Here is a 119,837-nt window from a genome sequence, read left to right as displayed (position 1 = left end):
GTTTAATGAGATAATAACAGTCAGTTAACATGACCTTTATGAATTATGAAGCCTTTACCTTTACAAAAAGGTACGTTTGCTTTTGATTATCTCATAGAACAAAACATAAGATCTCCTAAGCCTGTGTTTACCACAGACCTTATTTTCGGCGTTTATCCAAAAACCCTCCAAAAACACCATACATTTTTCCATAGGCTTTGTCCAATGAACCATGGCTATACTGCAGCTTGATTCCCGTCTCTTTTACCGATTGTCTAATTTTACAATTATTGCTTTTGGTTTAAAGGCAAAGTAATAAGGGAAACATACACACTACACTCTTATGGTTCATTCATCTTAGGTGTATACCTTAAATATTTTTTTAAGGACTGGCTTTCCTTTTATATTTCAACAACAGTTTTTATTTTACTGTTGTTGAAATGATGCCTGTTGACTATGTTCCTATCAAGACTGTGGCTGGCGGTTGTACCATCCAGTGCCTCGAGCGGCTGGCTCCAGCCACTGTTTTTCAGCCAGACAGTCTCTGGCAGCTGCCTGCATGCACGCATGCACACTAGCCGAGGTCAAAGCTGTCACTTCAGAGGGCACTGTAAAATCTCAGCGAGCTCTGTGCGATGTGGGAGTGCTCCCTACAATCGCCCCAGATGTTTTCAATCAGCTGGGCTTCTCCTATCCTGCTCACCCACTGTCAGCACAGGCTGCGTTTAAAGTGCCACCGGCATGGTTTCAACAACAAGTTGAAGTGGTTCTCATCATAAACGTGTCACATGTAACGCTCCTCTAATGCATGTCGCCAATTAAATGCATTTTGTTCTTAATTGTCTTTTTATGTTTACCAGAGATTCCGTGACATCAGAGAGGGCATGGAATGTTGGGAAAATAAGATGTTAATTAAAGAGTTGAATGAGATTTTATAAATCATGTTTGGAATGAGATTTTATGTTTGACTTACAATTCACAACACCAAACAGCAATTTATAAATATATAATGTATTTCGAAAAATATACCACAATGTAAAATCTTACTGGTTAAAACTGGACTGTCACACAAATGTTACTCCATAAATGTGATGGATGCCATTATTTAATTCTGAATATTAATTAGATTTATTTTACCCTTATTTTACCAGGTAAGTTGACTGAGAACACATTCTCATGAATACTTGTACCTCAAGGAGCAAAATGAATCATCCTTGACGTCACAATGGCACAACTGTGAGACAAGGCGTGCCTCAACCATCTAATGCAAATTACCCCAATTTAGAATCTTGTGTTCAGCAATATACCATTGCTAAATGGTCAGGCAAGCTAGTCACAGATATTACAATAAATTATGTCTAATTTGAATTTTAGTCACGCTACATTAAGTAATAGAAAGTTATTAACATTTCAAGAGAGAGGAAAAAAAGCTTTTGTTTGCAAAATGAACAGTGGCTGGGCTGACCTGTAAGCCACGCAGTCTGATCACAATAATAACAGCGTAATGGCATATTTACATTCAAATCTCAGCAGCTAATATGAGATTCAGAATGGGACACTACGTCAAGGATGATTTAGTTTGGCCTGCTGGCCTCTCTCAGAGTATTTCTCAACTTCAGTACAAGGCAGAAAGTTCTCATTTCATGACTGTTTATGTCTCTGTGGCTTGAATGTCTCTCTATACATCCTAATGTTCTCTTTAGTACACACCCTTAATCTTTCCTCTCCTCTCTCTTTCCCCTCCTTGGTCTTTAAAGGCAATTATCATTTCACTGTAGAGATGTCAGAATCTTGCACTTCAGTTGTATTTTCAGGGGCCTTGTTGGGATGAATGAAATTCTTCACCGGCAGAGATGACTAACCACCACCCCTACCCCACCTCGCAGATATTGGCCTTTGGAAAAATATTGGCCATTTTGCATTTTAAATACTTCCATTCATTTCCTTCTGCTTTGATTCTCTCCAATAGCCTCCTTTTTATCAGTCATGCTATTTTAAGATAAAGACTGTGAGAATATGCTACGCATTAGATGCTGACGGAGAAATGTTTGATTTCAGAGGTTCTCAGTCGGGCATCAGTCCAACACGAACGTTCAAAACAATATCGTGACGAAACATGCAACCCATGAATATGATGACAGGTTTGAGTCAGCCATGCAGATTTAGCAGAAGTACGCCAGTCCTAGCTAGCTTAGCTCAGTGATATTCCCCTCCCCACAAATCAGATGGAAGATGTACAACCTCCAAAGACATACATTTGTTTGTCTTGGGGAACAATTAACAGAGATAAATATTAGGATTTTATAGGATTTCAATGGACCTTAAAGGTACAAAGCAGCCGTTTTGACAACAATATCAAGTCATTCCTGGGTAACAATTAAGCACATTACTGTAATAGATTTTCACTAAAAGTGGCAAAAATTGCTTTTTAACAAAAAACTATTTCTCAAGCAAGAATTTTGCTATGATTGTCTGGAAGTGGTCTGAGTGCGGAGATTAAAACTAGCTGTTATTGGCAGAGACATTTGGAACTCTCTTTGTTATTGGTATATTAACCAATTTACTGCATGGTGATGTCACCATGGAAAGCCGAAACGCCCGCCCATGCAAACCTGCTGATTAGAAGGTCCTGTGTAGATTATATTTTCAACCTGCAACTATCAGGAAATAACACTGATAAAAATAAATCATGCTTTTACAGTGTTAGTTTCATCAGCTGTTGTACAATATGATAGTACCACTGGAAAAACAGAAATTTGACTGCACTGGGCCTTTAAAGGCTTACAAGGAGGTAATGAGTATCTCAGGTTGTTCATTATGCCAAATTAATTAACCCAAATAATATAACAGCCACTGTATTAATTTAGTCCACAAAGACAATGTGACTTATTTGTCCTCATTTAACTTCGGAATTGACATGCTCTTTCTCAAAAGTGTCTTTTAGAAGTAAATCCATTATTATGTGCTTTTGACATTCTGCGGGTGGGAGGACTTGATATGTATTTAAAAATGTAAAATGACATCTAATGTTTGTGTTGCTGCTTGTTTCACAGACCCCAGGTGTAAGCGACCATCTGGTCCGCCGGTCAGAAGTACGTTGTTGCCAGTGCTTAGAGTTGCTCCACTGGCCTCTATCTCAAAGGAGATCCACTATTATCAGATTTCTGCTCCCTGGAAGACCTATGACAGGGGCACTAGAAGAATACCAATACGTTAAAGGGGGAGAGGAGGAGGAGGGCATACATACAAATTGTCTGGCCAAGCAGCCAGTCTTTGTCACATTAAAGATGGAATCACTTCAGAAATGTGCAGAGTGAAAGTCATAATGAAGCGAAGAGCGCAGATTAGGTGTGTGTCCAGAGAGATATGATAGATGTCCAGCAGCACCTATTTGTGCACAGTCACCTCAGCGGTGGCTTTTATTAGGAGGACATTAGAGACAGAGGAAGGGAGGATGCCACACAAAGAGGGGATTTTATTACTTTGGTTTGTAGGGTGCCATGCTCTACCTGGCACAGACAGAAAGGATTCCTGTTTTATGCATTTTAAAGCAAATTACCTGTATGATTGTTGATGCAGAAATGTTTGAATAATGGTAGGATTTCTCTTTAGCTCTGCTTATAAATGTAATTCAGATTTTTCTACATTAATGTACTCCCTTTCTCTTTTTTAATACCCCCATTTCTTTCATTGACAGCACTATTGCATGCCTCTGCTTTTTATCTCCTCACATTTTAGGAGAATGAATTGCTCTCCACTGTCACTGGGCCCCGGCCAAGAATTCATTTTTGTGGGTCAAGTGTTTCAGAATGTCATCTTTGACAGGAACCATCCAACACAATGAATACAGGGACGGACCTGGCCTTCCAACGTTTTTCAATCACTGCATGCATACACACACAAATGCATAGCAACTGCACACACACACACACACACACACAGCACCAAGTGTACATGGAAATCAATATTGAATTAAAACACCCGAAGCTCATGAATAAAAAACAGAATGGATAAAAAAAATGACACAGGGTTTGAGCAGAAGACTGCTAGTGTTGTAGGAGTATGCATTGTGCTAATGAAGCTGATGTTGCATGGCAGAATTCAGTAATTGCCACACACAAGTGAGGTATTAGACAGGATGTAGCTAATGGGAAAACAATCACATTTAACATGGCTGCTTGGTTCTAGCTGTTCAATAAGTGAGCGGCAGGCTAGCTTACAGCAAACAGCAGGCAGGGAGTTAGCTGTGCCGCCTGGCTGTGTGGAGGTAGCAGGGTTTTAATGCGATCGTACGCTAACAGACAATCTATTTACAGTGTGCTCTGGGGAGCTAATAAACAAATGTTGAGTAATTTCAGCCAGCAGTAATTACCCTTGCAGCTGACAAGGGGAGTGTGATACTTTCTTCTTCACCTCCAGCTCAGGCCATGAGGCAACCTCTTTATACTGGTCCTTCTCTCTCTGCTACTCACATGGCCATGGCTCCTGGCTAGCAGTCACTCCATCAGGATCCCTTACACTAGATCTGTCCTCCTCCCCGGTGTCTCCCTCCACACTGGTGTCAGACACAACATGTATCATTATGTAATGGCCACTGGCTGACAAGTAATGAGGCATAATCGAGGTTTAATCACATAACCGGGATGAAGTAAAAGCAGCTATCCACCATATATAACAGCTGTAAAGCAATAATGTGTAAATGCATTTAGAAACCTTTAAATCTAATTAAAGTAAAAACATTACAGTTTAACTAGAAATGAATTGTTAACAAGCATTTGTATGTGATTTTTGTAATGTACGTTTCTTGCTCCACCACATTTGCTTGCACTTTAAAAAACCCAAAGGCTGATGTCCGCAGCCCTGTGGAAATGTAAATAGCATAATTTAAAAAATCCCCATAAAAATATGTCAGTTTAAGATAGAGATATATGTTTTTTTTTTCATTGGATGCATCTCAATCCACCGACTCCCACGAGAGGCCTGGGACTCATCTGAAGTCAGTACAGCCGATCTCGTAACTTCTGTCTGTAGCATTCAAACAGTGTGGGCTGCACACTAATATGAACACTCTGTATAAAGGTGTCGGTTGTTTTGCTCTAGGGTGCCCACAGGCCTCACAAGACTCATCTGAAGGTCCCCGATACCAGTTGAAAAGAAATTATGGAAGTATATATAAATTACATTTCCTGATCTTTCTTATGTCTCTCAGATATGTGATTCCTTTCTGGAAATCAGGCGTATGTTGCGGGTCACTACTACATTGGTTGGTAAACTACCTGCAGATTCATGCAGGGTAGTAACGTTATGAGTTGGGATTATGGTTCATTGTTTATCTAGCTAGCTATCTACACGTCTTAACGAAAGACTCCACTATGCAAGTAACCATTTCAATAGAATGTGTCAACTGTTGATAGACGTAGCTGGTAAATTCACTCTCGCTATCTACTCCGATTTCAGAGCACTCTCGTCTGAGTGTGCGAGATTACAGAATAACTGACACATTTACGAATGCTCAACACTCCAGTTGAATATGGCTGAAGTCAGTAAACGTTGGCAAAAATGCGTAAATTGTTGCCAGCAGCACAGTTGCAGTCACCAACGCTCTGGTTAACATAAAAACAGAGGGTGTGAACGATGCTGAATGGGTGTAGACAAAGAAGAGCTCTCCAGTAGGTACCAAAACATTCAAAGGCCATTTTCTCAAAAGTAAGGTTACAAGTTGATCAACTTTCAAAGCAGAATTACTTTCTCATTGTTACTCAAATGCAGTGTATGATATACAATTTTGTAGCTCTGTGTCTCTACTTTTATCCAATATAAAAAACACAATTTCAAATTTTACTACATAAGACCGAATCAAGGTCACATATAAGACAGACACTTCAGAACAAACTTTTTTGGGGGTACTATATGTTGTTCCATGTAGTGAATATGTTATTCAATGCATTTGTATGGGCTAATAGCAGTAAGGCCAAATAAATATGTTCATCAAATACATATATTTTTTTATACTTAAAATTGTATATCCAATAGCAAAATGAACCTTGGTATGACCTTCTTAAAACAATTCCATATAGCTTAGTAGAACGCCCCCCCCCCTCCCCACCGGCTTAGACAGGGCTTAGACTGTTATGGGTTAAAGGTGATATGAAAATCTCAGGAGAAAGAACACCCGCGAGGCGGTAGAGAAAATAATTGTTGCCGATTCTACGCCACCCCAGGTTTAAACCAGAGCATGGGGAGCTCTGCCTAACCATACAATACAGACTATGGTCTCTTTATAATTGTACAAAGTATTTTAAAATAACAATGAAAATAACAAAGTGAACAATAAAACAATTAAGAGACATTGTAAAATACAACAAAGATACGTCCTTGGTTGAGGCTCCCACAGTAGTTTAGGCCTATAGTGCAGATTAGCAGTAGTGCACTTGAGGAATGGGCCATGGCGAGAGTTCAAAGTTCTAGGGGAGTCGCGTCAAGGCCACCCACAACATCCACATAAGAACTGCAAGACAGAGAAAACTGGTGACAGCATGGTGGCTGGATCATGAATAACTATATCGGTCTTAAATCGTCAGGACTAAACCAAATCAAAATAGTAAGGGTACCACAAAAGAAAGAAACCATTCAATTAAGAACATAATCTAAAACCCACTGTCGTTCTAGTTCTCACAAGCTCCGCTAGTCAAGGAACATGCACACACAAACGCACACACCAGTAATTCTACCACCAGCTAGCTACAATAATGCTACTACAGCAATTCTTGGCCTCGTCTTCAATTACGTTCACCTCCACACTTCAACACACACTCAAGGTTTGGACAAGGGCACCGGAGGCCTAGGAGGCGACGGGCCCTGTGGAGTATACATGGCCTCTGCTTCTTTACGTCTCTTTCTATTCGTCTTCTTCTCATCCTTCATCGCTGGTTCTGTTCAATTGGTAGTTAGCTGTCTGTGGCTGTAGCGGTAACGTGTGTGGTTTCGGCGTGGCTGTGCCGGAGTGTGGATCTGGTAGCGAGTGCAAGAGGAGAGAGGGAGAAAGGTGCGTACATCGTTCATTATAAGGGGAGCCAAGCAGGTGCGTCCGTTCAGGCAATCATAGTCAACCTAACATGCTTTGGGCTTACACACAGACATGGGCAGGTTAATAGCATAAGATTGACACATCGTACATAAATCACAATAAGCCCCTTTTGTAAAGACACACCAATATTACGTTTAGGCGAACAAATGAGTGAGCAGGTTAGATACGCAACGAGGCCAAAGGCATTCTTACCCAGGAGGCTCAATCTTGATCCTGCAGTTGCTGTGAAATCAGTGACGTGCAGTGAGGTCTCAGGCTTGGTAGGCACTTTCGATGTTTATCGGTATGACACGATCCAAAAGATAACCATCAAACAGCAGCAGGTAAGTGGCGCAACCATCAGACCCACATATAGGCTGCAGTGGCATGTGCTGGAAGAACTGATTGTATCTTGCTGCATTTAGCAAATACACCTTGGCACCGGTGTCAAAGAGAGCGTGGACGCAGCTCTCTTCCAGGTAGAGAAGACGTATAGTAAAGTTCTCTGAGTGGGGCCCCACTCTATGTATCGCTGCCTGTGTGTTGTGGCTGTCGTAAGCACGTTGTTGCGCTGATGCGTCAGTGGGTGTGGAGCGGCACCATTTTGCAAAATGGTTCAACTTTTGACAGCGTCTTTATTGTCTGGTCCTTAGCTGGGCAATCTGGAGCCCTTGTAGCATGACAGGTACACCCACCATTTCCACTGCGCCTTCGCTGGCGCCCTTGGTGGGGCAGTGCTAGCTATATTCGCTGCGGTTGAGTCTGTGTCTCACACGTCATAGCTAGTATGTAGCTCCTCACTGACTGCTCCCTAATGCTAGCACTTGTAGGGTAAGCTTGTGTTTCAGCTATTTTTTGCAGCACATTCAGTGGCTAATTTAATTTGTAGAGCAAGTGTGAATGAATTTGGTTTACAAGTAACAGTCTTTCTTGTACCTGGGGGTACAATTTAGAAGGGATGTTTGCACACATTTTTTGTGATAACTTTTTGTTTACTCAATGACATTCAAACAGGCATGGAAAAAAGGTACACGTTTAAGCTTGTTCTGCCTGAGTGAGTCCGACCACAAGTCGGAGACCTTTATGATGACACACCAAATGTGAAAGAAAGCGACCCAGCTCTACATATTTTTCTGGTTTGAGACCCACTGACACCGCCCCTGGTTAGAGGGGTCTAAGGCAGTCCAAAAGTTAACACAGACAGGGAACTTTATTCACACACAGGAGAAGATGAACATGGGGCTGTACATGGGGATGGTTCTCAAAGGTACAGAGTAAGGAATAATAAATATTCACATACAGGCTACAATGGCTAGAACAGAGTAGTGGATGGACATGAATGAACTAGAACCATGTAATGGCACAGAACTACAATAGCACAATACGAAGGATACAATACTCAATAACAAAGACTGTATCTAATAAACATATACTATAGAGGCCAATGATTAACATGTTTGCTAACAAGGAATAAACAATGGCAGTGTAAAAAAAAGTCTGACTGTAAGTTACCTAGAGCAGAGCTGCAGGTCAGGAAGACAGCATGCATACATAACATAGTCATTGTTATATTATGACTATTTATAGACGCTTACAAAGCCAAATTAAACAACAACTACAACTTTGTTCACATATCCCATGCATATAACTCCATCCACAATAACAATATAACTCCATCCACAATAACACTTTCATGCTCAGGGCAATATTTATACCATTGCGGGAGCGTGCCACGGACCTGTCTGACCTGTGCAGATCTAGCTATGAGCATCTGACCAATCAGAGAATGCGTGATCAGTTTCTGGACATAGTGTGGGGTGGCATGGGGAGAGTCTGATTGGCTGAAGTCACGCGCTGGGGGGATCGATATCGCTCAGGGGGGAGCTAGACTACGCAGCGCCAGCTATAAACAACAACACACATGCTGTAAATTAGTCCCACAGCGCCCTCGGCAGGCGGATTCTGTAACAGCCACCACTAAATTCGTATGTGCAGCATATTTACAAAAATAAAGGATTCCCCTGCCGGAATGTGAGTAGTGGTGGTCCGCGTCACCCTGTGTAGTTACCCCATGCAGCCACACCATCAGTTGCAGCTCAAGAGCAGCCAGGGGACAGAGCGCTTAAGGTGTCCATGTGGGTGGAACATCAGAGTAGGGCCAGCCCACTGTAACAAGTCAGGTGCCGGGGGGCCTCCCTACAGAGATGAGCCAGGCCCCCAGGCAAGCCCCTATGTGTCCAGGACCGTGGAGGAGAGCAGGCCCAGTGGCGGTGGCTCCTCAACTGAGGCAGGCCACAGCAGCGGAGAGCAGGCACGGCAGTGGTTCACTCACAGAGGCAGACTGTGTCCTAGCAGAGGAGCCTGGCAGCGTAAGTCTGGGTGGTCGACCCCGGTGAGGTCTGGTGTGTCCCACACAGTCACGTTGAGGGTTGAGTCCAGTGGTAGAAGGACCAGGACTGGAGCTGGGTCAGGTGGTACACGCTGGGCAGGGGAATTCTGGACACCCCAAACGGGACACAGGGCTGTGGCTGGGTCAGGTGAATCTGTACTGTCAGTAACTGGTGACAGTGATGTGGCTGGACGGGTCATCGGAGGTAGAAGCAGACAGGTCCAGTGCTGCTGGAGGGTCCCCTAGTGCAGAGTCAGGCAGATAGTCATAGGCAGGTGGGGCCTCTTTTTCCGGCAACGGCTCACCAGGTAGCCCTGGCTGGTGATGATCTGGTGGCAGTAAAGAATAGGGTCGAGTCAGCAAAATAGGCTAACAACCGCGTGGCGAAGCTGCTGGAATCGCATAGGAAGGATAAGAAGGTAAGAAGGTTCTCCCAGACTCCACAGCAGTGGAGGGGGGATCTGGAATGACATCTGGTGTGGGCTCAGTCTCCGTAGCAGGCAACTCCCGAAGACCAGCAGGGGCCGACGACATGATGTGTCCTTGCCTGGTCTCAGACGCAGCCGTGCCCGACAACGGTGCCGGGGCTGGGGAGGCAATATAGTCACACCTGACAGTCACAGTCTCACCTGGCAACAGTGCAGGGGCCGAAGAGAACATGACTGTCCCATGTTTTCCACAGCCAGGAGTAAGCCAGGGATCTGGTCTTCTGTTGCAGGTGAGACTGTATTCTGCTCAATGCAGAAAACATGTGCTTTCTGTACTCTAATACAGCACGTTTTGAAGCGATGTCCACAGCAATGCAACTTCCTGGTACTCTAAGGTAGAAGAATAATCCACACGTTAGGTTGTTGGGGATGCAGACCCACCTGGTGCTGAGAAAATATCCCACAGGTGGAGGAGAGGGGTCATAGGCTCCTTGCTGCACCGTAGGCAGGCATAGGGCTCCCATAGGCTCCGGAGAGAGGGTACTCAGGCCCAGAAGCTAGGATTTGCATGTAGATTTGGATAGAAAACACTCTGATGTTTCTAAAACTGTTTGAATTATGTCTGTGAGTATAACAGAACTGTTTTGGCAGGCGAAACCCCAAGCACAATCCATCCAGGGAAACATATTTTTGAGGTCAATGTGTTTCCATTAGGTTTCTATGGGAAGCCTATTTTAATAGGAATCTGGTTGCAGTTCCTATGGCTTCCACTAGAAGTCAACAGTCTTTAGAAATTGGTTGATGTTTTTCTTTTGAGAAATTAAGAAGTAGTCCTGTTCTTTCTATGTGTCACTCAGATGGACTCAAGTCTTTTGGTGCACGTGACCTGGAACGCGCTTCACGTTGTTTTTATCCGGTATTGAACACAGTATATCCCGTCTTAAATTTGATAGATTATTTACGTTTTAGGGTACCTAAATTGGGTTAGGAACGTTGTATGAAATGTTTGGACCAGGTTTACAGGTAACTTATTAGATACTTTTTTAGGCATGTTGGGCGAGTTGAAACCGGTGTATTTCTGAATCAAATGCGCCAAATAAATTGAAATTTTTGGGACATAAAGAAGGACATTATCAAACAAAAAGACCATTTGTGATGTTTCTGGGACATTTTGGAGTGCCAACAGAAGATGATCTTCAAAGATAAGGCATTTATTATATCGCTATTTCTGACTTTTGTCGCGCACCTGCCTGGTTAAAATCTGATTTTCATGTGTTTGTATGCCGGGTGCTGTCCTCAGATAATCGCATGGTTTGCTTTCGCCGTAATGCCTTTTTGACATCTGACAGCTGCTGGATTAACAAGATGTTAAGCTTTATTTAGATGTATTACACTTGTGATTTCATGAAAGTTAAATATTTATAGTAATTTAATTTGAATTTGGCGCTCTGCAATTTCACCGGAAGTTGCACTGTATGAGGAAGGGTGGAGGGGGAGATTGAATCCAAGTCTCTGTTGGGGGAGGTGCTTGTGCCGGGACTGTTACACATTCGACCACCTGGTGTTAAATAAAGGTGATTCTTTTTTGTTTTTTGTCAATGCCTTGCATTGAGTTTGGAGTTTGAAGGGCGGGAGAAAGACACAAGGCAAGGCTGCTTTTCCGCTGGCCACCTTGCACATTTTGTAGTAGATCACCACAAATTTGGGAAGTACTAGTTCAGAAATCGATTTTATCATGCAGAAAAAACATGGAGATGACAAAATGCTTGTTGATCAAATGTATATTTATTTATTTTTCATTACAGTTCTCTTTTCATTCATTTTCAAAGGGTGCACATCACTGTGTGGAATTGATTTTTATGCAAATATGTTTATATCGAACATAGCTGCTTTCATTGACAGAATGGGATGTAGAAGAAATCTGCATGTAATTAGATAGAGATAATCATTACAAAATAAACATGGAGAGAGAGTGAGAGACTACCTGTGTCCAATGTTAAGTACATGGCTTTGATTTATGTATGTACACAGAAATTCAATGGTTGTACATTTAACACTGAAAGTGTTACATATAATCTCTTTTCAGTGAACATATGAGTCCCACTTAACTGGCTTTAAAATAACACTTTGAAAAGTGTTAAAGATTTAACACTGTTGCAGTGTTCCCCATTCAACTCTTAAAGTCTTCTAATATGTATCTTGATTGTGGTGTTTACATAGCTCTACTGTACAAACACCTACAGGGTAAAACACTTGATTTAGAGTTAACCGGACTCACTCTGCTTAGTGCTGATGCTGTTACACTTTCTCAGTGTGAGAAATGAACACCTGTAGTGTTAAAGTAAATCGTTTTGGGGTGTTGTTTCAATGTTTGGTGTAAAGTGGGGCTGTGTCACGCCCTGATTTGTTTCACCTGTTCCTGTGTCTCCACCCCCTCCAGGTCTCGCTTATCTTCCCCAGTGTATTTATCCTGTGTTTCCTGTCACTCTGTGCCAGTTCGTCTTGTATGTTAAGTTAAGTCAACCAGCGTGTTTTTCCCGTACTCCTTTTGCTATTCTCCTTTTTCTAGTCCTCCCGGTTTTGACCCTTGCCTGTTTCTGGACTTTGTACCCGCCTGCCTGACCATTCTGCCTGCCTTTACCACGAGCATGTCTGCCACTCTGTACCTCCTGGATTCTGATCTGGTTTTGACCTTTTTGCCTGTCCATGACCATTCTCTTGCCTACCCCTTTGGATTATTAAACATTGTAAGACTCCAACCAGACACTCCAACCAGACACCTCCAGTGTCTGCATCTGGGTCTCGTCTTGTGTCGTGATACTGTGGCGGTCATGACATTTTGTCAGCCATTGTCAAGCAAATAACTGCCGGTCTCACGGTAATTGACCATGAATTAACATGAACACATTTAGCATCTCCTGGCTTCCACACACAGCCTAAAAGCCACTGATGCGGACTTTGTAGCATCTACATTTTAAAAAGTCTAATAAATCCATGTAATATAGCCTACACCATCACAATAAATCCATTATTTATTTTAGACAGGTCATGATATGAAGAAGATGTAGTCTATTTTTGAAGAACAGAATAGCATACTCTGAGTTGTCCCAATGTTAGGCCCTGATCTGGCTATGCCATACGGCTGTGGGCTACACTAGTTAATTTAGCGGACACAATTTGCTTAGAATTACATGGCATTATTTTATAGTATGAAGAATACAACTGAACATAATAAAATAGAATAGAAAGGAATAAAAAAGAAAGGCTATTTTCTCCCAAAGATTTGAGGGAGTGCGCACATGCGGCTATTTTGTGTTGAGGGGTTAACAAAGAAACAGGTCCTCCTATATGCTTAATTTAGTTATTTATGAGTTATTTATGCAAGTTTGGTTGTGATACAAACGTTGGGCTATATGTTTTGATTTTTAATACATTCTAAGGCTGCATGGTGAGACGTTAATGATGATTTGAAAAAAGTAGCATGAAAGGCATGAGCTCTGCCTTTTGCGGCCAGTGAGCGTTGTGCCCTTGGACTGAATATAATCATTATAATTCCCATCTCCCAGCTGCATGCTCCGAAGCACCTCTCACACACATCTCTCTCAGATAGCTAAATTTGTATTTGCCAATGTCCTCAAGTGATCCGGTCTTTCTCACAGGCTACAAGTGATGACAGACACATCGGGGACGCAACTGCGTGAGTCCTTGGTCAATTCCTAGGCGCACATTGAAGATATTGGAAGAACTGTCCACATTTACTTTTCACCAGCCAACAAGATGAGTAAGTCTAACAAACAGCAAAAGCAGCAGACAGCAAAAGCACTAGCTATCAACTTTTCTACTATGGATTATAGTAGATTGACTTAGGCTGCCTATGTCAATCTACTGTCCCCAATAGCAAAGCATTTGACCTATTCTGTGCTAGATAAATATCTCTAACACAGTCTGGGACAGTTGTGTTATGCGATAGGTCCCAAATTAATAAAACCACTAGCATCAAAAAAACGTTTTTAAGCAATGAGGCTGACACAACAAATCAGAATATTTAGTTTAAAATGTTGATAAACTATAAGGCTATTTTTTTCTATGTGCACATGGCAGTAGGCTATAAGTGTGAATGTTCCAAAATGCAATCAATTAGCCCCAAAACACCATTCTCAAAAGGGAACGAAATGTGATTATGCATGTGATGCTTTTATTATTTCACTGTAAGGTCTACACCTGTTGTATTAGGCCATGTGACAAACACCATTTGATTTGATATCAGAGTGATTAGAGGGACAACTGAGTGCTGAGCACCAGGCAGTTAGCACGTTTGGTAGGCTACTAATGACTATCAGCAGCATCAGAGCTTGGAGAAGCCCAATTACTGTGACTAAACCGTCACTATCACGTTCTGACCTTAGTTCCTTTGTTTTGTCTTTTGTTTTAGTATGGTCAGGGCTTGAGTTGGGTGGGTTGTCTATGTTAGTTTTTCTATGATTTTCTATTTCTGTGTTTGGCCTGATATGGTTCTCAATCAGAGGCAGCTGTCAATCGTTGTCCCTGATTGGGAACCATATTTAGGTAGCCTGTTTTCTGTTGGGTTTGTGGGTGGTTATTTTCAGTCTTTGTGTGTCTGCACCAGACAGAACTGTTTTCGGTTTTCCTTTTTGTTTCACTTTGTTAGTTTGTATTTTGTCATATTCATTCTTATTAAAAGTCATTATGGATACGTACCACGCTGCGCATTGGTCTTCCGATCCTTCCTACTACTCCTCATCAGAGAAGGAAGAAGAAAGCCGTTACAGAACCACCCACCAAAACTGGACCAAGCAGCGTGGTAACGGGCAGCAGCAGCAGCAGTAGCGATCGCAGGATTCCTGGACCTGGGAGGAAATTCTGGACGGGAAGGGACCCTGGGTACAAGCTGGAGAATATCGCCGCCCTCGTGAAGAGCTGGAGGCAGCTAAAGCCGAGAGGCGGTGGTATGAAGAGGCTGCACGAAAGCGCGTCTGGAAGCCAGAGAGGCAGCCCCAAAAATTTCTTGGGGGGGCACACGGGGAGTGTGGCTAAGCCAGGTAGGAGACCTGAGCGCACGGGCAGACACCGTGCTATGCGGAAGAGCGCACGGTGTCTCCAGTACGTGTGCATAGCCCGGTGCGGTACATAGCAGCACCTCGTATCGGCCGGGCTAGATTGGGCATCGAGCCAGGTGCCATGAAACCGGCTCTACGCATCTGGTCTCCAGTGCGTCTCCTCGGGCCGGGGTACATTTGGGCAGGCTCGGTGCTCGAGACCTGTAGTGCGCCTCCACGGTCCGGTCTATCCGGTGCCTTCTCCAAGAACCAGCCCTCCTGTGGCAGCCCCACGCACCAGCCCTCCGGTGGCGGCACCACGTACCAGGCCTCCAGTTCCAGCACCCCGCACTCGCCTTGAGGTGCGTGTTCCCAGCCCGGTACCACCAGTTCCGGCACCACGCACCAGGCCTACTGTGTGCCTCAGCAGGCCTGAGTCTCCCGTCTGTCCAGCGCTGCCTGAGCTGCCCGTCTGTCCAGCGCCGCCTGAGCGGCCCGTCTGTCCAGCGCCGCCTGAGCCACCCGTCTGTCCAGCGCCGCCTGAGCCGCCCGTCTGTCCAGCGCCGCCTGAGCCGCCCGTCTGTCCAGCGCCGCCTGAGCCGCCCGTCTGTCCAGCGCCGCCTGAGCCGCCCGTCTGTCCAGCGCCGCCTGAGCCGCCCGTCTGTCCAGCGCCGCCTGAGCCGCCCGTCTGTCCATCGCCACCTGAGCCGCCCGTCTGTCCAGAGCCGCCAGAGCCGCCCGCCAGTCAGGAGCCGCCAGAGCCGCCCGTCAGTCAGGAGCCGCCAGAGCCGCCCGCCAGTCAGGAGCCGCCAGAGCCGCCCGTCAGTCAGGAGCCGCCAGAGCCGCCCGCCAGTCAGGAGCCGCCAGAGCCGCCCGCCAGTCAGGAGCCGCCAGAGCCGCCCGCCAGTCAGGAGCCGCCAGAGCCGCCCGCCAGTCAGGAGCTGCCAGAGCCCCCCGCCAGTCTGGAGCCGCCCGCCAGTCTGGAGCTGCCCTTCAGTCCGGAGCTGCCCCTCAGTCCAGTGGCGTCCTTCAGTCCAGAGGCGTCCCTCAGTCCCGTGGGCCCATTTATTAGGGTTCCCAGGCCAAGGTCGGCGGCGAGGGTCGCCGTTCCTATGAGGCCACAGAAGCGGACTAGGACTATGGTGGAGTGGGGTCCACGTCCAGCGCCAGAGCCGCCACCGCGGACAGATGCCCAGCCAGACCCTCCCCTATAGGTTCAGGTTTTGCGGCCGGAGTCCGCACCTTGGTGGGGGGGGGGGGGGGGGGTACTGTCATGTTCTGACCTTAGTTCCTTTGTTTTGTCTTTTGATTTAGTATGGTCAGGGCATGAGTTGGGTGGGTTGTCTATGTTAGTTTTTCTAAGATTTTCTATTTCTGTGTTTGGCCTGATATGGTTCTCAATCAGAGGCAGCTGTCAATCGTTGTCCCTGATTGGGAACCATATTTAGGTCGCCTGTTTTCTGTTGGGTTTTGTGGGTGGTTATTTTCAGTCTTTGTGTGTCTGCACCAGACAGAACTGTTTTCGGTTTTCCTTTTTGTTTCATTTTGTTAGTTTGTATTTTGTCGTATTCATTCTTATTAAAAGTCATTATGGATACGCACCACGCTGCGCATTGGTCTTCCGATCCTTCCTACTACTCCTCATCAGAGGAGGAAGAAGAAAGCCGTTACAGTCACGTTGAATTTGACTGCCTTCTTGACTAGTGAAAGCCGGTGTGGCGGTAATACGGTCACCGTAACAGCCCTAGTGTAAAGCCTAATTTGCATATTTCCCAGGGTGCTTTTTATTTTCGAGTAAATTGTAGTTACCGCACATGACTGTATTTGTTAGTGACAGAGACACGGTTATTGAAATCTTTCCTTTTAAAGGCCTGTGGCTTTCAGCAAGTGAGTATCTAGGCAAATGCTATCGTTACAATTCATATACAATACAATACATATATCAAAAGGCCTTACTTTGATGGCCTAGTCTTACCCAAACAGTGGCTTTAGGAAACTACTAGTTTCCAGGCCACATCAAGCCTGCAAGTCACATTATCTTCTTCTGGCTGCAAGCCCGAGGCCGGCCACAATATGACAACAGCCACTTCAAGTGCAGGGCGCGAAATTCAAAATATATTTTTTAGAAATATTTAACTTTCACACATTAACAAGTCCAATACAGCAAATGAAAGGTACACATCTTGTGAATCCAGCCAACATGTCCGATTTTTAAAAATGTTTTACAGCAAAAACAGCACGTATATTTATGTTAGCTCACCACCAAATACAAAAAAGGACAGACATTTTTCACAGCACAGGTAGCATGCACAAAGCCAACCTAACTAACCAAGAACCAACCAAACTAAACAACAAACAACTTCATCAGATGACAGTCTTATAACATGTTGTTCAATAAATCTATGTTTTCTTCGAATAATGTGCATATTTCAGGTATAAATCATAGTTTACATTGCAGCTACAATCAGAAATTGCACCGAAAGCAGACAGAATAATTACAGACACCAACGTCAAATACCTAAATACTCATCATAAAACATTTCTGAAAAATACATAGTGTACAGCAAATGAAAGACAGGCATCTTGTGATTCCAGCCAATATTTCCGATTTCTTAAGTGTTTTACAGCGAAAACACAATATAGCATTATATTAGCTTACCACAATAGCCAGAAACACAAGCCATTCCCCAGTAGCAAAAGTTAGCGATCGTAACAAACAGCAAAAGATATATAATTTTTGACTAACCTTGATAAGCTTCATCAGATGACAGTCCTATAACATCAGGTTATACATACACTTATGTTTTGTTCGAAAATGTGCATATTTAGAGCTGAAATCAGTGGTTATACATTGTGCTAACGTAGCATATTTTTCCCACAACGTCCGGATATTTTTCTGACACTTTTTCTGACACACATATTCTGACCAAATAGCTATTCATAAACATAACTAAAAAATACATGTTGTATAGGAAATGATAGATACACTAGTTCTTAATGCAATCGCCGTGTTAGAATTCTAAAAATAACTTCATTACGACATCCAGCTTAGGTATAGCGAGAGAGTACCCAAAAGCTGCGCGCAAACGACTAGCACAACATGTTCGACAGATATATGAAATAGCATCATAAAATGGGTCCTACTTTTGCTGATCTTTCATCAGAATGTTGTACAAGGGGTCCTTTGTTGGGAACAATCGTTGTTTGGTTTTAGAACGGCCTTTTTCCCTCTCGATTTAGCAAGCACACTTGCCAAGTGGCGCGAATCTCTCCATGTCAACAAACGGAAGAGAACGGAACACGGCAAAACTCCCAAAACAATTTCAATAATCTGATTAAACTATTTTGAAAAAACATACTTTATGATGATATTGTCACATGTATCAAATAAAATCAAAGCCGGAGATATTAGTCGTCCATAACGACAGCTTATCAGAAGGCAAATCCAGGTCCCTTGACGCGCTCTCCATAAAACACGAAACTGGTGACACGTCATACAAAGAGCTATTATACGAGCCCAGATCAAGTTACACACTCCATTTCTTCTCTCACTCCTTGTCGACATCTAGTGGAAGACGTATGAAGTGCATCTAAACGAATAAATATCAAGGACTTTAATAGGCAGCCACTAGAAGAGAGAATCGATTTCAGATTTTCCACTTCCTTTCATGAAGTTTGCTGCAAAAGGAGTTCTGTTTTTCTCACAGATATAATTCAAACGGTTTTAGAAACTAGAGAGTGTTTTCTATCCAATAGTAATAATAATATGCATATTGTACGAGCAAGAATTGAGTACGAGGCCGTTTGAAATGGGCACCTTTTATCCGGCTACTCAATACTGCCCCTGCAGCCCAAACAGGTTATGTTGCCTTGCAAAGTGATGTGTAATTCCTTTTGGAATCCAGATAGTTAGGATATCCAACAGTTGGAATTTTTATTCACCCGCAACCTGCATTCGGAATTTACTGTCAGGGTTAGGAAAGTTTATTAGAAGACTACCTAAACCATTTAAACTGGAACAACCATTTCAGTAAATGGTGCAATAAAACTGATTGGATTAGTTGAGAATAATGTATGTTATTTATCTTTGTGTAGCATAAGATGAATCAATTAATGTACTGTACATGAAAAAACACAGATATAAAAACAATCCCCAAAAATCAACCTGCTGTAGAGTACACTGGGAAATATGATAATGATGGGCATGGTTTTGATGGGACTGTTTAAATAACTCTTGTTATTAACACCAACACTGTTGTTGTTTTTTACACCACTAAGTGTTCATTTTCTGAATCAACACTAGAAATTTTACACTGAAAAATAAACACTGCCCAGTTTGCTGTGTATGTCTGTGTTTGTATTTGACAAGGGATGTCCCACCCAATAGGTGACACTGTAAAAAAAATAAGTTTTATTAAAATTATACAAGTTTGAAATGCACGTAATATTTTAGAGCAATATTATTTGCGATCAGTCATGATCTTCTAAACCAAATCTCAAACATGTCGACCAGGTCAATTGGGGGAGCTTGTTGTGCGGGTAGCTAGTTACCGCCTGTCTTTATCTGGGCAGTCTGGCACAAGGCCCAAACAAAAGCCGATATCAGAAACATTTTTGTGCGAATAATAAGAAGTGTGAGAGATAACGTGAGGGCCCAATCTGATCCTGTGACAGACGGACAGGGGGCCAGTCTGTCCCTTATCCTCAGACAGGCAGATGTCCCCGACCCAAGTAGATGGGCTGCTGACCGAGGGAGAGACCAGGAGGAGAGCAGAGCGGCTGCTGAAATGAAGAAACTTGAGAGCTCTTCAGGGGGTCGGCTGGTCATTTGATGTCCAGCACAAGGGAAGGGTGTGATGCTAAATGATCTAGGGAGAGAGGCAGCCTCTCTCTGCAGTCTGTTACAAAGGCCGCCTGGCAGCCAGGCAGAGAAGGGAATAAGCACTCAGCATAGACACACCATTACTGTATTTCTGAGATTTTGGCAGAGACATTTTTTTAAGGACAACAAATTGACAAATTGTACTGTATATTATTTATATACTGTAGCCGTGTCCTTTTTTCCGAAACATATGAAAATCAATGTCAATCCCTAAACTCTATTTCAGTTCATGGCATTTTGACAATATGTCAGTTTAAAATTTGCTATTTTATAATATTTTATCATCTCTGTTCCAAAAACCTAGTGGTATGCCACTACTATTTGATAGAGACCTCTTATCAACCCATTGCATGCATTGGCGATGTCTAATAGTGAGAGTCTTACTACAGGAATATGAAGTGTAAAAGCGTGATTCTGGTCAATTCCTGTTCAAATACTAGACCTACAGTGCCTTCAGAAACTATTCACACCCCTTGACTTTTTCCGCATTTTGTCTGTTACATCCTGAACTTAAAATGGATTACATTTAGATTTTGTGTCACTGGCCGACACACAATACCCCATAATGTCATAGTGGAATTATGTATTTAGAAATTTAGTCACATAATAAGTTGCATGGACTCAAAAATAGTGTTTAACATGATTTTTGAATTACTTCCTGATCTCTGTACCCCACACACAATTATCTGTAAGGTCTCTCAGTCAAGCAGTGAATTTCAAACACAGATTCAACCATAAAGACCAGGGAGGTTTTCCAATACCTCGCAAAGAAGGGCACCAATTGGTTCATGGGTAAAAAAAAAAAAGTAGACATTGGATTTCCCTTTGAGCATGGTCAAGTTATTAATTAAACTTTGGATGGTGTATCAATAAACCTAGTCACTACAAAAATACAGGTGTTCTTCTTAACTCAGTTGCCAGAGAGGAAGGAAACCGCTCAGGGGTTTCACCAAGAGACCAGTGGTGACTTTAAAACAATTACAGAGTTTAATGGCTGTGATGGGACAAAACTGAGGATGGATCAACAACATTGTAGTTACTCCACAACTAAATGACAGCGTGAAAAGTAGGAAGCCTGTACAGAATACAAATATTCCAAAGCATGCATTCTGTTTGAAATAAGTCACTAAAGTAAAACTGCAAAAAAATTGACAAATAAATAAATGTTATGTCCTGAATAGAAGGTGCTATGTTTGTTGCAAATTCAACACAACTAATCACTGAGTATTTGTATTTGTATTTATTAAGGATGTCACGACTTCTACCGAAGTCGATGCCTCTCCTTGTTCGGGCGGTGCTCGGCGGTCGACGTCTAGCCATCATTGATCCATTTTTCATTTTCCATTGGTTTTGTCTTGTCTTCCTACACACCTGGTTCCAATCCCATTCATTACATGTTGTGTATTTAACCCTCTGTTTCCCCTCATGTCTTTGTCAGAGATTGTTTGTTGTTATGCTCGTGATTATGGATTGGTGCGCGACGGGTTCTTGTACCCACATTTATTTTATTATGTACTTTGGTTTTGGAGTTTTTGTTTTACGTCATTAAACTACTCCATTATACCAAGTTTGATTCTCCTGCGCCTGACTTCCCTGCCACCTACACACACGACGTGACAAAGGATCCCCATTAGTTCCTGCCAAGGCAGCAGCTGCTCTTCCCAGGGTCCAGCAATATTATATACATTTTAAAATATTACATGACATTACATTTCAGAACACTTTCCACAACACATTAAGTGTGTTCTCTCAGGCCACTACTCTAATTTCACACATCTACAATACAAAACCCATGTGTGTGTAGAGTGCAAGTCATATCATGTGTACTTGTGTCTGTGCCTGCTTGCATCACTTATCTGATGTGGAATAGAGTTCCACATAACCAATTTCATAAATGTGTTAAGTGCAGCGTCTGGTTGCTCCTCATTACACACCACAGACCAACAAATATTCTTTACATCAACAACATAGGAATCATTACAAAACGTATTGTATGACCTCTTATACACTATAATAGGCCCAGCCTTTGGAACTTTGGTTTTCCTTGTTATGGCTACTATATTGTCATCATTGGATTTGGATACTGCTTTAAAACAAAATTCTGCAGTGATCAATACGTGTTGATGGTTTCATTCCTCTGCTGTTTGTAACTACCCTGGTAGATTGACTGATAACCTGAACCAGGTTGCAGGCACTAGTTACAGTTAGAAGCTTTGTCTTGAGTGGGCAGCTTAATGAAACCCGTACAATATTTAAATCATCCAGAAAATATACCTCTCTGTTGATATCACATACATTATCAAGCATTTCACACATGTTATTCAGATACTGACTGTTAGCACTTGGTGGTCTATAGCAGCTTCCCACCAGAATGGGCTTCATGTGAGGCAGATGAACCTGTAGCCGTATTACTTCAACAGTATTTAACATGAGATCCTTTCTTAGCTTTACAGGAATGTGGTTCTGAATATAAACGGCAAGACCTCCACCATTGGCATTTGTGTCTTTTCTGTAGATGTTATAACCATGTATTGCTACCACTGTATCATCAAAGGTATTATCTAAGTGAGTTTCAGAGATTGTCAGAATATGAATGTCATCTGTTACAAGCAAATTATTGGGATGCTTGATTGTTTTCATTGCTTTACTGGGAAGTTTAGCAGAAGTAGACATGCTCATGCTATTTATGTTAGCGCAGGGTGAGCTGCCCACCGTGGACTTCCTACTAGGGCACACCGCCTCAGTGTTGACAGTATAACTCTGGTTCATAGGCACATGATTACTGAATACAATAGCTGTAGGATCAGCAGAGGCATTCTGGGCAGTTAGTTGTTCATAAATCCGGTTACTTACATTGTGTCTTCCAACGCCCCTAGGATAATGTAAATTTGCTGAAGCATTATGACAACTCAGCGACACAATGGTAGGGATTAACTGAGCTGAGCTTGGGTCATTGATAAGGCATTGTGCCTTATAATGCAGTGAAATCCACTACAAGATGGCGGAGGAGGAGCAAATGGAGACAACTTCCTTGGCAGGCAAGTTCAAGGTAGCACAGGCCATTCGGAAAGGGACAGATGACAAGGCGGGGATACATCCATCAGGCCCAAGCGGCGTCCAGCCACAGTTGTTAAGAACAAGAAAGTTTCAATTAGCGTTTCCGCCAAAAGTTCGTGCAAAATTGGAATTAGCTTTCTAAGGGTAGCCACCTTATTCCTCTAATCCTCCGCAAGCAAACAATTGCCAAATTGGAACTCTGGATTGTCTGTATTGTCCCAGACAGGAGCAAAATAGACACAGCTTCGACAGCACTGGAAACGTTTGTTAGCTATTGCAGGCATAGAGGCTCCATTGCTACCTAGCTAGCTAGCTTAGCTGGCTATATTGTAGCAGGTTTTGACACAAACACTTATGAACAAAATAAAAATAAAACAAAATAAAACTTTGGAAACAACAGCCCGAAACAACAGGTCGAGGTGCAGGAGGTATCTACGTTCGTGACAGGAGTTCGTGACAGGAAATTAAGTATACTATTTTCAAGCGTGGCGGCTTCATCATGTTATGGTTATGCTTATCATTGGCATGGGAGTTTTTTTGTATAAAAAGAAACGGAATAGAGCTAAGCACAGGCAAAATCCTAGAGGAAAACCTCGTTCAGAATGCTTTCCAACAGACACTGGGAGACAAATTCACATTTCAGCAGGACAATAACTTGAAACACAGGGCCAAATATGCTTAACAGGATGACATTGTATGTTCCTGATTCACTTGGCTATGGTTTTGACTTGAAAATCTATTGCAAGACTAGAAAATGGCTGACTAGCAATGATCAACAATGAACTTGACAGATGTGCAAATATGTGCAAATATTGTACAATCCAGGTGTGCAAAGCTCTTAGAGACTTACCCAGAAAGACTGACAGCTGTAATGGCTGGAAAAGGTGATTCTAACATGTATTGACTCAGGGGTGTGAATACTTATGTACATTTGATATTTCTGTATTCAGTGGCAATTTTAACATGTAAATCTTGGGGGGAAAAAAGAAGAAGATTTGGGATGCATGCCAGTAAAGCCACTACACATCAGAACACTAAACAATACATTAATTGCAATATAATGGTAACAAAGGTTGCCTACAAACTGTCAGGGCCTACATAAAGCTGTCCCAACAGCAGTGTCCCAACAGCAGTCCCAACACCTTACCAATTACCACTGCTACACCTGGCTATCACTTTTTTTAATACATAGCTGATATGACTGACAAATGTGTTTTCTACTGAAAATTGAGATGTACAAACTATGGCATAAGGGGATGACAAGCAGATAAGAGGCAATCCGTAATTTCGAATAAGCGAGCTAGGACGGATGTAGCCAATATAACTATTTGTTCAGCACTTTTGAAATGTACAGCTACAGAATTCAGAACATGTCCGGTCTTGCAGTGTTCTCCCTGTACACCAAGTCAGAACCGTAGGATAAATAAAGGGGGCATATAAGCAGACAATGAAAGCTCTTACAATATTCAATGAATACATTTCTCAAAAAAACAGGTTATAGGCTACATGTGCACCACCAAGTCAAAACAGTAGGTGAAATTAAGAGGGGAAATAGACCAAATTATTAGGGTGAGGCTCATGGGCTACTGACAGCTTACTACACAACATACACTTAGTATTACTTTCTTAGCTACAGTATACATATCTACCTGGCATAGTACAGTACATAATTTACACAGCAGCATACAATACATTTTGGGACTCGCCTTGTTGTGCTGTGCTCACTTGAACAGGAATGTGGACCGGCGGTCCTTCGTAGGCAAATTTTGTCATCAAACTTTGTCATCAAAGTCTGGCACTCTCTGGATTGATGGCGCTTTCGAGACAACTTGTAACTCTGTAAAAAATAAGGTTGAATCATGATGACGTCAGTGATCTCAGGTCGTAGCTCTAGAAAGAGGCCAGAGTTCCCGACTTACAATTCTGAGTTGGGTAACCTTTCAAAGCACATTTTCCCAGTTGAAGCTCGTTTTTCCTGAGTTCCCAGTTGTGTTGAACTCAATGAAGTCAGATTTTGGAGTTCTGAGTTAACAGTTGTTTTGAGCACGGCAAAAATCATGCTGGATTGACAGCATGGCTAATGTTGAATGTTTATAATTTTAAGCTTGGAAAAGAGACCCTTAAATCCACACTTGGGACCACACAGCCACTCCACTGAATGCCAGGCTAGTGATTGCTTTGCAAGGCTTGCAGTTAGCCAATGATTCCTTCCAAACCACTCATTGTTGAATTTGCGATTTCTGACTTGTGTAATGTTTATGTCCAACAGCCGATGAGCACCGATACATTTTATCTATAATTTCTCTTCATTCTCTTCATATGACAATACTAAAAAAGGATTTGCCAGTAGATTGTCAACTTGATTCATGATGATGACTGCTAGCTAAGATTTTGAAAGTATGATGTTGACATCAGTCCAATCAAAGCTACTGAAGATATAACGTGATTTGACGTCATTTTATCTGTGGCCAATGACCTTGAGCCTTCTTGGATGGGCACTTCTAATGTAACTCTATGGCAGCACCTAAGGGGCTTGAATTTATTTGCTCTACCCTTAGATTTGGCGGCGACGTAGTGTCCCAATGAGTGACTGAACATTGAGCCAATCCTGGCGCAACTAGAGAACATTATCAACCCCTACGCTCCGTATTTTCTGCTGGCTGCCCCCAGGCATTCTTGCACAACTTCTCCCTCACGACAGTCCCCGTGGTCAGGAGATGTAAGGCAACATTAACTGCCTGTGTCGTTTTTGGAGGGTGTGGTAATGGGGAGTTCAGGTTAGGTCTGTAGACAGAGCACTTCTACAGGGGCTCAGGCTAGGAGAGCAATAGTGCATGAGCCATGGCTATGTAGCTTTCATCTTGGAGGAGATTTGGAGAGGATTCAGACCACAGAGACTTCTTAATTCTCACTAATTCATCTGCGTTCCAGATTCACTGGGCCTGGGATAACCTGAGAATGATAATGAACTCACAAGGGGAGTGCATGGTCCCTTGCCTTTGAATGTGCTCAGAATAGCTTCAGATAAACTTTCCCTGAGAATCTGTCAGGAGGAGAGGAATCTTATTAGGGGTGATTGCTTGTCATGAGAGAGACGTCCACTGAATTTGCCAGGTGTAACTTCTGAATAAATACAGTATGTCATGAGAAGAGATGCATTAGACATACTATCTGGTCTTATTAAAACAGAATATTTTCTAAATATAAGTGCCAGGTAAAACAGATCCGTCCCCACCTCAATTTCAAAATCACATTCCATAATGAATATGTATTACTTGCAGGCTGCATTAATCCTCAATCAATATATTCTTCCACCAGCTTAAAAAAGTCAGTTTTTCTCCATCCAAACATTATCATCACAAATGAGGGAAAGAGGTATTTGCATTTATAGATTTAAATGCCACATTTCCTGTACCCATACACAATCAAGAACATATCCACCCGCTTCACTCCTCAGTTTAACTGTGAGAATGCAGCTAAACCTCAGTGAAACTTACAGTTTACTGATAGATTAACAGCGTATGGAAATGTATATTCCAGTTTGGACACAGTTTTTACATTTGAGTTGCGAGTAGGATTTGAGTGAATGCCAGTATTCATTTGAAAAGGCATTTGTAATGTGGACTTGCAGTGTTGCCTGTCTATCTAATAGCAACATCCAAGACTGGGACACCAAAATCTGAAATTGGCGATATAATTATGTATCTGCCCTACAGTTGGGGTTCAATCATTTTTTTCTAATCATTGTCAATAAAAATCTGAAGATAAACATGTAAATACATTAAATTACTGTCACCTTTTCACTGCTCTACTGTACTCAGAAACAGAGCTGGGAGGACTGGGGCTTCCCATTTTGCAAGTTTTATTTGTCACATGCACAAGTACAATGAAATGCTTAACTTACAAGCCCTACCCAACAACAAAAAAAACACAAGAAATAACAAATTAGAGAGAAAGCTACAGTATATACAAGATCAGTGCTAGTATCACTGGAGTATTTGAAGTAGAAATGTATATGTAGACAGGGATTAGGAGAAAGTTACAGTAGCAGGATAAATATGGCAGCAGCAAACGTGGTGGTGTGTGTGTGTGTGTGTGTGTGTGTGTGTGTGTGTGTGTGTGTGTGTGTGTGTGTGTGTGTGTGTGTGTGTGTGTGTGTGTGTGCGTGCGTGCGTGCGTGCGTGCGTGTGTGTGTGTGTGTGTGTGTGTGTGTGTTTGCTTGTGTGCGTGCGTGCGTGCGTGCGTGCGTGCGTGTGTGTGTGTGTGTGTGTGTGCGCAAGAGTGTCAGCGTGGATGGGCATAGTCAGTGTGGATAGTCTGTGAGAGAGCAGTAATTGTTAGCCATTTAACAGTCTGATGGCCAGTGGATAGAAGCTGTTTATGAGTCTGTTGATCTGAGCCTTGATGCACTGGTACCGATTGCTGGACAGCAGCATGGAGAAAAGTGTATGTCTCGGGTGGCTGGAATCTTTGGCAATTTTTCAACCCTTTCTCAGACACCGCCTGGCATGTACGTCCTGGATGGGCTGGGTGTTCACCCCTATTGATGCACTGGGCCGTCTGCACCACCCTCTGTAGGGCCTTCCGGTAGAGAGCAGTGCATTTGACATACCAGACAGTGAAAAAAACAGGCTGGATGCTCTCAATGGTGCAGCTGTAAAAGTTCCTAAGGATCTGAGGGGCCATGCCAAATTGTTTCAGCCTCCTGAGGGATAAGTGGCGCTGCGGTGCCTTCTTCGTGACTGTGCTTCGTGACCATGTTAAGACCTCAGTGATGTGGTCACCGAGGAACTTGACCCTCTCCACTGCAGCCCATCGATGTGGATTTGGGTGTGTACCTACCCCTTTTTGCTGTAGTCCACGATCAGCTCCTTGGGCTTGCTGATGTTGAGGGACGGAATGTTGTCCTGGCACCACACTGCCAGGTCTCTGACATCCTCCCTGTAGGCTGCCGCTGGTGATCAACCCTACCACTGTCGTATTGTCAGCAAACTTGATGATAGAGTTGGGGTTGTGCGTGGCCATACAGTCATGGGTGAACAGGGGGTACAGGAGGGGGCTAAGCACACACCCCTGGGGGGCCCCCGTGTTGAGGGACAGCATGGCAGAGGTGTTGTTGCCAACTTCTACCACCTGTGGTCGGCCAGTCAGGAAGTCCAAGATCCAGTTTTAAAGTGAGGTGTTCAGTCCCAGAGTCCTGAGCTTGGTGACGAGCTTGGAGGGCACTACGATGTTGAACGCTGAGCTGCAGTCGATGAACAGCATCCTCACATACAGCTCCGGTCAAAAGATTGGACACACCTGCTCATTCATTTGTTTTACTTTATTTAGACTATTTTCTACATTTTAGAATAATAGTGAAGACATCAAAACTATGAAATAACACATATAGAATCAGGTAGTAACCAAAAAAGTGTTAAAGAATACAAAATATATTTACATTTGAGATTCTTCCAAATAGCCACCCTTTGCCTTGATGACAGTTTTACACACTCTTGGGATTCTCTCAACCAGCTTCATGAGGAATGCATTTCCAACAACCTTGAAGGAGTTCCCACATATGCTGAGCAATTGTTGGCTGCTTATCCTTCACTCTGCGGTCCAACTCATCCCAAACCATCTCAATTGGGTTGAGGTCGGGTGATTGTGGAGGCCAGGTCATCTGATGTAGCAATCCATCACTCTCCTTGTTGGTCAAATAGCCCTTACACAGCCTGGAGGTGTGTTGGGTCACTGCCCTGTTGAAAACAAATTACAGTCCCACTAAGAGCAAACCAGATGGGATGGCGTATCACTGCAGAATGCTGTGGTAGCCATGCTGGTTAAGTGTGCCTTGAATTCTAAATCACCTACAGTGTCACCAGCAAAGCCACCCTACACCATCACGCCTCCTCCATGTTTTACGGTGGGAACCACACATGCAGAGATGATCCGTTCACCTACTCTGCGTCTCACAAAGACACAGTGGCTGGAACCATAAATCTCCCATTTGGACTCATCAGACCAAATTATAGATTTCCACCGGTCTAATGTCCGTTGCCCTTGTTTCTTGGCCCAAGCAAGTCTCTTCTTCTTATTCGTGTCCTTTAAGAGTGGTTTCTTTGCAGCAATTCGACCATGAAGGCCTGATTCATGCAGTGTACTCTGAACAGTTGATGTTGAGATGTGTCTGTTACTTGAACTCTGTGAAGCATTTATTTGGGCTGCAATTTCTGAGGCTGGTAACTCTAATGAACTTATCCTCTGCAGCAGAGGTATCTCTGGGTCTTCCTTTCCTGTGGAGGTCCTCATGAGAGCCAGTTTCATCATAGAGCTTGATGGTTTTTGCGACTGCACTTGAAGAAACTTTGAAAGTTCTTGAAATGTTCCGCATTGACTGACCTTCATGTTTTAAAGTAATGATGGACTATCATTTTCTTTGCTTATTTGAGCTGTTCTTGCCATAATATGAACTTGGTCTTTTAACAAATAGGGCTAACTTCTGTTTACCACCCCTACCTTGTCACAACACAACTGATTGGCTCAAACGCATTAAGAAGGAAAGAAATTCCACAAATTTACTTTTAACAAGGCACACCTGTTAATTGAAATGCATTCCAGGTGACTACCTCATGAAGCTGGTTGAGAGAATGTCAAGAGTGTGCAAAGCTGTCATCAAGGCAAAGGGTGGCTACTTTGAAGAATCTCAAATATAAATATATTTTAATTTGTTTAAAACTTTTTTGGTTACTATGTGATTCTATATGTGTAATTTCATAGTTTTGATGTCTTCACTATTATTCTACAATGTAAAAAATAGTACAAATAAAGAAAAATCCTTCAATGAGTTGGGGGTGTGGGGCGGTATGCAAATTGGAGTGGGTCCAGGGTGTCTGGGATGAAAGAGTTGATGTGTGCCATGACCAGCCTTTCAAAGCACTTCATTATTACAGATGTGAGTTCTACAGGATGGTAGTCATTGTCACATGATTCCTCTGAGTTTTTTTGGAAAAGGAATGAAGGTAGTCAGATTGAAACGTGGGAATTACAGACTGGGACAAGGAGAGGTTGAAAATATCCATGAAGACGCTTGCCAGCTGGTCTGCACATGCTCTGCAGACACTGTCTGCAATACTGTCTGGGCCTGTGGACAGTGTTGACCAATTTAAAAACCTTTCTCATGTCAGCCTCAGAGCGCGAGAATGATCACCCAGTACTCTGGATCAGCAGGGGCCCTCATGCAGGACTCAGTGTTGTTTTTGTCGAAGCGTCCATAAAAGGCATTGAGTTAGTCTGGCAGAGAGGTATCATCGGGTAGATCACAGCTTTCCTTTGTAGTCTCTAATGTACTGTAGCCCCTGTCACATGCGACAAGCGTCAGAGCCAGTATAATAGGTTTCCACCTTGTTCCAATATTGTCCTTTGGCTGTTTGATGGTTCTGTAGAGGTTGGGAGTTGTGTTGGGAGTTTTTTTTTACATGATCGTGTCCTCAGCCGTTGCCTCTGGGTTGGCTGCGATAGCCATTAAGTGGTAGCTCTGTCCTTTACCTTAGTGTGCACCTCAGTTTTAATCATCCAGGGCTCTTTATTGGGGAAGCAGTGAACCTTCACTGTGGGGAGGACGTTGGCGATGCATTTCCTGATGAAACCGGTGACTGAAGTGGTTAACTCGTCGATGCTATTGGCAGAGTCCTGGAACATATTCCAGTCAGTGCTTGCAAAGCAGTCCTGCAGCATAGCCTCTGCTTTGGTCGACAATTTTTCTACAGAGCACATCATGGGTACTTCCTGTTTGAGCTTTTGTTTGTAAACAGGTAGCAGGAATATAGAGTCATGATTTGATTTGCCAAAGGGAGGATGATGGAATGCCTTATATGCTTGCTTGTGGGTTGAGTAACAGTGGTCTAGGACCTTATCCCCCTGACTGGCAAAGGAGATGTGTTGATAGAAGTTGGCCATCATGTGTCTAAGTGATGGGGAATTAAAATCACTGGTGACAAGAAAGGCACCCTCTTGGTGCATGGTTTCCTGTTTGTTCATAGCCTCGTAGGGTTATTTAAGTTCCAGATTGTTATTGTTGTCCTGTGGTGGAATATATACAGAAGCCACAATAACAGAATAAAACTCTCTCAGGAGGTAGAAGGGTCAGCATTTGACCATCAGGTATTCTAAGATGAGTGAACAATAGGTTGAGACTTTCACTCCGCTAGTCTGCACACCATTTGTTTTTTATGAAGAGACATACCTCTTCCCCTCTGGTTTTCCCTGAATCCGATGTCCTGCCCGCTCTGTGAATGGAGTTGAGTTGGATAGCCATAGGGGGGATCTTGTCCGAAAGCCATGTTTCAGAAAAACAGAGAATATTGCAGATACGAGAGTCCCGTTGATAGCAAATTCGCAATCAGAGGTCATCCATCTTATTATCAAGTGACAGTACCTTGGCCAATAGAATGGACGGAAGTGGTGTCCGGTTTTCCCTTCGCCTTCGTCTCACCAGGTTGCCTGCTCACCTGCCTCTATTTTTACCAGCGTTTCCACTTGGGTCGGAGGTACACAAAGAGCCCAGGGCAGATGAGTCAAAGTTGAAGGCAGAATTGAGGTTAGTAACTGTTGATCTGAGGTTCAAAAGTTTTTGTGGATCACAGGAAATGATAGTGAATACATTTAGTGCAAAAAAGTTAAGATAAATGCCAAAACAGCAAAGTTGGGTCGGATATCGCAAGATGGCATCCATACAGCACAGTGCCATCTTAGTCCATGTCTGTCTCTTGAGTAGTCTGACAATGAAAAGTGTGATTTGTCTCAGATATACAGTACCAGTCAAAAGTTGTCACGTTCCTGACCTATTTATGTTAGTTGTTATGTGTGTTAGTTGGTCAGGACGTGAGGTTGGGTGGGCATTCTATGTTTTCTGTTTCTGTGTTGGTTTTGGGTTGCCTGGTATGGCTCTTAATTAGAGGCAGGTGTTTGGCGTTCCTCTAATTAAGAGTCATATTTAGGTAGGCGTTGTCACAGTGTTCGTTGTGGGTGATTGTCTTCCGTGTTTGTGTTATGTCTGCACCATACGGAACTGTATACGGTTTGTTCGGTTAATGTAGTCTGTTTCCTATTCGTGCGTTCTTCGTGTTTATGTAAGTTCTCATGTTTAGGTCAGTCTACGTCGTTTCTTGTTTTGTAGTTTTGAAAGTGTTTTGTTTCGTTTCGTGTTGCCATCGTATTTATAATAAAGATGGCTTATTTCCCAAATGCTGCGTTTTGGTCTGAAGATCCTTCTCTCCTCACCTCATCCGAGGATGAGGAGAGCGACAGCCGTTACAGAATCACCCACCACGCTAAGACCAAGCGGCAAGGGAAAGCGCGACAGGAAAACAAGGATTTCTGGACTTGGGAGCAGATAATGAATGGAGAAGGTCCCTGGGCTAAGGCAGGAGAGAATCGCCGCTCTCAGGAAGAGAGGGAGGCAGCTAAAGCCCAGGAGCGGTGGTTTGAGGAGGCAGCAAGGAGACGTGGCTGGAAGCCCGAAAAGCCAGGGGAGCAGCTGGAGGCACTGAGGAGAGCAGAGGCTACCGGAGAGAGGAACCGGAGCTATGAGGGAACGCGTCTGGCACGGAAGCCCAAAAAGCCCGTAAGTAATTCCCAAAAATTTCTTGGGGGGGGGCTAGGAGGTAGTGGGCCAAGGGCAGGTAGGAGACCTGCGCCCACTTCCCAGGCTTACCGTGGAGAGCGGGAGTACGGGCAGGCGCCGTGTTACGCAGTAGAGCGCACGGTGTCTCCTGTACGAGTGCATAGCCCAGTGCGGGTTATTCCACCTCCCCGCACTGGTAGGGCTAGATTGGGTATTGAGCCAGGTGTCATGAGGCCGGCTCAACGCGTCTGGTCTCCAGTGCGTCTCCTCGGGCCGGCATACATGGCACCTGCCTTACGCATGGTTTCCCCGGTTCGCCTACATAGCCCGGTGCGGGTTATTCCACCTCCCCGCACTGGTCGGGCAACCGGGAGCATTCAACCAGGTAAGGTTGGGCAGGCTCAATGCTCAAGAGTGCCAGTACGCCTCCACGGTCCGGTATTTCCGGCACCACCTCCCCGCCCCAGCCTAGTACCTACAGTGTCTACACTACGCACTAGGCTACCAGTGCGTATCCTGAGCCCTGTTCTTCCTCCACGCACTCTCCCTGTAGTGCGTGTATCTAGCCCGGTGCCTCCAGTTCCGGCCCCACGCACTAAGCTACCAGTGCGTCTCCAGAGCCCTGTACAAACTGTATCTTCTCCCCCTACTAATCCTGATGTGCTTGTCCTCAGCCCGGCGTCACCAGTGCCGGTACCACGCATCAGTTATAGAGTGGGCTTTGAGAATACAGTGTGCCCTGTCCCTGCTCCCCGCACTAGTAGGAAGGTGCTTATCCTTAGCCCGGTGCCTCCAGTTCCGGCACCACGCACCAGGTCTACAGTGCACCGTATCCGGCCAGAGCCATCCGTCTCCCCAGCGCCATCTGAGCCATCCGTCTCCCCAGCGCCATCTGAGCCATCCGTCTCCCCAGCGCCATCTGAGCCATCCGTCTCCCCAGCGCCATCTGAGCCATCCGTCTCCCCAGCGCCATCTGAGCCATCCGTCTCCCCAGCGCCGTCTGAGCCATCCGTCTGCCAGGAGCCTGCAAAGCCGCCCGTCTGCCATGAGCCTACAAAGCCGCCCGTCTGCCATGAGCCTACAGAGCCGTCCGCCAGACAGGAGCCGCTAGAGCCGTCAGCCAGACAGGAGCCGCTAGAGCCGTCAGCCAGACAGGATCTGCCAGAGCCGCCAACCAGACAGGATCTTCCAGAGCCGCCAACCAGACAGGATCTGCCAGAGCCGCCAACCAGACAGGATCTGCCAGAGCCGCCAACCAGACAGGATCTGCCAGAGCCGCCAACCAGACAGGATCTGCCAGAGCCGTCAGAGAGCCATGAGCAGCCAGAGCCGTCAGAGAGCCATGAGCAGCCAGAGCCGTCAGAGAGCCATGAGCAGCCAGAGCCGTCAGAGCGCCATGAGCAGCCAGAGCCGTCAGAGCGCCATGAGCGTCGAGAGCCGTCAGCCTGCCATGAGCGTCGAGAGCCGTCAGCCTGCCATGAGCGTCGAGAGCCGTCAGCCTGCCATGAGCGTCGAGAGCCGTCAGCCTGCCATGAGCGTCGAGAGCCGTCAGCCAGCCATGAGCGTCGAGAGCCGTCAGCCAGCCATGAGCGTCGAGAGCCGTCAGCCAGCCATGAGCGTCGAGAGCCGTCAGCCAGCCATGAGCGTCGAGAGCCGTCAGCCAGCCATGAGCGTCGAGATTCGTCAGTCAGCCATGAGCTGCCCTTCAGCCTGAAACGGCTAGATACCCAGAACTGCCCATCAGTCCAGAGCTGTCTCTCTGTCCGGCGCTGCCTTTCAGTCCGGAGTTGCCCCTCTATCCTGATCTCCCTCTCTATCTTGATCTACCTCTATATTCTTATCTATCCCTCTGTCTTGATTTATCTCTCTGTCCCGGTGCTGTCCTTATTAGTGATGTTATTAAGAGGATTTTGTGGGGGTAAAAAGAGGGTGGACATTCTTGGAGGGAGGAAGCTAGGATGGATTATGGTGGGGTGGGGACCTCGCCCGGAGCCTGAGCCACCACCGTGGTTAGATGCCCACCCAGACCCTCCCCTAGACTTTGTGCTGGTGCGTCCGGAGTTCGCACCTTGTGGGGGGGGGTAATGTCACGTTCCTGACCTATTTATGTTAGTTGTTATGTGTGTTAGTTGGTCAGGACGTGAGGTTGGGTGGGCATTCTATGTTTTCTGTTTCTGTGTTGGTTTTGGGTTGCCTGGTATGGCTCTTAATTAGAGGCAGGTGTTTGGCGTTCCTCTAATTAAGAGTCATATTTAGGTAGGCGTTGTCACAGTGTTCGTTGTGGGTGATTGTCTTCCGTGTTTGTGTTATGTCTGCACCATACGGAACTGTATACGGTTTGTTCGGTTAATGTAGTCTGTTTCCTATTCGTGCGTTCTTCGTGTTTATGTAAGTTCTCATGTTTAGGTCAGTCTACGTCGTTTCTTGTTTTGTAGTTTTGAAAGTGTTTTGTTTCGTTTCGTGTTGCCATCGTATTTATAATAAAGATGGCTTATTTCCCAAATGCTGCGTTTTGGTCTGAAGATCCTTCTCTCCTCACCTCATCCGAGGATGAGGAGAGCGACAGCCGTTACAAAAGTTTGGACACACCTACTCATTCAAGGGTTTTTCTTTATTTGTACTATTTTCTACATTGTAGAATAATAGTGAAACGTCAAAACTATAAAATAACACATATGGAATCATGTAGTAACCAAAAAAGTGTTAAACAAATCAAAATATATTTTATATTTGAGATTCTTCAAAGTAGCCACAATTTGCCTTGACGACAGCTTTGCACATTCTTGGCATTCTCTCAACCAGCTGCATGAGGTAGTCACCTTGAATGTACGTTGTTAAAAGTTAATTTGTGGAATTTCTTTCCTTCTTAATGTGTTTGAGCCAATCAGTTGTGTTGTGACAAGGTAAGGGTGGTATACAGAAGACAGCCCTATTTGGTAAAAGACCAAGTCCATATTATGGCAAAGACAGCTCAAATAAGCAAAGAGAAACAACAGTCCATCATTACTTTAAGACATTAATGTTTCTTCAAGTGCAGTCCCAAAAACCATCAAGCGCTAGTTACCTCTGCTGCAGAGGATAAGTTCATTAGAGTTACCAGCCTCAGAAATCGGCAATTAACTGCACCTCAGATTGCACCTCACAAGTAACAGAAACATCTCAACATCAACTGTTCAGAGGAGACGAATTGCTCGAATTGCTTTCGAATTGCTACAAAAGAAACCACTACTAAAGGACACCAATAATAAAAAGAAAGAAAGAAAGAAAAGAAAAAAATAAAATATTTTTCCAGTGACACCAAACCTAGACTTCCTGTAGTTAGGCAGATTAATAAAACCAGGGTCCGAAGTCTGTAGGCCTGCTTAACACTCCTCAACTGACACCTCTTTTAAGTTTTCATCACAGTGATTGTATAGGAAGTTGATCATTGCACTACTGCAAGGGGCCTTCCAAAACATAAACTAGTCAAATCAAATCAAATGTTATTTGTCACTTATTTGCTGAATAGAATAGGTGTAGTAGACCTTACAGTGAAATCCTTACTTACAAGCCCTTAAACAACAATGCTTTAAGACGTTTTTTAAGAAAAAATGTTAAGTAAAAAATAGAAAAGTAAAAATTAGAAAATAAAAGTAACAAATAATTAAACAGCAGCAGTAAAGTAACAACAACGAGGCTATATACAGGGGGTACCGGTACAGAGTCGATGTGCGGGGGCACCGGTTAGTCGAGATAATTGAGGTAATATGTACCTGCCCTGGTCCACCCACTGGTCCGTATTTGTTTCTGCAAATAGAGATTATTTAGACTAATTTCAACAATTATGGTAAAGCAATGAGGCAATTCACTGACAGGTTCACAATGCAGTTTTTGAAAACAGAGTAACTTATTGTCGCAATCTGATGCTTGATGCTTTTTTGACAGAGCGCTTGTGTGGCTCAGATTGGTCTTGATAGAGAGCCCTAACATTTTGACAGGAGAAAATATCAAGCGGGCTCTTATTCTGTGGAGAACTCACCAGACAGAGACATGGAAGTGTCTTTAATCAATAAAATGTGGCTCTACTGAGTGATTTATACGAGTCAACGTTTTATGTACAAAGGAAGCTCAAACATTGCCATGAGTAAAAGCCATAATGGGACCCTCTCAATCTCTAGAGATTGGTTCTGTTGTCACGGCTGTTGCACCACTATTCAAAAGTGCTATCTGATCAGCCTCAGAGACATTCCAAAGAGACATGATTAGGTACAGCGAACAAGCCTCATCACCACTGGAAGTTGATGACTCAATACAGGGTGACAGACAAGTCCATTTGTATTAGATGTGTTGGCAGTTTAGTATCAATCATAATTTAGTTATTATTGAGCATAAAGAAAGGCATTTGTAATATCATTAAATCCAGATATGCTTCTCTTCACATCTGGCAGTCAGCCATGCGTGTGCAAGAGAGCGAGGGAGGGAGTAGAGGGGAGTGAGCGAGAGAGGCAACAAAGAAAAAACACTTGGGGCAATCATTCCTGGCAGCATGCTGGCAGCTGCAGTGTTTTTTTGTAATTTCAATATCTTTCTCTGCACCTCAAGCTTCGTGCAATAACAGTTTACAGATTGCTTATGTCATCACATTTTGACAAACTTCTCAATCGGATTTGACCTTTATCTTTAGCCATCTGCTTTCCACTATTTATTTTCCCTCTCTTTTCCTTCCAGTGCTATCAGATCCTTTGAGATGAATACCGCAGAATCCCCTTACTCCTATTTCAAAGTGCTTGCAAGGATGGTCTGCACCTTTAAAAAAGCCACTGTATCCTATTTATAAAACATACACATAGTACTCGCCAGTTGTGAATGAAAATCTGTACCTTACTGTATACCATAACGTACAGATGCTTCAACAGAGCGTAAAAAAAATAAAAAAAATGATATAGTTGAACCAACCTGAAAACCAGTTTTGATTGAGTAGGGCCCATTGTAAATCTGTCTCGTAGTGTAGTATCCTTTGACAAACAGGAATTTCGTAGGCCTGTATGGCAGGCGCTCTAGTCAGCTATGGTACGTGTGAGAAATCCACTCTTATAGAGGTCAAAGGAATAAGGGAGACCTCTTAAGCAGTCTACTGTAACATGAAGCATCTCAGAGTGGCTCGTTTCACTAGCTGATGATCACAGGAAACACAAACCCCAGGACACAGAGTCCTCCCATTCTCTGACATTTATTTCCCTATGAGTTTCATATCTAGGCCTGAAATGACAGTCTGTGTAATATGTAGAAGCCTTATAAATGCTATTGCCGATATAAAAGACATTTGCATATCCCTAGTTCCTGGATACCATGGCCCCTGTCAAAAGAGCCAGCAGATTTGGTGCAGATAATGACATTATAGAAGGGAGGCTTTCTGGTGGAAAAAGGATGAAATTGAAAGTGACGCTCTGTGTTTCCAATGATTGCCTTGGATACAGGATGTGTGGTTATTGGACATGTTCTCCTCTGTCTTTGCTCCCCATTAGCACCACTTGTACTCAGTCAAGGGTTAAGACAGACTAAAGAGAAGCCTGGGTCCTAGTGCCAAGAGCTGGCCAAGTCAGCCTCAGCCATGGCATTTCAGCTAGAAGGACAATACATTAGAAAGACGAACAATGACCCAAATGATTCCCTATTATTCCCTTTTTCTGTCTTTTGTGGATTTCTGACTACATTTGAGATGACCTGCAAGAAATAACAGCTTTAAGTATTACACTCAATTAGGGATTTCCAAATAGTAATTAAAATATTACTAAGAAATCAAACTGTCAGACTTTTGTGTCACTCTGGTGTAACATCTTAATTTATTGTTGTTAATTAAAATGTTACGTGGATATTCGGCACCCTAAAAAAAAGTGTAATTGCCACTGAATTAGAACATTAATATGATGTTATTACTCTGACATCCCAAAATGAATGATTAAAACATTTCTTTTAAATAATGGGTTATTCTTGGGTTTGTTCGCTGACGTTAGCAAGAGTACTTATTGCATAGGAGCATTAGTGCAGGTATCCTAGCACTTAAATTAAGGTAAAAAAATAAATAAAAATTAAGTATCCTCTCTGAATACAACATCATTAAATCTCTCTTCAGCACCACATTTCATGACACTTTGGCAACTTTGCGGAAATGTGGAGCATCATATACTGTAGCTGTATATAGGTATACACTTTAAGGCTATAATCATAGCGTCCAAACCCAGAATTGGTTATAAATGTAGGAAATATATAGGAAATGGTCGGTGGTGGCAGCTTGACCTCTGAACTATTCCATTTGGATGGTTATCATCCCCTGCTTGTTATCGTATCAGAGAAATGGGGATATTCCCATTTCTGCATCCATACAAAAAACACACCGACCATTAGCAGAGCCTACACTACAGGTGATACACTGAGACTCCCTCACTTTATCCCTATCTGGGGCTGCTAAACCTGCCGTTGCTGACCCCTGGACCCCTAGTCAGACAGTTATCCTCCTTGGTGATGGGCAGATGGAGAGGGAAAAGTTGTGGATTCTTAACTCTGTGTGGCCCACCTGACTGTTAATTGGAGGTGGGCAGTGGCAGGCACGCCGAAGGCTATCAGAGTCATCAAGCCTCTGTGATTCTCTCTCTGTTTAGCCTGGAGATAGAAGCGAATTCAGCCATAGAGCCCTACAGCTCCGGGAGCTCAGCTCCACTCACAGATCATACAGTAGGGCCTTGAAGCAGCTAGGATGCATCGATTGCTTTTGGGATTGTTTGATACATATAAATGTTGGGTTTAAAATGTGTAAAATACATTCTTCTTCTTCAGTGGAGTTGAGTAACAGTGAACATGTAGCTTTTTCAAAGATGTATGTTTCAAATATAATCTCATGCAATGATAAATGCATGTTTACTGGCAGTTTTACTTACAGATTGAAGGTGTATTAAAAAAAAAAAACAATGTGAACTATTACATTTAAAAAATCTTTATATTTAAAGTGATCATCCTCTGTGTTTACTGTCTTCTTAAATTACCTCAGTATTTCTGATCAGTGATGATCTTTGTTTCCTCTCATCTGATTATTCAAATCAAGAAATGCTAGAATTGTCTGGGGGAAACGGGGTCAAGTCAGGGCGAAACATGCTGAATCTCATTCTGGAGGGGATGGAATCTGATCAAATACACATATTATCTTTAGGATATTTCTTTAGGATATTTCAGATATGATTAGCCAATCAAATGAATGTATGGGTCATTCTACAGAAGTGGTGCAAATTGGGGGTTGGAAAAAATATATAATTTCTTTTCTATTTTTTCAAAACTTTCAGCACACGTCTTACAACATATGTCGGGTATCATATCTGCTACTCACACACTTTGTTAATATAGCATATTTGAAATATTTACCTGAACTCCTTACCACCCCACTACATTTGTCACTACTGAAACAGTCAACAAGTTGCATTAAAGGGAGGACCATGTACAGTATTGATAATTTTGATTAACCTTCTATTACAGACTGTTTTTATAAAGGTTATTAGCATACACAATGTAAAAAAAATTGTAAGAATATGATTTGTAACCTCATGTTCAAAACCTTTAAGTTGAATTTAGAGAAATATCACCTCTATTGTTCTCTGTAAAATGTTCAATGTTGATAGTAAGAATCTAAAATGTATTGATTTATTTTATTACTTGTGTACCTAATTATAGTGAACATAAATATAAACACAACATGTAAAGTGTTGGTCCTATGTTTCATGAGCTGTAATAAAAGTTTCCAGAAAATGGCCCATACGCACAAAAAAGCTTATTTCTCTCAAATTTTGTGCACAAATTTGTTAACATCCCTGTTCGCGAGCATTTCTTCTTTGCCAATATAATCCATCCAGAAAAAGCTGATCATTACACAGGTGCACCTTGTGCTAGGGACAATAAAAGGACACTAAAATGTGCAGTTTTGTCACAACACAATGCCACAGATGTCTCAAGTATTGAGGGAGTGTAATTGGCATGCCGACTGCAAGAATGTCTATAAAAGCTGATGCCAGAGAATTTAATGTTAATTTCGATGCGTCTTATGGTTGTTTTAAAGAATTTGGCAGTACGTCCAACCGGCCTCATAACCGCAGACTATGTGTAACCTCAGGACCTCCACATCCGGCTTTTTCACCTGCGGGATAGTCTGAGTTCGGCCACTGGACAGCTGATGAAACTGTGGGTTTGCACAACCGAATAATTTCAAAATAACAAACTGTCAGAATCCGTCTCAGGGAACCTCATCTGCGTGCTCGTTGAACTCACCAGGGTCTCGACCTTATTGCAGTTTGGCGTTGTAACCGACTTCTGTAGGCAAATGCTCACCTTCGATGGCCACTGGCACGCTGGAGAGGTGAACTCTTCATAGATGAATCCCGGCCGGTTTCAACTGTACTGGGCAGATAGCAGATAGGGTGTATGGCGTTGCATGGGTGAGTGATTTGCTGATAATGTGAACAGAGTGCCCCATGGTGGCAGTGGGGTTATAGTATGGGCAGGCATTAGCTATGGACAATGAACACAATTGCATTTTAATAATGGCAATTTGAATGCACAGAGATACCGTGATGAGATACAGATGCACATTGTCGTGCCATTCATCTGCCGCCATCACCTCATGTTTTAGCATGATGTACGCAAGGACCTGTACACAATTCCTGGAGGCTGAAAATGTCCCAGTTCTTCCATGGCCTGCATACTCACCAGACATCTCACCCATTGAGCATGTTAAGAATGCTCTGGATTGACGTGTACGACAACATGTTCCAGTTCTCGCCAATGTCCAGCAACTTCGCACAGCCATTGAAGGGGAGTAGGAAAACATTCCACAGGCCACAATCAACAGCCTGATCAACTCTATGCTGACTGGTTTTCTCAACCAATCATTTAAATTGACTGATTTCCTTATATAACTCAGTAAAATTTGCAATTGTTTCATGTTGCGTTTATATTTTTGTTCATTGTAATCAGTGGCGACTCATCATTCAGGGCAGGTGGGGCAGAGAACCACCTGTTTTAAGCCCCACATTTTTTGCCTGTTTTGCATGTTATTTTGGCATTAATACGTGTCACATATCAGTTTGCAAACAACGTAAAAAAATATATTTATAATTGAGTTCATAAAGCCGCATCCAAAAATGTTGTTTTCTTGAGTAAGGCAGCTCCAAAAGGCAAGTGTTTCAGCCTATTTCACTGCTTTCTGTGGTGGTTGGGCAAGCCAGCAGAAAATACGGAGTGTTACGCCGTGATTGGTTCAGTGTTCTGTCACTCATGGGGACACTACGACACCGCCAAGTCTAAGGGTAGAGCTCTAAAATTCTAGCCCCTTGGGTGCTGCCATAGAGTTACTATAGAAGTGCCCATCCATGAAGGCTCAAGGTAACTGGCCACAGATAAAATTATGTCAAATCATCATGAATAGCAGTCGTGAATCTGTCACGATCGTCAAAGGGACTGAGTGAGGACCAAGGCGCAGCGCGTGAAAAGAACATCTTCTTTTATTATTTAAAGAAGGAACAAACAAAACAAAACAACAAACAGACGACCGTGAAGCTATAAATACAAAATGGTGCTGACACTGACCATTACACAATGACATAGACAATTCCCCACAAACAGCTAAAGCCTATGGTTACCTTAAATATGGCTCCCAATCAGAGACAACAATAACCAGCTGTCTCTAATTGAGACCCAATTCAGGCAACCATAGACTTTCCTAAACACCTACACTCAACCATAGACACAGCTAGACAACTATACTAAACATAAACCCAACTACTCTAAATAAACCCCCTAAACCTTACAACCACCCTAGACACTACAAAACCCACATACATTGCCCATGTCACACCCTGACCTAACTAAAATAATAAAGAAAACAAAGAATACTAAGGCCAGGGCGTGACATAACCCCCCCCTTAAGGTGCGAACTCCGGGCGCACCAGCACATAGTCTAGGAGAGGGTCTGGGTGGGCGTCCTTCCACGGCGGCGGCTCCGGTACTGGTCGTGGTCCCCACCCCACCATAGTCACTACCCGCTTACGTAGCCTCCTCCAAATGGCCACCCTCCCCCTCAACCCCACTGGATTAAGGGGCAGCACCGGATTAAGGGGCAGCACTGGACTAAGGGGCAGCACCGGACTAAGGGGCAGCACCGGACTAAGGGGCAGCACCGGACTAAGGGGCAGCACCAGGGTAAGGGGCAGCACCAGGGTAAGGGGCAGCACCAGGATAAGGGGCAGCTCCGGACTGAGGGACGGCAGCTCCGGACTGAGGGACGGATCCTGGCTGGATGACTGCTCTGGCGGATCTTGGCTGGACGGCTCTGGCGGATCCTGGCTGGACGGCTCATGGCTGGCTGACTGATCTGGCTGCTCATGGCTGGCTGACGGATCTGGCTGCTCATGGCTGGTTGGCGGCTCTGGCAGATCCTGTCTGGTTGGCGGCTCTGGCAGATCCTGTCTGGTTGGCGGCTCTGGCAGATCCTGTCTGGTTGGCGGCTCTGGCAGATCCTGACTGACGAATGGCTCTAGCGGCTCCTGACTGACTATTGGCTCTGACGGCTCGGGACAGACGGGCGGCTCTAATGGCTCTGGACAGACGGATGGCTCAGATGACGCTGGGGAGATGGATGGCTCAGACGGCGCTGGGGAGACGGATGGCTCAGACGGCGCTGGGGAGACGGATGGCTCAGACGGCGCTGGGGAGACGGATGGCTCTGGCCGGATGAGGCGCACTGTAGGCCTGGTGCGTGGTGCCGGAACTGGAGGCACCGGGCTAAGGACACGCACCTTCAGGATAGTGCTCTTTGAGAAGTCAGTGTGCCCTGTCCCTGCTCCCCGCACTAGGCTTGAAGTGCGTGGCTCCAGTCCGGTGCCTCCAGTTCCGGCACCACGCACCAGGCCTACAGTGCGTCTCAGCTGGCCAGAGTCTGCCGTCTGCCCAACGGCGCCTGAACTGTCCGTCTGCCAAGAGCCGTCAGTGAGCCATGAGCGTCCAGAGCCGTCAGCCAGCCATGAGCGTCCAGAGCCGTCAGCCAGCCATGAGCATCCAGAGTCGTCAGCCAGTCATGAGCTGTCCCTCAGCCCAGAGCGGCTATTTATCCAGAACTGCCCCTCAGTCCAGAGCTGTCTCTCTGTCCAGAGCTGCCTTTCAGTCCGGAGTTGCCCCTCTATCCTGAGCTACCTCTCTATCCTGAGCTACCTCTCTATCCTGAGCTATCCCTCTGTCCTGAGCTATCCCTCTGTCCTGAGCTATCCCTCTATCCCGGTGCTGCCCCTTGTGTCGATGTTACCCAAAAGATTAAGTGGGGGTAATATGAGGGTGGTCATTTGTAGGGGGAGATGTAAGCTGGGATTGACTATGGTGGGGTGGGGACCTCGCCCTGAGCCTGAGCCACCACCGTGGTCAGATGCCCACCCAGACCCTCCCCTAGACTTTGTGCTGGTGCGCCCGGAGTTCGCACCTTATGGGGGGGGGGGTTATGTCACGTTCCTGACCTATTTCTGTTAGTTTGTTGTATGTGTTAGTTGGTCAGGACGTGAGTTTGGGTGGGCATTCTATGTTTTCTGTTTCTATGTTGGTTTAGGGTTGCCTGGTATGGCTCTTAATTAGAGGCAGGTGTTTGGCGTTCCTCTAATTGAGAGTCATATTTAGGTAGGTTGTTTCACAGTGTTCATTGTGGGTGGTTGTCTCCTGTGTCAGTGTTTGTCGCACCATACGGGACTGTTCGGTTTGTTTTTGTACATCGTCATTTTGTGTAGTCTATTTTCCCTGTTCGTGCGTTCTTCGTGTTTTATGTAAGTTCCATGTCCAGGTCTGTCTATTCCGTTTTGTTATTTTGTTAATCATTCAAGTGTATTTCGTTTCGTGTATTTTCCGTCTTGTTAATTAAAATTATGTATTCACAACCCGCTGCGCCTTGGTCGAATCACTACTCCTCCTTTTCGGTTGAAGAGGAGGAGGACTACCGTTACAGAATCATGAATCAAGGCAACAATATACTGGCAAATCCTTTTTTAGTATTGTCATATGAAGATAAATAAAAAAGAGAAATTATAGATAAAATGTATTGGTGCTCATCGACCATTGGACATAAACATTGCACAACAAGTTAGAAATCGCAAATTCAACAATGAGTGGTTTGGAATGAATCAGTGGCTAACTGCAAGCATTGCAAAGCAATCATTAGCCTGCTGTTCAGTGGAGTGGCTGTGTGGGCCTAAGTCTAAGATTAAGGGTCTCTTTTCCTAGTTTAAAATTATAAACATTCAATATTGTCAATGAAGCATGATTTGTGCCGCGCTCAAAACAACTGTTAACTCGGAACTGCAAAATCAAACGTTAGTGAGTTCAAGACAACTGGGAACTCTGGAAAAACAAGCTACGACTGGGAAAATACGTTTTGATCTTTCATCCAACTCAGAATTGTAAATCGGGAACTCGGGCCTCTTTCTAGAGCTACGACCTGAAGATCACTGACGTCATTATGATTCAACTTTTTTTTGTTGAGTTCGCAGTTGTCTCGAATGCACCATCAATCCAGAGAATGCCAGACTTTGATGACAAAGTTTGAGTCCAAAAATGTATTGTATTCTGCTGCATAAATTCTGTAATGTGCCAGGGAGATATGTATTCTGTAGCTAAGAAAGTAATACTAAGTGTATGTTGTGTAGTAAGCTGTTAGTAGCCCATGTGCCTCACCCTAATCATTTGGTCTATTTACCCCTCTTAATTTTGCCTACTGTTCTGACTTGGTGGTGCACATGTAGCCTATAACCTATTTTTGATAAATGTAATCATTGAATATTGTACGAGATTTATCCTACGGTTCTGACTTGGTGTACAGGGAGAACACTGTAAGAAAGGCCCATGTTCTGAATTCTGTCGCTGTACATTTCAAAAGTGCTGAACAAATAGTTATATTGATTAGGTCTGTCCTAGCTCGATCATTAATGTATTAATCAAAATTACGGAGTGCCTCTTATCTGCTTGTTGTCTCCTTATGCCATAGTTTGTACATCTAAATTTTCAGTAGAAACCACATTTGTTTGAGAAAGTCAGCCATATCAGTTATGTTTTTTTTAAAGGCAGGAAATGAGGCTGATTGAACTGTTTCGCTGCCAGACAATGCTTTGCTGATAGCCAGGTGTAGCAGTGGTAAGATGTTGTGACTGCTATTTGGACAGCTTTATGTAGGCCCTAACAGTTTGTTGTGCACCGTTTGTCACCGTTATAGTGCAATTAATGGATTGTTTTGTGTTGTGTTGTGTTGTGTTGTATAGTAACTTTGCATGCATCCCACATTTATTTTTTTGCCTGACCGAGATTTAAATGCTAAAATCACCACTGATTGTAATTTTGTTAGATGTTTAAATTGTTGCTTTTCCTTAGTTTTTTTGGAAAAATAACAGGCCTTTTGGTACTGACATGGCATGTACACTCTGAACTTAATTTATACTATATCTAATGGGGCACGTGATTCTATTATTATCACAATCGCTAAAATACATTTCCCCCCCAATAAATTTAAGAAATTGACAGTCAATCATAAAGATATATAGAGGACTCTAGATGGATATAACCCGTTTTAGAGTGGATAGTGCTTCCACCATTTTATAGTCAACTGGGTGGGCATTCCTATGGGTTGGTAGCGATAAGCCAATGATCAGAGAGCAATGTCTTCTTCAAATTGGATTGCCTATGGTTTGTAAACCAAAGACTAAGGTATTTTCTGAGATCATAAGCCAAGAACAAGATTTAAACCAGGACATTGGACCCAAGATCCAGTCCCAGTTGAGCCCATGAGACCGAATTTATGTGGACTCGAGTGATCTCAAGACCAAGACAACTAGATCAAGACTCCCTGGGCCCTTTCTTCAATTGAAAGAAACTTGACAAGAGTAAATTCATGAAGAATACAGAACAGTACAGAACCGTACAGTACAGTAGAGTACAGTACAATAGAGAACAATAGCGTACAGCACAGTAGAGTACATTATACCACAGTGTCACGGCCGTTGAAAGAACTGGACCAAGGTGCAGCGTTGTGAGCGTACATTTTCTTTATTATTATGAAAAGACGCCTGAACAAAACAATAAACACTACAAAACAAACCGTAAAGCTAAAGGCTAAGTGCCATAAACAAAGTCAACTTCCCACAAAGACAGGTGGGAAAAAGGGCTACCTAAGTATGGTTCTCAATCAGAGACAATGATAGACAGTTGTCCCTGATTGAGAACCCTACCCGGCCAAAACATAGAAATACAAATAATAGAACATCGAATACCCACCCCAACTCACGCCCTGACCAAACCAAAATAGAGACATAAAAAGGATCTCTAAGGTCAGGGCGTGACACACAGCATTGTTAAATACTCGTTTTTGATTGGCTAGTAGGGCATTCTAGAATGGACATTAAATCCAGATAATGGGACAGTTGGAAAATATATCAGGACAGTTGCAAAAGGTATCGGTACATCTTGCAGTAATGACGCAGTATGCGCCTACACATGCAGGCCATACTTACAGAACGCTAAACCAATAGCTACACAAACTGAAATTGGATACGTTGTAAACGCAGGTCCAAGGAGGGAAAAAACGTAGCTAACTAGCTAGCTAGCATCGATTTGTTTTGCAGAGACACATTTTTTGGGGGTGCATCGGATGACCTAACGTGGTGAGTGATGAGCGAGCATGACAATGGAACCTAAAGAACAAACGACTGGGTTGCATCCATTAGTATCGAACCAATCAAATTAACGACTGTCGCGTCTCTAGCAACCAAAAGATGAGAAAGTATGAATTTGCTTATTTAAATGGAAATATCAACGAATAATGTTTTATGGATGTGCTTAGTATTGTTTTCTTTGGCAACTGTGGTACAGTATAAGGGGGATAAACAGCTTAAACACAACGGAAGATTGCTGTTATTCTGGCTGCAGAGGTTGTGAGTATGTAGCCATAGCTAGCTGGCTAGCTCGCAGCAAACAAGGGATAAGAACACAGCCAGTGAGCATGCCAACGGAACATAAAGAATGAACGACTGGATCGCGTCCGTAAATATCGTACTAATCGAACGAACGACTGGGTCACATCTCTAGTAACCAAAAGATGAGAACGTATGAATTTGCTTATAAAAAAATGAATAATTCAACAACAACAATTATTTATACCGGTAAATGTGTGCTTTTATATTATTTTCTTTGGCAACTCGTCCCGGTGCGTCGTCCATTATTTATATAATTACTACTTGTGTCACGGACTTCACCCTCCCTATACCTCTGATGAATATAACAGGAAACCTGTTTGATCACCAAGCACTGCAAAATAATTCAGGCTATCGATACGGAGAACATCAACACATTAACATCAACAAGCCAGAGGATATATCCATTGGACTGAGAGTTTACCTCATATTTAGATTTTCTTATTCTGCTTTGCCACTAAAATCATAATGAACATTGACAACTAAAATATTGTGTTATTGTTATGCATATTATTATTATTAAGAGAGAAGGGGGTGTAGTTCAAAAATGTACCCCAAAAGTTTATTCTAAAGGTTCTTTGAGGATACATTAAAATGAGTTCTTTGAAAAACCCTTTTAAAAGGTTCTTTGAAGAACTTATAGGGGTTCCCCCACAGTTTCAATTTGAAGAACCCCTAAAGGATACTCCAGGAACCTTTTCTTTTTAGAGTGTTGGTGTACATTCAGCAGCCCTAGCGCCGGGAAGGCAAAGTATTTCATGTGTCTCAAGTTAGAACTCTGCCTAACCGGCAGGCCAAGAGAGCAAATCAAGTGCACCTATAGGCCTACCGCAGGCCAATCAGGTAGCTCAGATGTTTGTGTCTGCACAGTTTCCTCGACTGTAAGAAACTCGACCAGACTATTAAAAAAAAATAACCTTGAACACACAACAAAGTTGATACTGTGGGATTTCAAAATGTTTAAAACCCTGACAAGAGAGAGACTCAACGAATACAGCAAAGAGCTGCTGTTTTTATGAGTAAGTTTATGTTTAAGTTGTTATTCAGCACTGTCAACACTGTTCAACACTTTTATAAGCCATAAAATGAGCTTTCTCCCTACTTCCACTCACACTACAACCAGCACTGCAGCTGCAATGAGTAGTGAAGTGTTCCGATAAGCTTGCGTTGTAGTTATTAGCAGCTTGTGTTTTTTTTTTTTTTTAATTAAGGAATATTTCACTTTCTCTGGTCATAGGAGTAATAACATGATTTGGTGAATGAGGCAGAAATAATGCAGTGCGACATGAGTTTCGCCATCAGCTGGAAGACTGTCCCCGTTTCTCAGCGAAGGGAGGGAGAGCGGAGGGACGGTGAGTCGGATGAGAGAGCCTCACCGCTGCTCCCTCCCTCCCTTCAGACTGACCATCAGAAGAAGAAAATATATATATATTAGAACGCTCACTCAGCTGTGCCTCACAAGTAATAAAACAAATTGTCTATTACCAGTGTGATCATATACCTACATTTTTAAATAGAATTTCAAAATGGTCTGAGTAGAACAACATTGGCAGGGCAATTCAAGCATAGCCAATATGCAGTGATAATGTATTGGGCCTATAAATGACTGCACAAACCTCATTGCTACAGAACTGTTTTTAATTGGTTAATGTTGCATAGGCTTACGTTTTTTAAGTCATGTTTAAAAAAAAATCTGAGCTGTAGATCTCGGCTTGCATTTTGACTCAGAAAGTGATCTTGACTCAGAAAAGGTTGGTGACTTGGGTTTACAGAGAATGGTACGACAAACAAAAAACATCCAGTCAGCAGCAGTCCTCTGGGCGAAAACAGCTCGTTGATGAGAGGTCGAAGGAGAAAGGCAAGGATCTTGCAAGCTAACAGGCGTGCAACAAACAGGAAAATAACGGCACTGTACAACAGTAGTGTGCATAACGGCATCTCGGAACGTACAACTCGTCAGTCCTTGTCACGGATTGGTTATTGCAGCAGATGACCACACCAGGTTCCACTCCTATCAGCTAAAAACAAGAAGAAGCGGCTCCAGTGGGCATGCGATCCCCAACACTGGACAATTGAGGAGTGGAAATAGATTGCCTGCTCTGGCGAATCACCGTTCCTGTTGCTTCCCATCCTGCCTAGTGTCCATGGCCCCATCCTGCCTGGTGTCAACGGTACAGGCTGGTGGCAGTGGTTTAATGGTTTGCAGAATGTTTTTCTGGCACACATTATGTCCCTTGATACCAATTGAGCAACGTTTCCATGCCCCAAAGAATTCAGGCTGTTCTGGAGCCAAGGGGGTCCGACCCAGTACTAGGGTGTACCAAATAAATTGGCCACTGAGTGCATACTTCCATCATTTTTATTCAACTGGTACCATGCTACCTTCAGACCAGTCTTGTGAGGCTTGTGGGCGTCCTAGAGCAAAACAACCGACATGTACATTTACGTGAGATACTCACCTTTTCATAGAGAGGTCATAGTAGTTTAGTCCAAACTGTTCAGACGCTACATGGAGAAGACCTATTTTGGGGATATCTCCTGGTCTGAGAAACACTTATGTATCTGCGGAAGGCCAACATCGGTGGATGCAGTGGATTGAGACGCAGCCCATGCAAAAAAAACATATCTCTAGCTTAAACTGATTTTTATGGGGATTTTTTTATTACGCTAATTAGATTTCCACAGGGGCGAGGACATCGACTCTAGGGGGTTAATGCCACCTCCCTGGGAGCTATGCTTCAAGCAGTACACTAGATAGTCCCTAATATAATGGTGTTATTTTAATGTATGGTTGAGACACACTGATAATGAGACAGCCTAGTTCTAATCAACCACACAGAGCTCTAAAGAGGAACGGTAATGTGTCTGCTACACACACACAGCACCACTAAAAAGTTTCAATTAATAAAAATGTGATTTTGCCTGGTCCCTTAGGATAGGGATTAAATATGACTTCAGGGCCAAATCATGTTGTGGACAACACTTCCTGCTCTATGAGGGTGGTTACGCACACACACATGCACACACACAGCCCCAGCATTAGACTTGTCTCTACGGTTTGTTAGCACTTGAGAGATAAAACTTTACATGCTGCTCCCAATTAGCACAGCAGTGACCATGCACTGTCTCATCTGCTGAACGTTCCTCCTGAAGAGGAGCTAGTTATGGGGGGGCTTGTGAGAATGGAAAGAGTGTGGGAGTGGGAGAGAGAGAGAGATGGGGTAGAGAGAAAAACAGATAGGCGGAGGGGAGAGAGGGAGAAGAGAGAGAAAGAGGGGGAGAGATGAAATGGCTTAAGCATTCATTTTGAGTAGAGAGACAGGTCCTATTAACATTTAACAGCATTTGTTCAACTTGGTGCGGAGGTTATGATGCAAATGAGGAGGAATTAAAAGTGGCCAGGGGTTTGTCATTGATGGATTGCAGTCTGGCAGTGCTTACACTTCCCAGTGTCCATCAGAGGCGATTACTGTGTAATTAAACCTTATTTCTGGACTCGCCAGCGCATAATTACTTTGTGAATGTAACCATCATCTAAAAGCTACCAAAATGCTTTAGCATTTAGTCTAGCAGTAATTTCCATGGGCTTGTGTCAGATATAGCCATCAGACAATGCAAAAGAACTGTCACTTTTAATAAGAGGCAAAATATTAAATGAAACAGTATGCTTATTACTGAAAAATGTGGCTTTCAAGAGTCCTTTCTTTTATTTGCATAATTTATTCACCCCCCTCCCCCCACCACAAGCTTTAGCCAATTTCTCTCACATCTAAATAGATTGCACATTTAAGGCTACTTAAGGAAAATTATCACTTTGCATATTTTAATTGTTATGAAGGAAGTGATTTGAGAAAGGTCCGTGGCTCATCCTCTCGAGCCACGTGGTTGCTGGGCTGTCTGATTCGGCTGCTTAGTGCTGCAGCGCCGCAGATAACCCCTGAGTTCACACACATCCACTACAGATTCATCAGAATGCAAATGAACCACAGAACACTGAGACAAGTGGATCTTTGATATTTATAAAATACCCACTAATAACTTGAATGTACTTCGTTTGACACAACTTTATTTTCAACATTGAGGTTTTTTTCCTCGTCAAATGCTCCTGTTAAAAAATTCTATGACATTTGACTTGATGCTCTTTTCCAGAGCGACAGATTTTTCACCTTGGGTATTCGAACCAGGAACCTTTTGGTTACTGGCCCAACGCTCGGCTACCTTCCCCTGAATGGGGGGAAACAAAAGAGTAGAATGTATAATGTTTGTATGTGTAAAAAAAAAGTAACACAAAAGGACACAAAAAGACTGTCTACCAAATGTGTATGTGTTAACTTACCAGTAAATTATTATTAAAAGAAAACATTAATTTGATGAATGGTAACATTGGCGGTGTAGCAGCAGATAACCAGGGCCCAGATTCACAAAATACTTACGCAAAAACTTAAGAAGCGTCTTAAGAAGAAAAATAAGAAGTTCCTAAGATAGTTAGTACGTACCATTCCTCAACAGTGAAGCACAGTGGGTGACAAACAGGATAAATAAACGGACCAATATTTAGATAAGTTGAAATAGTAGCTTAATAGTGGTGGCAAATGAGATAGAACAAATATTTAAATACTAAATTATTACTACTATAATTACTATTCTTGCAGAAGTTTTGACAAGCAAATGCCTAGCTACAATATAGAAGACATTCATCTGATACTAAAATCTTTATTCTAGCACAATGGAAACTTACCCATTTCAAGATAGGCAAAGTGGGGGATTGCACATTGACTTCGTTAAGCAAAAGGTTAAGTGACCTAACATAAAGAATGATGCGTTATAAAAGGGTTGATACTTTTCACTCCAATAAAGGTCTGCAGAAGCACTGGGAGTACAAATGCATAGGTTCTATGTTGTAAAATTGGAAGCTTACCTTTCAGGTCTACTGTATCTTGAACACGTATATCAACCATGGTGGTCAAAAAGAAAGGTAGGGAGCAATATATCCATGTATAGTAACTGCATTCAACACATGTTTACTAAAACAAGATAATGGACATGAACTGAGGTAAAAGGTTTAATTCAGACTTTTATTTGAGGTATGCTTGTTCTCTTTGTCCTCCACAATTAGTACCACAGACATAAATTACAAATGTCAACACGTGGAAACAGCTAATAAAAATATTTCACATTTTGTTTCTGCTTTTGATAACCTTCATTGTTGGGATTAGGCCCAGAGTTGTTCTGTCTATGATGGAGAGAAAGACTGTTGGAATGCATCCATAAATCACAGATTGTTTATATGTGCACACTGCAGAAAAAAGAGAGACACAGCATTACAAATGAAACAGCACTGGGAACAAAATGCACTGGGACTTTGTTCCTTAATGTTAATTGTACAGCAGCGTCCTACGCACATACCATCAACTGCATAATGATACGATAAAAAAAAAAGGAAATCTACGCATAAATGTTCAATTTACATAAAGAGAATCAGAGGCAATGTGGAGCTGTGAACTGAGGCGTGCGGTTTTATAATCCTCCCTCGATGTTTTTAGTAAAGATTAAACTCGATCATAACATTTCAATGACTGTAAAAACAACACATTTGGTTAAGGGTAGTATTACAATTATACAGTGAAAGCAATTTTCTAATAAGACAAAGTCTTAAAGACAGATAAATAGATGACTGTCTCAGAGAGCATTATTTGTATTGTGCATTGTATAGGTCTTTCATAGGAAATAACTCAAGTTTCCAAATGTTATATCTCTTGAATAACGTTATCAATGTCAGAAGTGAAATTATAAACACGCATTGCAAACATGGACAACAATCAAGTCTAACCAATGAGTGGAGATATAAGAAAACACATGTGGTTTCTAGAAAAAACATATTTATTCAGTATTTTGTTCTTTTGTACTGTACCTTGGAATAGATTCAAATATTTACATTGACTGCAGGTATGGCAATACATACACACATACAGTATCAGTCAAAGGTTTGGACACATACTCATTCAAGGATTTTTCTTTATTTTTCTATTTTCTTCATGGTAGAATAATAGTAAATATATCAAAACTATGAAAAAACACATACAGTATGTAATCATGTAGTAACCAAAACAGTGTTAAACAAATCCAAATATATTTTATATTCTTCAAAGTAGCCACACTTTGCCTTGATGACAGCTTTGCACACCCTTGGTATTTTCTCAACCAGCTTCACCTGGAATGCTTTTCCAGCAGTCTTGAAGGAGTTCCAACATATGCTGAACACTTGTTGGCTGCTTTTCCTTCACTCTGTGGCCCAACTCATCCCAAACCATCTTAATTGGGTTGAGGTTGGGTGATTGTGAAGGCCAGGTCATCTAATGCAGCACTCCATCACTCTCCTTCTTTGTCAAATAGCCCTTACACAGCCTGGAGGTGTATTGGGAGATTGTCCTGTTGAAAAACAAATGATAGTCCCACTAAGAGCAAACCAGATGGGATGGTGTTTCGCTGCAGAATGCCGTGGTAGCCATGCTGGTTAAGTGTGCCTTGATTTCTAAATAAATCACTGACAGTGTCACCAGCAAAGCACCCCCACATCTCCTCCTCCTCCATGCTTCATGGTGGGAACCACACATGCGGAGATCATCTGTTGACTTACTCTGCGTCTCACAAAGACATGCCGGGTTGGAACCAAAAATCTAAAATTTGGACTCATCAGACCAAATGACAGATTTCCACTGGTCTAATGTCCATTGCTCATGTTTCTTGGCCCAAGCAAGTCTTTTCTTCTTATTGGTGTCCTTTAGTAGTGGTTTCTTTGCAGTCATTTTACCATGAAGGCCTGATTCACGCAGTCTTCTCTGAACAGTTGATGTTGAGATGTGTCTGTCACTTGAACTCTGTGAAGCATTTATTTGGGCTGCAATTTCTGAGGCTGGTAACTCTAATGAACTTATCCTCTGTAGCAGAGATAACTCTAGGTCTTCCTTTCCTGTGGTGGTCCTCATGAGAGCCAGTTTCATCATAGCGCTTGATGGTTTTTGCAACTGCACTTGAAGAAACTTTCAAAGTTCTTGAAATGTTCTGGATTGACTGACCTTCATGTCTTAAAGTAATGATGGACTGTCGTTTCTGTTCTTGCCATAATATGGACTTGGTCTTATACCAAATAGGGCTATCTTCTGTATACCCCCCCCCCCCCCCCCCTACCTTGTCACAACACAACCGATTGGCTCAAACGCATTAAGAAGGAAAGAAACTCCACAAATTCACTTTTAACAAGGCACACCTGTTCATTGAAATGCATTCCAGGTGACTACCTCATGAAGCTGGTTGAGTGAATGTCAAGAGTGTGCAAAGCTGTAATCAAGGCAAAGGGTGGCTACTTTGAAGAATCTTAAATCTCAAATATATTTGATTTGTTTAACACTTTTTTGGTTACTACATGATTCCATATTTGTTATTTCATAGTGTTGATGTCTTCACTATTCTTCTACAATGTTGAAAATTGTAAAAATAAAGAAAAATCCTGGAATGAGTAGGTGTGTTCACATTTTTGACTGGTACTGTATATACATGTATGTGGTGCATTTTAATATGTATATATCAATAGCAAATGTACATTGAGTACACATATGTGCATGTTTATTTCCTGCACATGTGTATGAAATGTATTCATTTGAATTTCACATATCTTAATGTTAACCCCCTCACACTTACACGTTCAATTGTAAGTCCACACACATACACATTAACATGCGCACTACAACAATTCACAAAGGATTAAAGCGAGTCATTATAGTTTAAAAACAGATTTTGCATTAGAGACCTTGGAGAAGACCTATACAGCCCACAATATTCTTGCAGAAATGTGGCATTATGAGTACTTATATAGCCCATAGAAGTCAGTATCTCAAGTGTGTGTGCATTATCGTCACCTTCACACTCATACATGTGTCTTATCAGTTTTGCTATTACTACTGCTCAGTCTTTCTGAGGTAGACTGTTCGAATTCAAGGGCAAGCTGTTCATTTAATTACATTTTTAAAATTATTTTAGTTATTTTAGATTTAATTTTTTGTACAAATGCATGACATTCAAAAAGACAGAACATAAGTACTACATGTACAATATGTAGCAATGAGGTAGAAATGGTTATAAAGAACAACATTTAAATATAAAACAGATAAGACTACATAAAGATGACGCTAACATTTATAGCAGTTCTGTACAAAACCCACCTATAGGGGACACTGATAGAGTTTTGAAAACAAAATTCAAGTGATTAAAGATGCACTATGAAGAAATCGCATCCTCCATTTCCTGGTTGCTAGAATTCTAATTGTTTGCCTAAATTCGGTTTATGTGACAAAACAAGCAAGTATAGTGTAGAGAATCATTATACCATCTAAACCGCTGTGAAATATTGTTTCCATAACCGAAATATTGTATTTTCAGCTGTTTGAAGCTGGTGTACAAAACCGAAAGTTAAAAAAAAAAGAAAAAAGCATAAGCATGGGAAGCATTGAAATAGCGCACATTGAACATATCTACTGTACCACTTCTTAGACCTGCTTTCAATGAGAATGACAGATCTATAACTATACTTCTATCTGAATTTGTTTTAACATTGTCAGAAATGAGGGGAAATAAAAGTGCTTATCAACCTAGCTAGTTTGTTGCACATATTTTCCTATATAGGCCGATCCTTCACATTGTTGTCCTCCAGACTGAATTACTTACTTCAGTGAACATCCTTACCCTCAAGAAAGAGTATCATATGTGTTTGAATGTGCTGCCATTTATTTCTGATCGCTTTGCTTTCCCTGTTCTTCTGCTCTTATCGTTAGTGTAATGTAGTGTAATAATGTATAACTTGTTCAAAAGCTATTTTCTTTACGTTGAATTGTTTCCCTGCAATTCATGAATGTGTCCTACTTGCACAAGCAAATCTGCTTAAGTCGCTGTTAAATAAATACTTGCCATTTTGAGTTTAATGAGCTTATGTCAAAATTAAACTGTTGATCTCACTTTGGCATCAAGGGAGGCTTACTAACACATTTTTGTATGACAGAACAAAGCTTTCACTTGGTTAACTACACTTGAACTTCAGGGGACTTTTATCCTATGTATGTATCTAAGGCACTAAAAGCCATATAGCAATATAAGATACACAGATCAAATACAATAAAACAAGCAGATGTAGTATAGATTTAGATTCTGGGGATATTCATCAATGTAGCTAGTATTTGATTTTTTTGCAGTGTTGTTTCTTTGTGCAGCTGTTATTCTTTGTAATAGCGTTCATGAAAAAGCAGTTCAAAGCTTTTTAACAAAGTCAGGTGAATGTCTTTCTTGAGACTACACCAGAACAGGGAACTGTCATGGACAATCAGTGATTCTACAGCCACCTGTTGCTCAGTAAGTCATTGAACAAATAACTTTTGTAATTGAAACAGTGCATGTTTTGGAGTAAACAAAATAAGCTGAGTAAGAGCAGAGAAACGTGTAAATATAAGAAATAAAAATTAGTGAAATACCACATTGAAATTCTAGTTAACATAAACGCAAGATCCCTCAGTGCACCTTCACTGTACTACTAACACGTTCAGTGGTACTGTATCTGTTGGCATCCCTTCCACTGTACTACTAACACGTTCAGTGGTACTGTATCTGGTGGCATCCCTTCCACTGTACTACTAACACGTTCAGTGGTACTGTATCTGGTGGCATCCCTTCCACTGTAGTACTAACACGTTCAGTGGTACTGTATCTGGTGGCATCCCTTCCACTGTATACTAACACGTTCAGTGGTACTGTATCTGGTGGCATCCCTTCCACTGTAGTACTAACACGTTCAGTGGTACTGTATCTGGTGGCATCCCTTCCGCTGTATACTAACACGTTCAGTGGTACTGTATCTGGTGGCATCCCTTCCACTGTAGTACTAACACGTTCAGTGGTACTATATCTGGTGGCATCCCTTCCACTGTACTACTAACACGTTCAGTGGTACTGTATCTGGTGGCATCCCTTCCACTGTACTACTAACACGTTCAGTGGTACTGTATCTGGTGGCATCCCTTCCACTGTAGTACTAACACGTTCAGTGGTACTGTATCTGGTGGCATCCCTTCCACTGTACTACTAACACGTTCAGTGGTACTGTATCTGGTGGCATCCCTTCCACTGTACTAGTGCCTTGCAACAGTTTTCATACTGCTTTAGTAAACAAAAAAACAAACAAAAAAATACATTCAATACAAGGCTCTTTCATGCAGTTGTCAGACCTCTGTGTCACCATTGCCTCTGTTCTGGCATATTACTAAACACTGATAGTTAATAATAAAAAAGCCTAGCTGTAGGAAATTACACTTGAAGAAGGGCTCAAAGACAGGGCTAATGGGCACACATGTGCCCAGACCCCTTTTCAAGACCAACATGCTCTGAGAAATGAATAGTCCATAACATACGTGTCTATGAATGGGGAGTACACTGAATGTGTAACACTAACTCAAGCTGATTTTGTTGACAGATAGGCAGCATTTTTTGTTCCCTCAATAGGCTTCATAGTTTAATAAGCGAAATAGGCTGCGTCATCTATCCATTCCCTTAGATTTTGCTTTCAGAGAAAACGAATCAACTGAGGTAGAAAAATAACTTATGGCATACATAATTCTTAGGTTTTATTAATGATAAAACAGCAGCGGAATGGAATTAAATACCTTGGGAAGCTGTCTGTTTCAACCCCATGATGCTTGTCTTCAGCAAATGTATCTTGCCATTATTCTGCCGCAAGAGGCCTGGCAGTTTTATCTGCAGACGAGATACACAATTAAGTGCTGATAATGTTCGATGAATACATATGTTATGCTTTCTCCTACAGACGAAGTTTAACAAAAGAACTCAAAAGTGTTCATGTACTCTGGATCAAGGCCAGTCGAATGTGTTATAGTTGATAGAATTTAAGAATCATTATTCCTACATCTTTGCCACATATCAAATACAACTGCAGTATATTCACAATGGGATTCTTCGCTTAGAAAATCGCAAAGAAAAGCACAATACTCCTCCTTTTTTGTCTTCCAAATACTCCAGAATTCCTCTGGTACATTCAAAGTCATACTCTTGTCAATTTTTAGCCTATTGAGGTACCTTAACCCTCCTTTTCGATAATGCAAATTCAAAAGCAAACCAAATGCTCTTAGCAGTATGTCGTGCTTTGACTAAATCTTTAGAGGTACTGCACATATCACAATCACTGTCCTGAGTTTTCAAAAAAGAGAACATCAAAAGAAATGATGTCTATAAATTAGGGTTCAGATTACCAATACCATACTTTCTCCTGATCACATAGACCGCAAACCAGACACCGTTGAGGAATAGTGTTTCAATGGCAAAAAGCATTTAAAAAAACGTTTTTGTCTCATATTAAAGCTTTTTATATTAGCACATGCCACCAAAGTAGATTGTGAGGCGAAGAAATAATAACACAAAATAAAAGAGCACCACTTCAGGCACTTGATAGAAACTAAATCTCAAGAACAGCAGAATGATATATACACACAGAGGTTCCATTCTGTTAAACTCTACCCTATAGTCTCTAGGTCCTGTGTGGCTCAGTTGGTAGAGCATGGCATTTGCAACACCAGTGTTTTGGGTTCAATTCCCATGGGGGACCAGTACAAAAATGTACGTTACTGGATAAGAGTGTCTGCTCAATGATTTAAATGTAATGGAAAATGTACCCACTTGCACCTTGGGGGGTGATGCTTGGCCTCAGCAGTTTCAAGCGTCAAAATAATGTTTCTCTGTGTTGTGTGCAGATTGCCAGCTGTTGTCTAAAGCGTGCCTTTGCTTCCCTCAGTCCTATCCTTATGCCTTTACTGTACTGCAGGTGTTAAGGTCACCACTATCTGTAATTTTCCCTTGCCTAGTTTACTGAGGAGAGAATTCTAAATGGTTAACCTCTGAAGGGGTTTCCTACCCACATGTTCTAATGCTTCAGTTTCATTGACTACAACCAAACATTTTATTCCATTCGGTGTATGTATCCAGTTCTTTTTGTGATATACTGGGCTGGAATTTGCTAAATACATTTTCAAAGTCTTGGTAGGAGACTGGTCTCATCTGGCTGGGATGGATGGCTGAGAGGTCAGAAGCTGGGGTGCCATGGAGCTGTCCTACCACTGCCTCCTGGCACAGCTGGGCCACGTCCAGTCCTGAAAAGCCTTCCATCCGCTCGACCAGCAGTGACACCTCTTTGTCACTGAGGCAATAGTTGTGCTGTGAGAGTAGTTGGCTGATTATCTGGCGCCGTGCTGTGTTGTCAGGTAGGGGGATGAGGAGCCGTTTGGTGAAGTACCTCCTCAGGGAATCTCGGATCTCCTCAGGCTTACTGGAGGAGCACACCACTAGGACGTGGTCCTCGGCTGAGGTCAGCACACTGTCCAGCTGCATGAGGAGCTCGCTCTGGATCATGTTCACCGGACTCTCCTCACTGAGATGAGCCGATAGAAGCATGTCCACCTCACTGATGAACACAACTGAGGGCTGGCGACACCGGGCCAACAGGAAGGAGGCCTGGACAATCTTCTCGCCCTCCCCCAGCCACTTGGTTACCAGGGCTGAGCCACTGAGCTGCAGGAAGGCAGCCCCCAGCTGGCTGGCCATGCAGCGGCCCAGCAGTGTTCTGCCTGTTCCCTGAGGTCCGAAGAGAAGGAGGCTCCGAGGTAATGTGGCAAGTCCACTGAACATGTCTGGCCTCAAAATGGGCCACAGAATCTCTTCTTTGATGGCTGCTTTGGCCAGCTCCAGACCAGCTATATCACTCCAGTCCACTGGGGGACCGGGCTGAAGGATCTCTGTGGTGACCAACTCCACCACGCTGGCATCGCTGTTCTTCAGCTGCTCCTCTGCAACGTGGCTGGATGAGGTAGCTCTGCCAATGTCCGACCCTGCAATGGAATGGGAGAGGTGCTCTTCACCTTGCTCACCCGTGATGGGGGATCCAAATTTCCCAAAGGACTCACCTGATCTCAGGCTTCCCACAGAGCTTTTGGTTGATCCATAGGAGGGAGGGGTAAGTGCTCTGCCAGAATGACTGCTAAATTTTCTTTGCTGATCTGAGGATATTGCCTGCTTTGTAGGCTTAAACGCTAAAGATGACACATCAGCATTCCTGTCAAATCCATTCCCTCTGCTTGAGTCTGAGATGCTGTTGTCTGGTATTCTGTACATAGGGCTTTGTGAGGAGCGCTGTTGATTGTAGTTGAAATTACTATAACTGGAGTCCATATCTCCATGCCCAGTCATGTAGAAAGCTTTTCTTTTCAATGAGTTGGCTGAGCTGCCATTCAAAGGTGTTGGTGCAATTGGTGCATGGTTATGGGACTGGTAGGTATAGCCAGAGAGTGTAGAGGGGGGTAGGGGCGTGGGAGCTGCGATGCTGGATGGCAGATAGGAAGAGGGTGGTGGGCCCCCCCCAGGGCTATAGCCAGGGGCAACAACTGTCTGTGAGGGATACCCCGTCGGAGGATAATTGTAGTTGGAGATGTTGGGAGACCCCACGTTGTAGCTGGGCACTAGAGTAGTGGGAGGTGGTGGAGGAGGGGGTTGTATGAGACCAGCACTGTGCATAGGAGAAGGGTGTTGAGAGGGGAGGCCTGGGTTGGTCTGCCCGCTGTAACTAGAATGCAGGTAGGAGCCATTGTAGCCCGTAGCGTATTCCTGTGAGGACAGACCCGAGTGTAGACTGGTGGTCGTGTGACTCCCACAGTTACTTCTGGAATAGCTGGGCTCGTTCAGGCTGCTGGCCACCCCTGGGGTGCTACCTATGCTGGCCGACACGTCTGTAGGGGGAAGGGCAGCTGTCATTCCAGCTTTGTTCACAGATATAACATCTGGAGCGCAGTTCATTGAGTAAATCCCCTCCTGCCAGGACTCACTTTCTGACTTACGTCCGTTGAGGAGTCCAGGAGGGCCATCGGAATAGGAGCAGAGCAGCGCTCTTTCACTCGGACCCTCTAAAATCCCAGAGTACTTCTCTGCGTATTTCTTCAGCAGGTTGGAGGCGGTGAGTGCAGAGATGTCGTCGTTGGCCCAAGCATACTGGTAGGTGCGCTGCAGGTGCCCCCGGTAGGCCTCCACTTTGTGTGCAGGGGAGCGGGTGGTGGAGGAGATATCAAAGTGCTGCTCGGCCCACTGCGCATGCTCTGGGGTCCACTGCATCTTTAGGCCTAAACACCCGACAAAAAGAGAGAGATGGGTCAAAATGACTATCAGATAGCAGTTGCTATTTATTCTCAGTTTTCTCAAGTAGTTGTCAGCATTTTGTGTAGAGAAAAAAAGTTGGTACATTTAACATGGTGGAAATGTTGTCTTTGTGGCAATGAACTGACAAATTACTTTGTTTTAAAAAAAATCCCAATTTCCTCTACTGCAAAACAGGCTCCGCTGACCAGTTACATCATGGGCAGTGTGTGGATTTGGGACGCAACACCTGGTTAGCAAAGTATAATGCACCCTGCACAGAACAGAATGTCATATAGACAGTGCAGGTCAGTCTGTAATCCAACTCTCATGTAAGGCATTCAGAGACAGTTTAAAATCTGCTTCGAGGAGTGCAGCAAAGCAATCTCTCAGGCAGCGCTCTGTTGCTTCCATCACACAAACCCCACTGCCCAGCATGAATTACAACGGCCCTGTGTCTGGCTGCTGCTTCCCAGTCTACAGAGTGAGAGGGAAAAAACATGCCTCACTTGTCTTTCTCTCTTCCCAGACTTTATTTCACTGCCTCCAGGGCTCAAAAAGCATGATCAAGTTTAATCCTAAACTCCATCTGCAAACACAAGTCATTACATATGCTGTCATCTTAGACTCAGCATGGGATTATCAAAGAAAGATATACTCAAGAAAGAAACAGACCGCTGTGTTTACAGTGTCAAAACAAACATCGACATGACGCTCACGCACACGCACGCACACACACACACACACACACACACACAGTCCTTATCAAAGTCAATCTGACTTAAAACTCTATTGGTAAACACTGAATCACAATGCAAAACCATCCATTCCTGCTTTATTGGTCTGCCTCGGCCAGCCACACGTGCAGCAGCACAATAAGACATCACCCAGTAGTTTAAGTCCCCATCCAAGTCTTTAAGAAACAAACAGAGCATCCAGCGGCAGATTACAGCGGAGTGTTTGTCTAGTAACAGAGAAGCATGTGGTTTCCCTCATGACTCCCTTCCAGCCGCTTGCCCAGCCGCCAAACCAGGCACCAGGAGCTAATTAGCAGGATGCTGCTGAGCTAATTGTGTTAATTTACAAGGTTTTAGTCAAAGAGATCCACACTACAGTACGGCTCACGCGGCTGTCAGCCTTCCAAGCTAATGGTTAAGAAAAGCCCATGGCAAAGAGCCCAGTCACTCACAGCAGCCATAAAATACCGTGGCTAGCGGCAAGTCTATCCACAGTAAATACAATCTATAGAGCAAGACAATGATCTGAGAGACAAGTCTGTACCACTTCAAACAAAGCAGAACACACAGACAGACATATCCAAGTAACAGTGTACTTGAAGAGACAATGTGAAAATACTTAGCATTAAAAAATAGGGATGATATGCATAAAAAAAAATGATCAGCCGATTATGAGGAATAGGCTACACACAGTGCTGTAGGTGTTCCAGGGGACTGCTTGTGGCTGTCTTGGGAATTGAAAAAGTTACTTTCACCGATTACTGTACTCTTAGACCTTTCATATTTCTAGCATTACTCAACCTTTATGTTCTAGGTCATTAGTCCTCTTAGTAAAGTCCTCTTGATGCATGTGGGTGGTGCATAGCAATACAAAAAAGTACGATATTTCAAGTGGTACATTTTGTTCTGCAACAACACATTCAAGTGTATAAGAGACTCAAACAATAGTCTGCCTCTCATTTTAATGGCTTTTTTTTTTTTTACATTATCTGTCCACATTATCTGACATCAATTTCTAGCTTTGCATAAGCAAAGAGATTGGATAGAAAACATATTTGGGCACCAGAGACCGTCTTCTACAATTGTTGTCCATCACATTCAACAGAAATCATTTTCAATGTCACCATTATACATAGTGCAGAAAGATACTTTCTTCTTTGAAATCCTCTCCGCACAAAGTGCCACTTTAGACAATCCGAGAGGCGCTTCTTGCAAGGTGTACTTACACATCTCAATATCAAATCATTTCTGGGTGATAATTAAGTACCTTACTGTGATTGATTTGAATTAAAATGGTCAAAAAGAAACAGAAAAAAAAATGCTTAGCAAAGAGCAATTTCTCAAGCAAGCATTTTGCTAGGACTGCCTTGGAGTGGTCTGAGTGGCAAGGTGTATATAAAACACAAGAAAATCACGTTTTTGACTGCACTTGGCCATTATTGAAATGGAAAGCCAGCAAGAAAAGAAAATGTTTTAAATACAGCAAGTCAGTGAAAACCCACTGAACTGTGGATGAGGGCTAACACAGAGAGCCATCCCCCTCTCTGTAGAAAGGGGCATACCGTTTCACTTCGAAAGGTGTTTGACAAACTATAAACAAACTTGGTTTGAAAATTCTGTTTTCCCCCCACATAATAGGCTATATCCTTGCCTAGCCTAGCCATGGCTTTTAGTCAAGACATGTGAGGACACTTGAAAGATGTCAATCTGACCCGATAACTACATGAAATGTGATTACACACTTCATGGATGACATTAGCATGGACAACTGTGTTGATTTAAAGCGTCTCCATACGTCACAAAGATATCAAGGAAAACTGCTCCTATCACTTAACTCCTTACGTCTAATACGGATGTTTAAGGGAGTAGCTTTAGGTTAAACATTTACTCATTTACATCAGTAAATTAAAAGTGTGTGGTGCACACACACACACCACACAAACCAATTCAAACCAAATCAGGCAACAATGCCAACTTTCTCTAGGTCTTGTGTTAGCCCATAGAAATACGATTCACATTATCCCATCTGCATAGAAATACAAATACAACAACATCCACAGCTTCCTTTCGGTCTTGCAACTGGTATAATTACTGACTGTTCCATTAGTGGAATGTTTTCAGACAGCCTGAGGGCGTAAGCTAAAATTCCGCTGATTAGCAACTCACAAAAAGCTCTTTGTTTAACTTAGCAGTCTCCTCTGTTGGTCAAATTCAAAACAGCATCCTCCAAATCTATGGGATACATGTCATTGGTCAGTTACATATTTCTTTGTTTTTGTTCAAAATGGCACTCGTAATGTTAAAAAATTACATGCGGAAGTACAAAACCCTTTGACTAGATATTGTATGATGTTTAATTTCTGCTACTGTGATCATCTCCAATGAAACAGAGACACTGACCTTTTTGGGAACTATTAATCTTGGTTGCCTTGGCCATTTTTAAGCAAACAGAACTGGGCCTCTGCTCTGTCCATCCAATTTCCCAGTGCGTAAATTGGACCACCGCTTGCACAATTCTCTATTCATTACTGGGCTGCTGAAAGGAAGCACAGAGGTGGCAGAGCGTTTTTCTTTTCCTTTTTCTGAGTGTGTGTGTGCGTGCGCGTGTGTGTGTGTGTGTGTGTGTGTGAGAGAGAGAGGGAAAGAAGAGCGAGAGAGAGGGCAATGCCTTTTAGGAGGATTCCCAAGCATAGAAAGCTGGACTCTCTTTTGGGGTGGGGGAGGGTTGAGGTAGCTAACTGTCATAATTGAAACGTGGCCTAATCAGACTCATTACCATTTCCAGCAATTTGCACCACCAAAGATGCTTATTAGGTAACTGTGTTTAATAAGCCGCCTTTTAGAAAATGAACTGTAATGAGCTCTTTAAAGTCAGACTTGAGCGTGATTATGCACTGGAAGTGTTTTGCAGGGCTGAAGCAGACTGGTACATTTAGTTGTGTACAATGTCATAATTAATCTGCACACACTCTGCTCTCCACAGCACACAATAGCCACAGCTGAGCCAGTAGACCTGCTGAAAAATGTGTATAATTACTGATCATTACAGCCCTGGGATTTTCATCTGTGGATGTAAACATAATTATGAGAGCTTTTGCTTTTTATATTGCACACACAGACCACTGGATATGACAAGCGTGCAAATACTGTCGACAGACAATTACATTTACCATTAAAAACAAGCTCATATTCAAATAGAAATTCACTCAAGATATTTCGAGGGGGAGAGAATTTTCTAATGCAATATGTAGAGGGAATCGGCATGGCAACTGAAGCCCATTCATCTCACATATCAAGTTGACCATTTAAACTCAATTTAGAGGTCCATGTGGCAGTAATTCCGATGAATCTATAGACCGCAGGGCACCATTTAACCCCTCATTTAGTAAAGATATGCCTTCTTCAGTCACTGTCTTTTTCACTGGTTCAACCCATCCATTTCTCAGCCAGACTATACTGTCAATGAATTTGATGCAGTTTTGCAGTGTGCTTTGTCTGTCACTGATGCTGGGCATCAGTAGCCAGAATAGATTCCAACCTTACACTTGCGGACAGGCTTCCTGTTGAGATTAAGACACTGCGGAACCGGCGCGAGATATGGATCAGAAAATGTACCTCAATCCAGCGATGAGAAATTGTGTTGTACTCAGAATTGTCCCATTATCCCAACTGTTACACTGAGAAGATAGAACGACTGCTAGTTTTTCAGAGAAACTTCCCTTTTCGTCCTCATGCTAGGTAGCAGAAGGTACAACACATCCCTGGATTGAGGTATGTTTTCTGAGCCATATCTCACACTGGCTTCACGGTGTCTTAATCTAAACAGGAAGCCTGTTTGACCCCAGTGCATCTTTAAGCAAGCGTAGGGTCGGAATCTATTCTGGCTAGGGCATCAGATGATCCAAATGAACCAGACACTCATAACAATTTACCTCCATGGTATGGTAATCAAATGAAATGTTCAAAGCACAATTAATCAAGTAATTACATTTGAATATGGTCAGAGAGCAGCCAACATCATAGTATTGTGGTTAATTGTTGTAGGTTTCGCACCAACTAAGGAAGCTAGGCAACAGATTCCAGACGATTCCAAGGCAATTCATGCAGGATATGATTGTAAATCTATGATGCACTTATCTTTAATGCAGTTGGCCTGTCAGTCAAACAGTACATTTGCTGTGACAAGGCCACTCTTTGTAATCACAGTAATATTCATGATGCTTTTGTCAGAGAACACAACATGCTTTTGTCAGAGAACACACGGCACAGACACACTGTGACAGAGCTGTAATCATTTCAATCTAGTAAACACAGATTCCTCCTTTCAAAGCAGCCTGCTCCTTCAGTGATACAATATGCCTCTTCCCTTTTCCTTTTCCTGGAAGCACAGGCACTCTTACCTCCGGCAATATATCCTAGAGGGAACGCGAGCAGAGACGAGTGTCTCACTGTGTCATTTACCCAGCAGCACACGTGGGCCTGTAAATACAGTAAATACAAACAGGTCTCCAAGTCTCCAAATATATACAGTTGTACTCAACTTGTATCTAACCACTTTTATTAAGACATAGGCTGCCATCAGGTACAGCTGCTTTATATCAGCTGTGTGTGTTCGATGGATGACATAGGAAAATGTTAACATAGCGCTTCAGGAAAAATCAAATCACTTTGTTCATATCTATTCTACCAGTGTCATTCTTTCATCTACCAAACAAAGCTTTATTGTCTGTGATTTAATTGAATTGGATTACACAAAATATACTTTGATCATTTAAGAGAATTTAGATTTTCTGCTCTCTTTTCTAGACACAACAATGCATAGTTGACCTTTAATATCCGTTGGAGGATGGATAAATTAATCAAACTCAGACACGGCACTATAAAAATATTTAGGATTGAATTATAATTGAGAAAATCTCTCTCTCTCTATCTCGCTCTCTATCGCTGTCTCTCTCTCTCTCTCTCTCTCTCTCTCTCTCTCTCTCAACAGTTCCAGCGTCTCTTTTCCCCAATTACATTATTAGAGCAAGAAAGGCCTTTCACCACCTGCATGGTCATCTATCAATACCAATAACATGTTGCAATTATTGAGCCAACAACCAAGACACAATGCACATTTAATTGTAGTAATTATAAATCATTACACAGTATTTTCTTATATTAAGTACAGTGAATGCATCATATTTCAAGAGCACGGGATATGTGTGCACACGACAGCAGGGAGTGTAATGACTATCTATTATCTTATATTGCTTGTAATAATACTTTTCAAGTATCTTATTTCATGAAGATTGGTCTAGACATACTGTGTAACTAAAACTATAACGTATTGAAAATGTAAATAAGATGCAAACCATGTCAACGCAGACTAATGAAACGTGAGAAACCCCGCAAATGTGGACTTCCAACCATAAAATGGTAGTTTCAAATCTAACAGAAACACACGTGCGCACACACACAGTTCTTTTGGCTTGACTGAAAACTATAGCCACATCATAATAATTGAAACTGCTTGATGTCAAAATGTTCCATTTTCTGCAGTCTGACTTGGGGCGGTTCTGAAAATGATCAGGAGCGCAAAGCAGCCTAATCCTGTCGGTAGAGACAACAGACACAACGAGATGTCTGGGAGCTCTCCCTCCCTCCCTCCCTCCCTCCCTCCCTCCCTCCCTCCCTCCATCTCTCTCTCTCTCTCTCTCTCTCCCTCCATCACTCTCACTCACTCTCTCGCCCTGAGAAAACAAGGAAACACTTGCATCTATGGCACCATCTCCATTGCTATTCAAATCTTCTAGCATTGCATTTTCATGGCCGGTGATTCTTTTTTTAGAATTTGCACAAAGCTTCCTTTTTCCACACTTTATATGTATGCCCATAAAGTACTGCACACATTTCGACCTCTATATCAAACGCTATACAGATATGCTGAAGAACAGCAATGAATCATCATCATTATGCAAATCCCCTACACATAACACCGCTTGTCCTGTTTTATCAGCCTGTGTAGACTATTATAAGATTTCATTTGAGTGAAACTTGCATGGGGACATCTAGATTTTCTCCACAATTGCAATAGGGTATGTTATTAAATAAGACAATACTGTAAAGTAATCTAAATGAACTTCAGTACCAAGCATGTCACACTGTACCTGCAAGTTTATCACCAAAAAATGGGAACATCAAAAATATTTGAACATCGTTACAATGCAATGTTACTTTCGGTACTTTTTTGACAATGTTACTTTCGGCACTTCTGTCAAATGTGTCCCACGTCATATCAGGATTGAGAGGATCGAGTCAGTCTAGTAATATGTCTGAATCTTCTCAAGGGGGCAGTAGTAAGCTAGCCAGGCTACGTGTCTTCTCTAGGGGGCAGTAGTAAGCTAGCCAGGCTACTTGTCTTCTCAAGGGGCAGTAGTAAGCTAGCCAGGCTACTTGTCTTCTCAAGGGGGCAGTAGAAAGCTAGCCAGGCTACTTGTCTTTTCAAGGGGGCAGTAGTAAGCTAGCCAGGCTACTTGTCTTCTCAAGGGGGCAGTAGTAAGCTAGCCAGGCTACTTGTCTTCTCAAGGGGGCAGTAGTAAGCTAGCCAGGCTACTTGTCTTCTCAAGGGGGCAGTAGTAGGCTAGCCAGGCTACTTGTCTTCTCAAGGGGGCAGTAGTAAGCTAGCCAGGCTACTTGTCTTCTCAACGGGACAGTAGTAAGCTAGCCAGGCTACTTGTCATCTCAGGGGGACAGTAGTAATCTAACCAGGCTACTTGTCTTCTCAGGGGGGGCAATAGTAAGCTAGCCAGGTTACTTGTCTTCTCAAGGGAGCAGTAGTAAGCTAGCCAGGCTACTTCTCTTCTCTAGGGGGCAGTAGTAAGCTAGCCAGGCTACTTGTCTTCTCTAGGGGGCAGTAGTAAGCTAGCCAGGCTACTTGTGCTTGCTCATGCAGCTACAGTGCAAGCCACTTTTGAGAAGCAAGCGAGAGAAGAGAGAAAATGCAGACAACATGGCTTCTAATGAAAACATCATACCTCCACACCAGCAGCTTGTTGACAAAACTGTCTCCAGAAGCGAACTATGGGAATACTTTGCTTACAGAGCAGACGATGATAATAATAATAATAATGATAATAATAATCATTTTGGGGGTGCTTATATTTGTCCTGTTACACACAAATATGTAATAGAAATGTGTTTCTTGCATAGCCCAACTCCCCCTGAGACACTCGCATGGAGTGGGGTCATAGCCAGGGTCACCATTGTCCAGCTCTCCTGAGGGGCCAGCCCGCCAAAACAACTATGCAGAAGGTTTTACAAAGCAGTGCAGTGCAAGGGAGGTTTATTTGACCAAAACGACATAAAAACAATTTTACACATGACATTTGCATTGTAACGTTATTCTACTAGCAACTATATCATTATCTTCCGGTTTGTATGGGCTTGCTAACAGTAACCAGCCAACCCTGCAGCCTTGGCTGTAATGAATAATAAATCATAGGTTTAATAAATGTAATTGACCTAATACTTTGACCATAGATGAGCAAATGATGTATCAAATTAATTTCAAAAAAGTTTAGATGTAATTGTACAATTATGTTGTATCCTCTAAGTCTCAGATATGGTTTTGAAAAAGGAACATTTAAGATATATTTAAGAAATGTAATATAGAATAGAATATATTATATTTGTTATTTTAGTAGTTCTACCAGTTATCTACATATTGTTCTATGTTTAAAAAATTAAGCCCAGTGGTTACTCTGTAACTTTAGCTAATATGCTTTAATTTTTTTGCCGTGGTATCGTTTCGATATCGAGTATCGTTTTGGGATTGAGTATTGTTTCGGTATCAGGTATTGTGATACTAAACCTGGTATCGGCATCGAAGACAAAATTCTGGTATCATGACAACACTATAACCCTTTATTTAGCCTACATCATCAACAATATTCGGTCAGGCTGGCTGATATGCGCAGCAGAGAGAGACAGAAAGACAAAGAGAAGTAAATCACAATCAGTAAAGTAAATCGAGCAAGTTAACTAGCAGATTTACATCAATCATCAACATCAATGTTCAGCTGATAGCCCAGCCTGTGTTGTTGCTCAAATAAATATTGGGGGGGGATTTTGAGCACCTTACCACTGAAAGGTCTGTGCACGGCCCTGAAGGGCAGAACCCAGCAAAAGCTTAAGTTTGTCCTCATATTAGGACCAATCTCTATAAAGCTAGTGTTTACTCTCAAAGTCACTGATCAGCCGATGCTGTGTATTCTTCCTCTGTAGATGTCATGGGAAGATTTAAATGTTCACACATCAACTGAATCATGTTAGAAATATATATGACAACACATTGTCAAACAGGCTACTCTATATTCCCAACCATTCTGTGCGGACATATACCATGTTGTTATCATTACGTAACATGCAGTGGCATCACATCATTCAGGGCAGGTGGGGTTCTCTGCCCCACCTGATTTGCATGTTGTAGACGGAGTCTACAACCCACACAAGTGGCTCAGGTAGTGCAGTTCATCCAGGATGGCACATCAATGCGAGCTGTGGCAAAAAAGGTTTGCTGTGTCTGTCAGCGTAGTGTCCAGAGCATGGAGGCGCTACCAGGAGACAGGCCAGTACATCAGGAGACGTGGAGGAGGCCCGTAGGAGGGCAACAACCCAGCAGCAGGACCGCTACCTCCGCCTTTGTGCAAGGAGGTGCACTGCCAGCGCCCTGCAAAATGACCTCCAGCAGGCCACAAATGTCCCAATCTGGCCCTCAAACCATCACGGTCACCTAATATTCCCCAGTTTACAATTGGCTCATTCATCCCCCTCCTCTCCCCTGTAACTATTCCCCAGGTTGTTGCTGTAAATGAGAATGTGTTCTCAGTCAACTTACCTGGTAAAATAACGGATAAATAAAACAAAAAATGATCCTACGGTTCTGACTTGGTGTACAGAGGGAATACTGTAAGAATGGCCCATGTTCTGAATTCTGTCCCTGTACATTTAAAAAGTGCTGAACAAATCGTTACATTGACTATGTCCGTCCTAGCTCGATCATTAATGTCTTAATCGAAATTTCGGATTGCCTCATCCACTCGTCGTGAATTAATGCCACAGTTTATACATCTCAATTGTCAGTAGAAACCACATTTGTTTAAGTGAGTCAGCCATATCAGCCATGTATTTTTTAAAGGCAGTAAATGAGGCTGAATGAACCGTTTTGCTTCCAGACAAGGCTCCGCTGATAGTTAGGTGTAGCAGTGGTAAGGATTCACTTTAAGGTGCTGAAAAGAAAGCTCTGCGGTTGGGAGAGCTTTCTGTAGGCCCTAACAGTTCGTGGGCACCGTTTGTCACCGTTATAGTGCAATATATGTATTGTTTAGTGTTGTGCTTTGTTGTGTAGTGGCTTAGCCTGGATGCATCTAAAAAAAAAAATTGGCAATTTGCCCCACCAAAATGTTCATGCTAAAATCGCCACTGGTAACATGTATTAGGAAACTTTTCTAATTTTCTTCTGACATTAGCGCCGCTGTCTGATTAAAGAAAACCGCTGGAAAGCTCTCTGTTAACAACGGAGACTAGAGGTGCTTCTCAGGAGAAACTAATCTGGGCTGACATCTGAACTACAGACAGTATAATAACAACATATTGATCTGTCATTTGTAAACAAACTCACCGGAGCTTAGAGGCATCAAACATGGTGTTAGAGCATGCGAGGGCAGAGGATGGTTCAATGTACCAAGTGCGAACACTACTTCTACTCTGAATTATCAAGGAAGGAATGTTCAAATGTATTGATTCCAAAGGAATTCTTTGATAGTTTTAGTTTGCTTTACATACATACATATAAATTAGTTTTACATTTTCTGATGTAGTTCAAAATCATGGGATTGGGAGCGTTTCTGAGCTGTCAGAGATGCTCATTATACTATGACTCTTGAGGCCAAGAGACAAGCAAGGCTACCTCTACAACTAAATCCTCAGACATGCAAAACCAACAGCCCTCAACATAGAAACTGAGAACAATGCAATGTTCTTGTATGGAGAATAAATACAATGAGGACAACTTACAGTATGCTACAATTCAATACTCAAATGGCCTGTTAGCTGAAGAATGATATAATGGTAGTTATTGTTTAAAATGTACTCTGCAGTGGTTTTGCAAGTCTCCTCCTAAGGGATCACTTACACACTTCAAAGGAGAGGAGCTGAGGAAGGCGACCTTGCTACACTAAGGCTCATTGACCAAAATCCACTCTCTCACCAACGCCCCCATACCCAGTCCCAAAAGTCCTATCCCCATAAGGATGTGTCCAATAAAGAGAGCGTTGAACTGGTGGAAAAATTAGGAGGAAGAACGCAAGCATTCTGGGTGCTTATCACATTTACCACTTAGCAGATTTTTACTGCATTTCAGCGGTTTAATGGCATGACGAGCCAGTCATTTGATTCACAAACCAATAGGCCGGCCATGTTGGAAATTAACAGATTATCTTGTTCACTGGTCCCATTCACTACTGTGATTACTTCACACTTCCACCCATTAGACTTTACAACAGACTAAAACTGTTGGCGAGACGTCAGATCTCGCCAGTAATGATAATCTGATTCCTGCTAACGTAACGTTGATGTAAAACATCTATCTGCGGTCTTGGCAGAGTAACAAACTACTAATCTACTTGTGTTTATCAACCAATCCATTTTTTTATTTTATATTTATATATCTAATCCCCAGTGCGTGTACTCTGAGTCCTTTGTGTCCACGTAGTTCTATTTTGACAGGCATTTCAGCAGAGGATGTCTGAATTTCAGGACGTCTCCTCACTCTAGTGACGGACTGGGGTGTGTTATTTCTCTGCTAGGTGCTCCGCAAACACAACTCAGTTTAAAGACTAAAGTAACGACCCCTGGTCAGCAGCTCCCTTTCTCTCTGCTACACATCCCATCCACACTGTGTAACACAACATTGCTAACTCATCTTTCCCCTTGTTTTGTTGCTCTTTTTGTTGTTGTTGTCTAAGCCCTATCTAATCCGGGGGAGGGGGTTCAACTAAGCTATATGGAATTGTTTTAAGAAGGTCATATCAAGGAGACTTTTTCTATTTCATTTTGAATTTTAAGACCACTTGAAGTATCCAAACAAATATTTTAAAATGATTTGATAAGAATGTATTTTTGGTCTGCCTGCTTGTAGCCCATACAAATGCATTGAATAACAGATTCACTAAACGGAACAAGAGATAGTCCCCCCAAAAAATCTAAAGGAAGTTTGAGAGATATAAGATATAAGAAAGATCTGGAAACATTTGTTTGTTTTTTTTACATTTATTTAACCCTTTATTTTCGGGAAACTAAACAGTCTCCATATATACTGCCATAATTATACTCCCATAAGTGGTACCGGGCGACCTTCAGATGAGTCTTCTAGAGCAAAACAACCGGCATGTACGTGTTCGTGAGTGTCTCATCTTTCCATAGAGGGGTCATCACACAGCTCTAGCTCTGTCACCTTTCACCGCAGATACGGAAGTGCGACATAGGCGAATGCAGTGGATTGAGGGGCATCCAATACAAAACATTTTTTTGCCCTAGCTTAAACTAGGGATTTTTGTATTATGCTAATTGGATTTCCAAGGGGGCACGGACATCAACCTTAGGGTGTTTAAAGTGAACTCTGCTCTTGTGTAAGGAAAAGGCATTCAAGCAGTTTGATAATGCTGGAATAGATCCTATCTTCTATGATGGACAGAACAAATTACATTTAGCTATGCCAACAATACAACTCAGCACGTTTCACTTGTAGGGGGAGTTACTGCTATCCAACTCATGCAGAAATTACAGAAAGTACATCAAACAAGAGGCCTTTGTACTGAAATTGATAGAGACGGGCCAGTAATAAAGGTAACAATTAAATGGGTGTCTTTAATACAAAGGAAGTGAAGGCTATTGTTTTATTCAATGACCTCCTATCTATACGACAATTATGGGTTTAAATAGAAGACTAATTGAAAATATCTGATTAAACGTACCAAGAAAGGAACTTTGTCTGTCGCCACAACTAACTTCCCCTGAAGCATGGTCACCATCGACTGCCGGTCTGGAGGAAGGTCATTTCTCCAGCACAGGCCAGACAAAAGGTGAAATGAGACAACTGAAGCAATCTTAGGTCAATATGAAATAGAACTTGCTCAGCTATACTGTAATAAAGTTACTGAAGTGAAGTAGGGAAGCTATAAAGGGAAACTTTTACAAGGAGAGCTCTGTCTGGGAGATTGGTTCGCCCACCGGCAAACACCGCCCAGTAAGTGCTCTGTGGCGAGGGGAGTACAGTTACAGTACCAACGAATCTGATTACTATGTGTACCATGTGTCACTCAGTTCACTGCTGTTTTTTACCTCCTATCATTGACGTCATTTTGTCTGTCAATCTGCCCTGGTGTTTATTGTGGATATAGTTCATTTCCTACAGCCGAGAATATGTCATGGCTATTCAGGGGGTGGAGAGACAAATACAGTGACTAACAAAGCTAATCAGAAGTCTCATAGTGAAAACACAGCATAGCCTCAGTAAAACGTGGCATTCCCATTGTGCTGAATGGTCCTCCTGATTAAGACAGCTCTATTTATCCGCGCATGAGTTCTCACTGCCTAGATTCAGCTGTCATCCCGGTATTGGTTATATTTATTTATTTAACCCTTATTTTACCAGGTAGGTTGACTGGGAGCACATTCTCATTTACAGCAACGACCTGGGGAATAGTTACAGGGGAGAGGACGAATGAGCCAATTGCAAGCTGGGGATGATTAGGTGACTGTGATGGTACGAGGGCCAGATTGAGAATTTAGCCAGGACACCGGGGTTAACACCCCTACTCTTACGATAAGTGCCATGGGATCTTTAGTGACCACAGAGAGTCAGGACACCCGTTTAATGTTGTCCCATCTGAAAGACAGCACCCTACACAGGGCAATGTCCCCAATCACTGCCCTGGGGCATTGAGGTATTTTTTTTAGACCAGAGGAAAGATTGTCTCCTACTGGCCCTCCAACGCCACTTCCAGCAGCAAGCCAGCAGTGGGATGCAGGATGGTGTGTTGCTGGCTACAGAGACTAAATAAATAACTCTAAGCTATGTACAGTAATTGTGAAGAAAAAGTTGAGTTGAGCAAAGAAGGGGAGAAAACAAGCAACTGACAAACATGCAGTGATAAGCAGTGCAAACACATTTGACTTTGATAGGCGCCCTATGTGGACTAAACATCCAATGCATAATGGGTACATCAGTGCTGTTCATCTTCATTGTCTTATCATAGCTAGAACACTATCAATCTAAATTAATCAAGTGGCCAATCAAAACAAATTAGGGTGTTATTTGCCAAAAGCTCTCTAAGAAATCTCAAGTGAATCCAGAATCAAGATTATTGCAGGCTTTTCAATATTATCTCAGACAATAAAAGTGAGAAAAGTTAACCCATGGAACTGGTGTGATTTGGTATCTCTCACTTACTGTCGCACATTTACAATAGGCTTCACTGGTTTACATTGATCATTGGTCAGTTTAATGGCCATAAATGGAGGCCATTGGCAATAAACTGCTGATTGGGCTGCTGGTGGCGACTGATTGTGTCTGATTGTTGTCCAGTGAGGCCCAGTGTCAACCGGTGTGGGCGGTGCTGATGACAGGGAGGGGGCGGCCCGCTTTGAGGACAGTGATTTGGAGGAAATGATCCAAGAAGCTTCAGTATAATTAAATGTTCCAGAACATTCCTTTACACATTGGGAAATGAGTGGTCTAAGTTAATTTCTGACATGAGGGTTTGGAGCAATGGATTGGGGTGAAACTTTGATTCTAATCCCTGCTTTTGGACTTAAAACAGATACTGTAAAATAAATAATGGTCAACGATAATAATTGAGAGACTAAATGTTTCTTTCTTATTTCTGAAGATTTTCAGTGGCTTTTATCCTTAATCCATTAGATGTATTGTTTCCACACACCAGAATGACCTGTTCTGATTACTACTTAAAGCGAAAGGCAAAATGCTACAAAGAACGAGGATATTCCATTAAGTAGACGCAGATGTACATTTATTTATGCAGTTTAAATAACGATCGAATCAGAGTGTACTGCATTTGCATGTTCTGTCTTCTCCCAATTAAAGGCTAATTAATTAGACACAGTTCTATTAAGAAACAAATCCCAATCATCAATATACACAACCTACAGTCACCCATTGCTCAAATGTGAATTGGCTCTTTATATCGTTTGAACCTAAAAATAGCACAATAGCAGTATATAAAGAGCTTGGCATGGGCATGCTCGAAGGTGCAGGATCTCATCAGATCTGATGGATTTTTTTCCACCAGCAGACAGTCACACCAGAAAACATACCTTGGTAATACAGTACATACACATGGCTCCTAGCCTGTGAGCCCGAGACATCACGTGCGGTGCGATCATATTTTAAGAATGATCAAATGCAGACAAAGTTGTTCATGCAAAAGACGATGCTGTGCCATCTAATTAAGTAACACCAAGGCTTTGAACTGCTCGCCATCCCTCTCTGTCATGTCCATTTATGTTGGTTGCAACAGATGTCTGCTCATTAATGGTGATTAATTCCGAACCATAATATCAAGCTGACAGAAAAACAGCACTAGCAGTTCACCTTAATGTAAATAAGTTACTTGCGAGAGTATTCACAATACTGGAACAGTTCACTGCTGTTTGATTTGACTTTGCCACAAATAAATATAGTGATAGCAGAATTGAAGCTAGCTAGTTACTCTTTCTACAATGATTTTTACTGTGAGAATGGTAGTGGGCATTTGAGGTTGTATAGGTGGAGCAATCATGGGGTTTCATGAGCAATTGTTTAAACTCTACGCTCCTACGTATTGCAGTCCTACATTGGTGTATTGTTAGTAGCGTTGCTTAGTAACTGAACAGTGATTTGCAGAAGGATCTTCGTGAAACATTTCATAATCTTTCTTTCATGAAAATGTGGGTGGATATGTTTTAATAAAGCAATAATTCACTGGGGCCCGTGATACAGTATATTGTTCATGTAACTCAGTGTCTAACAACGCCCCCTAGCAATACCCATTTTCACGAGATACCATGGCCTCTCGGGCCTCATTGCTTTATCAAGAAGATTTATGTCCATTATCCCTGACCTAGCACTCACAGGGCAATAAACAGTCTTAAAAGCTCACCTTCTGTTGTTCAGAATGAAAGCTTGTTATGGAGAGAAAACACTGTTCGATTCTGATGACTAGCCTACAACAGGGCAATGTTTTACAGATCATATATTTCCCTCATAACACATTTCTGATGTATCAATTCCATTTCATCTCACTTGCAGGTAGTGTGCCTAATGTTTAGCAAATCTGCTTTTAGCTGGTAGGCCTACGAGTCCCTTTGATGAATAGTCAACATAAAGTCTCTAGAATATGTGAACGCTCTGTGCTCTGCTATCACGAGCTGTTCGTTGTGAGCATGCATGAAATAACAACAACCCACTAGGAGCATTCCAAGTTTCAAACACTTACGTCAAATACACGAGCAGATTCCACATGTGCAACCTCTGGCCACTGAGGTCTGGAATCCACATCCCTTCTGGCTCAATGACGTTGCATGTTCTATTTCCAGAGCTAGGGTTGAACTGAGGCTGCTGGGAATGTAACACTGACCTCCCTGACCTCTGACCTAGAAAAGTTGCCTGAAGCCCTACGCACAAAACCTTCGCTCGTTTGCAATTATTAGCAAAGGGCTTTCAAAAAGGAACACAACCTTCTACACATAGTATGCCTCTTTCATGCCAAATGATTTGCATCCTTTTTATTCATATCTTTGACTTTGTCAATGTATTCCACCACGGTTGTGGAGCTTGATGTTTTTTCTCTCTAGTCCAGGGTGGAGAGGGAGAAAGAGAGAGAAGGCAAAGAAGCAAGACTACTTTACTTTCAGCCCAAGTGTCTACGGACTGCATGTCTCCAGTCATCTGTCACTAGTTTACATACATACAATGACACTTCCCCTCTCTGTGGGAAACCATTGTCACCGAATGGCCGGCAGCTGAGGCAGACTGGGTGCTGGTCGGGTCTCCCTCAGGTACCTCTAGGGAGGAACATTAGGTCTGGGTGACAGACTGACAGGCACACACAGGCTGCCACCATGCATGCCTCATCCCCTGTCCAAGCACTCACACCTCCTACATGAGACCACTGCCTCCCAAGACAGAGCATATTTTGCATAAAGCAGTGACTTCGCTCTACATACATTTTGTCAGACACCCTAAAAAAATTCGCCCCCCTAGCCTCCCATACTACATGAAACTTTGGGAATGAATAATGGAAACGACAGGGCTGGCTGAAGGCTCTGGGGATACGGTTGAAGATGCGGGAGAGCAGATGCAGTCAGGCTTTGGCATAGGGCTGAATCTACATATGCCATGTGTTCTGATAAAAATCTAATAATGTTCAATTAATATTAATATGATGATTTTTAGGCTATAAATGTTGCTTGTGTAAGAACCCCCCTTAGATGACGGATTCCTGTTTTTTTAACCTAATTTTAACACATTTTTTCATTTGTTACATTTAAATGTTACATTTAAAGATGGTTAAAGGTTATACTCAGGCTTGACAATACAAAAGGTAGTGAAGTAGTGTGAGATAGTACGTGAATAACATAACCTTGCCTAAAGAGTCAACTGGAAACCCCGGACTGGAAGCTATCTTTTTGGTCTAGCAATATGTACTGATGACAACAGGTCAGTTACAGCGATCAGCTGATTAGTCAACTAACCAGTCTCAATACCTGGCATGTTGCTCCTTTTGACTAAACATAGAATATGAACAATATCAGAATACATGAGGTCATTATAATATGTGACCCGTTTCAAAAAGCTAGGCATATGTCGTACATTACTACTTCACAGGAGAGGCATTTTAATGTTATTTATTAAAAATAATGTTTTGGCAGAAATGCCTTCTGGAACATGTGAACTTTCATGTACCTTAATAACAAAATTGTATGCATCCATAAATAGGAATAAAATAGTTAAATTACGAGCCTAGTTGGTTTAGCCACGGAAAAATACAGGACCCTTCCTGCTAGCTATGATTGGCTGAGATAATGGATAGGCTGGACATGCCGAGAGATGAGGTCGGATTGATCTGCCATGTAGCTCGCTTCTGTCTATAACATAAGCTGCTCAGTATGTGTGAATAATCCTTTCTACCGCGGCTTTGATTGAAAGATATCTTAAAGAACTGAAAAGGTTTTGCTGGACTACTTTCTGATGATCGTACCATGTGGACTCTCTCTGATTCTGAAAATCAATCAGACAATGAGGAAATCCCTGTTTTAGGTAAAAACATTTTCATCAAAACAGACATTGTTGAGTTTCTGATGACAGTGGTGGGGAAGAAACGGTGTCGTTGTCACGGAAGAAGTTGACAGAGTTTTGAAATCAGTGGAATTCCCGGTGGAAGCAGAGAGAGGATTGCCAAATGCGGAGATAAAACACTTGTCTCCGGATTACATCTTCAAACTAAGGGCAACCATGGCATCCATGACAGGGAGAGAGACCATTTCCAGATATTATACGTTTCTAATTTAGTCAGAAATAAATTTTCATTGCAAGTTAAAGTGTATTTTTAGCTGGCCAGCTAACAGTACGCTTTACCATTATCTGCCTGGCTCACTAGCTAATGTTACGTGTATGATCTGTGCAGTAATATTATTCGTATCTCAGAAAGTCATTTGCATTGCTAGTTATAGCCTAATGTTAGGTAGCTAGCTAACATTGAACCTAGTTTGTTAGCTTCAGCTACCAGCAGATTCATGCATGGTAGTATTGCTGCATTCAAAACAACTGGGAAATCAAATCATGACATCAGTGATCTTCAGGTCGGAAAGTCGGAGCTCTAGAAAAAGGCCAGAGTTCCCGAGTTGGTATTACGAGTTGGATGACCGTTCAAATAGATTTTTCCCAGTCGGAGCCAGTTTTTTTCAGAGTTCCCAGTTGTTTTGAACGCACTGGAGTCGGTAGTCTGAGATTATTGAGTTCCCAGTTGTTTTGAATGCGGCATTAGAGTTGGGATTATGGTTAATTGTTTAGCTAGCTAGCTACATGTCTTAACCTGTTTGGGCTGCAGGGGCAGTATTGAGTAGCCAGATAAAAGGTGCCCATTTCAAACGGCCTCGTACTCAATTCTTGCTCGTACAATATGCATATTATTATTACTATTGGATAGAAAACACTCTCTAGTTTCTAAAACTGTTTGAATTATATCTGTGAGTAAAACAGAACTCATTTGGCACAAACTTCCTGACCAGGAAGTGGAAAGTCTGAAATCGAGGCTCTGTTCTAGGTCCTGCCTATAAATGGGCATGATACGTATTAGTATACATACACGTCATACACCTTCCCCTAGATGTCAAGAGGCAGTGAGAGAAGAAATGGAGTGTTTATCTTGGTCTGAAGTGGAATAAATCCTCTTGGAATGACGTGTCACCCATTTCCTGTTTTCAGGAAGGCGCGAGAAGGAACCGGGGATTGCATTCTGAAAAGCTGTCGTTATAGGCAACTACTATCTCCGGCTTTGATTTTATTTGATACTTGGATAGATATTTGGTCAGAATATGTGTGCCAGAAAAAGTGTCAGAAAAATATCCGGACGTTGTGGGAAAAATATGCTACATTAGCACAATGTCTAACCACTGATTTCAGCTCTAAATATGCACATTTTCGAACAAAACATAAGTGTATGTATAACCTGATGTTATAGGACTGTCATCTGATGAAGCTTATCAAGGTTAGTCAAAAATTATATATATATATATATATATTATATATATTTTGCTGGTTTGTTACGATCGCTAACCTTTGCTACTGGGGAATGGCTTGTGTTTCTGGCTATTGTGGTAAGCTAATATAACGCTATATTGTGTTTTCGCTGTAAAACACTTAATAAATCGGAAATATTGGCTGGAATCACAAGATACCTGTCTTTCATTTGCTGTACACTATGTATTTTTCAGAAATGTTTTATGATGAGTATTTAGGTATTTGACGTTGGTGTCTGTAATTATTATGGCTGCTTTCGGTGCAATTTCTGATTGTAGCTGCAATGTAAACTATGATTTATACCTGAAATATGCAAATTTTTCGAACAAAACATAGATTTATTGAATAACATGTTATAAGACTGTCATCTGATGAAGTTGTTTGTTGGTTAGTTTGGTTGGTTCTTGGTTAGTTAGGTTGGCTTTGTGCATGCTACCTGTGCTGTGAAAAATGTCTGTCCTTTTTTGTATTTGGTGGTGAGCTAACATAAATATACGTGCTGTTTTCACTGTAAAACATTTTAAAAATCGGACATGTTGGCCGGATTCACAAGATGTGTACCTTTCATTTGCTGTATTGGACTTGTTAATGTGTGAAAGTTAAATATTTCAAAAAAATATATTTTGAATTTCGCGCCCTGCACTTGAAGTGGCTGTTGTCATATTGTGGCCGGCCTCGGGCTTGCAGCCAGAAGAAGTTAACAAAAGACTCCACTATGCAATTAACCATTTCACTGTACCGTTTACACCTTCTGTATCCTGTGCATGTGACAAATAAATGATTATCTTATTTGATATAGTGTGTGTTTACCAGAGACAGTAATGTGAAGAACAACATGACCTGTACCAAAGTCAGATTAGGATAAAGGCCAAGGACTAGATCAAGTGTATTTTTACTACTTTTGCTACTACTTTCACCACTTTTAGTCTTACAATCTTTGGTTGTTTACTACATTGTGAATCCTTAAGGAGAAGGGTGGGGTTAAGATTTGAAAGGGTGTGAACCATGCTGAATGGGTGTAGACAAAGAAGAGCTCTCCAGTAGGTGTACCAAAATACAGTGGCGTGCCGTGGGCCTGGGACCTGGGCCTTCAGTGAGGTACTACACAGTCCCACCCGAATTAATCCACCTCATTATGATGCCATGGCTCTAGAAACTATACATTTAGACAGAAACGCAGTATAACCAGGTGTTGCGTCACCTTGAAACTGACAAATTGACATTTTGGGGTAAACAGTGTTTACCCAAAAACATGACACAATCAATGAGTCTTTTCAATATTTCCCTTCACCTTTTCATTGTGCAGCTCCGTTGCCCTGCGCGTTTGTTCTTTGAGCTGTAGATCCACTCCGGTGTCCCCAAAAGTTTTCAAAAGCACCATTGCTTGTTAGTGCCCAGACGTACTTTGGTGTCTCGTTGCTGCCTTGGTTAGACAACTCAAGTTTGCAAAGCCAGTGTGGCTCCAAACACCAAATCGATCACTTGCAAATAATAGGAATTCCCAGCAGTACAGTTTGCAGTGCTTCTCGGAGCCTGTGAGCCATTGACAGCGCTCGTAGTTGAAACTTTGAAAGTGGCGAGCGAACGAAGCACTTTCCCGCCTGTGACGGGCTTTGTGGCGTCGGGCGACCTCTCCTTACAATGTCTAACTTTTCTTGAAAAGTTCGTCTTGAGAATGGCGTTATAATTATATCCTCGACCAAATCGATATCTTCTCCTCCTTCCGCCATTGTGGGTTGAAAAAGCAGCTTAGTAGTACGCGAATTAATTTGTTTATCAAATTCAGTTTCCTAGATCACCATAGGACCTGCCTCTCAATATTGGTAATCCAATCAAAAGACGTACACGCACTACGCCTGCTAGCTGGCTCCTGTGTAACACTGGAGCCAGCCAGAAGGCGTACAATAGCCAACTCTAAAGCTGATAGGTTGACACTAAATTTTCATTTCCATTCACTATAAGCTACAAGCGCCCGCACTGTTGATTCTGAAGGCCTGAGGGCAGATTTTAGACCCCTGGCAACACATGATGGCTGAATATGATTGGATAAAAGATCTAACATAAAGACCAGCCCTCAAAATCTCAACCTGGGGCTGGAAGCAGTGCAACCAAGAGGAAAGCTATGAAATGAAGAGTATAACTCTTACTCTGGGGAATAATTTAATACATATTTGTGGGAAAATATATTTAAAAAAAAAATTATATTCTGATGATGTTTAGGCCAGCAGAGAAGGCCTTGCAGGCCCTGACGGCCCACCACTGCCAAAATATTCACGGGCCATTTTCTCAAAAGTGAGCTTCCAAGTTTATCAACTTTCAAAGCAGAATGACTTTCCCATTGTCCCTCAACTGCAGAGTATGATGTACCATTTTCTAGCTCTGAGTCTCTACTTTTATCCAATGTAAAAAACACAATTAAAAATGTTGCTAAATAGGACTGATGTGGTGGGTCACATATGGCCAACTACACACCAAAAGGGGGCATTAGTTAGTCCCCTAGTCTACTCAGAGTCCATACTTTCCTCCAGGCACCACTTTAACTAGAATAAAGGTCAGAACACAGAGCATACTACAGATGGATAGACCGCCAAAATAAGCTTTAGCTCACTTGATTCCCTTTTCGAAAGAGAGAAAATTAAAACAATGTTTAAGGTTTCTCAGCAAAACGTTGATTGGGTATTTCCACCTCCCTCCCCCGAGCCCCGGAGTCTAAGTGAACCAGAGAGCATGGAACAGTGCACTGTAACAGCTATTTTAGACAACGCAAAGTCAACACTACTCCCTGAGGTGATTTCCCGATAATGAACACAAAATAAGTGTCAACCCTCATAAAGCTCCAGGATGATGCTGAACTCTTCATGAGGACTATTTTATTTCCAGGTTTAAATTAATCTAATTCCATGTGGACACTAAGAGGGGCTGTCAAATAGGCCACACACAAAACAAGCTTTTCCATGGCGATCTGTCTATAACAGACACGGGATACTCTGCTAGTCTGTCAGGGAGACAAAGACCCCATACACCTGTTCAAATCTGATCATAAACATTGGCTTTGTGTCTATCCACACCACAATCTAACCACAGGACATTGACAGGGTTAAAGATGTTATATTTCACAAGACATTTCATTCTCAAAGTGGGAAATTGTTAATTCTATACATATACAAGCAAATATCACCGTGCAAAAGTATTGTGTAGAAACTCAAATGTACTTTCTGGAAACGTTCAAGCTAATTTGAAACCAAACTGATTGTACTTTTGTGGCAAACAAAAGGGTCATATTAAACGGGTGAATAAGGTGGTTGGTAAGAGGGAGGTGGTTTGCAACATCTTAAAAAAATTAAATCCATGTCCAGTCCTCTGGGGATGGTCATTATACTGTCCAGTAATATATTGCTGTTGTTGGACGACAAAATAAACAATATCAATCAACAAGCAAAAAGTAGGCAGCTTTATAATTTGCTCATGCAAAACTTTTCCTGTGCTTTTCTACCAATGAAAACAACGTGAGCAATAAACCACTTTGTTCGCTGTGCTCATCTTTTCCTCTGCAAAACACTCTGTAACTTTAGACACAAGTATACATCTCCTAGTGCTTTATGGGATTGAACTTAGTCTAAAGTCTAATGGAAAAACAGGATGTATGACATTTTCCTTGAAAGCCTAGGATGAACCAGGGGTTGTGTGCAGTATGTCCTCTGGCCATCTAAAGAGCCCAGTGCCAATCTCTAGTGCAGAAGGCAGAATGAGATAATCACACTACATAGCATCATTAGCAGCAGCTCCCCTGCCCCCCGCCAGGGCCAGTAGCACTCACTCACCCCTGCAGTGGTTGATGTCATCACATCACTGTGAAAATGCAGACACACTCAGCCCGCCCGCCCGCAGCCTGACGCCTTAAACCTCCATGGCAGTGTACCAGCCCCTCTCCTCTTTTCTCCCCTCCCCGGCTCTCTTCTCCTGCAGACAGGCCTCAGACCCATTCTCTCCCAGGCACTCAAGGTTATCTCTGCCAGTCCCTGGCACCCAGCCAATCTGTCAGCCACACGGCTCCGCCGAGGATGAATGAATCATTGGGAAGTTAGCGAGCACCCCTGATAACAAGCATCTCCCTATGATCATCTTCCTAATTAAGATCTGACTTCTTTTATGTGATCTTTAGTGGAACATCAAAATATAAATTTGAGACAATTAACCAGTCAACATGATGACTCTATTCATCATTCCAGAAGGAATTTCCAAAAGCAGCCAAAACATTGACTTTCAGATTCACGCAAACACATGCCTGGTCTCTTGAATATTCGTGTATATCTTTATTGAGAAACTACTTTCAATACGGTAATTATAAAACTACGGTGTCATTATGCAAATCTATTCTAATATTGTCAGTAAGAAACATTACACATAGCTACTGATGCCTTTTGTGGTAAAATCTCTAATCAAAATAAATCAACCTGGCATTTTACAAATTATGGTTATGGAGGCTGAATTACAGTAGACTCCTTCCATGTCACCATTTGCAATTCAACTCAAAGTTGACGAAGATGAAAAGAAGGCAATATGATCTTTGAATAATACAATGAATTTCAAACACTCACATTTCACATTCAAAGGATGGGGGATGTTATTGTAAATTAAACAATGTAAACTATTGTGTGAGTTTAGATTTAAGCTTGCTCTGAAAAGAGACAAAATGTTAATTCTAAGCTTTGACCAGAATCTTGAGTCGAGTATCTGTTCTGTTCCACACTTGTTGAATGAATGGGCTTGGAAGCTACCAAGGATGGTGGCCTCGCTCGAAATATTCGACACGTGTTTTGTGAGAAGACAAGTGGAATTTGAGTACAGTAACATATTGAGTTTTCGCTTATCCTCTTGTGCTTCAATCGCTATAGAAAACTCTAACAGCATTATGCAGGGAAAACCTTGAAGCAGGAAAAAGTGGCTCTCTTTTCAAGGTTGTTCAATGATAAGCTACGTACAAGAACAAAATGATGAACTCCAACAATTTGTAAGTGTCTCTGATGTTTGAAAATCATGAAATTGTAGAATTTTTGGAATAGAATCCTTGAGTGTCTGACATTTCCTTCCATACAATAGGCAACCTCACATGGCAAGATCTGTTTTAAGGAGCCACATCCAGCCACCTATACATGGCCTTGCGAGAGCAAAACTATAAATAAATGAAAATTTACTGTTATTTCAAAATATCAAACTTACTTACAGTTTTTTGATTAGGTAACAATTTCACAATCATTCCCGTAGCCTAAACATGTTGATAAGAGTACTCTATGAGAGGCCTCAAACTGACATTTGAAGCACTTAGTCTTGTTAAGGGGTCATTGATTAAACCTGCAAAACATGTGTTTATACACAAACACTTGACCAAACTATTTCCTAGCATGGTGAGCTGTCAACAGAAAAAGACTCCTCCTACGAGTGTAGTATAACTGTATGATCAGCATGGAGCCTCCGCCTCCCTTGAACTAAAGAGGAGAACATCTCCAATCATTATGGCCATTAGAAATCAAAAGTTTAGCAAATCTAATTAGAATGTAAACAGTGTAATGAGGACATCAGTGATTTAGGCAAACGTCTCTCTTGCTGCCACTGGGGGTATGATAATTACTGAAGAAAATCTATGAATGCACATGAATCCTCTACAAGTCCAGATTAAAAGCATTACTGCTAAACCTAGTTTTGTACACCTGGGGATTGTCTATTCTAACCAATCCTCAACAGGCTCTGAGCTGCCTCCACTCTTTATGAGTCCAAAGACACAGTGAGGATTATTTGAAGGAGATGAAACAAAACCTACATTTCATTGTTTCAAATTGCAAGAAAAGGGGTTTAAAGGAAGAGTTACACTCCAATTAAATCATTTAAATTACCCATATGACATACATGGCCTGAATGAACCACCCTTGCTGTATGAATTTTGAAAGCATTTTAAGTTATCACTAAGTAAGCGCAATGTACCGTGCAACACACCGATTTATTTAAAAGGATGAATCAAGACATTTTGGTCAGTCAAACAATTTATGGGTTAATGACTGACTGCTACCTGGTATCATGCTTAAAAGCAAAGCATTTTTACTATTCTCTTGAAGGACGTATGCATATTACAATTTTCTGTGCAAATGTTCCTTATTTTACTATTTTCTATATTCACTGGTTATGGCTTTAAGAGTGATGGCTAGGGTTAAGGTGAGGGTAAGGTTAGAGGTAATCTGGCTCTAAATACACTCAACACAACAGTCAAATCCTAACTGTAATCTTCAGATTGACTGAACAAAGCAAATGTTTGAAAAACGCTGCTCTTTCCACAACATGTACAGTAAATGTCAAGCAGATATGTGAGTTGGGGTTAAACCTCTTAAAGACGGGCTTCGAGAGGCGAAAGGAAATGGTCTTAGCGCCTTTTAAACTCAAATGAATATCACTATGAGTTTATGTAATTAACATACGCCTAAACTAACCCTCATGAAAAAAATGATCTAAAGCCAAGTGTCTGATAATGTCCAGTGTTATCCCTGTGTGAGTGTATTACGTTTACAAGGATCTCAATGGAACTGCATGTCTTCAGATCCAGAAAGCATGCATAAAAACATGAACAGGACAAAAGGGAGGAGACCCATGAAGGGTAAGCACAAGCAATGGATAATGGACACACATGCATTTTATAAACTGTCTATAGGCTGTCAGTCAGAAAAGAAGAAGAAGGGACAACAGTGAGCCCACAGTCCCTGTGTCTAAATGGCATGGTATAGGGGGTGGGAGGGGAGGGGGGGAGAGGGGGTGTCAAGGATGCATGGTCCTTCATCTTTGCATTAGAGCACACACATCTCTCAGTATAGCAACAAACAGCTGCTTCCACTTTCTAAAGCAACCCAACTTAGATCACTGGAGGAATTGTCAGCGCACCCGAGAAACATACAAAGATAACATAGCAAGCTGCCATGAGGGAGACGAAAGAGGCAGAGAGAGAGAGGGAGAGAGGGAGAGAGAGAGGGGCATTGGAGAGGAGAGGGGGAATGTTGCATTGAGAAGAGATGGGATTTGTTCTTATTTGCATGTCTCACTCCCCTGGGGTCTCCCTCGCTTTTCAGATGAAAAGCACGAAAGACAACACTTAACATATTTGCTTAAAGATGACAAGCCTGCACTGATTTCATTTGCGCAAGGCTTTGTCTAGAATTGAGATGGGAGAGACCGAATGGGATTTGTTACAGTAACTGACAAATGTATCTGTCTGAACGGATGAGCGTTTCATCAATTTACAACAGCCCCACAGACCTCCCAGGGGGTGTTTACACAGAAGTAACTTAAGTTAGTCACAAGCTTGCTTTAATTGTCACCAATAGAGGACAACAAAAACTGTCAGTCTTATTCACATACCATCCCACAGGAAATGGCTCTGGTCACATCTTCCACTGAAGCCAATTCTAGCCCTCACTTATCATAACGCACCCTTTACTGTAGCTCGCTGAGAGACTTATCTACAGACAATGTTAAAATCCACTGCTTCATTATGCTTTGAGTTGTCTTGGGTATGTCTGTATCAGCTTTGCACATCTGGATTTGTGGATTTTCTCCCATTCTTCTTCCTTACAGATTTTCTCAAGCTCTGTTAAGTTAGATGGGGAGAGGCGATGAACAGCAATCTTCAAGTCTTTCCATAAAAGTTCAATGGGATTCAAGTCTCGGCTTTGGCTGTGCTACTCAAGGACTTTCACATTCTTGTTCTGAAGCCATTCCATCATTGCTTTGGCTGTATGGTCATTGTCCTGTTGGAAAGTAAATCTTTGCCACGCAGTCTAATTTTTGTTTGCACTCTGAAGCAGGTTCTCATCAAGGATTTGCCTGTATTTGGCTCCATTCATTGTTCCCTCTATCCCTACCAGTCTCCCAGTCCCTGCCGCTGAAAAGCATCCCAATAGCATGATGCTCCCACCACCATGCTTCACAGTAGTGATGGTGTTAGATGGGTGATGAGCAGTAACTGTTTTTCTCCAGAGATAGCGCTTTGCATTCAGGCCAAAGAGTTAAGTTTATGTCTCATCAGACCAAACTCCAGGCATGCGCCTTTTTCTCAGGAGTGGCTTCCGTCTGGCCACTCTCCCATAAACCGCAGATTGGTGAAGTGCTGTAGAGTCTGTTGTCCTTCTGGCACGTTCTCCCATCTCCCAGCCAAGGAACTCTGTAGTTCTGTCAGATTGGTCATTGGGTTCTTGGTCACCTCACTATCCAAGGTCTTTCTTGCCCGTTTGCTCAGTTTGGTCACCGGCCAGCTCTAGGCAGTCTGGGTAGTTCCATATTTTTCCCCATTTCCCAATGATGGAGACCACTGTGCTCTTGAAAAATTTCAACACCCTAGAAATGGTTTTATGTCCTTCCCCAGATATATGCCTCATCACAATTCTATCTCAGACCTCTACGGACAGTTCATTGGACTTCATAGTATAGTTTGCATGCCGCCACCTACTGTGCTGGAGTGTGTGGTTAATCACGGTTTACAACATTTCTAAATCCTCCTACCTAACTCAGTACTACTAACTTCTAATAGACCCTCCCCATCCCCAAAATACTTTCCAACCCCCCCCCCCCCCCAAAAAATCACTTCCAAACCCCATCCAACCTCAATGACCCTACACTTCTGACATGCACTGTCAACTGTGGGACCTTACATGGACAGGTGTGTTTCTTTCTAAATCATGTCCAAACAATGGAATTGGCCACAGGTGGACTCCAATCAAGTTGTAAAAACATCTCAAGGAAAATCAAAGGAAAACGAATGCACCTGAGCTCAATTTGGAGCGTCATAGCAAAAGGGTGTGAATAGTTACGTAGATTATATTTTTGTATTCCATTTTCAATAAATTTGCATTTCTAAAAACATGTTTTGACTTTGTCATTATGAGGGTTTGTGTGTAAATGCGTGAGAAAAAAAACATATTTTTAATCCATTTTGAATTCAGGCTTTAACACAACAAAATGTGGAATAAGTCAAGTGGTTTGAATACTTTCTGAAGGCACTGTATGTTATGGCCCTGGACTCGATTTCAGAGGTTGACGCCACCTCTCTCTCTCTATTGATTTACTGAAGAACAGGTTGGGATCCCTAGGATCTGACATGGTGGAATTCATATCTTCAAAACATATTCTACCATACAACTACATGACTTGTAAAAGCGTATGCATATACAGTATGTATGATAAATCATAATGTATGGTGTTGATTATGAAAATGCTAGAGTGAAGATGAACAAAAATATTGTCTAAAAAACAAACGTTTGACGAAAGAATGTTGAGGTATATATCATACAATGTACTGAGGGGAAAGGATTTAAATACACTATATATAGAAAAGTATGTGGACGCCCCTTCAAATTAGTGGATTCGATTATTTCCCGCCACACCCACTGCTGACAGGTGTATACAATCGAGCACACTGCCATGCAATCTCCATAGACAAACATTTGCAGTAGAATGGAATTACTGAAGAGCTCAGTGACTTTCAACGTGGCACTGTCATAGGATGCCACCTTTCCAACAAGCCAGTTCATTAAATTTCTGTCCTGCTATAGCTGCCCCGGTCAACTGTAAGTGCTGGTAGGCCACACAATAACTGTTAGTTGGGATCTTCATAAAATGAATTTCCATGGTCGAGTAGCAGCACACAAGCCTAAGATCACCATGAGCAATGCCAATTGCTGCTGGAGTGGTGTAAAGCTCGCCGCCATTGGACTCTGGAGCAGTGGAAATGCCTTCTCTGGAGTGATGAATCACGCTTCATCATCTGGCAGTCCGACGGACTAATCTAGGATTGGCGGATGCCAGGAGAACGCTACCTGCCCCAATGCATAACTGTAAAGTTAGCTTGAGGAGGAATAATGGTCTGGTGCTGTTTTTCAATGTTCTGGCTAGGCCCCTTAGTTCCAGTGAAGGGGAATCTTAACGCTACAGCATACAATGACATTTTAAACGATTCTGTGCTTCCAACTTTGTGGCAACAGTTTGGGGAAGGCCCTTTCCTGTTTCAGCATGACAATGCCCCCATGTACAACGCGAGGTCCATACAGAAATGGCTTCTCGAGATCAGTGTGGAAGAACTTGACTGGGCTGCACAGAGCCCTGACGTCAACCCCACATCGAGTGGAAAGCCTTCCCGGAAGAGAAGAGGCTGACATAGCAGTGAAGGGGGGACCAACTCCATATTAATGCCCATGATTTTGTAATGAGATATTCAACGCGCAGGTGTCCACATACTGGTGGTATCGTATCGTATACCATCCAGAATGCATATATAGCCTATGTTCTTCACTTAAGGGTTGCTGAAAAGTACAATTTGAATTGTATATACTATAATACTAGAAATGGTCAGCAGCGTTCAGATCAAACGCATGTCCTATCTTACAGCTTTATCGGCTTTAAACCTTTTGAGGACTTCAAAGATGTTATCCAGTTTCACTCCTCTTTTAGCTGCAGCACAATTAACTGTTGGTACATGATTCCTATGCATACTGTATACAATGTACATAGTTGTAATGTAAAAAAATAATAATAATAATTATTAAAAAACAATTCTTAAGTGACACCCATTTGTTTAATCAATTCAGAAAACTGATGGAAATATGTGTATTGAAACTATTTAGGAGTGTGTCCATGTAAATTACATTTGTATTATTTATGATTAAGTTACTAACTATTCATTTCAAAAATATATACTGCAAGTATCATTTGCCTAATTGCAGCAATTACATACTGTATCTTTCCCAATATAAAAAATACAATTATGAAGTGTGCCACAAGAAATGTGGAAGCAATGAAAAACAATTGCGACAAGTCTGTAGTAAGTAGAGTGTAGTCACATTATCAAAAGCTATGGTATATCATGCTACAGTATTTGCCTATAAGTACTCTGCTAACATGACAACATGCCAGGCATCAGGTGAAGAGGGTGGTGAAAAGGGGAAGGGTTAGCAAGCGCACCACAAAACCCAAGACGAGGATCCATGTCAACCAGACAGCTTAGATTGCAATCAGAACTGCAATAAAATAAGGAATAAACAGACCTACCCGGGAATTTACCACACACACTGGAGAAGCCAAAAGGTTAAATCATGACTAAAGAAAATTGCCTATGAGCAGCCTATGGCCCCGGCGCTGCGTTAAGACATAGTAGCTAACGGGACTAGGTCCATGTCCTCTATTATTATCTATTCTATCCTCAGCTGCTAATAACTCAAGTTAACAATACTGTACTCATAACTATATCTAAAAATGTGAGCTGTTAATGTATTTAAAAAAGCATTACGTTTTAAAACCACACAGCAACATCTTGGGAGTGCTGAATGCAATTAGATAGTTTCACCTAAAACCACCAGGCATGTGAAAAAGCACTGAGGAATACGTACAAACAAAGTGCCTTAAATCACATGTATAATCATGTAAACTTTTATGGAAACACGTTACAGCAAAGGCAGCCTACAGGGAGGAGGTTAGAGCGCTGGCGGAGTGGTGCCTGGAAAGTAACCTCTCCCTCAATGTCAGAAAAACAAAGAAGCTGATCGTGGACTTACAGGAGACACAGGAGGGAGCACACCCCCATGCACATCGACGGGGCCACAGTGGAGAGGGTCAAAAGATTCAAGTTCCTTGGCATGCACATCACTGAGGACCTGAAATGGTCCCACCACAACGACACCGTGGTGAAGAAGGCATAACAGCGCCTCTACAACCTCGGACGGCTAGCCCTGAAGACCCTCAGAAACCTTTACAGATGCACCATTGAGAGCATTTTTTCAGGCGGCATCACCGCCTGGTACGGACACTGCACCGTCCTCAACTGCATGGCTCTTCAGAGGGTGGTGCGGTCAGCCCAAACGCATCAACGGGGGCACCCTGCCTGCCCTCCAGGACATTTACAGCACTCGGTGTCAAAGGAAGGCAAAGAAGATCTCTGCTACCTTCTAGCAGGCAAATGCCTCAAAGCTGGGACCAAGATAATGAAAAACAGCTTTGATATCTCCAGGCCATCAGACATCACTAGCTGGCTACCTGCCCGGTACTCTACCCTGCACCTTGAGACTAATGCCCCATGTATATACACTGAGTGTACAAAACATTAGGAACATGATCCCTAATTGATGTCACTTGTTAAATCCACTTCAATCAGTGTAGATGAAGGGGAGGAGACAAGTTAAAGAAGGATTTTTAAGGCTTGAGACAATTGAGACATGGATTGTGATTTGAGTGTGTCAAGAACTGTAACGCTGCTGGGTTTTTCATGCTCAATTGTTTCCCGTGTCTATAAAGAATGGTCCACCACCCAAAGGACATCCAGCTAACTTCACACAACTGTGGGAAGCATTGGAGTCAACATGGGCCAGCATCCCTGTGGAACGCTTTCGACATGTTGGAGAGTCCATGGCCTTACTAATTGAGGCTGTTCTGAGGGCAAAAGAAGTTGCAAATCAATATTAGGAAGGTTTTCTTAATGTTTTGTACACTCAGTGTAGTCATTGAATGCTGGTCACCTCATATTCTATGTATATACTGTTGTTTACTCACTGTGTATGTACAGTGCATTTGGAAAGTATTCAGACATCTTGACTTTTTCCACATTTTGTTACGTTACAGCTTTATTCTAGAATTGACAAAAATGTTGATAAAAAATCTAGTTTTAGAAACATCTCAATGATGTTATTTATTCCTCATCAATCTACACACAATACCCCATAATGACAAAGCGAAACCTTTGCACATTTATAAAAAAATTATATCTGAAATATCACATTTACATACAGTAAGTATTCAGACCCTTTACTCAACACTTTGTTGAAGCGCCTTTGGCAGCGATTACAGCCTCAAGTATTCTTGAGTACGACGCTACAAGCTTCGCAAACCTGTCCAGAGATGTTTGATTGGGTGCAAGTCCGGGCTCTGGCTGGGCCACTCATGGACATTCAGAGACTTGTCCCGAAGGCACTGCTGCGTTGTCTTGGTTGTGTGCTTAGGGTCGTTGTCCTGTTGGAAGGTGAGCCGTCGCCCCAGTCTGAGGTCCTTAGCGCTCAATAGCAGGTTTTCATCAAGGATCTCTTTGTACATTTCTCCATTCATCTTTCGCTCGATCGTGACAAGTCTCTCAGTCTCTGCTGCTGAAAAACATCCCCACAGCATGATGCTACCACCACCATGCTTCACCATAGGGATGGTGCTAGGTTTCCTCCAGACGTAACGCTAGGCATTCAGGCCAAAGAGTTCATTCTTGGTTTCATCAGACCAGAGAATCTTGTTTCACATGGTCTGAGAGTCCTTTTGGTGCCTTTTGGCAAACTCCAAGCGGGCTGTCATGTGCCTTTTACTGAGGAGGGGCTTCTGACTGGCCACTCCAACATAAAGGCCTGATTGGTGGAGTGCTGCAGAGATGGTTGTCCTTCTGGAAGGTTATCCAATCTCCACAGAGGAACTCTGGAGCTCTGTCAGAGTGACTATTGGGTTCTGGGTCACCTCCCTGACGAATGCCCTTCTCCCCCGATTGATCAGTTTGGCCGGCTCTAGGAAGAGTCTTGGTGGTTCCAAACTTCTTCCATTTAACAATGATAGAGGCCATTGTGCTCATGGGGACCTTCAATGCTGCAGAAATATTTTGGTACCCTTTCCCAGATCTGTGCCTCGACACAATTCTGTCTCGGAGCTCTACGGACAATTCCTTCGACCTCATGGCTTGGCTTTTGCTCTGACATGAACTGTCAACGGTGAGACCTTATACAGAGAAGTGTGTGCCTTTCCAAATCATGTCCAATCAATTGAATTTGCCACAGGTGGACTCCAATCAAGTTGTAGAAACGTCTCAAGGATAATCAATGTAAACAGGATGCACCAGAGCTCAATTTCAAGTCTCATAGCAAAGGGTCTGAAAACTTACATAAATAAGGTATTTCTGTTTTTTATTTTTAATACATTCTAAAAAAAATATATAAAAACCTGTTTTCACTTGGTCATTATGTGGTATTATGGGGTGTGTAGATTGATGAGGAAAAACATGTATGTAATCCATTTCAGAATAAGGCTGTAACGTAACAAAATGTGGAACGCACTGTATACTGTTTATTTGACATAGCCCATCCTAATATACCTACTACTGTACCTACCACTTTCTTTTCTAAAATATATACTGTCTATACACACCACGTATTTATATTCTGGTTCTGACACATGCTCATGCTAATATACAGTATCTTCTCAGGATTATTAATTGGACCCGTTCTGTCATTTCTTGATGTCTTGTTTCGATTTTTGGATTATTTGTGTATTTGTATTGTATTTGCGAGACATTCTATTGCACTTTCGGAGCTAGTAACACAAGCATTTCGCTGCACCTGCTATAACACTTGCAAAATTGTGTACGCAACCAATACACTTTGATTTGATTTGAGTGGTTGTGATGTACATTTTACTGAAGAGGAATCTCAGCTGTCTGTTAATTATTAATTCCCTCGCATATGAATTCAAATGAGAAGTGTGAACAAAAATATGTTTGATTTTTTGTATTGAGAAAATAAGTGTTCAATTTAAGTATCAAAACTTCATACAGCTTAACAAGACCCAATGGGTAAACACTGGTTGAATCAACGTTGTTTCCATGTCATTTCAACCAAAGAAAATCTATGCGATGACGTTGAATCAACTTAAGGCCATTTTGTATTTTTTTCACCCAACTTTTAACCTAAATCCGATGACAAGGTGACATTTTTTGTTGATTTCATGTTGAATTCACGTTAGTTGAAATCTCAACCAAATGTAAATCAAAACTAGACGTTGAACTGACATCTGTGCCCAGTGGGGAAGTTCTGAAACTGAATTTCTTATGTGTCAGTATTATAATGTTAAGTACAAATCTGGAGTAAATCTATTTATCACCCTGAACAACTGCTAACACTTGCAGGGTGGGCTGTGGACTGCAGCGGGTCATAATATGTGCCCCTGTAGGCTATAGAATGAGCGTAACCAATTCTGATGTAGACAAATAATGTGAAAATGTTGAATGTGAATTTTCTGATAATAAAATAAAGAATGAGCAAAGTTTCCCATAATGTTGAGAAGTGAAAGTAGAAAGACAGCACAACACAAGACAGATATGAGGGGTCTTAAACAGCCCTTCAGGATGTGGGAGTTGTGCTGATGATCATTGTCCTTACTGATTAACTCACACAGTTGCCTACAGCTTTACTGAATCTTCACAAAAAAGGTTGTTCCAGCTCTAATCTTTTGCTGTCTGCAAAAGCAGACTGAACCCATTAATGTGGCATGTTATTTACTGGTATCAAATTACTTCAATGTATTAACTCCATATCAGAAATGGCATATACAAAGTAATATCTGATTAATAAAACATACATAAATCAACACATGATGGGCCACTTACCCATTCATTTCACTACACAAACAGAGTTAATGCCCCATACACTTTCATGATCATAAGAAAAGTCTATATGAAGTCGTAAATGCCCCTGGACTCGACTGGATCCATGACAGTGCAATTTGGAGCTAATGCCAATGGTCTAATATATTGGTTGAATTTCTGAACATCAGAGACAGGCAAAACAGTAGAGAGAAAATACATTGGAGCGTGTAACAACACATGGAAGAAATCTCTCATATAGCAATCACTTCCCCAATGACATGAGAGCTGGTCTCCCACTCCCAAATACTACTTTTACATTATGTTAATCTGAAACCACCACTAATAATTTTGTAAATGCGGATAGGGGAAACAGCTCCCGTCTGGTAAAGATAAATTGACGCATAAAATATGACAATACATACATTTCAGACACATGCAAAAATAAATAAGATGTATAGTGTGTGAAACTAAATGTTAATGCAAAATACAGAAGTTACGCACTAACTTGTTCTTCACAATGTAAAACTGATAATAGCCTAAGTATCATCATTACCATTTTTAGGCTAGTGGCAGTATTATGCTATACTGTAACTATTGTTATTATTATTGTCATTATTAGTAGTAGTTCACTTTTAGTTTTGAACCAATATACCTCACTAGATTAGCACAGTACAGCATTTCCTAAATAAAATGCCTCCACATGGTAAACATGCTATTCACAACCAGCTATGTGCATTTAACAAACTATTGATATTTTCTAACCTATTATTGGTATTTCTAAAACAAACTATTGCTGCAATTGCAACGTCACTGTTGAACTTTTCAACATTAAGATGAGCCATGCATACACAACATAAACGCACCGGGAAAATTCTCCCAGTTATCATGTAATCAATCAATAAGTGAAATAGTCCAACATACCATAAATACTGGTGCTAGTGATCATGTCTTCTTTACGCCTAAAAACAAGGGGAAAGGAAAAAACAGCAGAAACGGAATTTTCACGAGGAGGAATTCCAAATGTTGCTTCTCATTACAGGCACTTTTCCTTTAAGCTATCGAATTTCACTGCCTTGAAACGTGGGTCCTTTCGTCAGGTATTCATTTGAACCGACATGCATATAACTAAGAAGAAAGAAAAAACAACAAAAGCTATTGGATAACATGTGAAGAGAGAGCCAAAACACATGACCATGAATGTTAAGCCTAGATCAGTACTCCTTGTTCCTTGCTGACGCTCCCTACGATGATTTAAAAACACATTTTCTTGCAACCCCATTAGGGAAGCGGCTAAAGCAGCATGAATGATGTTGTCCCATTACTTTTAAAATACTGTTATACTACATACAGCCAATTGTCACCACGAAGAGCGCAATGACAACGTATTTATTAGCCACCTGCCACCAGTTATCGCAGCAAGTGTATCTTCAGAATATCATAATGTTTTCACTTGAAAGTTACTTTGCAACAATTTGTATAGCCCTCATCACTTTCTCATTAAAATGATTGATTATTTAATCATTAATTGCCTCGAGCGCCTGATTGATTCTCAGCCGTGCCATAAACTTCAAATCCTTGCAGTAGCTATAGTCTACTTTGGCATTTGACATTGCCTATATATACATTTTTAATAGACGATAGTTGGATAGGTACTACGCTGCATAATGCGTGATGCGTGAGAACGTTTCAAGTGGTATACCACAAAAAGCGCTTACTCTTGCGTATTGCAGCCTCGCTTCTTTTTAATTGTTCATATCTAAGATAGAGACACTTTAACTCTTACCTGTATATATGACAGGGTAGCTTCAGAGATTATAGTAACATCGATCCAGTGGATATGCTTGATGAATGGGTGCTCGGGTTAAACGCGACTGCTTGCGATTTGAAACCATTCCAAGTTAGTGAGAGAAAGACTGACCAAAGCCTCTGCCATATTGGAATTCCAAACCCTGGACAGCTGCTCTACTGAAGGCAGCATGCGGCGCACTGCGCATGTATTCTGTCGGACGAGGCCAATTCAAAGCGCTTCCTTCCATAGACGTGACAATTTATAGGTTGCGTTTACATTGGATAATTGCGTTGCTTTTTATTATGCACTGTAGTCTATATTTCACATGGAATATACACTGAGTGTACAAAATATTCCTAATATTGAATTGCACCCTTTTGCCCTCAGAACAGCCTCAATTCGTGTGGGCATGGACTACAAGGCGTCGAAAGCGTTCCACAGGGATGCTGGCCCATGTTGAATCCATTGCTTCCCACAGTCAAGTTGGCTGGATATCCTTTGGGTGGTGGACCATTCTTGACAGACACGGGAAACTGATGGGCGTGAAAAACCCAGCAGTGTTGCAGTTCTTGACACACGCAAGCTGGTGTGCCTGGCATCTACTATCATACCCCATTCAAAGGCACTTCAATCTTTTGTCTTGCGGATTCACCCTCTGAATGGCACATACACAATCCATGTCGCAATTGTTTCAAGGTTTAAAAATATTTCTTTACCCTGTCTCCTCCCCTTCAACAACACCGATTGAAGTGGATTCAGCAAGTGCCATCAATAAGGGATCATAGCTTTCACCTAGATTCACCTGGTCAGTCTATGTCATGGAAATAGCAGGTGTTCCTAATGTTTTGTACACTTAGTGTATAGCTTCAGTATCAAGAACGAATATATTGATTAGTTAATTAAATATAAAACCAAAGCTAATAATTAGGCTATAAATAGATAATTCAATAGACCTAGTCAAATGCACTGGTGACTGTAAGGAAACAATTATTACACAATCATTATTATCATTCAATACTTTGTGTAGAAGATTCTTAGTGTACAACATCACTTACTTATTACTACATTATTAAAATAGACAAATATATTTTTTGGGAACATATATACCCTCTTGTCTTGCTTTAGAAATGTATTAATACATGATACGTTATATTACATTATATAAAATTGATAACTAAATGCCCCATTCCATCTCTCTTTTATAATTTCTCAGCTTCTTGAAGGGAGAAAGTTATCTCTCGAGCCCATTGGGATGGCAGGCTAGGAGGAACCCCAGTTAGACACATGATCTAGATCCTGGCACCGTTAGTCCCACAATGCCCTCTGAAATTCATTTGCAAGGGCCTTGGAGTGATGCATTGATTCAGCCTTGAGCACTCCCCACAGATCCCCATGCCATTTCCAGCAGATCCTGAGCTCTTCAGATAACTCCTACCCATAGGTAGACAAGACTCACTGTGCAGCTCTGACCAATGCCAGCTCCAGCTCATACACTCCAAGGTAATAATTACTGCACTGATTCAGCGGTGCACAGCGGATACCTATAGCTAGCAGCCTGTGGGAAAGAATAGCCATACCTCGATTGTTTTGTGTTGCTCATCATTTTTCCAATCATTCCCTCCTTATTCCATCTCTTAAGGATTATGCAAGGTAATATGGCATTGTTTATGTGAAAGAAAATGATGAGCAAGATAAATATGTAATATATTGATAAAGAAAAGGCTCATTGCTTCATTCTTCAATTTAGATCAGACAAGGTGAAATCGAAGGAGGAGACCGAAAGTACAGGCAGAACAGTAGATGGTATTTAATCTCCTGCTTGAGATGTTTCCAGCCCTGGAATTAGGTGAGGAAACGCTGCTGCTCATCAGTGCTAGTAGCTGAGTGTGACAATGCCCAGTTCATACTATAGCTACCAGACTCTCTCTGTCTGTCCCTAAGAACAGCCTTAAAAGATTTGTGTGCGGCCCAAATGGCATCCTATCACTAGGCTACATAGTGCATGACTTTTGAGCAGGGTCCATAGGGCTCTGGTCAAAAGTAGTGCACGATATAGGAAATAGGGTACCATTTGGGACATAGCCTCAGTGTGCTCTAGAGGTCAGGGAGAAAACAAACTCAGTGCATTTCCAGGTGTAGCCACGTTCATTGTCTCCTCCCTCATACGAAAATGTTCTGTCTGTGCCTTTTGTCCTTGTGTCAGCAGGCAGGACATTCTAGATGATTTTGCTCAGCTGCCTCCCTGAACTCTTGCTACAGCACGTCAATACGCACATCATCTAGACTCCCCCACATATCAGGGCTGCAGTTTCATGTCTATCATATCACCCACCTGAAAGCTCCTACAGTCAGTGATCAAGTTATGAGACAAAAAGGAACATTGATCAGGATTTTGCATCTTTTTTTCACTTTCCACCTTTGCTCACGTGCATGACTGTTACTGTTAATCGTTCATTCGGATTGACCAAATTAACATTCATTACCCTCAGAGATCATTCATTCACGTAAAGAAAATGCATTATTTCTCACTAAATCCAATGCGCAAAACCCAGTAAATATGGTATTGTAACTTTATTCTCACTAAATCCAATGCGCAAAACCCAGTAAATATGGTATTGTAACTTTATTCTCACTAAATCCAATGCGCAAAACCCACTAAATATGGTATTGTAACTTTATTTCAATATGTTACTATAACATGCCATGGATTGATGTTACCGTGGTTTAAGCACGCCCCCCCCCCCCCCCCCCCCCCCCCCCCTATTTAGAATACAGTGTAATGCTGTTACAGGAGTAATGCTGTTACAATTCAGACATCGTTGTATGTTAAACTACAACACATTGAGTTAATGAACACCTGTAACATGATCAGCAAAATATGTAATTGCAACATGATTTTTATTTAAATAGTTCACACATGGTCTCTTACAAAATATAGAGAACAGGTTAGATTTGACAGAATTGAAAAATAGTATGCACTTACAGGTAACTAAACCACTACATTATGATAATCAGAGTACATTTTACATTAATCTGAGGTTACGATCTGGGCCCACTTCACCTGTAACAAGCAGTAACTCTTTGATGCAATGAGTGTGGCTAGAATGTTTGCTCACGTGTCGCCCAAAGTGAAAATCTCCTCAGGAACAAGGTTAGGGATTTACAAAGGCATGTATAACTAGCTGTTTTTTAACGTTCTGCCTACAGACTCTTGTGTCACGTCTGATCACTTCAACAGCGGCTGCTGGTGGGAAATTAAGTGTGCCGTGAAACACTAGCTTTGGAGAAAGCCTAACCAACTGATGCTATCAAAGGAGGCGATTGTGTCATTCGAAATGCTTTACGCAAATAGGACATGTTTCAGTCTCTGGCTCACTGCTTTGTGGAATCAGATAAACGTCTCGTTCTATGTTCATTGTATTTAGGCTGTTCACATTTATTTTGACATGCAGGAGATCTACAACGTAACATCAATCTAGTAATAGAGATGAGAACATCTTTTCGCATGAATCTAGCAAAACACACATGGAGTAGTTATCATTTTATAGTCTAGACTGTAGACAAAATATGCTGCCTAAAATGAAACGTTTAGCTACATTTGAGATTTTTTTGGGGGGGAGGGGTAATGTTGTTTCTATCACTCTGACTACCAGTCTGCACCTCTTATACTTAGAGTAAGCGCTGTACTGTGTTATTTCAAAATGCAGTCCACAGATGCATCTTAACAAATAAAGCTAGTGCAAATCACCAAGGTCCATGAATAGAAATAAAAGTAAAGTTGTCCTCTGGGGGATTGATATACTGTAAGGGGGTTTGGGCGGGAGGAAGTGGCTTGGTAAAGAATAAGTCTATAGCAACCTACACAATGAAAATCCATGACGGCTGATGAGTCCAGGTAGAAAAGAACAGAAAGGGACACAAAAAACTCAACGAAAGGTTTGGTTTCTCACATTATTTGATGATGTGTAGCCAAGTCCCTTTATGGACTGGGGCTAAAATCCTAATGGGGACAAGCTTGACGTGAATGAAGCCCACAGAGAATAAGCTACTAAATGTTGCAATAAAAATGTGATTTACAGTAAATTCCACAAGGCTGACAGCGCCAGAGCTGAGGGCATAAACACTGCTTTCAATGCTGTGCTGCCACTCGGCTCTATCTGCTGTGAACTACAATCGCGCAGCGAGCTGTGCTGCTCACCAGCAGTGACTTTGATAAATAACCAGGAAGTCCACTGTTGGCTTAAAACTATAAGTTGTTCAGTTGCAATTCTGCATTGGTCCCTCTTTAATGGGTCTGGAAGTGGCTTTACCAGTAATCTGTCAGTGATTGATTGGGTCTCACTAGATCCCCACCCTATTTGCCTCTGCAGCCTCAATGTTCAGTCCCAGCTGTGAATGCGATACAGTAGCAGGATGGCTGTATTAGGGAAGTGCATGCCTTATTTACTGCTACACAAACACGCTTAATTCCACTTGAGTAATTGTGTGCAGGGTGAATGCCAATAAAACAGGAAACGAGAAGTGACATGTTCCTGTTGTGGCTGAATGCATGCACCCAGGGATAAACAAACACATTATTATAGCTCAATGACTCCAAGATGTTTAAAATAGCAATTTCAGCTGTTCTCCCTGTGTAACGTTGTCTTGTTGAATTGACCAGTCTTCCAGTATCAGCAGCGTTAAATGGACAGTGTATAAGCTGGCTATGGTTGTTATCATAATGGAACATAACCACATTCAATTCACAAATACACAGCAATCATTGTCAAAGGGCATTGTTTAATGTACGTATGTGTTGTACAGAACTATTGGAACACCTGAATTATATGGGGTTTGCTTTAGAATTAGCCAACAGTGTTATCTCTACACTGCATTACATTTTAAACAAATCATACATGTATCACGGGGCTGTCATTTGAACTGAAGAAGAAGAAAATGCACTGTACTATATGAACATTCCTGTCAAACGCTCGTTACAATGAAAAAGCTATGTTTATTTGGAATGTGGCACAAGAGGTTGAAAATGACATTTAGACTGGGAGCTAGATATTGATTACATTCACCAGCAGATCCATTTAAATTAAATATTAGGTGAGAATGCTGAGAAAGTCGCTGGTAGCTAAAAGTGGCTTCCTGTTGTCGTTTGTGCATCTTCTGAGAAAGGACACATAGCAAAAAAGCAACACATTGACAACACATTTCAAACAGTTAGACGTTATTCGTTAATCAGGTATTTAAAACAGGGCTGGGGTAATAATCCAATTCAGATTCAAATAATATTTGAGTTGTTTCTAACAGGAGGTTTGGTCATGAACATTTGTGTATGAATTTTAATGGAGATACTTAAATGGTAATTATTCCACTCAGGCTCAAGCGCAGGTAACAAATGGAATTCAATCAGTGTCCATGCATAATGACCGTCATTAGTAGAAATAAAACAATAATGACATCTTATCTGCATTGAACCTGCAGTCACTTTACACAGTGAATCTGTACCCCATCTCCATGGAGATAAGCAGTTGTCACTTCTCAGCGTTGTGTTAATTCTCATACAACTGCAGCTGACATTAACGTCTGTTTAAAATTCCAATATTCCAATTCCAATATGCAATGAAAATGACAGCTGAAATTTGTAGTAAGGATATTTTGAGGTTAACTGTGATGTGAGTATAGTGTTTGTGGTTGAAATTGAAGTGTGCTCTCTCTTTACCGCAATGCAGCCATCAGGTCCTCAATCAAATACACACTTGAACTAAATCACGTCATCTCCTCTCCCACATCACTGCTTTAATGTTTTACCTGAGTAGTGTTTATCCAAATGACCAACTATGAATGAATCTGAACAACACAATAGTTCTGGTAATGCGTTCACTTATAGACATAAGTGGTTGGGTTTAAAAAGCACTGGGGAGATCTACGAAGAACAGCATGGTTCTGTGTGAAATGCAGATACTATAGAATTTGTCTATATACCACAAGTTCAAACTCTTAGACATTCTGCTATTTTCTGCCCACTCCAGCAGAGTACAGTAATCATGGTTCTACTGAAGGGGTAACTGTGGCAAGGTGGAGGGGAATATTGCTTGGCTGGACAAAATCCCCAATGGTTTAGACTAGATTCAATAGCTCTTCAGTTGGATGGACTCAATGAAATAAATATCTAAGCTCTGAGGAGCAAAATGTTCAACTGGGGCTCTAAAGCTTCTGACAGATTATTAAACATACACTGTCGCGGAATGCTCTTCAGCATTCTGAGTATCAGTATATATATGTACTGAACAAAAATATAAACGCAACATGTAAAGTGTTGGTACCATGTTTCACGAGCTGAATAAAAGATTGCACAAAAAGCTTATTTCTCTCCAATTTGGTGCAGAAATGTGTTTACAACCCTGTTAGTGAGCATTTCTCCTTTGCCAAGATCCACCTATCAGGTGTGGCATATCAAGAAGCTGTTTAAACCGTATGATCATTACACCGGTGCACCTTGTGCTGGGGACAATAAAAGGCCACTCTAAAATGTGCAGTTTTGTCACACAACACAATGCCACAGATATCTCAAGTTTTGAGGGAGCGCGCAAATGGGATGCTTACTGCAGGAATGTCCAACAGAGCTGTTGCCAGATACATTAATGTTAACTTCTCTACCATAAGCCGCCTCCAACATCGTTTTAGAGAATTTGTCAGTACGTCCAACCGGCCTCACAACCGCAGGTCACGTGTAACCACGCCAGCCCAGGACCTCCACATCCGGCTTCTTCACCTGCGGGATCATCTGAGACGAGCCACCCAGAGAGCTGATGAAACTGAGGAGTATTTCTGTCTGTAATAACGCTCTTTTGTGGAGAAAAACTCATTCTGATTTGCTGGGACTGGCTCCCCAGTGGGTGGACCTGGCTCCCCAGTGGGTAGTGGCTGTGGTATTATTGCAAATAAATATGTTTGTATCCAGATTATTGTAAAAAAAACATTAAAACAATAAATAGGTACAGTATCAACCATTCTGGCAATCTCAAAATCGATCTAATCAGTCGTTCCTTAAGTGAATTTCACAAGCAGTATGTGTCAGGTTCAACATAAAAAGTTGCCAACACACACACAGTAAACAGCACTCATGAAGACTTCTCAAAGATGGCCACTTGGAGAAATAATTGAATGACAATTCCAATGGTGTGATCCAAGATTTACATACCTTCTGTTCCAGACTAGCTCCATCTGTTTGGTTTTGAGAACCCTGACACAGTCGCTCTTGTGAATTAAACAGTAATAATACTATTGCATATCTGACAGATACCCCAGACGATTCAAAGACGACAACATTGTCAGACAGAGTTGTCCTGGACACAATACAGTGTGTCATATGGTGTCTGAGAAATTGTGACAATGACATTTAAAAAAAAAAAAGATGCTGTTGTCACTATTGACATTTACTTATTTGAAGTCAATCTATCAATATTCGTTGATATTGTTTAGCAATTTTTTACATATCAATTCATGTCATTTCCATGTAACATCTTCTTTGAACTTCAAATTCAGTGATGGTGTACTGTATCACTTGAAGCCTGAAACAGAAAGTTATGGAATCCTAATTGAATAGCAGGCTTCAGCATGAGCCTGAGGAGTGAAGGACAATAGTAGGTAGGCCAGTTTGGCTGGGTGCCAGTGGACAGTGCAGTCTGGGCCCCATCTCTCTGCGCCAGGCAGAACCCCATGCCTGACTCCCCATCAGGTGAGACAGCCTCCACTGCTTTGACGGATCTGTCACTGTGTAGACTAAGCCCTACTCTCAGTAGTTCAGGTATCCACCACCACCACTAAAACATTATTAAAAAGCAGGGTGGGGAATTAGCCCATCTCCTTCCCCATATCCTCTCAAACTCGGTATTTCAGTCATTTTCCTACACATTTTGACCACGTTCAACAACTGTGTTGATAACCCTCCATTGGGATACGTTGTTGGTCAGATGTTTCAAAGTGAGAATAGGGACATTATATTCACTGTAATAACAAACAAGTTTCACAAACAACAAACAAGGTCTGAAGTTCATGACAGATGGTAGCTGTCACTTTCCAGCTATTCTGAGCGGCAGCGCAGGATACTACTCATAAGTACATTATTTGTAAATGTGTCTTGAAAAGTAGACATAAGCCCCTAGACCTCTACATTGATCATAGTCTTGAAAACCCAACTCCGGGCAACACAGTGACTAGGATCTGGCTTCAATGGGCTCTTTTGAGGAACTACGTTATTGCCTACGTCAATAAGGAAAATACTAATATTTCCTGGGACTCTCCCAACAAATCACAAGGCAGACATGCCCGAACGTCGCGATTCAAAACCAAAGTTTGCAGGCAAAACCTTTGCAGTGGTAGTAAAAGTAGTTGACGCAAACTAGCCGTTTGCGAAACGCACTCTTTTCAAATAACCTCTGTGATCTCCATCTTGTTAGCTACTGCAGTATATTGTGATGTGTTTTTTTGTTTACATTACAGACCAACAAAAACTGCAATATACAGTACACACTCGGTCTTAAGATGTCTCGAAACATATTGAGACATAAAGTTGAGACATCTTAAGAGACTTTGAGACATAGACAGTTTTAAAACATCTTATGACATCTAAAGATACATCTTGAAATACTCCCTGTAGTCTGTGATTTTCTCAGTGGAAGGACATCACTCACCTGCCCTAAAAGGCTTACCAACCAGTTCTTTGTTGACTGTTACCTGCTCAGTGTGTCGTAATTTATTTCAAACTCCATAGGAGCAGGACTGTGAAGAAGGTCACCAAAGTAAACGGTGTAATGTTATTTAGGGCAACAGTTGTCAGTGTTCAGAGACATGGTCAAAGATGGAGATGAAATGGCCCCTAAAATAAAAATGTCTCCCGCTGTATGCCTTTGACGTTGAAGTGGATCTCCTCAATAAAACCTGTGATGCCAAGGTCATTCAATTAATGTCTGTGCCTTTCATCAGTTTTAGTAGCTCCATTGTGACAGAGCCACACTTTGCCCATCACATTCAAGCAGCTCTGTCCATAATAAAAAGAAGCCCACCATGATGAGTCCATGTGGTTTTTCTACTTCTTCTGCATTCAAATGATTAAAGTAACTTAAGATATTCATGTATGTTTTATCTATATCAGTAATTATGTACTTTTATCGAGGAGAAATTACATATATAAAGGGAATACTGTACGTATACAGTATAAGACATTGATGGACGCAAGGAATTGATTGTGTCAATAATTATGTTAACTAAAATGAATATAAATTGTATTATTTCTACATACAAGTAAAAAATATTGCCTCAGAAAGCAGAAACAGAAAGCAGTCATTCCTATTAATGAATTCCTAGTATTTAGGACTATAGACGCTAAAGAAAAAAAATCTTCCTCAAGCCACAAATGAAGGATGTGATGCTAAGCCAGATGGTTAGATCATTGGCAATACATGATGATCACGTAATGGAAAGCAAATCCACAAAAACTACACACTGTATCAAAGTGTGACAATAATCAGAGGAGAAAGAAGGCTTCTTGTGAAACACTGGAGTTGGAGTCTCATTTTGCGAAGCGGCATCGCTTCTCCAAACAATCTCCAGGACTTCCTGATCAAGCCCTAATCCCCAGCTTTCACACATAACTCATTGTGAGCGATGGAGTCCTCTCTGTTTACTCACTCCAAACCAAATGATCTTTCACAAGCAGACCACTTCAGATGTGAAATGGAATTTGCCAGGGTATTCTATCCCGAGTCTATTTCTCTGTACGCTTTACCAATTCCCAAATAGAGTTCAGACATTCGCAGATAATATCTGTGTGGATTGAGCTGGACTCCTCGGCCGTGTGGTAAAGACCCATGGGAGAGACTTTTGATGGGAACTAAAGAAGTGCTATTAAGCACACACAACGCTCAATTTCATTCTGTTCTATTTGCCAAAATGCATTTGTTCGTTGGACGGTTGAAGAATGTTTATATGGGAGGGTTGAATGATTGAACAATGGAATGGAGGCTGTGTACATGAATCATTTAGTTCCACACTAACACCAGCACCCCTATAAATATACAATAAAAAACACCTCAACAGAAACCCACATAAAAATTAGGATGAAAAGCCATGCTCTACATGAAGACTGTGTAGTAGGATGATACTCATTCACTACTATGACCAACCCAACGACAAATGTATTCACACGTCAAATGTCTTTTATTTTTGTCTCTCGGTACTATTCCTGCAAGACTGGAATGATTTGGAAACCCAATGATGGCCTCGTCTTAGCAAAAGATGATAGCATTGCTGCTTTGAGATGCTGTAGTGATGATAAATGGTTGTTCTAGCGTGTCTACATTTACTTTGTAGGGTAATTATGAGATTATTATGGAGCAGACAAACAGCCATTAATATTCATTATGATTGGGAAACACAGAGATGAATGCAGATTAAGTGTCTGTGGACACCAGCAGAGAGCTTGTATTGTTTTCATTGTATTTCTCTCTGCACCTCCAGAACAGCAGTGCAGATTTCGCCTTTATTCAATTAAACCCTCTACAAACTAGCAAGTAGACCTACTAATCAATCTATGTTTACATGTTGACTTCTGAATATTTACCTTCAATTTACCTTATATTATACAATTCAAACGTTTAATTATCAGTTTGGAATGTTTCCCAATCACACTTCAAAAATGCTTTACATCATATCTGATATGTAACGTAATTAAATCCAGATGCTGAGCAATACAACTCCAGCACTATTTCAACTCATGAGGGCTAGCTAACTCCGTCTTTGTTTGTAGCTGGTAATTGGAGGAATGTTGAAGTGAGGATCATTGATATGTTTCCTGGTCTATCTGTGCATGAGGCTGGCTGTGGAAAGGAAAAGGTCAGGGCCTGAACTGTCCCCTATCCCTCAGGGCCTCCAGTTGTAGGGACTGGAGAACACCACAAACAATTAAACATGTTGCTTTTCTGGGTAGAGTCAGACTTTGTTGTTGCTGTTGGTCACTCTTCACAGCAATAATCTGCAGGTCTGAGCAATCAATACAGCCACGATAGCTGCAGCTTCCATTATTATCTCTGGAGTGCCTGTGCATGAGGAGGAGAGCACAGAGCAGGAATCAACCCCCTTTCCCCACGCCCTCCTCCTTCTCCGACCCCCCGCCACCACCCTCCTGCCGCGCCTCTGCACTGGCCAGACACAAAAATGTTGGTCCATAGAGTCAAGCTGACTGACGTATTATCAACGCAGACAAGTCAAACAAGTCCTCTAATTCCTGTTGCTGATGAAAATGATATCACAAAACCTTTGTCTATGTAATCATAGGTTACTGCTAATTATGTAGCAGTAGTTGCTCAAACAATGAAGTAGCCCATTTAGTGTTTTTTTTTGCTTACTGAAGATGCCAATGACTTGAAGAAAAGACCAAAACGAACTAGCAAATAGTTATTGTGAAATGGCATATGACCATCAAATCAATTTTAACAAAGTAGAGGATAGGAGACAACATATCCATTAGTTATGAATGAGAATAGACACTTGAAGAGTTTCATTCTAAAACACTATATATCCATTATCAGAAATGTTATTGTTTTAAGAAATTCTGAAAGAGATTTGTATGTTATTGACTGTGTTGTTGTGTTTTTATGTGTGTACATATACACAGTACCAGTCAAAAGTTTGGACACACCTACTCATTCAAAGGTTGTTCTTATTTTTACTATTTTCATTGTAGAATAATAGTGAAGACATCAAAACTTTGAAATAGCACACATGGAATCATGTAGTAACCAAAAAACTGTTAAATAAATCAAAATATATTTTAGATTTTAGATTCTCCACCTTGATGACAGCTTTGCACACTGTTGGCATTCTCTCAACCATCTTCATGAGGAATGCTTTTCCAACAGGAGTTCCCACATATGCTGAGCACTTGTTGGATGCTTTTCCTTCACTCTGCGGTCCAACTCATCCCAAACCATCTCAATTGGGTTGAGGTCGGGTGATTGTGGAGGCCATGTTATCTGACGCAGTACTCCATCATTACATTACATTACATTACATTTAAGTCATTTAGCAGACGCTCTTATCCAGAGCGACTCACAAATTGGTGCATTCACCTTATGATATCCAGTGGAACAACCACTTTACAATAGTGCATCTAACTCTTTTAAGGGGGGGGGGGGGGGTTAGAAAGGATTACTTTATCCTATCCTAGGTATTCCTTAAAGAGGTGGGGTTTCAGGTGTCTCCGAAAGGTGGTGATTGACTCCGCTGACCTGGCGTCGTAAGGGAGTTTGTTCCACCATTGGGGTGCCAGAGCAGCGAACAGTTTTGACTGGGCTGAGCGGGAACTGTACTTCCTCAGAGGTAGGGAGGCGAGCAGGCCAGAGGTGGATGAACGCAGTGCCCTTGTTTGGGTGTAGGGGCTGATCAGAGCCTGAAGGTACGGAGGTGCCGTTCCCCTCACAGCTCCGTAGGCAAGCACCATGGTCTTGTAGCGGATGCGAGCTTCAACTGGAAGCCAGTGGAGAGAGCGGAGGAGCGGGGTGACGTGAGAGAACTTGGGAAAGTTGAACACCAGACGGGCTGCGGCGTTCTGGATGAGTTGTAGGGGTTTAATGGCACAGGCAGGGAGCCCAGCCAACAGCGAGTTGCAGTAATCCAGACGGGAGATGACAAGTGCCTGGATTAGGACCTGCGCCGCTTCCTGCGTGAGGCAGGGTCGTACTCTGCGAATGTTGTAGAGCATGAACCTACAGGAACGGGTCACCGCCTTGATGTTAGTTGAGAACGACAGGGTGTTGTCCAGGATCACGCCAAGGTTCTTAGCACTCTGGGAGGAGGACACAATGGAGTTGTCAACCGTGATGGCGAGATCATGGAACGGGCAGTCCTTCCCCGGGAGGAAGAGCAGCTCCGTCTTGCCGAGGTTCAGCTTGAGGTGGTGATCCGTCATCCACACTGATATGTCTGCCAGACATGCAGAGATGCGATTCACCACCTGGTTATCAGAGGGGGGAAAGGAGAAGATTAATTGTGTGTCGTCTGCATAGCAATGATAGGAGAGACCATGTGAGGATATGACAGAGCCAAGTGACTTGGTGTATAGCGAGAATAGGAGAGGGCCTAGAACAGAGCCCTGGGGGACACCAGTGGTGAGAGCACGTGGTGCGGAGACAGATTCTCGCCACGCCACCTGGTAGGAGCGACCTGTCAGGTAGGACGCAATCCAAGCGTGGGCCGCGCCGGAGATGCCCAGCTCGGAGAGGGTGGAGAGGAGGATCTGATGGCTCACAGTATCAAAGGCAGCCGATAGGTCTAGAAGGATGAGAGCAGAGGAGAGAGAGTTAGCTTTAGCAGTGCGGAGCGCCTCCGTGACACAGAGAAGAGCAGTCTCAGTTGAATGACTAGTCTTGAAACCTGACTGATTTGGATCAAGAAGGTAATTCTGAGAGAGATAGCAGGAGAGCTGGCCAAGGACGGCACGTTCAAGAGTTTTGGAGAGAAAAGAAAGAAGGGATACTGGTCTGTAGTTGTTGACATCGGAGGGATCGAGTGTAGGTTTTTTCAGAAGGGGTGCAACTCTCGCTCTCTTGAAGACGGAAGGGACGTAGCCAGCGGTCAAGGATGAGTTGATGAGCGAGGTGAGGTAAGGGAGAAGGTCTCCGGAAATGGTCTGGAGAAGAGAGGAGGGGATAGGGTCAAGCGGGCAGGTTGTTGGGCGGCCGGCCGTCACAAGACGCGAGATTTCATCTGGAGAGAGAGGGGAGAAAGAGGTCAAAGCACAGGGTAGGGCAGTGTGAGCAGAACCAGCGGTGTCGTTTGACTTAGCAAACGAGGATCGGATGTCGTCGACCTTCTTTTCAAAATGGTTGACGAAGTCATCAGCAGAGAGGGAGGAGGGGGGAGGAGGGGGAGGAGGATTCAGGAGGGAGGAGAAGGTGGCAAAGAGCTTCCTAGGGTTAGAGGCAGATGCTTGGAATTTAGAGTGGTAGAAATTGGCTTTAGCAGCAGAGACAGAAGAGGAGAATGTAGAGAGGAGGGAGTGAAAGGATGCCAGGTCCGCAGGGAGGCGAGTTTTCCTCCATTTCCGCTCGGCTGCCCGGAGCCCTGTTCTGTGAGCTCGCAATGAGTCGTCGAGCCACGGAGCAGGAGGGGAGGACCGAGCCGGCCTGGAGGATAGGGGACATAGAGAGTCAAAGGATGCAGAAAGGGAGGAGAGGAGGGTTGAGGAGGCAGAATCAGGAGATAGGTTGGAGAAGGTTTGAGCAGAGGGAAGAGATGATAGGATGGAAGAGGAGAGAGTAGCGGGGGAGAGAGAGCGAAGGTTGGGACGGCGCGATACCATCCGAGTAGGGGCAGTGTGGGAAGTGTTGGATGAGAGCGAGAGGGAAAAGGATACAAGGTAGTGGTCGGAGACTTGGAGGGGAGTTGCAATGAGATTAGTGGAAGAACAGCATCTAGTAAAGATGAGGTCAAGCGTATTGCCTGCCTTGTGAGTAGGGGGGGAAGGTGAGAGGGTGAGGTCAAAAGAGGAGAGGAGTGGAAAGAAGGAGGCAGAGAGGAATGAGTCAAAGGTAGACGTGGGGAGGTTAAAGTCACCCAGAACTGTGAGAGGTGAGCCATCCTCAGGAAAGGAACTTATCAGGGCGTCAAGCTCATTGATGAACTCTCCAAGGGATCCTGGAGGGCGATAAATGATAAGGATGTTAAGCTTGAAAGGGCTGGTAACTGTGACAGCATGGAATTCAAAGGAGGCGATAGACAGATGGGTCAGGGGAGAAAGAGAGAATGTCCACTTGGGAGAGATGAGGATCCCAGTGCCACCACCCCGCTGACCAGAAGCTCTCGGGGTGTGCGAGAACACGTGGGCAGACGAGGAGAGAGCAGTAGGAGTAGCAGTGTTATCAGTGGTAATCCATGTTTCCGTCAGTGCCAAGAAGTCGAGGGACTGGAGGGAAGCATAGGCTGAGATGAACTCTGCCTTGTTGGCCGCAGATCGGCAGTTCCAGAGGCTGTCTGAGACCTGGAACTCCACGTGGGTCGTGCGCGCTGGGACCACCAGGTTAGAGTAGCAGTGGCCACGCGGTGTGAAGCGTTTGTATGGTCTGTGCAGAGAGGAGAGAACAGGGATAGACAGACACATAGTTGACAGGCTACAGAAGAGGCTACGCTAATGCAAAGGAGATTGGAATGACATCACTCTCTCCATCACTCTCCTTGTTGGTTAAATAGCCCTTACACGGCCTGGGTCATTGTCCTGTTGAAAAACAAATTATAGTCCTACTAAATGTAAACAATGGAGTATTGATGCAGAATGCTGTGGTAGCCGTGCTAGTTACGTGTGCCTTGAATTCTAAATAAATCACAAACAGTGTCATGAGTAAAGTACCCCTCACATCTCCTCCTCCATGCTTCACGGTGGGAACCACACATGCAGAGATCATCTGTTCATCTACTCTGCGTCTCACAAAGACACAGCGTTTGGAACAAAAAATCTAAAATTCGGACTTATCAGACCAAAGGACAGATTTCCACCGGTCTAATCTCCATTGCTCGTGTTTCTTGGCCCAAGTAAGTCTCTTCTTATTATTGGTGTCCTTGAGTAGTGCTTTCTTTGCAGCAATTCGACCATGAATGCCTGATTCACGCAGTCTCCACTGATCAGTTGATGTCTGTTACTAAACTCTGTGAAACATTTATTTGGGCTGCAATCTGAGGTGCAGTTAACTCTAATGAAGTTAACTTCTGCAGCAGAGGTATTTCTGGGTCTTCCTTTCCTGTGGCAGTCCTCATGAGAGCCAGTTTCATCATGCGCCTGGTCATGATGGACTGTCATTTCTCTTTGCTTGTTTGAGCTGTTATTATTTGAGCTTTGCTTATTTGAGCTGCCATAATATGGACTTGGTCTTTTACAAAATAGGGCTGTCTTCTGTATACCACCCCTACCTTGTCGCAATACAACTGATTGGCTCAAACACATTAAGAAGGAAAGAAATTCCACAATTGTTTTTATTTTTTAAAATGTTATTTCACCTTTATTTAACCAGGTAGGCCAGTTGAGAACAAGTTCTCATTTACAACTGCGACCTGGCCAAGATAAAGCAAAGCAGTGCGACAAAAACAACAACACAGAGTTACACATAAACAAAAGTACAGTCAATAACACAATAGAAGAATCTATGTATAGCGTGTGCAAATGTAGAAGATTAGGGAGGTAAGGCAATAAATAGGCCATAGAGGCAAAATAATCACAATTTAGCATTAACACTGGAGTGATGGATGTGCAGATGATGATGTGCAAGTAGAGATACTGGGGTGCAAAAGAGCAAGAGAAATAACAATATGGGGATGAGGTAGTAGGGTGTGCTATTTACAGATTGGCTGTGTACAGACAGGTACATTGATCGGTAAGCTGCTCTGACAGCTGATGCTTAAAGTTAGAGAGGAAGATGTAAGTCTCCAGCTTCAGTATTTTTTAAAATTCGTTCCAGTCACTGGCAGCAGAGAACTGGAAGGAAAGGCAGCCAAAGGAAGTGTTGGCTTTGGGGATGACCAGTGAAATATACCTGCTGGAGTGTGTTGGTGTTGGGTGTTGCTATGGTGACTAGTGAGCTGAGATAAATCAAATCAAATGTATTTATAAAGCCCTTCTTACATCAGCTGATATCTCAAAGTGCTGTACAGAAACCCAGCCTAAAACCCCAAACAGCAAGCAATCCAGGTGTAGAAGCACAGTGGCTAGGAAAAACTCCCTAGAAAGGCCAGAACCTAGAAAGAAACCTAGAGAGGAACCCGGCTATGAGGGGTGGCCAGTCCTCTTCTGGCTGTGCCGGGTGGAGATTATAACAGAACATGTTCAAGATGTTCAAATGTTTGTAGGTGACCAGTAGGGGCAAATAATAATAATCACAGTGGATGTCGAGGGCGCAACAGGTCAGCACTTCAGGAGAAAATGTCAGTTGGCTTTTCATAGCTGATCATTCAGAGTATCTCTACCACTCCTGCTGTCTCTAGAGAGTTGAAAACAGCAGGTCTGGGACAGGTAACACGTCCGGTGAACAGGTCAGGATTCCATAGCCGCAGGCAGAACCGTTGAAACTGGAGCAGCAGCACAGCCAGGTGGACTGGGGGCAGCAAGGAGTCTTCAGGCCAGATAGTCCTGAGGCATGTCCCTAGGGCTCAGGTCCTCAGGGAGAGAGAAAAAAAAGAAAGAGAGAGAGAGTTAGAGAGAGCATACTTAAATTCACACAGGACACCGGATGAGAAAGGAGAAACACTCCAGATATAACAGACTGGCCCTAGTCCCCAGACACATAAACTACTGCAGCATAAATACTGGAGGCTGAGACAGGAGTGGTCGGGAGACACTGCGGCCCCATCCGACGATACCCCCGGACAGGGCCAAACAGGAAGGATATAACCCCACCCACTCTGCCAAAGCACAGCCCCCACACCACTAGAGGGATATCTTCAACCACCAACTTACCATCCTAAGACAAGGCCGAGTATAGCCCACAAAGATCTACGCCACGGCAAAACCCAAGGGGGGGCGCCAACCCAGACAAGAAGATCACGTCAATGACTCAACCCACTCAAGTGACGCACCCCTCCCAGGGACGACATGGAAGAGCACCAGTAAGCCAGTGACTCAGCCCCTGTAACAGGGTTAGAGGCAAAGAATCCCAGCGGATAGAGGGGAACCGGCCAGGCAGAGACAGCAAGGGCGGTTCATCACTCCAGTGCCTTTCCGTTCACCTTCACACTCCTGGGATAGACTACACTCAATCATAGGACCTACTGAAGAGATGAGTCTTCAATAAAGACTTAAAGGTTGAGACCAAGTCTGCGTCACTCACATGGGTAGGCAGACCATTCCATAAAAATGGAGCTCTATAGGAGAAAGCCCTGCCTCCAGCTGTTTGTTTAGAAATTCTAGGGACAGTAAGGAGGCCTGCATCTTGTGACCGTAGCGTACGTGTAGGTATGAACGGCAGGACCAAATCGGAAATATAGGTAGAAGCAAGCCCATGTAATGCTTTGTAGGTTAGCAGTAAAACCTTGAAATCAGCCCTTGCCTTAACAGGAAGCCAGTGTAGAGAGGCTAGCACTGGAGTAATGTGATAAAAAATGTCTTCATCATTTTTGGACAGAAAGTTTCTGATTTTTGCAATGTTACGTAGATGGAAAAAAGCTGTCCTTGAAACAGTCTTGATATGTTCGTCAAAAGAGAGATCAGGGTCCAGAGTAACGCTGAGGTCCTTCACGGTTTTATTTGAGACGACTGTACAACCATCAACATTAATTGTCAGGTTAAGTTTCTTGGAACCTAGAACAAGCATCTTTGTTTTGTCTGAGTTTAAAAGTAGAACATTTGCAGCCATCCACTTCCTTATGTCTGAAACACAGGCTTCCAGCGAGGGCAATTTTGGGGCTCCACCATGTTTCATCGAAATGTACAGCTGTGTGTCATCCGCATAGCAGTGAAAGTTAACATTATGTTTCCGAATGACATTACCAAGAGGTAAAATATATAGTGAAAACAATAGTGGTCCTGAAACCGAACCTTGAGGAACACCGAAATGTACAGTTGATTTATCAGAGGACAAACCATCCACAGAGACAAACTGATATCTTTCCGACAGATAAGATCTAAACCAGGCCAGAACTTGTCCATGTAGACCATTTTGGGTCTCCAAATTTCAAGAGAGGCTTTATTACTGCCATTTTTAGTGAGTTTGGTACACATCCGGTGGATAGAGAGCCGTTTATTACGTTCAACATAGGAGGACCAAGCACAGGAAGCAGCTCTTTCAGTAGTTTAGTTGGAGTAGGGTCCAGTATGCAGCTTGAAGGTTTAGAGGCCATGATTATTTTCATCATTGTGTCAAGAGATACAGTACTAAAACACTTGAATGTCTCCCTTGATCCTAAGTCCTGGCAGAGTTGTGCAGACTCAGGACAACTGAGCTTTGGAGGAATACGCAGATTTAAAGAGGAGTCTGTAATTTGCTTTCTAATGATCATGATCGTTTCCTCAAAGAAGTTCATGAATTTATCACTGCTGAAGTGAAAGCCATCCTCTCTTGGGGAATGCTGCTTTTTAGTTAGCTTTGCGACAGTAATGCGGGGCTTTGCCTAGCAAAGACTTATAGATGACCTGAAGCCAGGTTTGGCGATGAATATGTAGCGAGGGTCAGCCAATGAGAGCATACAGGTCGCAGTGGTGGGTAGTATATGGGGCTTTGGTGACAAAAGGGATGGCACTGTGATAAAACACATCCAGTTTACTGAGTAGAGTGTTGGAGGCTATTTTGTAAATGACATCGCCAAAGTCAAGGATCGGTAGGATAGTCAGTTTTACGAGGGTATGTTTGGAACCATGCGTGAATAAGGCTTTGTTGTGAAATAGGAAGCCGATTCTAGATTGAATTTTGGATTGGAAATGCTTAATGTGAGTGTTGTATGGCATTGAAGCTCGTTTGGAGGTTTGTTAACACAGAGTCCATAGAAGGGCCACATGTATACAGAATGGTGTCGTCTGCGTAGAGGTGGATTAGAGAGTCACCAGCAGCAAGAGAGACATCATTGATGTATTCAGAGAAAAGAGTAGACTCGAGAATGGAACACTGTGGCACGCTCATGGAGGCTGCCAGAGGTCCGCACAACAGGCCCTCCGATTTGACACACGGAACTCTATCTGAAAAGTAGTTGGTGAACCAGGCGAGTCATTCATTTGAGAAACCAAGGCGATTGAGTCTGCCGATAAGAATGAGGTGATTGACAGAGTCGAAAGCCTTGGCCAGGTCGATAAAGACGGCTGCACAGTACTGTCTTTTATCGATGGTGGTTATGATGTCATTCAGTACCTTGAGCATGGCTGAGGTACACCCATGACCAGCTCAGAAACCAGATTGCATAGTGGAGAAGGTACGGTGGGATTCGAAATGGTCTGTGACATGTTTGTTAACTTGGCTTTTGAAGATTTTAGAAAGGCAAGGCAGGATGGATATAGGTCTGTAACCGTTTGGGTCTAGAGTGTCTCCCCCTTTGAAGAGGGGGGTGACCGCGGCAGCTTTCCAATCTTTGGGGATCTCAGACGATACGAAAGAGAGGTTGAACAGGCTAATTTTATAAAGAGAGGGTCCAGATTATCTAGCCCAGCTGATTTGTAGGGATCCAGATTTTGCAGCTCTTCCAGAACATCAGCAGTCTGGATTTGGGTGAAGGAGAAGCGCGGGGGGGCTTGGGCAAGTTGCTGCAGGGGGTGCAGAGCTGTTGGACGGGGTAGGGGTAGCCAGGTGGAAAGCATGGCAAGCATTAGAAAAATGCTTATTGAAATGATCGATTATCGTAGATTTATCGGTGGTGACAGTGTTTCCTAGCAGTGTGCAGCTTGGAGGAGGTGCTCTTATTCTCCATGGACTTTACAGTGTCCCAAAACTTTTTGGAATTAGTGCTACAGGATGCACATTTCTATTTGAAAAAGCTAGCCTTAGCTTTCCTAACTGCCTGTGTATATTGGTTCCTGACTTCCCTGAAAAGTTGAATATCACGGGCGCTATTCGATGCAATTGCAGAACTCCACAGGATGTTTTTGTGCTGGTCAAGTCTGGGGTGAACCAAGGGCTATATCTGTTCTTAGTTTAAAAAAATAATAATGGGGCATGCTTATTTAAGATGGTGAGGAAAGCACTTTTAACTTCTTTCAGCTAGGGGGCAGAATTTTTATGTTTGGAAAAATAACGTTCCCAAGGTAAACGGACTATTTCTCAGGCTCAGATATTAGAATATGCATATAATTGACAGATTAGGATAGACAACACTCTAAAGTTTCCAAAAGTGTCAAAATATTGTCTGTGAGTATAACAGAACTGATTTTGCAGGCAAAAACCTGAGGAACTCCAACCCGGAAGTGCATTTAATTTTTTTATCCCTGTTCCATTGCCTGCCCCTCCTCCATTTAAAGGGGTATCAACCAGATTTATTTTCCAATGGCTTCCTCAGGCTGTGACCAGGCTTTAGACATAGTTTCAAGCTTTTATTTTGAAAAATGAGCGACATTTACGCGGCAGGTGTCCTTTGATTAGTTCCTGCGCAGGAGAGATGTGGATCGACATTTTCTTTCTCTGTAGTATTGAACAGTTTACGGTCCGGTTGAAATATGATCGATTATGTACGTTAAAAACAACCTGAGGATAGGTTATAAAAAACCTTTGACATGTTTCTACGAACATTACGGATACTTTTAGGAATTTTCGTCTACCCTTCAGTACGAGCTTGTGATTTTCTGAACATAATGCGCAAACCAAATGGCGGTTTATGGTTATAAAACTAATCTTTATCGAACAAAAATA

The 119,837-nt window shown here is 42.5% G+C and overlaps 1 protein-coding gene and 1 long non-coding RNA gene across 2 annotated transcripts; both read right to left on the bottom strand.

Annotated features, from left to right (window-relative positions):
• Positions 1–4,588: 4,588 nt before the first annotated feature.
• LOC129816318 (uncharacterized) lies at positions 4,589–7,678 on the bottom strand. Its single transcript, XR_008753536.1, has 2 exons — positions 7,259–7,678; positions 4,589–6,990 (listed from the first exon to the last, which is right to left on the bottom strand). It is a non-coding gene; the product is annotated as an uncharacterized LOC129816318 (long non-coding RNA).
• Positions 7,679–54,656: 46,978 nt separating this feature from the next.
• On the bottom strand, positions 54,657–98,638 carry LOC129816317 (fidgetin-like). Its single transcript, XM_055870642.1, has 3 exons — positions 98,473–98,638; positions 97,611–97,648; positions 54,657–61,689 (listed from the first exon to the last, which is right to left on the bottom strand). Exons 2-3 carry the CDS (start codon positions 97,633–97,635, stop codon positions 59,462–59,464), a joined length of 2,253 nt encoding a protein of 750 aa, XP_055726617.1. The 5' UTR covers positions 97,636–97,648; positions 98,473–98,638; the 3' UTR covers positions 54,657–59,461.
• Positions 98,639–119,837: the final 21,199 nt, after the last annotated feature.

Source organism: Salvelinus fontinalis, chromosome 19 (assembly GCF_029448725.1).
Source record: "Salvelinus fontinalis isolate EN_2023a chromosome 19, ASM2944872v1, whole genome shotgun sequence".
Taxonomy (NCBI): domain Eukaryota; kingdom Metazoa; phylum Chordata; class Actinopteri; order Salmoniformes; family Salmonidae; genus Salvelinus; species Salvelinus fontinalis.
This window is presented reverse-complemented; position numbering and strand designations above follow the sequence as displayed.

Excerpts from the sequence above, each read along its gene's own strand:
- LOC129816317 (XM_055870642.1), bottom strand. The coding sequence starts at position 97,635 with ATGATCACTAGCACCAGTATTTATG. Across the intron at positions 61,690-97,610 it reads CACTAGCACCAGTATTTATG|GCCTAAAGATGCAGTGGACC; the intron begins GTATGTTGGACT and ends TCGGGTGTTTAG.